A 120,815-nucleotide genomic window follows, 5' to 3' on the forward strand; every position below is an offset into this window, starting at 1 on the left:
TGTCTTACTTTCATATATGTTATTCAGATAACTATCACAAAGTTGTATTAAATCAGTCAGACAGTTTGTAATGACCAAACACCCCTTAAACACAAGAATTACTCAGCCTCGAGTATGAGCGCGATAGCACAATGCGCATGCGCGTCAGAGTAAAATATCTAATATTTGAAAAGTACTTACTGTTTTCAATTTCATATTTTTGCATATCTATTCAAATACGATGAAATTTATAATTAAAATTATAATTAATGATTTTTAAAATAATATAATATATTGCATATAAATAGGGGAAAATGAATTTTTTTGTAGCAATAGCCTTTCAAAAAGAATGATTTTTATTTTATTTAAAAAAATATATCTATTATAATAATTTCAATAAAAAAATAATTAATTATGATTAATCAATTGAATAATTATTTTATTGTCTCTTTATCATCTTCATCATCAGTTAGATTGTCGTTGCTGGCAGAATTTTCCGTAAAAATAAAATCATAAACAATTAAAAAATAGTATAGTAATAGTAAACCTATAACATATAAATATAAGTGAAAGGCGACTAAGGGATAGGCTTACAAACTTGGGATTCTTTTTTAGGCGATGGGCGAGCAACCTATCACTATTTGAATCTCAATTCTATCATTAAGCCAAATAGCTGAACGTGGCCATTTAGTCTTTTCAAGACTGTTGGCTCTGTCTACCCCGCAAGGGATATAGACGTGACCATATGTATGTAGTCTACTTTAATTTCGACACCACCGCAACGGCTTCGATGGTCCAGTGGTTAGCGCGTGAGATTGTGAAGTTGGCGGTCCGAGTTCGAGTCCCAACAATAACAAGATATATATATTAATTTTTATTAAAAATATATTTTTTTTGTGTTGTTTGAGTATTTATTAAAAAAACTGAAAATCAAAATACTACATATAATCATACGGTAAAAATATTTTGTCTGTACATTTAATATTTTGACTGAAACAAATAGAGAATTTTTTTTACATTTTTGTCTGTCTGTCTGTATCAGACTGTATGATTAAGATTCAACTCGAACTTTACGCGGATGACGTCGCGGGCAACAGCTAGTATGCAATATATTATATTATTTTAAAAATCATTAATTATTATTTTAATTATAAATTTCATCGTATTTGAATAGATATGCAAAAATATGAAATTTAAAACAGTACATAAGTACTTTTCAAATATTAGATATTTTACTCTGACGCGCATGCGCATTGTGCTATCGCGCTCATACTCGAGGCTGAGTAATTCTTGTGTTTAAGGGGTGTTTGGTCATTACAAACTGTCTGACTGATTTATTACAACTTTGTAATAGTTATCTGAATAACATATATAAAAGTCAGACATTTAAAAATAAATTAAGTTAATTTTTTTTTGATAGAGCTTTAAAGCGTCTGACAAAAGTTCTGGCGCATGGAAAGCGTCTGACTTCTCTGATATGACTTCAGAGTAATAGTCTATAAAATATATATAAAAATCAGTCATAAAAATTTAAGTTAAGTAACTGTGATTTTTAGTTACCTTTCTCGCCTGGTACCTGCGCAGGTGTCACCGAGCAAGTCTCACAAACATGCAGGTATTAAAAGTACATGAAAGACTACTGAGAATCGAAAGAGCCATTCTTTAGAAAATAAGTTGTGTCTTACGGCTCTGGGATCTTGGACTATTTTCTCATAAAAACATAAAACTATGGCGCCAAACCAAAAAGGTTAGCAGCGTGGCTGTCGCTAATATAGGTATTTGCTTTATCCACATTGTTCTTTGTTTTTCATTCAACTTACATGTACTTTGGAGACATCGACATTATCTTCTTCATATCGTGTGTGATAAAAATGTTACATTAAAAAAATATATAATTTCATAATTATTTATTCGATTGAAAATAAGAAAACATATTTCATTAAAACGTTAAACATGTATTACAATACTGGAAGTTAAGCTAATGAAATCAGTACTAATTTAATATAATCAAACAATCAGTCTTTTACATCACAGGTCATTTTCTATAACATATCAACAGATAACATTTTGTCCAATAATGTATAAAATCGTATCAAAATTTTACAGTTATGTATAAAAATCAACTAAAACTATTTACTAAAAATGCAATCATTGGCTATAAATACGTGCAAGAACTCTTTGATCTATTCTTCAATATATTTTGCTAGAAAATTATTAACTAAAATTCATAATTCAGTGGTGAGAAACTTCACAATTCTGTATAAATTTCCTAAAAATTAATCAATGCGTGTTGACATCTTTTTGTTTTTACTCACATGACTGCCAGGCGCATTCCAATTTCTTCATATTACTGTCTATTATCTAAAATTTATAACGAGAAACGTAGAGAAATCTCGTGCCACTGTGGCCTTCCCGAGTTCTTCAGATTCCCGAGTTGTTTGCACACAAGTATTTCTAGAAAATCATCTTAAACATGTCAAAACTTCAAAGAAAAGGCGAGAAACTACACAATCTTCTAAAACAATTCAACATTAAAAATTTATAATTAATTAGCGAGAAACTCCGAGAAATCACCTAAAACTCTCTCAAAATTCGACATTGGGCGTTACATTTCGAAAATCTCTTTGGTCTTCCCCTAGGCTCGGCCAAGCCCTCCACATCTAAATTCTTCAGATTCTCATGTTGATCGCATCCTTTCCTCACGAAAGGCAAATCATCCTTCTTGATAACTCCCGCCTGTAAATAGCCGAGGACGTGTGGAACATGCTCTTCAACTATCTTCTTCCGTTCTTCGTATACTTCTTTAGACCTGGAAAGAGATACAAATCATGTTTGGAAGTAACATTAAATGTTTATATTTTTATATATGTATAGTATAGACAAACCCAATCTTGACTTGAATCAAACGAGTTTGAAAAAATTTTGATTTTTGATGAGGGCTTACTGGTTAGGTTCCCCTGAAAGGGTTGCGGAGGTCGGAAGGGAGTTGCTTCGTGTGAAAACCTGACTCACCCAATCCAGGATTCAGGGCTTCTCTCCAGAGTGGTGGTATGCAACCGGAACTAAAGCCAGGAGGATGAAGAAGATACCTTCAAATAATTCTGGAATTAACACGTGACCGATTAAAATTTGTAAAATAAGAAACTTGACTGAAATATCAAGGTCATTTAGAGTTAAAGTTTGCCATCATGATTATTTGGGGAGTGTAGAAGACCACTAAGAACGGACAACAAGCCATTTTGCGGGTACAAAATCATCATGAATCAGTTTCTACATACATATAGTCACGTCTATATCCTTGGTGGGGTAGACAGAGCCAACCGTTTTAAAAAGACTGATAGGCCGCGTTCAGTTAGTTAAGTTAAGGATAGAATTGAGATTCAAATAGTGACAGTTTGCTAGTACATCGCCTAGAAAAATAATCCCAAGTTTATAAGCCAATCCCTATAATAAAGGTCACATTTTTAAATATAATGAATAAAAATTTATGTATATATGTATATATGACCTTTCTTTCTCAAAGTCCCACACGTGTTGCGCCCGTCTCTCCTCCAACTCCCTCTCGTTCTTCCTCCTCCTGGCGTTTTCCTCGATCTGTTTCAGAAGCTCGCTGGAATACTGTTTGCTTTTCTCTCTCTTCTTGCGTTCCTTCTCCCGTTCCTTCTCCTCGTCGGCGGCCATTTTCACTTCAGACTGTGGTGAGAAATTAAAACAAATAATACTTATACAGTCAGTATTATATTATTTATTGTATTTCTCCACTAACTTTGATTATTCTTCTGACTGGAATCTCCTATTATTATTTTTATATTCATATAATCATGTCTTTATGCCTTGTAGGGTAGACAGAGCCAGCAGTCTTCAAAGACCGATAGGCAACAATCAGCTGTTTGGCTTAATGATAGCATTAATATTCAGTGCCGTGTGGTTCCCGGCACCAATACAAAAAAGAATAGGACCACTCCATCTTTCCCATGGAAGTCGTAAAAGGCGAACTTGGGATTCTTTTTTAGGCGATGGGCTAGCAACCTGTCACTATTTGAATCACAATTCCATCATTAAGCCAAATAGCTGAACGTGGCCATTCAGTCTTTCAAGACTGTTGGCTCTGTCTACCCCGCAAGGGATATAGACGTGACCCCATATGTATGTACATATGTATGTTAAGATACAAATAGTGACAGGTTTTTTAAGAACAGTCATTTTTCTCCATTAGTCCTCCGCCAATCTATTCCCATTTTCCATCTAATAACAAATACCTTGGCATCTACAAACAATTTTAAGTTAATCAATTACCAGCTTCCTAAACTCTGCTTCTCTCTTCCTCTGCTCTTCTGCGACTCTCTTCTTGTTCTCCATCTGCGCGGTGAGGGAGGTCTTGGTGTCCACTCGCACTCTCTCCAGCTTCAGCGCGGCGGCGATGTCGTCCTGATGATTCTTCTCCAAAAACTCTTGCTCTTGCAGAAGTTTGATTATGTTCTCGCGGTCTTGACGCTCCGCCTGAAATAGTTATACCATTATTGTTATAGAATAGATTTATTTTTACAAAATTGTATACAAGGTATCACTTTAAGTCATATTGAATAATATCACTTAAATCTAATTATATATTAGATTTATCTTTTAAAAATTGTATACAAATTATCACTTATTGAAGTCACATCACTTAAATCTAATTATAACTACTACCGCTTCCAAAGCGCATGTGTAGAAGAAGCGACGGAACAAACTACACTTCACTTAATGGTCTAGTTGTTGTACATTTTACGTGCACAGAGTTTAAATTAATCTATACTAATATTATAAAGCTGAAGAGTTTGTTTGTTTGTTTGAACGCGCTAATCTCAGGAACTACATTTTCGAATTGAAAAGTTCTTTTTGTGTTGAATAGAACATTTATCGAGGAAGGCTTTAGGCTATATAACATCACGCTGCGACTATTAGGAGCGAAGAAATAATTGAAAATGTAAAAAAAACGGGGGAAATTATTCATCCTTGAGGGTTTCAATGATGCTCAATAAACGTATTCCACGCGGACGAAGACGCGGGCACAACTAGTTAATTAATAAAACATTGAACTGATATGTACCCGTAGACATATTTGTGCCGTGTGGTTCCACCAATACAAAAAAGAATAAGACCACTCCATCTCTTTCCCATGGATGTCACAAAAGGCGACTAAGGGACAGGCTTACAAACATGAGATTCTTCTTTAGGCGATAGGCTAGCAACCTGTCACTATTTGAATCTCAATTCTATCATTAAACCAAACAACTGAACGTGGCCTATCAGCTTTTTGAAGTCAGTTGGCTCTGTCTACCCCGCAAGGGGTATAGACGTGACCGTGTGTATGTATGTACGGTACGTAGTCATATTTACCTCATCAGCCAATATTTTATCCGCGATCCTGGCGTTCAACTCCTCTTTCTGACGCATCTTCTCAGCGCGTGCTGCTACTCTGTAATAACATTCATAAATTCATATAATCACGTCTTTATCCCTTGCGGGGCAGACAGAGCCAACAGTCTTGAAAAGACTGAATGGCCACGTTCAGCTATTTGGCTTAATGATAAAATTGAGATTTAAATAGTGACAGGTTGCTAGCCCGTCGTCGCCTAAAAGAAGAATCACAAGTTTGTGAGCCTAACAATTAGTCGCCTTTTACGACGTCCATGGGAAAGAGATGGAGTGGTCCTATTCTTTTTTGTAATAGTGCCGGGAACCACACGGCACACACCTATAGGATATTATTTATAAATAGTCAACTATACTCTTCACAAGTAATAAAACCCTCACATAGATGAAGATCTGTCCGAAGCTGCCTTCTTCTGCTCCTCGATCTGCTTCTCTTCGATGATCACCATCCGCTTCTGCTTCTCCCGCCACGCGGCACGTGCGGCGGCAGAAGCGAACATTTCAGCGCGAAGCTTCTCCGTTTGTTCGCGTTTGTTTTGCAACTCTCTGGAAGTTAAAATAAATATATATATAGGTATATACAATCAGAATTTTTGTCTTGTTATTACATACATACATATAGTTACGTCTATATTCCTTGCGGGGTAGACAGAGCCAACTGTCCTGAAGACACTGACAGGTCACGTTCAGCTTTTTGGCTTTATGTTAGAATTGAAATTCAAATAGAGATAGGTTGCTAGCCCATCGCCTAAAATAAGAATCCCAAGTTTATAAGCCTATCCTTTAGTCACCCCTTACGACATTCACACATGGACGACGTCCATGGGAAATGAGATGGAGTGGCCCTATTCTTTTTTATAATGGTGCCGGGAACCACACGGCACTTTTCTTGTTACTGATTATCACAAATCACATACATACATTATAATCACGTCTATATCCCTTGCAGGGTCCAAGAGTCTTGAAAAGACTGATGCACTATCAGCTGTTCGGCACGGAATGCACGGAATGGGGCATTTCAAACATCAATCATAATTTGGTTTCACAACATTGGATGATATAGCATAAAGTACTTAAAACTAGTTTACTGACGTTGTTGATAGAGGAAAATCATTCTATGCTCTGGCATAAACTTTGATCCTCATAAGCTGTATTACTCATGATATCATCCAGCATCATTTTCTCAACGGCATTGCTTCACCAGCTGTCTATAGACCAGTTGTTAGTGCCTGAAGTCTTTTCAAGGCCATCTACACAATTCATTAATTCTAGCCTCACTCTCGAATTGGTAGGTAGATACAGTCTTTCCACGATCCCTTCTTCTTCGTCGTTACCTTTTCCCACTTTCTACGCGGGGTCGGCACAGTATGTTAGTTTTTTCCAATTACTTCTGTCAATTGCCATCTCACTGGTCACTCCCTTTCTCCTCATACTATCCTTTACGCCGTCCATCCATCTCTTTTTCGGTCTTCCCCTATTTCATGAACCTTTCACTTCCATATTTAAGGCTCTTTTAGTAACATGCCCTTCCTCTCTTCTCATGATGTGTCCGTACCAAACCAGTTTATAACCATTCATCTTGTCACTCCACACATCCATCGTAACATTCGCATCTCACTTGCATGCAGTTTCCTTTCATCCGTCGCTTTCGTTGCCCAACACTCTGCTCCATACAGCATAACCGGCCCTGCATACTTATATTTCATTTCATCTACATTAATAAGTCTTCATGCAAGCTTGTCAGTTGCATGTATCTAGACCTCATCCTGTACTAGGATTGCTCTGATCTGATCAGGAAAGTTACTAACCTTTGATCCTCATCAGCTATAGTCCTCATGATGTCATCCAGCATCGTCTTCTCAATGAGGGAGTCCTCATACTGGCACTGCTTCGCCAGCTGTCTATTGACCAGTTGTTGCTTCAAGTCTTTGCAGTACTGAGCAGTGCGAGCTATCTTCTGGGCTTCTTCTGCCTCTCTGGCACCTGTGTCGTTGGTGGCTTGGAGGAGAACGCTGTTGGCGTAGCGTTCTTCTGCCTGGAAGAAGTATAGAAAAACACCATAATGAAGAATGAGCTGAAGGTTCATTCTACAGTTATGCTTAAGGTTGTTTCATGGTTGGATATATGTAAATAAGCCATGACAATTATAAAGTGCGTTGTATGCACTTAAGAATAGGACTACTAAATATCTTTTCTATATATGTTGTAAAAGGCGACTAAGAGCAAAGCTGATAATTTCAATTCAATCATTTAACCCTACTGAATGTGGCGTTTCAGTCTTTTCATGACTGTAGGCTTTGTCTATGCTGTAGAGGACACATAATTACATAATTATGAATCAATAACATAAGATTAATGATGTATTGTTAGGTTTTTACTAGGTTTCATGATCAGAAAATAACTTTTCTAGGGTAATGTAGCGGAATGGTTCCACTCCGCTACATTCCCCCTAGAGAAGGCTTCTGGTGTTCGCCAGAAGATGAATAGTGGACTTACCTTGTTTCTCATGTGAGCCATCCTTGAAAGCATTATGATAGAAAAAGAAAAATATATGTTCTTTAATGTTTATTATATTTGACACAAAATTAATGTAGCTACCATATGCATTAGTGTAATGTGATATGATAAGATGATAAGGGAAAATTTATAATTATGACAATCCGTGATCTTCGAAATTACCCACAATAATGAAAGATACATTTTAAATTGAATTTGAATTGAAACTTCATAGATTAATGACTATCTATACTAGTTTTACAATACTAGTTTAACACAGTGTTGGTTTAGCTATAGCCACGAGACGCAGCAAGTAGGCTTCAGGGGATAGCGAACTACTAAACTTGATGAGCACTGAAGTAGACCAAAGGGCATGGTCTGTGGCTAAAAAAGGTGCGGTGAAGAGGGGTGCATTATTTCTATTTTATTCTTACCTTTTCCTGTTGCCTCCTATACTCATTATGGAGAATCTGCTGCTTCAAATCCCTACAAACGTATCCTGCTCGCAGCTTCCTGTTCAGTTCACGCAGCCCCGGATCTGTTTCCCAGAGGTAATGCCTCCGGAGCAACTTGCAAGCCTCCTCACGTTCCACCTTGGCTATTTCGATTCCCAGTTGAGTCTCCTTTTTGGCGCGAGCATTGACAATCGCTGCGTGGTCTGTTCTCTGTAAAAAAAAATAATCATGTTTAGTAGGTACAGAATTGAAAGTTTTTTTCATATCAATAAGACAGATAGAAGCTGAAATTGAAGAAAATTAACAAAGCTTCAAAAGACTTGGGTTCTTTTTTTACGAAAGATTTGAGTGTGTTTGACCACAATCTTTATCGAGGAAGAGAGACGCAGGGAGGGAATTCCAAATACCTTAGAAAAATTAAACTTTTGAGCTACTTTGAACTATGTACTGAATTATCTGTAAAGAGATACTTAAACCTACCTCCTGGAAATCTTTCTCCATCTCAGCTTCCCGCTTGATTAGAGCGAGACAACGGCCCATCCTACCGTCCTCCATCCGGCTGTTCAGCCACTGCATGTCCATAGTTCGCTGTATAAACTCCAATTCCTGGCGGCGGGCGGTAGCAACCGCATTCCGTTGCAATTCCGTTTTTGGCTCCTAAAATTAATTTAGTTTAGTTTACGTTGATCGTTAGTGTACCATAATCATGGTAGGAAACTCCGCACAGATGAGAAGAACAGCTGTAAACTGCATTTCATAATAAAATTACTAAGTAAATAAAACCAACTAACCATGTTCTGCTTCTGTAGGCTGATAGATAGGCAAATAAGGCTCTCTAAAATATTAATATAATAGAATAATAGAATAATAGATGTTATTCAACTTTCATGTACACAAACAAATCAGAAAGAAAGCAAGACAACAAATTACAAAAACAAACGAAACTACGATTTCAAAACTAGTTTGTCACTTTGACTTGACCGACTTGACAGTGACAGTACACTTGATAAGACTTGACATCACCTAGGGTTGCACTTACAAAGCGGTCAATCTAAACAAAAACAGTTAAATTTTTTGGAAAGGTAACTACTAGTGGCGTTATCTATGTACCAATTGCATGAAAAAGTACAAGAGAAATATGCTTTACCTTTTGTAATACCTCGCCATCTATTATAATAAATTTGAAACAACTCACAAAAAGCTGCCATCTATCGAAAAAATAGATAACTACGGTCTTTCATGTCACCTGTGAGCGCTAGTGTGTGATCAAGTTCTTCACTCGCCGAAGTTCGGCACGGCAGTAACACGCATTTGGATTTTGACGTGTGACAGCTTCTCAGAACAGCTGCGGCCAAATTCGGTTGCAGATTGGTGGTGTATAGAAATAAAGACAGTGGGTTATGAAAAAGTGATAGAAATGGCAGAAAGTAAAGGTGCGTTAATCGCGAAATCAGTGCAAAAACATGCCGGACGAGCAAAGGAAAAGGTATTTATCACTTATTTTCTTTACGCGGTTTTGATGATGGTTTTCAAGACTTTGGCTGCTAGTACATTGGCGTGAAAGTTGGTATTTGAAGGGATCGGCTCGGATCGGGTTTCGCGGCACGGCCTTTAGCCGGTTTCTGTGAGAATTAAGTTTCACCTGTTGCTCGACATGAGGAATTTGTGACATCGGTGCTGTTCCACAAATTATGTTTACATCACGTTATTATACCAATTTAATATTCATAATACCTGCCAGTCTGAGCATGCGGGTATGTTATCATTTTCCAGGGTATTGCTGATGCCTATTTTTAGTCTGTGCCAGATGAGTTAATTTTGGATTGAAGTGTCAACCTGATTTTTTAATTCACCCAATTATAAATTCTAATTCCAATATTATTTTAACTAAATTGTTGACTGAAATACCAGATATAATACGAGACATTTCAAGGGAAGTGATGTGATTTAAAAATAACACAGTCACTAGCGACTGAGACACTGCTTGTGCTAGTTTTGCAGAAATAATGTGGTTATTTCAACTGGTCTATTTTTATTGACACTTTGTGTGAAGCCACTTCTTTACTGCATAATAATGGAAGCTTGTAAAAAATATCTTTAGCTGTTGTCTATCTGGTTTTCTCATACAAAATATAATAGTGTTTTTTTCAAACACCAGTTTACACTTTTCTTAAGTAAGCCCAATGTATTTACAAACAATTGATTAATGAATTTTTGTAATAACTTAATAATATATAGGAATATGTTTACAAACTTGGGATTTTTTTTAGGCGATGGGTTTGCAACCTGTCACTATAAAAAGCCAAATAGCTGAACATGGCCATTCAGTCTTTTCAAGATTATTGGCTCTGTCTTCCCCCCAAGGGATATAGACGTAACCATATGTATGTATGTACTTAATAATGCCTACTTAAAACAATTAAAGAATATTCAGTATAATGTTAAACTCGGTTCAATAATTTGTTTCTAAAGTTATCACTACCATGTAGTGCTCTTCATTTGAAAAAAGATAAGGTGTGTTTTTATTGTGTGCTGGTGTTAAAAACCCATTGATGGTATTTATTTGAATCAAATTGGTTTTATTGATGCCTTCAGTTACTAAGTACTAGAAAAAGTTTGACTACAGTTTCAAGAACTAATAAGGACCTAGTTCATTTAGCAATGTTTTATATCAGTTATCAAACAGCAAACATAATTTCTTGCAGTAATTTTATAAAAATAGAAAGCTACACTTTCTGAACCTAATTATAAAGTAGGCATAATATCATGTTTTGAGCCCCCTCATTGCCACATAAATTGAGATCTGATCTTTTCAAAATACCCAATCACCTAGTTATAAATACTTTGTATTTAATTTGATGTAGTCTCTGCCTTCCCCTCCGGGAAAGGGGAGTGATTTTATTTATGTATGTATTTAAAAGTTAATTGTTTTATCAAAACAAACATGAAGAACCCATTGCATCAAAGAGACATGTAACAGTCTATTTGGTGCACTGGGCTATTGACCCAATCTGGCATCTTTCCCAGCTTGGGAGAATGCTATATTTACCAGTAACAGCCGAGAAAATGGTACAAGCAGATGTAGAAAGATAACTTGATTTTTCTTAGAATAAAATAAGCATGTAACTAAACTAGTTTTGTTTAGAGAATGTCATTGGTGGAAGGTGACTAAGTAAAAATAATGTGATGCATGGGTTCAGATCCTACAGCGACCATGTCCCAATGACTCTGTTCTAAGTTACGTATTATGCCCTATTAAAAACATCGTAAGGTAACCTGTAGTTTCAAGGAAACCTGACCTAGGTCGTCATTCTTAATACATAAAATCACGACTCTTTCCCAGAGGGGTAGGCAGTGATTACATCTTTACACTTGTCACGATCCCTACATAGGTACTTCTTTCGAATCATACACTTTCAACCTCGGTGCGCGAATTCCAGAAAATCAGTGACCACTGAAATAAATCTAGGTAGGGTTGTGAGCCCTTGTCTCACTACAGAACTAAGGATGCAACCGTAAACACGCTCACATGATCCAAAAGAAGTTTCCAAACACCCACCCTGCCTCTGTAGCATCGCACGCGCAACGCAGTTTTTATCGCGCGAAAAATTATCGCTGTCTCGCTTTTTTTGCGTCGGTCCTCAAAGCGAAACAGCAGAGGGTGCAACTAGCGACTCACAAAGATGAGATAATGATGAATTGTTTTTCTACGAAGTGACAAAGCGGATTTAAAAAATTGATTTTATTAGTGTTATTCTCCAGTTCTTGCCACCAATGCTTGTTATCAGTTAAGTAGGTATGAAAACAGGTAGAAGTAAGCAGTAAAATGTCGTGAACTGTAAATAATGATAGTGTATATAATAGAACAGAAAATAATATGCAGATGTACCGTAACGTAGTTAAATATGCACATTTGTTTGCATTGCCGCTTGTACAGTCAGCAAGAAAAGTGTACACGTTACGGTTGGGATAATATCAATACAATATTACGTAACTTATCACACGTAAACTTATGTTTTCGGATTAACTACTTTCTCAGCAGATTACACTTTTAAGGCACTTTAGAATTTCCCTTATGCTGAGACAAACATTTCTCAAGCTCAATTATTTTATTTTTTTATTTTATCTTTATTAGGGAAACAAACAGTTACATGGTTGCCTATTAATCAAGCTCATAATCCACTATGGTTCCACCTTTTAACAAGGTTACCATCTAAATATTGGTAGAAGATTAATATAAGTCAGTCATTGATATTAATCAGCTACTGAGAATTCTCCAATTTAAGTTTCTCCAAGTTTTGGGTCCGATAAGAACCGAACTCCGAAACACACACAAATTAACGAGTCTAAAACAAAATGTCCTTCAAACCATGTTAAAGTACATACGCCTGGGAATCTTAACTAGGATTGTGTCGTCGACTGTACATATTCTGACCGCGAATCGTCCATCACGCTCGCGTTACCAGCTCGTTTGTTTTTATTAGCAGTTATTAGACCTTTGGACACCTTGGCTCGGATGGAACCAGGTCAACGGGGAAGGCTTGTGATCCGTACAGAGTTAAAATCAGTCAATGTAAAAAGACACTGACAATAAATAAATGGCACTATAGAAAAGACCTTTTCGCTAAAGGTCTGTTCCAGTTAAATGACATGAAATAAAGTCAAGAGTAAAGGACAATTTAGCTGCATGATCAGAGTTGCATTACAGTACAGTGACAGTAAAAAAAGATTTTTCATAGCCTCATTTGTAATGATGTATTCCCGATTGCACTCCAAGCAAGAAGCTCTCGTTTCTCGATTATTTCGACCGTAATGTCCTCACCTATCTTGAAGATGGACCACCAATATGTCTACCTGTAGCGTTTATATTTTTTTTTACGGAATTGGTATTTTGACTCGGATTTTTTCCATTCAGGTGTATAAAACTTTGACGATTTAACCCAAAAAGTTTGAAAAGTTTGAATTGGAATCGAAGCAGTAGAACATGATCTATATCGAGATGTAGCATACTTTTTTAAAATAAACCTAATTTTATTTCAAATCCCCAAAAGGAATTGAAATTCTAATCACGTGTCCACAAATATACGCCAAAAAAAATCGCTGAATGGCGTCGCCAAAAAATATCATCAGAAACACAATACCCATGAAATTGGCGGTCACGTGACCTAACAGTACCCAATAAACGAAGAAAGTGTTGACCACACGGCATTCTTAATAAAATCCAGTCGATAACCACTCATTGACCTGCAGTGACCTCTTAACCGGTTTACTTACCTTGTCCTAGTGCTAGCTTCAAGATTTCAATTATTTGATTGTCATGGCCGTGAGATTAGAAACTAACACTAGGGTGCACAGGTTAAATCCCGACTTGAAAAGACAAGAGATGAAATATACGAGCCAAAGGACTTAAAATTGGCGATACTAAAACAAGATTAGGTTAACGAGAGAAAAGTCAGTAAGCAAACCCCGAATCACGGAGATATATTAGTAATAGAGATACCAATGTAGAAAGTCTTGGCATAGATCAGAATAATATTTTTCTTTATAAGGAAAATGTCCTAAATGAATTAGACCAACCTATACAAATCAACCAATTAACATAACCAATCTGTATGGAAAAATATTTCTTATTATGTGCGCTTCCTTTTTTATGGGATTTACCTTTATATTTTGGTTGGAAGAAATTCCATTTGGGATAAGACCGCCATTGTACATGTTCTTCTTAATCCAATAATTATATTTCTTTTTATATGAAATTAGGAGTTTACAAACAAACAAACAAACAAGGACGAAACATGAAAGTGGCTGTTTTTCCAATACTTAAAAGCTTGGTAAAATATCAAGAAGTCTTTAACATTCAACTCGTATTTTTTTTGTTAAATTCAACTTTCACCTCCATACGGACGTCGAAAATATTAACGCGTAGATGTTAAGTCTTTTATGTTTTGAATGTATATGTATTAAACTAAACTTTAGCTAACAGCCTTTATTTTGATCTCTTCAATAGTAGATACCAGTATATTTTAAATTTTATCGATAAAGAGTTTCTAAACCTGTCCACTTTCATACATACATACATACATAAACTCACGCCACTTTCCCGGAGGGGTAGGCAGAGACTACCTCTTTCCACTTGCCACGATCCCTGCATACTTCCTTTGCTTCATCCACATTCATAACTCTCTTCATGCAAGCTCGGCGGTTTCGGGCACTTTCAGTTCTGTTAAATTGCAGTAGGACATCAAGACGATCTTTTAGAGACGCTTTTATTTCTTAAAATAAAACAAAATTGTTTCTACAAGACCCGATATTTATCAACGTGTCCGATGTCAGCAAACACAGCGTCACAAATGGACCTATTTCAAAATCTTGCGAAAGAAATTTAGGTAAAATAAATAAACTAACCTTCCAGTAACAGAACTTTGATTCGATGTTCCTTTTAACTGAGAAGAAACATTGGTTCAGGAAGTTCCTAATCACGATATCTTGGAATTTAAACGACTATCATCAGTGCGCAACGCAAATCTCTTCCTATTCCAATAACTCCACCATTATCACATAGTATCTTTGCTTTCCCATCATTTCTTGCTGTGTTATCATAAAGTCTAGAGTCCAGGATAAAATCATCCGAGTACACGACAATAGTAACTACAGACAGTTGTAACTGTGCAGTCGTCATGGGAACGCCTATGAATGACACAGCGACGCCCATGCTTCATGGTGGTATTGTCTGCAAACCACATGCATGTTAAATCAAGTTTCACAATATTTAAATGCCCAAGGCTTCCGAATTTTCTCAGCAGTTTTTTTTGTCAAAGCAACCACTTTTAAACAGACAGGTCATCTTCAAAGGAAACATTTTAAGTTGATCTTAAACTTATCGAAGGCAATTATGTCCTTAAGACCAAACAAGATCGATACTGACCATAATTATACGTTTAATAAGTTCTGCTATATTAAGCATTAATTGGCTATTTCTAAATATAGCAGGATGTTAATTACTCATGAAAGTACATTCAATCACACCGATTTTAACCGCAAACAACTTCCGATGTTGGGAAAGGTCCCAAACAGGTCGAAAGTGGCCATTCAGTATCATCGCACTATTTGTAATGCAAATCTACACCTACAACCGGCAGTGTATGGTCATTTTTAGCTTTGTCAAGATGAGAAACTTTCTACGTCCCCGATGCTCCGACGAGACGCGACTGACAATGGTCAAACAAATACTTCACATATGTTAATTGCGAACTGTTTAGATTGTATTTTGTATTGCGCTGACGTTTCTAATCTGTGTCCTTTTGTTTGCTCGACTTCAGCGACCTAGTGCCGTCCGTCTTGTCGTTTTTGTAGCGAAGCAGCAACATTTATTTCTTCTCAACTATAAATCAAGGTCAAACAATACGTCTACGTAACATTACGAACGTTGCACGTTATGTATGTTTCCTAAAGAACAGGTGTTCAAGACAATAATGATTGTCTGTTTGTCTGGCCTACTTTATTTCCATCAACCGTGAATCATTCGATATCTTCATACTCATCTCCATAAATCTTTTCTGTACAAACGTTTCGTTCCCGGGAACTAAACTAATGAAGCGGTTTCCAATGAATAATATAGTTATAAATGTAACAGATTCAAATGAATTCCTTACTCACTTTTATCTAAAAGATTAAAATCTCTATAGAATAGTCTAGCTCTCTCTTCACAAAGTTTCACTTGACGCAGATATCGTTGATAATAAAAAAAAATTAAATCTATTTACGCACAATAAAGGCTTTCGACCGATGACATCATTTGTTGGAATCGCAGATTTTTATATCTGACATAAAAGTTTTACTCTTGTGGGTGTTGTCCTTGCCTGAGTGCACCCACATCTAAGCTTCTCTTTTATCCCACGCTACACCTACTGCGATTATGGAATAGGCACTTTCATTTAATCAGATTGCTTAACACAGTCAAATGGAGACAAATCATGTGAACCAACCATACGCATACAATTAAAAATTTCGACTTTGAGATCAGCTCGAGAAAGTGGAGTGTCTGGATTTATTATGTGTTTTTCTTTTTTTTTACTGCCGCCGGTGCGTTTAAACTATGCGTCTCACCATCAATCAGTGTTATCTTAAATTTGGCAAGGTTATCTCATGGAGTACTTAAATGTATTGTTGTATGTACGTTCTTCATGTTGGCCTTCATTCTTTTCTTTAACATTTTTTTTCACGTTATGTACTTTGATAAACTACGTAGCTAAAAAATACACATTTATCATTATTGTTTTTGTTCATTTCATTACCTGCTTCCTTTACACTTGCCAAAATGGTTTAGCTATTATAAAGCAGGTCATTGTGTGGTCTGTGTCATGTTATAATGTAGAACTGTCACGCGTTGCCCTAGATTCTTATTGCCAATCCCTACGACTTAACTGAGGTTAACCTAGTAAACAGTGTAGCGGGAGCGATGATTCAGCTCGACCGCCACCAAGGGGAAGATCTTCCGCCTTCTTTAGTGGCGGTTGAGCCGAATCATCGCTCCCGCTACAACAGTAAAATATATCATAAACATTCAAACTCAAATGATTTTTAATTATGTTTAGTTCCTTGGGTCAATTTGAATTAAATCAACTCATGATTGTCTCTTTTATGTGACAATGCAATATTTCAGTATAAGTACCAACTCAGAAATGCGTAATAATGATTGCGTATGCCGAAACATATCAAAACAGTGCCAAATCATTCATAACTAATTTCTTGCTGTCATTGAAAATTTGAAAGTGACGGTATCATATTGGTTCACAATATTAAAGCAAAGGCCATTAAAGTTACATGAACTAATTGAAATTCAATACCGCGATCGCTATTTGCTTTTTTATTAGCGCCATCATCACATGATAGCTTCAAAAGTGAAAAAAGCGACGTTCACACGACTGCTCGGTCTCGTGCTAAATTCCAAACGTCTGCCGTTGGTTCAAGACCACGCACTTTCATACTTGTACTTTCTCATTTGGTCACATTGCATCTCGAAGCGTTTCCTTGCTTACGGACGCAGTATCTTGTGGTTCTGGCCGAATGCTTTTAACGATTTCATTGATCACGTCACTACGACGTGTTACCTTTCATTCCAGTTGCAAAGGGTCTTTGACTTGTTTATGTTCGGTCTAATTGAGGTTATTTTAGGAAATAAACAACACATTCATGGACACAAGTGAACCATTGAGATCACTTTATTTACATTTTGACACAAAAAGGGCTTCAATAGCGCCATTCATTGAAGGGCACATCAATTAACTTTACCGAATAACATAAAATTTTTTGTCAACAGTAGATATAAACTCAAGATCATTTTTTTTTGTGTGTTAAACATATTTTTTTTCTTTTTACAGGTATGTCAAGGCCAGGATTTTCCGTGAATAGTGAATATTAGCGTAAATTAAGCTGGTAAGTTTACTCAATTGACGTAAGTTCATCTGTGTATTTTTCCTTGTCTTTTTATCTGATAAGATATACCGTGACACTTCAATGATGAGGTGCTTGTAGGTGCAAGGTTGTACATCCAATACTTCTTAAAGTTTTGATATTTCTTTTTAATTTTAATAATAGTACACCGGCAGACAATGCTCTCTATTGTTTTTTGCTAAAATTAGTTTGATTTTGTATTCTACAAGTGAAGGTTTGAGTTTTGTGATGAAAACCCGAGAAAAAAAGCATTTTAACTTGGAATGTTACAATTACTACGCCTTATAAAAGTTAATTTGCAAATGACTATAATGAGATTTCATATTGTTCAATGCAATGACTTAATAACATCCTTATTTATCAAATTATTATTTACCTCGTTTATACTTTTTCTTTTGTCTTTTATTAAATTTTTGGTTATTTTCTCTTTTCAAATACATTCTCCAAATACTTGCGTTATCATTGCAATATTCGTTCATGAGTGATTATTATCAGTTGCATATTGAAAAGTACAAAGAGTCCATGACTGTACTGTCGCTTTTATTCCTGTCAGATTGTGGTCTGTATTCAGTCAAAATGCACAATAAACAATGTAATTCGATATCACTGATAAACTTTATCAGCTTATTGTCAATATGACCTAGTCACATGCTCAGTATTTTTACTATTTTTGCATATAGCTTTGTTCTTTTTTTACTGTTTCATCGTATGATTCAAAATGTAACAGAAAAGGATACCTTTATTATGGACAATTGTTTTTGCTTAATCTGAAACTGGCGAAAACTTATAGTCGAACATCATTAAACTTAATCACACTGGTTGTAATCTCTTATGGAATTTTAGGAACACTTACCTTAACATATCTCCATCCTATTTACCGTTCATGGCTATCGCATATACTTAAATAACTTTGTTTCGTTCCTATCTTATCGACCATAACTCATTTCGTAACTATTTACGTTTTATTATATGCATCCCTGTTACTAACTGAGACAAAGAATTGCACGTCAATTTTGAATACACATTCATGTCTAACACTATAATATGTGCTATTTTATTGTAATGAAAATTACAAGAAATATATTTCATGACTCGTAAAGATTAAAGCAAGTTAAATCCTATCCTTAAAATCTTCATAGAATATGTATAGGCAATAATACACTTGAAATTTTTTTTTTCTTATCTCTTAAGATTTATATTCGATCAACATAACGTCGATATATCTATCAGTGATTGCTCCTAAAGCTCAGAATTCGGGATTCGCTAGAACACCCTTATTATCATTAGGCCCCAACAAATCACTGGTATTTAAGTTGCACTTGTGTTTCATTTGATCATACCACACGTACCGCCGGATCTCCTTCCGTCTTAATTTTTCACTTCTCACTCTTTCCTTCCATTTCAATCGATTCTGCCTTAATTATGTTGTTATTGTTACATTAATCTGTTGTGTGTTTAACGTCCGCTTCTTTGTTTCGATCGAGCCTACCACAGGATATAATTATACGTTTCCAACATCACAACGGTAATTCGCGTTTCCTAAAATTTGATTGAAATTTTGATTACATGCATTACTTTGCGGATATGACATGAGAACAGAATTTCGCAATTTAAAAATCATACATAGGTTTATTGTTAATTTTATTTGCTAACTAGGCTTGCTTGGTTTCACTTTGTTGAAATGAACAGTATGTTTAAATTTAGTTAAAAAATCTTGTAAAAAAAAATATTATTTAAGCTTTAAATCCTAATTTAAATATAAGTTTGCTAATATTAGAGGTGTTTATTATAATTCCGAGTTTACTGCAAACAAAACATGTTACTGTTTTTGGATAGGGTCCAAAAGACGGGTCGATTAGTCAGGGACCAGGTGAACGGCCTGGCCCACGCAATGTGCAAAAACCACCATTTAACAAATATGGCCTGGCCTTTGGTTATTATGCCCATTATTTTAAAACCGCTCAAGATCAAGGCAAGCTGTGGGCAGAAACCGTAGTCATGTTCACGCATTAAATCTTAAGAATTGATAACTTTCTAGTAATTTTCTGTGGTCTAACAGAATTAACTTTAACAGGAACATAATAGAGTGCAACCTTGGAACAGACAAACTATATAATCTCAATAAACAAGATCTCAAGGAGAATACTTTTCGTTGCGAAATGTTGCGTACAAAATGCTCGTCAATTCCTAATAGAGATATCACGATGGAGTCGCTAAAATGGACATTGCCATTTAGATAGTGCCCGCTAACGCCTTACGAAACATGCCACTGAAGCACGCCTGTTTTTCATACTTTGTGACTACGGAGTTGTTGCTAGTCTGGTCCAGTTTTCACATTGTGAAATGGGCTTGACCATAGCACTCCTTGTTTTTAAATGAATAAGATATGTGCTGCAAAGTGTAACGATCAAGAAGAACATATAATCAAATTGATAAATTGAAATGCATTTTCAGATTTCTCATTATTTATTTAGGTACTCTTTTCATATCATCCAAAAACCTAATTGTTCATTAATAGCGAGTCAGAAAATAACGCTCCAGTGCATTCGGACATGTAGAGCGGATGGATGACGAAATGTTGGAAAACGCAGGAAAGACATTTCGTGGTACGCATTCGTTTTTGTGCGTCGAAGTAAAATCTAGGTCTGCGGTAGATCGTGGATTGGAGTGAATTGAATTGTCGCCCTTTCAAAATATCACATTAAAGGGCATTTGAAATGGTTCAATTATTAATGTTCGTGAATGAAATGTTTATGGTCTTCGGACTGTCGCATGTATGATATTGTACCTTCCCTGTCACAAGTGGCATTAATTTCTACAGCGTCATACCGTGGAAAATTGTAAATGGCCACTTGGGGTGTAGTATAAGCATTATTCGCAAGAGATGAATGTTTGCGGAAATTTGAGATTAGATATCGGAAATAGTAAATCAAGAAATATGCAATTAGAACTGCGGCTGTCATAATATTCGTTTTTAGCACAAGTTTTCATTGAAAATATAATAAAACGTCAGAACTTCCGAACGCAACAGTATATCTTTCAATTTTATCATCGCCATTTCCGTCCAATGTATTAATGAATCTGCTTTTAGAATTACTGAAAAGTTATTGATTTTTATTTAAAATAAAAGACCTTGAAATACAAATATTTAGAAATATAAAAGAAAATGTCAGTTCTAATAAAAATAAAAACATGCATGCGATCCACCTATAAATAGTAATGAACTGAAGTTCAAGTGGCATATCCATTCCACGAACCACACGCAACGTTCTGCTAATGGGTTTATCTAAATTTATACACCAACCCATTCGCAAGGTCCTATTAACCTTGCAGGCTAGGAGTCTGATTTATCACAATAGGCCTATAATATCGGTCATCAGTCATCCGGAAGCATGCCAGTGACGTATTGAGTTCATCGTCAACCGAAAATTACGTAAGGACCGGCGCAGACGCAACTTATATCGGTCTCGGCTTCCCCTCCACCAGCTATCTCCCATTTATGTTTCAGAAGAAAATAGACTGTATGCTGTTGGAGCTAGATTGAAAGTAGTGTCGCAGCGTGGAACGTCATAGGACCTTTTTGACGTGATGGGAAACATGGACGGTAGCCAGGCCGGGATGTGACTATTCCCGTCTGTTAGACTGGGTACCGCGACCCAATGAATCGCGAACTTCTTTTTGGCACGTGTCATTCATTTCAGGCGCCGCATTACTGTCTACGATTTGACTTTAAACTTTTGCTCTCTCAGGACGAGATTCCTGCATAAAATCGACCATTAATATAAACATCTAAAAATAAATTCCACCATAAACTTCCAGTACCAAAAATCTTGTGATGTTTATTTACATTATGTACCAGTATATAATAAATGTTGTCCAATATATGGTCATTTACTGTCATTTATGATATCTTGGTAGCTGTAATTGCCATCGTGATTGGCAATGCGTCATTAGGAGAAAAATTTTGGAATCGATGTCTCCATAATCACGATTTACTATTTAAATCCTTTTGGGTTCATACATTTATAATGCTTTGTTTTTCTAATTCAACAATTGTCAATATAAATTTCTAAGTATAGTTATCATTTTATATTGTACTACATCTCAATAGTATTTGATCAGCAATGCTTCTCATATTTAAGTCCTGCATTAAGTGACCATATCGAGCCCTTTCTTTCTTATGTCTCGAAAGCCATTAAAGGGCCTTGGTCCCCATCTCACCCAAGATAAACAAGTTTATTGATATCATGGGTTCCAACAAAAAGTACATTGGAACCAGTCTATGCTCCAAGTCAATACGGCCCCCTGTTCTAACCAAACAAGTTTCGTTGCATACCATTTATGTGCGTACGTATTTAATGCGTTTTCCAATGCATTCTACTTGATTGGACCCGTGGAATCTGGTTCTAGATGCATTCGTGTCTCTTGATTTATTTGCCCAATTATTTTTTTGTGATCAATAGTTTTTATATTTTATGGGTAATATAGTACTTTGATCTTATCTTTGAATCAGATTAAGTACCATTATTATTTAACTTCCTTTTAACCATTTTCTCTTTAATCGAAGCAACATGTTATATTTTCGTAACTTTTTTACTTTAAAATATGCCTAGCATTACCAGCTCATTCCGTAGGTTTAATAGCTTTTCCACGCCTACTTCGTGTTAAATCTTTAATATTGCAATATAATCTCGCCTCGTCTTCATACGTTCTACTTTCATCATTCGGCTATAATCGTCTACATAAAGCTTCAAACGTGCATTGATCTAAATCTTGGAATATTATGATAGGTTCAGAAATCAGGTTGTATGATATTTAAAATACTTTTAAAGTTTTAGGATTTCGTTCCAGAGGGAATTTCCAGAAAAAGCAGCTTATGTAACTACTGAAGGTCTCATTTATCTCTGTTCTGTTCCAAATTTCGTCAAAAACAGTCTTATTGTTTTCCAGTTACCGCTTTTCGTGAGTTTGTTGCTTTTCAAGTTGATTTCCGACTAAAAAAGAAGGATACAATAAACATAGCTGATTTCATCTCCTATAATTATGCGTTACCGTAAACTCTAACCGGTGCGTGAAGTGTCAAATTGGCGATGCAAATTACATCATTTTCATAGTTAATTATGTCACTTACTCTTACTAGTGTACTGTTGAGTGAAGCTTCGCCGTTCCAATGAACGAAATCGAAAACAAGGTCGCCACACTGCTGAGTATTTAGGCTATCACTGATAATCTAGTTATCTCTTGCACTTAATCTCAACCCATTGTGTGCTTAGTAATCAAAATTTGGGATTTCGAGTCAAAGCGAAAATCTCAAAAAAAAATCAACGTCATTTGGTACACACACCAACCGAAAAGATTGAATTGCAGTTTGAATTTAGACATCATCCTACGGTATTACTTTGATCCTCCAGCATCTTATTTGTTAGTATTTTTTTAAATACTCCATTTCGTTTTTTACACATACCATTTCTTTTTCAATGACAATCTTATAGATATAACTCGCGCACAATTTAAAAAAGAAAACTAGGTCAAGTCCCAAGAACTGTTTGCTCGTTTATTTCTAGACATAGAAATGAGAATCTTAAGAAAACATTCATCATTGAATTAGACAGAGCGATTGATTTGATTTCAAAGGCATAGCGTACTTCAATACGATTTTTTGCTTAGAAAGCAATTGTTAAAAAACTCTCAGAACAAATAATTAAATCAGGCACACTGCTCTTCTTGAAATGTCTAATTTTGAAAGTTTATCAAAAGTTTAAATATTTAGTAATCAGAATCTTATCAAGCAATTATCATATAAAAAGATGGCTTATTATAATCTATCACATTTTTTGGGACTGTCCGATAACTCTTTGTTCTAGAATTCTTTAAAACTTGAATGTATGTATGTTTTTGCCACCATCAACTTTATTCTATCTTAAAAAAGAGACTGACAATGAGTTAACTTCTTTTCTAAATTCATATTTAAGTACTCCCATATTTACAGTACATAATTTTACTGAAGTCGATTTGTCCTCTTCCCCGTTTAGAAACCAAATTCCTGCAACGTTAAACCGGCTGACGTACTCATATTTCACACGCCCTTTCCTGAGCTGTTGTTAATCTTTTATCATAAATATACTTACATGTTTTACGAATATAATTTACGACCTATCGTTATAATGATCGCTAGTTTTATACTGCACATGTTTAACTACCTTATCAGTAATTGGGTGATATAATTTGGCGCAGTATTTATAAACATGTTAGCATTTTAATTTTATTCTGTCTGCAGCTAGTTTGCAGAATTTTGCATTGTTTCCATGCTAGCAATGAAAAAACAGTGTGTTTGAGCTTCTTCCAATACATACATACATACATAAAATCACGCCTCTTTCCCGGAGGGGTAGGCAGAGACTACCTCTTTCCACTTGCCACGATCTCTGCATACTTCTTTCGCTTCGTCCACATTCATAACTCTCTTCATACAAGCTCGGCGGTTTCGGGTACTTTTGACCTGACCCTTTACCAGGACGTCCTTAATTTGATCAAGATACGTTCGTCTAGGTCTTCCCACTCCGACCTTTCCCTCCACACTCTCCTTCTTCCAATACCTTGCAGATTAAGTCAATTAAGGGAAACGCTAATAAACTTATGATAAATACTATTAGGTGATGGGCTAGCAACCTGTCACTATCTGAATATTAATTCCATCATTTATCCATACGTGATTTTTAGTCTTAAAAATACTTTTGTCTTCGTCTACATCGTAAAGGATAAAGACGTTATTATTGTCCCATTCCAGACACGTTCAGGGGTAGTTTAAACAGCTCTCTCTTTAAGCAATTTCGCAGCCAAATTACAATGATTATCCCTACAGGTCTCTGGTTTTCGCAACAATGCCGGTGGAATGCGGCAAGTGAACGTAGACGCTGGAGGCATCCCGTTGCCTTTGCCGTGCCAAATGTCACGGTGGCAGAGCCGTGAGCTCCCGCCCACGGCGATGACGAAACGCCGGGCAGTTTAAAAAGAAATTGTCTCATTTCGACTGTTCAGAATAGTTTTCCGCTCAAGGAAGTCATTATACCTAAATACAAAAATTTACAACTTATCCCCGAAGGGTTAAGCTAAGACTAAATCTTTCTATATGCTACGATCCTTGCTTCTTTCGTTTCATCAACATTCATCACTCTCTTCATGTAAGCTCTTAACCTGACCTTTCGTCAGGACGTCCTCGATTTGATATCAGTACGTTCGTCTACGCTTTCCCTTTCCAAAGTTGTCATTCACATATTAAGGAAGTATTATTGTTGTATATTTTCATCTGTAGGGATTAAGAATAAAGTGTCACTATTGATTGCAAAAACTCTACCGAAAGTATTAACTCCGACTAAATAAGCCTTACGCTGGCAATTATCAGCCGTTTACTAATTATGTAAATTAAAAATGAGGCACGTAATCAAGCAGCTCATCGAAAACCAATTATTTGCCCAGGTGATAAACGTTATCATTGAATTTTCGATATTAATGACCTCGAAGTAATGTTATGTTTGTAAGTGTATTTATATTTTGAAATTGTTATTTTTTATATCGAGCATTCGTGTGTTGTTCATCTTAAGTCTTTCAAATTTTAATTCAGATTGTAAGATTATCAGATGTTAGAAGGTGTACCTTCAACAAATAAACTTATAAATTTATCTTTATCTCGAAAGCTAGATATTTCTAAGAGTTAGTCGGTTTGTTATTATTATCCCTTTCGTGCTGACGTTAAAACAATCTAGCTATCTCTTTCTGTTTTGTTTTCCACTCCGTAGATTCACCTGCATCACCGACACACATTTCGTTTCGATCATTGCTTTCTATTTTCACTGATGGCCACTACTTCTTTGTTTTTCTTTTCTTATCATGTTTGTAATAATGAAATACGTAATAATGCCATTATCACAAATTCCAAAAGCAGTTGATGAATGACCATTGAATGATATAATTGATAAAATGATAGTACTATTTATATAAAGATATGTAAGTGTTTTAAACGCTGTTATTAATTGAAATGTTTGCAGACGATGATATTAAAGATTAGTCATTACTCAATAGATTTTCCTATCTTAAATTGTTTACAATAACATGAAAAGGTTGATATCACAACAATGATAATACAGTGGTTTTGATAATGCCAACTCAAGATAATGAACGAGTATGTCATGTTTTCGCGGTTGATCCACATATAAAGTAAGATGAAGTGTGAGCAAGAAATTTGCATTAAACGGAACGGGTGGCTCCCATGATGAGTAAATTGATGCCCCAACCAAAGTCAAGTTTATTACCGCTATTGTCTGTGATTGATGTTTTCTTAAAGAGATTTTTCACATACTTTATACATCTATTGTTCACCTCTTGTGACTACATTGCGTTTATATCCCTCGTATGTTCATTATTTTTCTCATTAATGAAGTAATAACGAGTAGGTAATAAGATTTTTATATGATTTTGAAAAGCTCTACTGTCTCTTTCGTGTTTTATTACTCGGTTGATGACTTTGCTTGAGACCTTTATTAACAGTTACAGATTCAGGTATTTTACCGTTCAGAAATATCACGTCTTTGAAAGTACTGGATTTTGCACCTATTCAATATGTTATCTTATGAACTTTTATTTTACCTTATAAAACCGGTTTTGAAACATACATCACGTGTTTGTTTAAGGAAATGAGAGATATTTTCCTTTACATATCCTCATCGTAATTTCTTTTGTTTAAGATATAATCAACATGATAAAGTCGAAATAAATTCTTCCAAATTGTATTCGCAAAAATTGGCTCCAGTGGATGAAGTGTTCATGATTCTTTGCTTAATCGTGATCACTCAAATTTAGTTTGCGATTAAAAAAAAATAATACAATTGAAATTAGATTAGAATTATAAAGTTATTAGGAAAACAAAATATAAAGTTATGTTAGTAGTTACACTAGTATTGGAACGTGAAGGTAACCAAGTTACAGTTGAGCCATCATTCAGGTCATCTTGTAGGGCAGGTGAATGTCTGCGCGTTTGGCAATCTCTTCTAACGTTACCTACTGTTGTATCGGATAATTCAACGATCCTACAAATGTGTGATCAAATACTAGTAATATTCTGTCTATAAAAATATATTCTATACTAATAAATCTTTAGACTATGTATTATCAAGTCTTTGTTGCAAGATATCTGATCGAAATGTACTTTTATCCATCGGAAATTTTATCTTGTTTACCAAGTCACAACACGTGTTCACCTCAGAGTTAATAAATAACCAAAGCTTGGCTGTTGTCATAAAAATAGAAACCCACCAAAACCGTAAAGTCCACATCGAGGTAATTTTATGTCCTTACGACCCCACACAGATTTGTTGAAGATTAATAAATTCGTAGTGAAAATATAATTACTTTACCAATAGCAGGCTATACATAGTGTTCCTAAGTAGGCCGTGAGCACAGACTCGTCTCTTCAGAATCAACATAATCTTTGACATTGTTATGAGTACTATGTATTGCGTAAATTGCGGTCTTTCTTGTTAACAAATAGGGTCGATCCTATAATAATTGTTATTAGTAAAATCATCCGTATGTGTTTAAACTTTAATTAATGGAGAGAAGCTTTACGAAATGAAAAAATTGTACAAAATGCATTAACAAACCAAATTAGCCAAATTATCAGAGTTATAGTTACACATATCATCAAAAACTATATTAATCGATTGTCTCTATCCAAATCTAGAGCAGATCGGAGTAAATTTGAAGGCCGGTGTAACCCTAGTTGCAAGTGACCACTTAACGCTTGAAAAGACCATTCAGCATAAAGTGCTCTCGAAATAGAACCTAGGAGAGGAATATTCTCAACTGTCGACTTTGATCTCCTGACAGCCGAGATCAAATCTAACAATATTCGAAAACACTCCATTAGTTATTTCTCTTTATTTTTATACTTTTAGGGCTTTGCTTGAAGAAAGTAATTTCACAGTGCAAGAATGCGCAAATCACGTTATGTTGTTATCTTAAAACATTATCTTAATGGGTATTCTTGTTTGATATTGCATATTTGTGAAAGTTGTGTTAGGTAATGCTATATAATAAAAATTTGAATTCATAAATGCTAATAATATACAACTATGTAGTTATAATAATCATAATTATTTTAAACTTTATATGCAACACGATTATCATATCGCGATCCATTGAAGCCATCTGGAGTACCCTTAGGTTCCTTTTTTGCACATTGCCTGGATAATTAAAACGAGTAGTATGAAAAGTTGTAGAGATCCAGTATGAATCAAATCTTGCAAATGCAGATGCAAACATTTATAAGCAAACAAAATTTCTCTTTTCTATCACGTAGTTTGTTTACAACGTCTCGTCTGAAAATATCTCTTCAAATATAGCCGTCCGTATTAAACAAGTTTGTGTATAGCAATGCGTTTCTCCTCAGCAGTATCGTGTTGCATAGGCGTTGCATTTGTATGGATTCACTACGGTGCCAATATACTCTCCCAAGGATTGTTGTTTACTTGCATTAAAACTATTTGTTATGTAACAATATGCAGTCATTATGACTGTAAGGCTCCAATTTTACCCCACTTAATAGTTTCTTTCCTTAATGTTGGTCTTTCCTGCCTATATTTTCAAAGATCTTTTAAGTATTTCTGGCCGCAGTATTTATATTTTATTGTGTATAAATAGAAATTCTTGCTTACATTTGAGCAGGTTAATATTTTATTTGTTTATACGTCCTTCAAATCTGTAAACTGGATCCGTATGATTTAGTAGCGCGCCCTTCCGTTTATCTTAACTTGTAGTTGTAATATCTACAGCCATAATGTTTGCCCTAGACAGATTACATACGGTAGTTCCAATAATCGCCACTTATTTTGAAACCTCTTTGACTTACAAGTTTTGAGATAATCTAGGTCTGTATTCGTTAATTAAATTTCTGCTAGTCTTATCTCAATCTCGAAATAATCTGCATGCAGTTTCAGTCGTTGCAAATACTTGACCTGGAAAACCACATTTAATTCTATCCGTTTGTTTATGTTTCCTTTCATAGATCGCCAATAACTCATGGTTGCAATAAAACCCACAACGGCGTTAATGTCCCGGCTAACACGAACTTATTTGTTTTCTGGCCTTGTGTAGCTAGAACTATTGACAGATAGTAAATACGGGGAAGGATGAATGTGACACGCTAAGGCTGCTAACGTATGCTTTATTGAGTGATGTAGAAAGTTTTCTGTTGGTAGTATTTACGACGGTTGGTGTATGCTTTTTTCTTTTTATGTCCGAAACACTTAAGTAGAAGACTAATTTCTTTCTCTTCTTTTAGATTTGCGCTTTGGAATAGGTATTGTATTATTTCACCGTTAGCGTTCTGACAACAATTTTCTGCCATTTCCAATTGGTTGTAGTTATAGCTAGATATAAATGCAAGCACTTAAATATTAACTATGTTTTAAACGACGGTTGTTGAACTCCTTATGGTCAAGTAGCTGTTTATTTTATGAAGACTTTACAAAACGCCAGTGAAAGTCCCGCGGCGAATCGAATGTTATGTGACACTAAAGCTTTTCTCTATTGTATGACAATATGTTTGCCACGTATCGTCGGCCAGCTATCTCTCACCTTTCTATTAGTTTACCAATTTTTATTTATTACATTCTATGTAATATAACATACGGAAGACATACATGCATCACACCCACATCATTCTATTTGACACGATTCCTGCATACTTCATTTGCTTCATCTCCACCGTTTCCGCACCTAAAACGTTCAGCCCCTGTAACATGGCACGCGTGACGACGTTGTTATTGTTGTCCCGTTGTCACGTCATAATAAAAAGCGATAAATAAGGTTTGTTTTTTATATTATCATTATGCTGACTTTAGTCCAGATTGCATTCTCACCGCTCTGGAGAGCTGAGTCTGCTTGACCGCGGTTTTTGAGTGAGCATAGGAAAATGTTGTGTTTATCATGTGTATATTAATCACATACATACATATAATTACGTTTATATTCCGTGCGGGTTAGACAGAGCCAATAATCTTGAAAAGATTGATGGGCCACGTTCAGCTGTTTGGCTTAATGATAGAATTGATATATTAATTACTTTCGCACCTTTTACACACAAATTTATTTTCATAGAGGCAAAGGTTCAGGTCAAGAGTACCTACCCGAAACCGCCGAGCTTGCATAAAGAGAGTTATGAATGTGGATGAAGCGAAGGAAGTATGCAGAGATCGTGGCAAGTGGAAAGATGTAGTCTCTGCCTAGCGAACCGGGTAAAAGGCGTTATTTTATGTATGTATGTATATAATTATGTATGTTTATTTTCATTATTTTTTTTATATTGACCAGTTTGGACGTGCAAATTTATTTGTACTATTGTTTTATTTGAATCTCTAAATAATATATTCGTCCAATCCTTTTACTTTTTAACCTTGGAACACTTGACTATGCGGGCAGCGTACTCCTTTAGTTACCTACTAGGTAAATTCAATTTACTCATTTGAAGTATCACAGAAAACTGTATCATACATAAAGCTCATGTCTACAAGTATTAAATGAACATTAAATATATGATAATATATAACAACAAATTACACAGATTGAGTTAGCCTCGAAATAAGTTCGAAACTTGTGTCGAAACGAGATACTAATTCAACGATACTATATTTTATAATAAATACTTATATAGATAAACATCCAAGACCCTGGCCCGGGAACCCGGGACCTCCGGTGACACAGACAAGCGCACTACCGCTGCGGCACAGAGGCCGTCGTATGATGAAAATAATGTTATAATGTATCGTATGATTAAAACGTTAATGAACCAATAAACCATGTTGTTTGAAACATAACTGAGAATCTTAATTTCTTTATTCATATTATTTTATTATATATTATTAATTTTTTTATTCATTTTATATTATTAAACATAATTATGAGTAAACTACATTTGGCCTTTCATCTTTATACATATTAATGAAACAAACAGTTATATAAACTAACTATAGACTCTTCCACTAAATACACGCTGTGTGCCATTTCAGATGTAAACATCAGATGTCGATTAGTAAGAACAAACGTGCCTGGAGCCCGGTTAGGTCTCATAACATAGATATTTCTAGATCTCAGGATACAAGTGCAACCACAACAATGCAGTTGCAACAACTCTGCCGATATTAAATATCATGTACGGGACAAATTACACGGATTGAGTTAGCCTCGAAGTAAGTTCGAGACTTGTGTTACGAGATACCAACTCAACGATACTATATTTTATAATAAATACTTATGTAGATAAATATCCAAGACCCAGGCCAATCAGAAAAAGTTATTTTCTCATCATGCCCTGACCGCGATTTGAACCCGGGAACTCTGATGTCGCAGACAAGCGTAATACCGCTGCGCCACAGAGGTTATGTTTAGGTATGGTTTAGTATGAATAGGATTTATCTTCAAGTGTGTAAGTAAAGCATGTCACATACATACATATGTACATATGGTCACGTCTATATCCCTTGCAGGGTAGACAGAGCCAACAGACTTGAAAAGACTGAATGGCCACGTTCAGCTATTTGGCTTAACGATAGAATTGATATTCAACTAGTGACAGGTTGCTAGCCCATCACCTAAAAAAGAATCCCAAGTTTGTAAGCCTATCCCTTAGTCGCCTTTTACCACATCCATGGAAAAGAGATGGAGTGGTCCTATTCTTTTTGTATCGGTGCCGGGAACCACACGGCACTGTATTGGTGCCGGGAACCACACGGCACAATTCTATTCTTTGAATCTCAATTCTATCACTAAGCCAATTAGATGAGCGTGGCCTATTAGTCTTTTCAAGACTGTTGTCAAGTGATATAGACGTGACCATATATATGTACTACTCTGTCAAGAAAGTAGCAGGAAAAGATCAATAATACACAAACTGTTTGTTATTCATCCAAATTTATTTTATCACCTTCAAAATATGCTCCTTTAGAAACGATACACTTACGCCAACGAATAATCCAATCATCAAAACATTTTTTAAACGCTGTTTCCGGAATTGAGGTCAGTTCTCGCCGCGAATTCTCTTTTGTCTTCTACCGATTGAAAACGGGTGCCACGAAGTGGTAATTTGAGTTTAGGAAAAAGAAAAAAGTCGGCTGGAGCCATATCTGGTGAATATGGTGGTTGCTCGATGGTATTTGTTGAGTGTTTGGTTAAAAATTCGTTCACAATGATGGCCTTGTGCGAAGGTGCATTATCATGGTGCAAAATCCAAGAATTTTCTTTCCACAAATCTGGCCTTTTTCGTCGGATTTGCTCTCTTAAACGCCGCATAACACTCAAATAATATTCCTTATTTACCGTTTGACCTTCCGGCAAGAATTCCGAGTGCACAACACCGCGATAGTCAAAGAAAACAGTCAACATGACTTTGACTTTTGAACGACTTTGGCGTGGTTTTTTCGGTTTCGGTTCAGTTGGAAGGCGCCACTCCGTAGCTTGTTGACTAGTTTGCATGTCAAACTCGTAAACCCACGTCTCGTCACCAGTAACAATGCGTTTCATGAATGTTGGGTCGGAATTGACTCGTTCTAGCATGTCCTCAGCGACTCTCATGCGATTGAATTTTTGAAAAAAATTCAGGTCTTTTGGGACTAGCCGAGCGGCAACCTGTTTCATACCCAAATTATTAGTTAAAATGGTACGGATCGACTCGTGAGATACAGAAAGTTCGGTGGCTATCTCTCAAAGTTGAATGAGGATTTTCAGTCACTATTTCCTTCACTTTTGCGATGTTAACTTCAGTTGCAGACGTTGATGGCCTACCAGAGCGAGGCAAATCTTCCATCACATCTCGACCGCTTTTGAACGCTTTGTACCACTCATAAGCACGAGTTTTTGATAAAGTCGATTCACCGTAAGCCTTCTGTAACATTTTCAGTGACTCCGAACACGATATTCCATTGGCAATGCAAAATTTAAGACAAACTCTTTGTTCGAAGTTTTTATCCATTATGAAATTAGCAATACACACTAGATATGATATAACTAAAAATAGCACTGTATTTAATGTAAACAACAGATGCAACTCAAACTCCGCGCCAAAATGGAAAACAGTTGTGCCAATCTAACAACAACAAAAAAAACAAAAATTTGAATTTGGAACCATAAATAAATAATCCATTCCCGATACTTTTCTGACTGAATGTATATGTATTCTTTTAGTATTTAGTAGTCCGAAAAGTGATACAAGTGGACAATTGTGAAAACATGCAATCAGTCTGCCAACATGTGAGGTTGAACATAGGAAGTGTTTGAAAAGAAAAACTTAAAAGGCTATTCGTGTTCGCTGCCGATGTCAGTTCTAAACAACAATTCTGCCTTGCAATATCTCTCTCTTTCTTTAAACATAACATATAGTCACGTCTGTGTCCCCTGCCGGATAGATAGAGACAACAGTCATGATACTGCCACGTTCAGTTATGATAGAATTGAGATTTGCATAGTGACAAGTTGCTAGCCCATCACCTAAAAGTGGAATCCCAATTATGTAATCCTATCCCTTATTCGTACATACATACATATGATCACGTCTATATCCCTAGCGGGGTAGACAGAGCCACCAATTTTGTAAAGACTGATAGGCCACGCTCAGCTGTTTGGCTTAGTGATAGAATTGAGATTCAAATAGTGACAGGTTGCTAGCCCATCGCCTAAAAGAGGAATCCCAAGTTTATAAGCCTATCCCTTAGTCGCCTTTTACAACATCCGTGGGAAAGAGATGGAGTGGTCCTATTCTTTTGTCTTTTGGTGCCGGGAACCACACATTTTTATTTGATGTTAACGTAATTTTTTTTTACATTTACGTTATTCTTATAATCTGGCAACCCTGTTGCAAGCTGATGCGGATGCTTTAACAATTGTTGGACTACAATGCTGTCATCAATCAATCTGAATGAGACCTCGCCGGCTGCGCATGCGAACATTGCGCGGTAGACAAGATCGGTTGCATTGTGTATGTTTTGGTCAATACATACATACATATGTCGCGTCTTTATCTCTCTCAGATTAGACACTAACATTAAGCTGATTATTATCTTTATTTGCTTAATGCAATACACATAATTATCGATAAATTAGGAACTTCTGCATGGTTTGCCGTATATTATTAGGCAATCGAGAAGCTTGAGCTTGAGAATTAAGAAAAATCCCTACTTTAAAGTCCTTTACAAGTGGAAAGATGTAGTTTCTGTCTGCCTCTCCGGGAAAGAGTCGTGATTTATGTACGAGTATGTATGTAAAATCCTTTCCCGAGACTCATGTTCATAATCTTCGCTACCTGCGACCAGGAAGCCTTGCACAAGATGAATTTGTTTAATCTCTTTAGGGTTAGTTCTAAAATTTTTCTTCTTGGATTTAAGCCGTGTGGTTCCCGGCACCAAGAAAAAAAAAAGAATAGGACCACTCCATCTCTTTTCCACGAATGTCGTAAAAGGCGACTAAGGGATAGGCTTATATTTGGTATTCCTCTTTTAGGCGATGGGCTAGCAACCTGTCACTATTTGTATCTCAATTATATCATTAAGCCACACAACTGAACGTGGCCTTTCAGTCTTTATATAGGGATATAGACGTAGGTATCTCTCATCTTTTACCTTAAAGTCACATAGCATATAAGAAGACTTAAACGATCAACAACAGTCTGAGATTGAATACACAAATTATAAATGCGGCAAGTTTAAAAAAGACGGCAAGGATTCTGATTTTGGCAGTGTTCCGAGTCGACCAGATTCCATGCGGGTTACGTTTGCGAGCTGACATCTGATGAATTATCGTGCTGGTTATACATTTATATTGAATTTGATTGTCGCTCTGCTGTCTAATATAAGAATTTGTAGATTTTTTTTGACAGTATGGAAAAATGTACGTGGCCTTTTTTGTCTTTCTTTTCCTCCAAAACTTCGCTACCAGCAACCAACATGGAAGCCAAGATGACAAGATGACTTTCCCTAATCTCTCTGGTTAGTTCTAAAATTTTTCTTGTTGGAATTTAGCCGTGTGATTCCCGGCACCAATAGAAAAAAGAATAGGACCACTCTTTCCCATGGATGTTTTAAAAGGCGACTTATTGGTATACTTGAGATTCCTCTTTTAGGCGATGGGCTAGCAACCTGTCGCTATTTGAATCTCAGTTCTATCACCAAGCCAACCGGCTGAACGTGGCCTTTCAGTCTTTTGATGACTGTTGGCTCTGTCTACCCCGCAAGGGTATATACCCGCATAGATGTGATTATATATGATAAGTCGTGTCTTGCCAACGTTTGAGAATAAACCCCCAGGATGGTCGTTTGTGTTTTTACCTTCTTGCTCGGTTATACAATGTAGTACAGTGTAGATAATTAACACATCTACTGCCTTTACAAGGTCATTCATAGCTCTCTACACGTGCATAGCGCTACCTAACATGTGTGTAATTTACTTTATATTCACTTCGTTCTTAGAAGTTGTGTTTGACAGAGTTAGTAGTAAGTTTATTGTGGCGAGATCCATGGTTCTAAAGATAATTCTCCTGAATTCTTATCATATCAGCGAATTTGTTGCGATCCTTATCTTAAAATATACATAGCTCAAGTCCATGTAGTTAGATAAGATTTAGGCTCGATGAATCGTATCTTAAGAAAGCTAGAACTGTGATCTATTTCTGTTAAGCATTAACGTATTTGAGATCCAACAAAACATTTCAAGAAAATTGAAACATATTGTCACGTCTATATCCCTTGCGGCGTAGACAGAGCCTTGAAAAGCCTGAATGGTCACGTTCAGCTATTTAGCTTAATGATAGAATTGAGATTCAATTGATGAATGATTTCAAATGACAGGTTGCTATGACCCATCGCCTGAAAAAGAATCCCAAGTTCGTGAGTCTTGGTCTTAGTCGCCTTTTACTTTTTTGTATTGTGCAGTCAGTTTGTACGTCACTTTCGTGTTATGGGAAAACTAATAGACTCATCATTGGATTAGCAATTGCATGTGTAAACACAGACCATTGTTCGACCTTGCCGGCGGGGAAGTCATAAATTACGTGCAATATATGTATTGCATACTGCAACAACAGAGCCCGTGTGGATTTTTTGTCGATATTGGAGCTGATGTGACTGTTTTCGGAATCTGTCCATTTATTTATCGTTGTTTCTATACTGCATTTGAGATTTTTGTTTTTCTAGCAGATCTTTCTAATGCAAAGTTGTCAGAATCTTATCAATATTAGAGCTGTCAATTCAATTCACAGCATTTTTTAGGATTTAATATCTGAGTAGACTCTTTAATAGCATTGCCTGTTGTGGAGTTATCTTTCGCAATGTTGTGGCAGAGTTTCAAGATAAAAAGTATGTATATTATATTTACTCGAGTCAAAAACAACTTGATCGTGAAAAGAATATATAATAACGTGTTTATTGACGATGATAAAAATGATCTCGTGATTTAGAATCGAAGAACTCGTGATTTAGAAAACTAGCGCCACCTATGTTTTAGTTAAGTTATATTCACTAGACTTTTGATCTCAGATATCATCTCTCTCTTTCAGAAATTACTTTTTTATGTGTGTTATTATAACTTTAAATCTATTTTCGATTTAAAGTTAGAATCGCATCTGCCTGGAGCTGTCAGCGTTATCTATCAACCATTAATTTTCATAATGAGCCTTTTGTAATGGCTCCTTTGAGTTTCATCTAAATTCAAGAGTATATTAAATTTATTTCGTAATTATTCATTCTTTTTGCTTGCAGTTACATCACGTCACACTATTCAATACGGTTTCAAGCATATTTCTTTAACAAAACTCGCCAAATATGAAATCAAATTCGTTTTACTTAAGCTTTACAGCTAGCTGGTATCCTGCATAGATCTTAGAGTAGACTTTACTTAGCATTCGTTTTTATTGCATGATTGTCCTCAGGTTATTTACTGACGACACCAATTATATAGTTGCTTAGACCGTGGCGACGACAGATGAGTGGTAGTTAGATACATCGTTATTGTTGACAAGAAATTTGAAGTCAAGATCCTATTATGACTTACTTCTAGAATTTGTTTTTGGAAAAAATTAGACCTTACTGCGTCTCCTTTTTTATCGAAACCTAGTGAAAAAAAAATGTATGAATATATTCGTTCAGGGCTTTAACTGTCAGAGCTTAACAAATATACTTGCATTTATAATATTACTCTTAATTGGATATCACTTACGCAGAAGACAAAAACAACTTTTGACCCCGGATTATTTATCTGTTTGCTATTTCCTAAAGGCTGTCTGGCACAGAATGCTATCAGCATTAAGTCCACCTATTGTACCATTATGGCTCAAAAAGTGATAAGAAAAAAAATCAAATAAAATAAAACTAAAATCATAGCCACCCACAGAAATTTACTACGTAGGTACGTAAAGCAATTATTCTAAACACTGTTTTTATTGCCAGTTTAATTGATTAGTTAAACGCATACTGACCCAAAACACACATTTCCATAAACACCGTGCGCTTGATTAAAGAAAAAAGTGGTCAACAAGAACGTGAGAACGCTAATTATTCCGTTCAGAGTAGTGAGAAAGCAGCTCTGACCCTGCTCTAAGGAAGCAATTATTCGATTTCGTTCATTGCTGATTTCACACTTTATTGTAGTAGATGCTATCGTTCAATGTTTTTGTAGTGTTATATGTGGTTGCCGTGTGGTTCCCGGCACCAATACAAAAAAAGAATAGGACCACTCCATCTCTTTCCCATGGATGTCGTAAAAGGCGACTAAGGGATAGGCTTACAAACTTGGGATTCTTTTTTTAGGCGATGGGCTAGCTACCTGTCACTATTTGAATCTCAATTCTATCATTAAGCCAAGTAGCTGAACGTCGTTATTCAGTCTTGTCAAGACTGTTGGCTCTGTCTACCCCGAAAGGGATATAGACGTGAACATATGTATGTATGTTATATGTATCTTCAATTGTTAAAAGATTAAGGATTATTGGTATGAAAGACAAGGATTAAATTTGCCTTGAGTCGCTTTTCATATTTAAGAGCATGTCGATTCGTGCCACCGTGGTCTACCCTGCGCCGTTCTTCACAGCCCCGGGACCATCCTCTGGCGGCTCCTTCTCGGATCTCGTGTCTATAACCACGACCTCTTAACAATTGTTAAACTACTCCTTATAAAGATTGCCGTTATTCAATGCATTTTTAAATTATCTCTCGTCATCCTTACCTGCGTCGTTGTAACCTAAATGTCACGAGCAAGCTTTTATCTCTGGAGATAAGCTGAGCGTTCTCTATATATTTCTTTTCATTTTCTTTCTAGAATCACTAAATAGTATAATAGAAAATGATCCTATCAGAAAGTTTTCTAGGCTTTCTTCTTATTAACCATCAAACAGATTTTATATCATTTTTCACTGTTATTAAAACAATTTATCCCCAAACGATTATAATTGCTACTTACAAAACATTTTTCAATCTAACGAATTGATTGTTATTCAACGTTAGTTATAATTACAAATTTGTGTTATATTTTAATATTATCTGTTATATTAAAGCTTACTTTTGTTGTCTTGTTTTCTTTAACTTTAATTTCATCAAGACAATGGGAAGGCTCATGATCATTATCATCAATCATGACAGCCCTTTCACTGTCTACTGTTGAACAGACGCTTCAATCATTCACAGTTATAAAGACATTACGTATTGTTTCACTAGCCGCAGCCTGCGACTGAGTTTGCCGTGAAAATCTGTGTGACAGTTCACTGACAATACAAAAAAATCCCTTAAAGGAAATGGTGGAGAAAAATTTGTATCCAGTTTTAGTTGTACCGATAGAAAAAAGAATAGGACATCTTTTTCCCATGGATGTCGTAAAAGGCGACTAAGGGATGAACTAGCAACCTGCCAGTATTTTAATCTCAATTCTATTGATTCTCAATTATATAAGCTGAGAGTGGCTTATATACCGCGCAAAGGATATAGACGTGATTATATATGTATGAAGTTTTTAAGTTGGATCGAGCCAAACTAACACATCTGACCAAAACGCATTCAAATAGGAGCAATAGTTTTCACTTGATGCGAGTACAAACAGGCAGACAGAATTTCTTAAAATGATACTGTTTGAAAAATTGTGATTATATTAATTTTTGGTTCTTGTTCTTATATCCATATCATCAGATTTTTTGGTTATTTCTTTCAAGAACAGACATCGTTCAGGTACTATTCTCTTATATGTATTATATATACATACCTATATAAAATCACACCTCTTTCCCGGAGGGGTAGGCAGAGACTACCTCTTTCCACTTGCCACGATCTCTGCATATTTCCTTTGCTTTGTGGATGAAGCAAAGGAAATATTCATAACTCTCTTCATGCAAGCTCGGCGGTTTCGGGTACTTTTGACCTGACCCTTTACCAGGACGTCCTTAATTTGATCAAGATACGTTCGTCTTGGTCTTCCCACTCCGACCGACGATAATTAATAATGCATATCCATATATATACATATATATGGATATGCATTATGCTTGCATTTGTTTGTCTGGCTTTATGGAGGTTACAGTTTATCTAACAGAGGCTGACCTCTTACCGCGGTCAATAATTAGTATCAGATCATAGTTAATAATCATGCGTGGACTATCTTGTTTTTACGTCAGTCAGCCAACTACCTCTAATAGAGATAACTTGGTTCTTTATTTCTTGAGAAAATGCGTTTGATCGCTTTCATAGTACTGCACCTAATAAAACTTTAAACTACGATAGGCTTTTATTTTTTAAAGAAAATCATGATAAAAATTTGATGAAAACTGGTTTCTATCATTTAACATAAACATTTGAGACAATTAGATTTAATCAAACAATATAAAATGGATGATTATTAAATTTCGTATTTCATTGGCTTTGTGACTTAAATGGAAATTCCCATGAAAATGAGAAAATCAATTTTTCTTTATACTTACATACATATATTTGATCGATTAAAACAAAATGTAGAAGCAGAATTGCATCGTATTCGTTGATAATATTTAACCTTTATGTAAGTACTAGCAACTACACGCAAGCAAGTGTTATGAAAGGTGAATAAAGTCTTTAGGGCAAGGTTGATAAGTACTTACCTATGAGGACATTGAAGAGACGAAGGCTGTTCTCAACAGTTTTTTTTTGCATGTTTTTTGCAGACGTGAGCAATAATAACTGTTCGTCACCAATTCTTTATCTTGAACTATTGACTTTTTAATTTTTAAAGAGATTTTTCTCGAATAATTTGAATTTTTAATATTTTGTAGAAACAAATGAAATACGTTCTAGCGTTACTTAAAGTGATTTGATAATTCCATGAAACTGACTCGAGCAAAGCTAATTTAATGTTTTTACTATACGTTTTATCAGTTTAAATCAAGACAAAACCTTTACATTTAAATTGGTACAATAAAAGGCTGGTTATGAACGAGCCTTGCGGATTTCTTTTAGGAAACAAATTATTTAAGCACTGTACTATGACATTGATGTAGATACTAAATCATAGTAAATGTTACTAATACTTAAAAAAACATAAAGACAAAATTTTAATAAAAAAAGACAGTTTTTATTGAAGTATTTACAGATTTCGTTGCAATATCTTCTCAATAACGGGTAGACCATGCATGTTATAAATATTAATACTGACACGGATAATTTTATGATCGGTTAAAAATTCGTGAATAAATAAACAGCATTTCATATGAGAAATTTGTTTTAATTATTCATTAAGTGAATTTGATTGCAATTTCTTAAATATTTTATTAAATATTGCAAAGCTAGTAACTACGTTATACTCGTATTTTTTCATATGATGCCTAAAGTGAATCTCGAAGACATTCTTGTATTAAATTAATTTATTTTAAAATTAAAAAGTAGCGAAAAGATGAGATGTTTTTGATTATATCCGCTTTCTAGAAATTCAAAGAGCCAAAATGGTCTGTAGTTAGTTCATCGACTTACTTCAGAAACAGAAAGACACATACTTTTCAACCAAAACAGGACATTTAACTCCAAACATATTATTAAAATAGTAATTGCTTTGCGGATATAATTAAATTCACTTTGATTCGGCATTGTTGAGCATTTCCCGGCTGTCAGCAATCATTGTTTTATCTCGGAAAAAAAATAATCACTTAATTGACAAATTGGAGTCAATTAAAAAACCATTTATTGGTATAAAGCTTGTGCTTCAGTTGAAAACTTTATTAAGTGAACATTCGTTTAAATGTTAAGTGCATTGATAAGTTTTAATAAAAGAATCTATTAAAAATTTGAACAGAAATTTTAGTAAATAAAAATTAATAGCAAAATGTAACCACAAATTTTACAAGAAGTAATTTTAATTTTGATGAAAAAGTGCGCATCTCGACGGAGAAATAAAAAGAAATCCCAATTTCAATTAATAAAAATATAAGGTGTTTTCATAGAAGCAGCAGCAGCATTTCAAATTGACGTCCAACATATTGTAAGGATGTTCATAAACACTTCAAAGGCCTTACTTAAGCTTGTTAACATCATAGTAAATGTTTTTCAACTGCACGATGTCAGAAGTATAGTTAATCGCGATGGAAATGTACGACGCGTGCCTGCAAACAATAGAGTGATTCGGGGCCTCGGTCAATCGAAAACGAAAGGAAACGCCGACGACGGATATGACGACTTTGGACGTAATCACTGTAATGATGTACAGTTGATTGTCACTTCCGAGAATAGAGGCGTCTTGGAAAATTAACAACATATTTTGAATATTATACATACATATAGTCACGTTTATAACCCTTGCGGGGTAGATGCAGCCAACAGTCTTGAAAAGACTAATAGGCCACGTTCAGCTGTTTGGCTTAATGATTTAATTGAGATTCTAATAGTGACAGGTTGCTAGCCCATCGCCTTGAAAAAGAATCCCAAGTTTATTAGCCTATCCCCTAGTCGCCTTTTATGAAATCCATTTGACAGAGATGAGTGATCCTAGATCCTGCTGTTTTTATATTTAAGTGGCCAAAATTAATTATCGTTGGGAGGATGAGAAGAAGAAGACTTAATATTACGACACGAAACACAGCGAAATGTTTATTTGATATAAAAATGCAATGTTGTGTCGGAAAAATTAGCAAGCTCATGTTTATCGCCAACAACATTCGTATGTTATCTAACAATGCAAAATTTGATTTACAATACTGCGTAATACAATGTATCGAGATAATATTGTTCCATTCTGCTCTGCTACTCGAACAAGTACTCTGAAATTCTTCGTAAAATGTCCAAGCTTAATCATGTTATAGCATATGATATGGATTGGAACAATGGGCATCTATCGGACGATGACACAAAGCCTCATTAACATGGACACAACGTTCGATTAGCCGCCATGATATGAACCTTTGATTTAGTCGCCTTTTCAACTGGCAGTAGTCATACGCCCCAAATCGGGATTCTGATCATGGGTGACACCTACGTAATTATTCAAATTTGTCTCCGTTTTCGTATGCATCGTTTCGATATAAATTTGTTGTGTATTTTGGTTTGAATATTTGGATTTTCTCTTTTGAGTCAAATCTCTCAAAGTTTATGAAAGTTTTTAAAAGAAATGAATGTCTACCGCATCGGATCAGAATTCTTCTTTATATTTAAGATCTGGCTTTGGCGGTGGAGTTAAGCGGAACGTTCTTCGTTCGTTTATTCATTCTGTTAATGGTTTTTATTTCCAGGTAAATATGAAACTCTATTTTTACTCTTAATTTGAACAGAATTTATGAAACCTAATATTAATCTTAAAGATCCTAGTGGTGCATAAATTTTTGCCAATGGATTTGATTTAGAATAACATGAATCATAACTAAGATTTCTATTACATCACAAACGTTAAGTTAATGCAGAACCGGTTGGAACAAGCGCAGGAGGTACATCTTTCGTAAGACAATCTGTCATTTGACGACCTTGTGCAGACAATGCATTGTTTGCAAAGCGACCTATACGCATTGGCCTGTATGGCACCTGCGACTGCGCAGGTCTAGCAATCTAAATGTTATTTCTACATTTCCTTTGCATGAATGACTGTATGTGTGGTTGCTTCTAGATTGTCCTTTTGATGCAGTCACGTGTCCCATTTTCAATCATTATAAATAAATAAAGTTAGCCTCGAAGTAAGTTCGAGACTCGTGTTACGAGATACTAACTCAACGATATACATCCAAGACCCAGGCCAATCAGAAAAAGTTCTTTTCTCATCATGCCCTGGCCGGGATTCGAGCCCGGGACCTCCGGTGTCATAGACAAGCGTACTACCGCTGCGCTACAGAGGCCGTTAAAATCATTAAATTTTATACATATACATATGGTCACGTCACGTCTATATCCCTTGCGGGGTAGACAGAGCCAACAGTCTTGAAAAGACTGAATGGCCACGTTCAACTATTTGGCTTAATGATAAAATTGAGATTCAATTATGTTTTTCTTTGTAAATATCGTATTTTAAAATTGTTTTATGAAAAGTTTAAGACCTTGGTATGGTATGAAAGATCACATATCAGGACTACAGAAATCTAACCAAGTAAATAAATAAAAAATGTCTCCTGAATATCTTTACTGTTGCCGACTATACAATATTCGTTAGAACAAGAAATTTATGACTTTTCGTCATTTCAACTTACCTTAAATGTATGTGATTGTGAAATTTGAATATTGAAATTTTCCATTTTCGCACACCCGATATTACCTTGACGTGTGACATAATCTTTTAAAATGTTTACAACAGTGGGTGTAAATGTTTCAACTATTTCCTTTCGCAACAATATGTCAATAGGGTACATAGTAATTTCGCCAACCGGCTTGCTATGATTTACATGATGCAGAGGCGTGACATCTAATTAATTATTCTCACTGCTAATGAGATAATGCAAATTAAATATATTGTGACACCCTTCATTACATTTGGAACATAGTCTAATTGCATCCACAGCTGTTTCTTTCAAAATACCATGTTTTTTACTCAAAAAAAATGGTCTTAGTTTTTTACAATGAGAAATTCAGGCTTCTTCTTATTCAACTGCCAGTTTGACACCAAAATTTCATACTATTTGAATTCGTTGTCTCTCCTCTTTAGTCGCCCTTTTTTACAGGTGTATTTGAAGTAGTAATTTTCAGATGTCGGATTAAATTATCACAATGCAGTCTTTGCTCTAATAAAACGCAGTCTTTCAGTTTCAGTATACACAATTAATACAAACAAACGAATAACTGAACGCTAAAGCGTAAAACAGGTTGATTTCTAAAACACTATCAACAAACAACAGTATCATAAACTGTATCATATGTTGTACGCAACATGCCCATTGTATTCGACACGCCTAACAGAGTAACAGTACATTTTGTAATGTCCAGTTTTTATTGTTTACAGCAATCTGCAATGTTGTGCAAACCAAATTTAGCACTATCAATATTTGTTATGGACACCAGTAACTATATGATAATTACTTCGAACGCTCCAGTGGTTTCATGTGTAATTGATAATTGGTAATAGTTTTTGATTAGGTGTTACTTGGCACCTAATGAATTTACAATTTGATCGGACACATTTCATTTTGAAAGGTGTTAAGCCAGTAATAATTAGCTTGCATAAAGGGAGTTATGAATGTGGATGAAGTATGCAGAGATCGTGGCAAGTGGAAGATGTGGTCTCTGCTTACCCCACCGGGAACGAGGCATGATGTTTATGTATTTTTGTAAAATGTAAGTCTTTCAAAACGTAATTCCCAAAAACTTCGTTTTCCTCTGTTGCACTTATCAGATAAGGTTCGTTCATTAGACAGCGAATACTTATAATTGCTATTTTTGTTTCAGTTCCTCCAAAACCTGGGGAAGGTGGACCGCACCCTCGACGACATATTCGAGGAGCACCTTCAGAACTTCAACCGGCAACACCAGCAGGCTATGCGGCTACAGAAAGAGTTCAACAACTACATCAGGTGTATAAGAGGTAAGACTTGTGTCTTTTTTGTTTAGACTTTTCTTTAGCTCACTAATGGTTTGAGGAGTTTACGCATTTAATACGAGGATCTCAAAAAATGGTATGGGCGAAAAGGGCTGAAGGAAATTGAGGAAATGATTAAGACAAACCCATTCAGAGATTGACAGTGGAATTGGGCAAATGTTATTAAAATTGCCTAATCATTGCATTTCAAGTGAGTGAATGAGTAACTTTTAAGTGACATTAAGCTCGAACTTTTATGATAAAAGTTATAATAAAAAATATACCAAGCATCATTACAGTTTGTGAGGAGCGTCCCACGTAGAAAGTCTCGATTAATCGAGTTGATCAAAATCGATTTTATGCAGTAATATACATATATATACCAGCTATCCATACTTCTAAACAATCTCCATTCAATTTCCAGCGGTCCAGACAGCGTCCAAATCTCTAATGGAGGCGATCACCGAAGTGTACGAGAGTGGGTGGTCGGGCCACGACCTTCTATACGTCCAAGCTCAGAACATGGAGATGCTCTGGCAGGACTTCTCCCACAAGCTGGGCGACCAGGTGTTGATCCCTCTCAACACGTACACCAACCAGTTTCCGGAGGTCAGGGTAAGTCGGATGAGTGTTTTTTAAAAAAAAATTTATGCTCGTCAGTGTGTCTTTAGAAAAAACGCGAAGCTCAAGACCGAGCGGGATGGCGACGCACTGTGGATGCCCTCTGCCCCAGCTAGGGGACATAGGACCTTAAGTCAAGTGTGTCTTTAGACAGCCTAAGAGTGGAACAATGAGTGTCGGTGGTGGAATCTATAAGTTGCCCGGTTAAAATGCGTGTGGCGCCAAAAGGCACAGGTTCGAATCCCGCCCCAGCCAACCAATGACTATTTTCGAAATTATGTGCATTAGTTTGAATACTTAACTATGCTCTTACGGTGAGGGAAAACATCGTGAGCTAACTTGCACAATCAGGCAACTGGATGTGTAACCATGATCGATCCAATACGGGTTAGGTTCCGCTGCAAAACGGAGGTCAGACGGGAGTCGCTTCGTGTAAAAACCTGACTCACCCAATCTAGGATCCATGGTCAAAGGCACACCCCGGGCTCCTCTTTAGAGTGGTAAAGATACAACCGGGACTAAAGCCAGAAAAAGAAGAGAGTGGAAGAACTCGACTTTTCATACCTGAAGAAGTTTAGTTCATTAGCTTAATGTATAATCATGAATTGTGCCTATAACCTTCTCGGTTATTCAGTTAAAAATTATCTATACTAATATTATAAAGCTCAAGAGTTTGTTTTGTTTGTTTGTTTGTTTGTTTAAACGCGCTAATCTCAGAAACTACTGAACCGATTTGAATAATTCTTTCACTGTTAGATAGTCTATTTATCGAGGAAGGCTATAGGCTACATTTTATCCCGGATTTCCTACGGGAAACGTCAACAATGCAGGTGAAAGTTGAATGAGTCGGCCATCTGCGAGCTTTCCACGCGAACGCTGCGCAAACCAACAAAGATATAGTAAAACAATGTACTAAAGATGTGAAGTACTCACTTTTTGCCACAAAAAAGTCCGCGAGAGCATATATCTATCTCTTAAGGTTTACTTACAATAACCACTTTTATGTTCATTTTTTAAGATTATTTTTTCATTATAAACATATTTTATTTTGAAACCAATTTTCTTTAATTCAGTATTAATCCTTATCCAAATAAATATATTTATTACTTTCGGCTTTTCATGTAGACTAAAATTGCCATTTACAGTATATAAATCAGACGAATAGGTTTTGAGATATAGTCGTTATAAGCAATTTGCAGCGAAACATTTAATACGGCGAACCAGCGTTCTTTCTAATACGCGTGACCGCCAAATTGATAAAGCCGAGGAGGATGTTTGCAAAAATAAATATGATGCCCAAAATAACTATTCCACGCGGACGAAGTCGCGGGCACAGCTAGTGTTAAATAAATTATTGACTGAATGATACCTTGATTTGATCATGGTAACAAAATATTCGTTAATGAAGTGTGTAGTAATGTTTAAGTAAAATGGTTTTCAATTTTAACTCGACTGAATTTAATTCATTTTTTTATTGATTTCCAGAAAAAAATAGAGAAACGTGGTCGCAAATTAGTGGACTATGACAGCCAACGACACAGCTTCCAGAACTTGCAGGCGAACGCTGCTAAAAGACGGGACGATGTGAAGGTAACATTGCTATAACTTATTTTGAACTTTCGCGTTGTATTACGCTATTTGTAAATCACGTCTATATCAGTTGCGGAGTAGAACCGTCTTTAAAAGACTGATATGCCACAGAGCAGGGGCAGAAGGCAGAGTAACTCTTCCATAACTAACTAAAACTTCCCACTCACATCCGAAACACATGTAAAATTACAACTCTTTTTTAGTGGAGAGTCAACAATCCTACCATTTATAAAGAAAACAGGTATTAAACATATTATTAATAAATGGTATTATACGTGCCGTGTGGCTCCCGGCACCAATACAAAAAAGAATAGGACCACTCCATCTCTTTCCCAAGTATGTCGTAAAATCCGACTAAGGGATAGACTTACATACTTGGGACTCTTTTTTCAGGTGATGGGCTAGCAACCAATCACTATTAGAATCTCAATTCTGTCATTAAGCCAAACAGCTGAGCTGGCCTATCAGTGTTTTCAAGACTGTTGGCTCTGTCTACCCTGTAGGAAGTATAGTTATAAAAGTTATTCCTACAGAAGAAAGAAGGAGAAAAGAGGAGCAAAATAATCAGTGTAAAATGTCTATATTATTCAACGTATATAATAAAAAATATTTTTCTGACATATCTCACTAACAAAACCATGGCAACCGTTGCTATGGCGTCTAGCAAAAAGGTTGTCTACAACCCCGCAAGGGATATAGACGTGACCATATGTATGTATGTATGTTGACTGTTGTCTCTTGTCTATCCCGCAATGGATATAGACGTGACCATATGTATGTTGACTGTTGTCTCTTGTCTACCCCGCAATGGATATAGACGTGACCATATGTATGTTGACTGTTGTCTCTTGTCTACCCCGCAATGGATATACCTAGACGTGACCGTATGTATGTATGCATGTTGACTGTTGTCTCTTGTCTACCCCGCAATGGATATAGACGTGACCATATGTATGTTATTATGACTAGATAACGAAAGGGCGCGAGCAGCTGGAGGAGGCCAAGCGCACGTACGAGCTGCTGAACTCGGAGCTGCACGACGAGCTGCCCGCGCTGCACGACTCGCGCGTGCTGTTCTACGTGCACAACCTGCAGACGCTGTTCAGCGCCGAGCAGCTGTTCCACGCCGAGAGCTCCAAGGTACAGACATACATACACACACACAGACATACATACATGTACTTGCTTTATAGCTTTATACGTTGCATACAGATACTTGCTTTATAGCTGTTGTTAAACGCGTTTTTGCAATATACATATGTTTTTAGTTATTAATGGTTTAAAAAAAATGTTAAGGGTGGACAACTTAACAATAAGGGGTATGAAAAATAAATGTTGGCCGATTCTCAGACCTACACAATATGCGCACAAAATTTCATGAGAATCGGTCAAGTTGTTTCGGAGGCGTACGGGAACGAACGTGTATTTCGAAACAATTTCAATGTATGCAAGAATAAAGGGATAGCCATTTACTATTTAACGTCTTTTAAAATTAAAACGCCTAATTACATTTTAACGGCCTCTGTGGCGCAGCGGTAGTATAGTACGCACTGTTTGTGACACCGGAAGCCCCGGGTTCGAATCCCGGTCAGGGCATGAGGAGAAAATAACTGTTTCTAATTGGCCTGGGTCTTGAATGTTTATCTATATAAGTATTTATCATAAAATATAGTATCGTTGAGTTAGTATCTCGTAACACAAGTCTCCAACTCACTTCGAAGCTAACTCAATCTGTGTAATTTGTCCCGTACATGTATATTTATATTTATTTTATTTTTAAACTTCGTATAATGTATATTCCAGGTGTTCGCAGAGCTGGAAGCCATCACGGACAAACTAGCGACGGACAGCCAGCGCGGCTCCTACAAGAAGCCGGCCGCCAACAACATATCGGCGGCCATGAACAACAACCAGACTCCGCACAATGGCAACACCAACACTAACACTGTTCAGAGTGAGTATCACAGTAGATTGGATTAGGAAAAAACGTTATATTAGCTGGAAAAAATATTATGTTAGCTAAAAAAAATAAAATATATTAGCTGGAAAAAATATTATATTAGCTGGAAAATAAATTGTATTAGCTGGAAAGAATATTATATTAGCTGGAAAAAAATATTATATTAGCTGGAAAACAACATTATATTAGCTGGAAAAAAATATTATATTAGCTGGAAAAAATATAATATTAAATGGAAAAAACATTGTGTTAGCTGAAAAAAATATATATTAGCTTTATAAAAACATTATATTAGCTGGAAAAAAACATATTAGCTGGAAAAAGAGACACCTGAGGGGTCTGTCTCTGTCTATGTCTATAGATACGTATATATAGACGCGATTATATGTTTCGTTATGATGCCGCTGAAAAGACTTATTGCGATATTAACGGGTTCTGTTTACCAATAAATATATCAATAGGTACACTTCAAAGTCTGAATTTCTCGCTTAGTATGACCGTTTAGGCTTTTCATTAGCTGTCACTTAGAAAAAGTAATGACAGTGCCTCGTTTAATGTTTATAGGCGGGTTAGAATCGAGCTACTTGGAACAGTCGAGAAAAGCCTAGTATAACTAGTACTACTATATAACGAATATATTGCTATCCTGCTCTCACTCATATATTTATCTCTCTCGCACTATAGATTCAGTAGGTAGGTACGTCGTAGTAACATTATTGTGTGTATATTACAACTTTTTATATTAGAAGAATTCTAACAGACTTTTTTTTTTCAAATTTGTCGCAGTTATAATAAGGTTTAGTTCACACCACACCGATACGTGAATTAGTCGGTAACTTTATTTACCTACTTAACATTAACATACATATTTTATCGGGCAAATAATTACTAAACAATAATAGTTTTTTTATCGGGAGTTCCAACTCTCTTAACTTTTTGGGTTAGTTATCAATAGTATGACGTGGATTCAAAATAAGGCTGCGGTATCAAAGTGCATTAACTTTAACCATGGAACGAAATAAAGATTTGTACCACTCTTGGAATAAATCATACACGGAAAAATACAAATCTAGTTTAATTTATTGAAATTGTAAGTTTTGTTTTATAATTGTGTGTGAGGCTTTGAAGCTAGTGAGTGTTGTTAAGATCGTGATGCATTGAGTGTTTTATGACTGAACTAACGGATTTAATCTGTGGTAACTGGCCCTTGGAAAGCTAAAGTTCTTATTTTAAAAATTTATGAACGAAGTGTTCCAATGCTTTTAAAAATAAATTACAAATGCGACAAAGTAAATGTCTAAATTTATTGCTGGCCACTGAAACATAAATATTTTATATATTTTTTTTATTTTATAATAGTATGTGCCAGTTGACACAGATTAAAGATGATTGCATAGTTATTGTTTTAGATATCTAATTCTAAATTTAACTGTTTTCTAGACTTCTTAATATTCCCTGTTGCCGTAATATGATCTGGATGTGATAAAAATCGTGAGATGAATTACCATATCCAAGTCATACACTCCTTTTCTAACCACCAAATACTCGAAAGCAATTAAATAAACCCGTAAATTTACGAGAATATTTTAATACTTTAGAGGCAAGATTTTCAAATGAACAGAGCAAATACAGCCAAAAACTAATTTTTCAATTGTTTAAAATAACTCAGTATTCAGTAGTTACACTTAATTCTTCAACTTCTACACCAAAGTGCACTACGCCTTTCGAAATTCCACTGACTTTTTGATTGTTGATCCAATTTTTTTTAAGATGGAATAGAATAAAACTTTATTTAGATAGATCTTAATTGGTGGTCTATTGTGTCGTCATTTCTTGCGATTAGATCCAACCAGTGACAAGACACTTAGCTGATTCGTCAAATAAGTAATTTGTTTTGTAGTTAGATACTTACCTTCATTTATAAACACTATTTTGTTAATATTTGCTCTCTGTCTTCCTTCGAAATTCCACCATTTTTTTTTTAATCAAACCGCTTTCGAGTACTAGTGTGTAAGCGTGGCATGCGTGTGTTGTACTAGCCCCCGCCTCGCCCGCTCTCAACGGCAACTCGACGCCGGCGCCGCGTGACGTCAGCGCTGACGTCGTCAGTGACGTCGTCAGCGACGTCGTCAGCGACGTCAGCGGAGACGGCTCCCCGCCGCGAGCGCAGGAGGACACGCCGGTGATCCCGGCCGCGCTGCCGGCGCCGTCTGCGCCTGCGCGGCACAGCGACAGCGACAAGGAAACCAACGGAGACGCCAACGATAAGAAGGTGGAGGAACTCTACGATATACCTGTAGGTGAGTTATGCCCGCCTGGTACTTTCGACTCGAACGCGAGATGGTTTTGACCGACTTTTCAATGGAGATTCTCGATTTGATTCCATGTTTTTGTAATACGTACGACTAGAAGTCACGGAGGTAAGTAACGTGTTTTATTATATTTGAGGTTTAATTAGTGATTACCACCTTAAACCACCTTAAACCCGATAACTAACGGAGACGATAAGAAGGTGGAGGAACTGAACGATATACGACCTCTAGGTGAGTTATGGCCGCCAGGTACTTTTGTTCGGACGCGAACTGTTAATTTTCAATTTCAATGTATGCTTTTATGTGATCCATGAGAATTTTTATTACTGTAACAACAACGATAAGAAGATGTTATGTACAATAGACTTATAGGTGAGTTATAGACTCCTGGTACCTTAGGCCTATCACTACTCAGAAGAACCATAACTTTGGTACCGAATTATTTTCAGCCCATTAATTTCATGATGAAAATGCCTCTTATCATTCAAAACCAGTTCTAAGGTAATGTATACTACTACCAATAATATTTATTTTGTAAATTGTACTAATTTCTGTTTTATATAGAGCATGCGTTTGGTTTTTGGCTTTCTTCAGACGCATTTCCATTCTCCTTTGTACATATACCCTTACAATATTGGCACGCTTTTTGCGAAACAAATTTATGTAATTATTAAATAAATGTCCAATAAAAAAAGGTATTTCAATAATGTTTTTGACATAATTTCTATTAGATGTCATCAGTTGAAGTTGATATTTCATACATTCACTGACGAATGATACAGTTTTGTCAACGACATACAATGATGTGACAAATTATTAGAAATACGAATTTAAAAAAAAATCGACAGAAGCGTTTCAATATGTTGTACTACATGCATTAAACCGTCATCTAATATATAACATTGGGCGGCAAAATATTGTAAAAAAAATTGATAACAAAATAAAGTAACAAAAATAAAAGTTAGTAAATATAAATATTTAAAATAGATTAATAATAATTTGCAACGAAAAAAAATCTAAAAAATTGTCTCAGGATCGCCGGTGCCGCGTGAGAAGTCGAACGGCGAGGAAAAGAGACAAATAGATGTAGAACAGGGCAGTGGGAAAGAGAAAGATAGCCCGAGCGAACAAAAGGATGAGGTTTACGATATACCAGTCGGTAAGCAGCCATTCACATTGGCGGTGCAATGTTTTATGTATTGGTACTTATGTATTTATATTATGCGATGTTTGGTATTTATTTATGATATATAGCCATTTAAAACTATATTTTTTGTTATTTAAATTTCAATTAAATTAAATCAATTAATCAACATTGTATTCTCTCGTCCACATTTCTATTTTAATTTTGCATAATTGTGAAGTTGACGTTATTGAAGAAAATGCTGCAGTGCAGTTTCTTTCCGCTTCTTCTGCACTGACGCTTTGGGAGCGGCAGTAAACTAATTTTTAAGTAATTTATTTTAATGTCCATAATAAAGAATAAAAAAAGGAAATGAAAGTAAAATTAAAGTTAACTGAAGAATTTATTTCATTATTTGAATTATTTATTCGCAGAATCTTATGTATTAGCAGAGTATTTTTTTTTTAATCAGGAGTGAATCCTAAGCTGAAGATATACGTTATATTTTAGTTGAGAACTTATGTGGATCTCATTAATTTTATTGGTAAAAATGTAAACCACTAAGTATTAACTACTATTGATGGGAAAATATATGCTTCATTATAATTATGTACCATATAATAATTTAAAATTAACAAAGTATTGTTGTTGCAGTATTTGATATAATTTCCACTGTTATTTATATGCTTATATTGGTATCGAGGTTTTCTTGGTCACTGCCCTTTGTATCACACTTTTACTCACAGACTTTATAATAAAACTAATGTACGAAAAGAAGTCTTCTGCCACATTCTGAAATAAAAAAGTGCACAAAAGCTGCGTCGTAATTTAAAAACTTTCTTAAATTACCATTACCATAAATAATATTTGTGATACTTTTTTGATAAAACTGAGTTAATATAAAACATAATTTGGTCTAAAAAATATATTGTCACCTCTATTTAACCACAACTTTTTGTATTTTTTGGGTATATAATATAAGTATTTTATTTATGCATTTATCATGACATCCTTCAGCTTTCCAATGCAATATTTGTTATATGTGCTTAAGCTTAATAACATTTGTGTTGCGATTAATTCGTTATTTTATGAATTTACATTTCACTGTACAGATAAAATCCGATATTGATCTGTCAATCCGCCATCTTAGATTTTTGCCTAATCACAGTCACAGTTAACGAAACAAAAATGGCGGTCTGACACTTCGTTCAAAGCATAACTCTGTGCGGATTAATATACATATATGGTTCTTCCCAAATTATATTAATTCGACTTGAAAAATTACAACATAGACAATGTTATAAGTAGGTTGATCTTTAGTGAGTAAGATTATTTTAGCGACGTATTCTCCACCTAGGGGGACAAACATCACGCTGCAACTTTTAGGAGCGAAGAAATAATGGAAAATTAAAAAAAAAACAGTGAAAGATATTCATCTTTGAGGGCTTCACCTTTTCCATGTCGCGGGCACAGCTAGTTATGAATATAATTAGAATAGAATAGAAAAGAATTATTTTCAAAATTGGATACTAGGTATCACTTATTGACGTCACATCACTTAAATCTAATTATAACTACTACCGCTTCCAAAGCGCACGTGTAAAAGAAGCGGCGGAACAAACTACACTGCAGCATTTTGATGGGACGTGAAATTGTGCGTTGCAGGGGCGACCCTGTCGGGGCTGCCGGCGGGCACGCTGTACCGCGTGCGCGCCACGTACCGCTACACGCGCGAGGACGAGGACGAGCTGTCGTTCGACGTCGGCGACCTCATCCGGGTGGTCGAGTACGATGACCCCGACGAACAGGTACTCTCGTAGACATGTCAATACAATTACTGTTTTGTTATCTATACCTACTAATATTATAAAGCTAAAGAGTTTGTTGATTTGAACGCGCTAATCTCAGGAGCTACTGGTTCGAATGGAAAATATAGTTATAGTATAAACCATTTATCGAGGAAGGCTTTACGCTATATAACGTCATTCAATGATGCCCAAAATAACTGTTCCACGCGGACTGTTGACGCGGTTGCGGGCACAGCTAGTTTGTTATGTTACTTTTTGTGCAATAAGTAGTTTACAAACAAAAAGGTACTAATATAATTACAAACAAATATAATTTACAATAATGAAACTTTTTGGAGTTTTATCTACGCCGCGTACGTTTTGATCGTACGATTTTTTCATGATGGTAATAATTAGATCACTTTTAGTTGTTCAATGTTATAGGCAAGTGCTCAATAGACGTCTAAAGTTGTCCATGACGCTTAAAGAGTTAATATAAGTATTAACTTATTAATAAATGTAGGAGTAAAACTATCTATTTAGCAAAAGCTCTTCTTCAACGTAGTTTGTTTTTGTGTCATACAGATGAAGTTATGTATATCTTTTGTAATTATGTTATTTAAATTTTCTTAACACAAATTAAATTTATATTCACAGGAGGAAGGCTGGCTAATGGGCATCAAAGAATCGACCAATGAGAAGGGAATGTTCCCCGCCAACTTCACGCGGCCAATATGAGCCCGAAACTTTCGCTTACCAAAGGACAATGAGCCTTATGCCGCTCGGAATAACATCGCTTGTCCCACTCAAACGCAGTGACAGTGAGTGACGGAAACCTTTTGAAGTGTTCTGCGCATTCTATCGTTAATTCGTTCGCTCCGAATGAAAAATTTGTCGTTCGCTCTGAATGAAAATTTAGTCGTTCACTTTGAATGAAAACTTTGTCGTTCACTCTCATTTTGATTTGTCAAAATATGTTTCATAGTTGACACACCTGTTATATTTATTTTATCGGTCGTTATTTTCCCGCGAAATAACGCTTGATTTCAATACGAATGCACATAACACTTCGTTTTAGAGTTTAGTTGTTGAATGTTAATAGATATCTATTATTTATTATTATTTTTGTGTTGTATTGCAACGAATTAAAAATAACGCATTGCCCGTTTACTTTATTTAACGACATTGATGCGTGTTTAATATAATTTTTGTATATAAAATGTATGTAGATGATTTTTAGTCATTATCAGTTAGGTGCAGGGTTGAAATGTATAATCTGATTATATATTGAAATGTTTTGGTGAATCATGCCAATTTATTGTTCCCTCTTGTTAAAAGAGAGATGGATTTTAAATAAGCGTTAGTAATAAAATAATATATCTTTTATAATGCTAAAAAGCTTATATTTATCAATAATAAAATCGCAATCGAATGCGCACTGTATGTGGATTATCCAGGTCAAATTTAGGACAATAATTATAAATCATTTTAATATCGGTGTTCTTGATATTTGCTCAGTGGTTTATCTAAATAATGTAAATGGGAAGTGACCTTATGTGAAATATAAATTTTTTTGACGAACAATTCTATTCTTTCTATTATTTTCAGTATTAAAATGAAAACATTTTGATTTAAGAGGTGACTTTTGGAACAGTATCTAAATTCACAATTGGTGCTTGGAAAACATCTTTCAATAGTTAAATAAGCACTTAAAATCATTAGGTGATAGCTCAAAATAATACGACTCTTATACTCTGATTTCTCCAAAGTAATCAATGCTTTCCGGGAATTATTTCAAATGTCACTCGCTACTATTGAAATCTTTAAAAATCTAAAATTGACAATTATTCTTCTAGCTGAAAGTTTCATGTTGTTTATACGAATATTAAAACAACAGTTCCATCAACGCTATGCATTTCATTTTCTACCTAAAGTGTGGTTGCATTTTCAAACTTCTTCGTCTATAGTTATAGTTCATTTCATTCGTTCACTCGATCCCAAAAACGTACCAACCCCATCGTTCATGTTTCGTGTAAGTTTTCATGTATATAAATTATAGTTTTGTTGACCTTTTTATTTAAACTTATTATTGTTAATAATAACATTAGAGTATAGATCCATTCGAATATAATATATTTATAAACATTTTATTTAAGAAATATTGTTTTGTTAATTTTAACTCGACTAGTAAAACACGTACTAACTGTATTTAAGAGATGCTTTTGATTTACGGTCAAGGAAATGGGGATTCCCCTACTTTTATCATAACCATATAAACAAAATATACTATAAATTGAAACTCCACTATACATTTTATTAATGATTGTCATTCTTTCCTTTTCTACAAATTGTATGGTTGATATTAACGCCTGTGTCAAAAACGGTGCTTAGAAAATGTACATAGTTTGTAATTTATATGAAAAATAATTACATTTTACCCAATTTTAGATAAGTTGCGAATGTATGTGTTCCAGTATACATTGTGACCTATATTTCCAAAAACCTTTTTGTGCCACGTTTTATTATCATTCTTTTAAATATAAATTACCAATAAAATCTGGGTCAAACGTATGTTTCAATATGAATCTTATAACAATGACATAAAGTTGTTTTTTTTTTCTTGCAGCTAACAAAGGCTATGAGAAAAATCAAGATTGATTTTAAAACGTGGTGTGTATTTTTTATAAATTAGATTTACAGCCATAACTATTATTAATCATTATATGCCAATCATTATTTCGGAATTAAGTTTTAAAATCAACATTTTATCATCATTATTGACTGATGTTTTGTAGAAAACGTTGACAGTAAGGCGTAGGGTAGGAGTACAATCCGACATGTGTGTCGTGGCTCAGATTATCAGCAGTGCCATGCGAAAGGTCCATAATATAATATTAATTATAAGTTTGTTAGGACTTGTACAGTTTTTACAACTGCAAATAAAATGTTTCTCACAATTTTGGCTTTTATTTCTTCACCAAATTCTTTGTGTGGTCCGGGCGTGTTATACTCCGCTGTTCAATTGATTAATTTTGTTTTATCTTAAAGCTTCATGTAATGAACTGAAACAAAGACATACCTAGAGCTGGTAGGCGTTGTTTTATCAATAGCCTTACAAAATCTTAAATACCTATAGCTTTCGACTACAGCTCTATCTGCGTGAAAAATACCCTATGCCATTCCTCGTGCACCGCAAAAATCGGTTTAGTGGTTTAACTGTGAAAAGGTAACAAACATTCAAAATTATTTTTTTATATTATATTTATAATATTATGGATGGATATAAGTAAACATGAAATTACGTACCTACAGCAACACGTCACCAAAATCCAGAAATGTTTAAAAAAATAAAATGTAATCAGATCAAAAGGCGTGGGTTTCTCTCCCGAGATGTGAGGATGAATAAAAGTCAATCAAGGGAGAGGCTTTTCGAAAGGCTAGCAACCTGTCCGTAGTGGTTATTATTATCTTTGAACTTGTCACCTGTGTGTATTTGCCTCTCAATTCCATAAGTTACAAAACCTGAACATAGCATTACAGTCTTTTAAAAATTATTGGTTATGTCTGCCCCATAAGGGATAAAGACCTTTTATGTAAGGAAATTATTTGTTTCGAGTACTTTTTCAATTTTTCGGACGTGTTTCAGTTCAGCAGACGTTTCAATTTACGCACCCGTTTATTAACTAAACGCAGAACTGTCAAAACTGACAATTATTTTGTAGAATGGAACGTCGAAAGATTGATTGCTCTATCGAAAGTGCGTGCTATTTGTTTTGAAAAATAAACATTCGGGCTATTTAAATGCATTAAAAATGTTTTAGAAAAGGGCTTGCTAAAGTGAAGTGATGTTGTATAAGTTTTATGGATTTTCATAACTGTTGAAGGAGGCAAGTAGAAATGTGTTTTATTTCATTGTTTTTGTTGACAATGTTTTGTTGTTTTTGCTAAATTGATTTTTACTATAACAGGTGACTGTCGAGTCGTATTAGTACCTGGTGAAACAAGTAAGTAATATTCACTTACTACTTATTTTAATTTCGTGCATTTTTCGTACAAGATTATCAGAGTGTTTGATTCTTAACTTCTTTAATTTTATTTTGCTTTTCATTCACATTTTATTTTTCAACTTTAAAGTCGGATCTTATGTTCCTATTTATTTATTTATTTCGTTTTTGCTTTTGGCAGGAAAAACCTACAGACCACAGCATGAAGCAAATCAATTTATTTTCTATTGTAAGTTCTTTTGTTATTATTTTTTTCGTATTGATAACACCATTTATGCTATTGAGTTTTTATATGAAACGTTTCCTAAAATCAGCAGTGACATACTGGTCCTTGCAAAAATAATATGCCAGAATCAACATGCAGAGGAATAATACCTAAATATTTGCGTTAAGAGTTATGAATGTGGATGAAGCGAAGGATAGCTCTAGTCTCTGCCTACCCCTCCGGGAAAGAGGTGATTTTATGTATGTATGTATTTGCATGTCACTCTCACCTCCTTCCTATACATATAATCTGTGCCCACAGGTGAATCCAACTAGGTTGGGATAGGCTTTTATTGGCTAGGTGTCATACCAATATTCATGTTAAATTAAGCTCATTTTTCTTCACAAAATCATTTCCCCAACAGACCTTGGGCTCCGAATAACATGCAAAGTTGAGACAGTTTTATAAAATAATTTAAGCAGACACAAAATTTGTTTCTTTACTTTATGAAGTTAAAGTCTTTTTAGACTGTGTGCTCTGTTTACCGATGCAGTTTATGTATACCGGAATAAGTGCGTTGTCACGAGAGTTATTTAACTGGTTCTATATAATAATGTGCTTTTAGATTTACGCAAGTAACAGCAAATATGAAATGTTTATCTTTACATCATTGTGTAAAGAAATATTAGCATTCACATAACATTGCACCAAGATCTCTTGAAGTAAACAAATCATATTCATTCACACTTACAAATTATAAAATCTATACCTCAAATTATAAAAATGTGAATGTGAATTGTGTTTTTGCAGTTAAGCTGTTGGACAGAATTTGATGAAGTTTTGAATGGTTATAGCGAAATAATATTTCATTACCACTTGAACAATGACTACTTTTTATTTCAATCCAGGAATTGCAGTTCTGAACAAAAGCTAGTAAAAATGTATTTAATGCTTAATATAATTTATTTTTCATGAAAAGGTTATATGCTATAAATAAATTGAATTGCAGTGCAGTTTGTTAGTACCGCTTCTTCTGCACTGAAGCTTTGGAAGCGGCAGTAAACTTAGTTTTAATTAATTTTTTTGACATCAACCAATGTTGTGAAACCAAAAGATATGACAATTATTAAGTGATATGAAGTGTCCCGTAATAATGAATAAAATATTTGAATTTTGAAATTTTGACTTGAAAAATTTCAGCGAGTCATTTTCTTTATTGTTTTAATCTCGTCTTATGGTCTTTTTTGTATATAATAGCTAAATAGCCAGCAGACTAGAGTAAATTCACTTACATTGGGAATAAAACGCGAAACAAATAAAATAGAAAAAAAAAATATTTTGCACCTCAATTCTGAGATTAATTTGTCAGTTTCAAACTGCGCTAACTAACGAGTACCATACCAGTACCAACCATTTCTGTAGTCTGTATATAATTTCGAATTCTATCACTAAACCCTATTTTGTATATGCTAAGGCTCTCAGTAACCCCATACAATATTCAGGAACAAAGCTTCAAATCCGTTTTCCCGGCGGCAACAATGTGAGGCTCCTAGTAATACTGTAGGGAAACCACGGTATTTATCCGGGGGATATGTTTGAGGATATATGGATTCGACTGAACTGATTTTAAACTTTCGCGTTGCAAATTATATTTATTAATATAACAGTAGTAAGTAATATGATTCGAAACGTCAGAGATAAAATAAAAATATGTTACATGCGCGTTTTGTACCTGTATTATTTATAAAAAGATTTTGAAAAATTTATGAAAAATGAAGAGAATGAAATTTTCGTCCAAATATACCAACCTACGTTGTTCTACCCTGTTCAAGTAACTCTCCTCTGTGTTATTCAATGGTTGACTAGAAGAGATCCCTATATTGAGATTAAAAAAAATACTAACGATTTTGATTGAAATTAGTCTGACCTTCACATCATGGACCAAAGCTATAATATTTTTTATGGTTTATAACGTTTGGACCACTGGCTTAAAGTTAAATACTTTTTATCCTACATTAGCGACACTTACATACTTACTTTTACATACATACATACATATGGTCACGTCTATATCCCTTGCGGAGTAGACAGAGTCAACAGTTGAAAAGACTGAATAGCCACGTTCAGCTATTTGGCTTAATGATAGAATTGTGATCCAAATAGCCCATCGCCTCAAAATAATACCAAGTTTGTATGCCTAACCCTTAGTCGCCTTTTACGACATCCATGCGAAAGAGATGGAGTGGTCCTATTCTTTTTTGTATTTGTGCCGGGAACCAAACGGCACTAATGCTTTTACATGAAAGTAAAACCCATCGCATCAAGTATTTTATATGTATGTAACCCTGAAACTCTGAAACATGTAATGTATTTAAGAAGACATCACGACACCACCAAGATACATAGGTATCACGTTCGTAAACAGGCGAAGCGCTGCAAATGGAAAAGTTACGACCCCTTACCTTGGGGCTAGAAATATATAGACAAATTGCGTTCTGATGAACTCTGCTACTTATTTTATTCATGGTTGTCGTTTAAGGCGACTTGGAGAATAGGAGCACATTCGTCTATAAGACGAATTTAAGTAACATACATACATACATACATAAAATCACGCCTCTTTCCCGGAGGGGTAGGCAGAGACTACCTCTTTCCACTTGCCACGATCTCTGCATACTTCTTTCGCTTCGTCCACATTCATAACTCTCTTCATACAAGCTCGGCGGTTTCGGGTACTTTTGACCTGACCCTTTACCAGGACGTCCTTAATTTGATCAAGATACGTTCGTCTAGGTCTTCCCACTCCGACCTTTCCCTCCACACTCTCCTTGTATATCTGCTTAGTCAACCTGCTTTCATTCATCCTCTCCACATGACCGAACCATCTTAACATACCCTTTTCTATTCCTGTAACTACATCTTCTTTCACATCACAACATTCCCTTATCACGCTGTTCCTTATCCTGTCACTCAATTTCACACCCATCATACTCCTTAACGCTCTCATTTCCACTGCATTTATTCTGCTTTCATGCTTCTTTTGCCATACCCAACTTTCACTCCCATACATTAATGTCGGGACCAACACGCCCCTGTGCACAGCCAGTCGAGCCTTTTTGGATAGTTTCTGACTGCTCATAAAGGCATGCAAAGCTCCATTCACCATGTTCCCCGCGTTCACTCTCCTTTCAATATCACTATCATACTTGCCATCTGATGTAAACTTTGATCCTAGATATACAAACTCTTTCACTTGCTCCACTTTTTCTCCTCCAATCAAAATATTACATGCTGTCATTTCTTTCTCCATTTCAAAAACCAGTGTTTTAGTTTTACTTACGTTCACTTTCATTCCTTTCTCTTTTAAAGCTTCATGCATACAGTTTACCATCTCCTGTAACTCCTCCGCTGATGACGCCAGTATAACCTGATCGTCGGCATAGAGCAGACATTTGACGAGTAACTCATTCATCCTTAATCCACTTTTAGACTCTTTCAAATCTGTCAAACAGCTATCCATAAATAGGTTGAACAGCCACGGTGACGCAACACATCCCTGCCTAACGCCTTTCTCAATCTTAAACCACTCAGTGTGCGCTCCGTTTATCCTGACACAAGCACTCGAATCCTCATATAAGGATTTCAGTGCTCGTATTAAGAGACTGCTCACCCCATGCATAGAAAGTGCTGACCACAATTCATTCCTCTCAACTCTGTCATAGGCCTTTTCCAGATCTACGAATGTGCAATAGACTTTTTGACTCTTGGCCAAAAACTTTTCGGCTATGCACCGCAAGGAAAAGACCTGATCAGTACATCCCATTCCCTTTCGAAATCCCGCTTGAGCATCCCATATTTTGTCATCAGTTTCATTCCTGACTCTATTAATCAATACCTTAGCATACAATTTGCCGACGACGCTAAGCAGGCTTATACCACGATAATTTTTGCAGTCCAGCTGTGACCCTTTTCCTTTGTAAAGTGGCACGATAACAGCCTTACACCAATCTTTTGGTACTCGGCCGCTTCTCCAACACAAATTGAAAAGGCAGTACAACTGACTAGCTACTACGCCTTTTCCTGCTTTAAGCATCTCAACCGACACTCTATCACACCCAGCAGCCTTTCCCGCTTTCATACTCTTAAGTGCTTCCACAATTTCGAACATTTCAATTTCGCCTTCCATCTCATTCTCTTTTTCTTCGCTATAGCAGAAATCTTTCTTATTTCCTTCCTTTTTTTCAAATAAACTTTCAAAATAGTCCTTCCATATCTTTAGTACACATTCTTCTCCTTTCACAACGCTACCATCCTGGCATCTGATCCTAGTCAGCTCTCTGGTTATAGTATTTCCTCGGGCTGACCTTACGGATTTCCAGAATACTTTCAGATTTGACTGAAAGTCTTCTGATAGCCTTTTATCAAAATCCTCTTTATACTCTTCTTTCTTTCTAATCACAGCTTTCTTAACCAAATCTTTCATTTTCTTATATTCCTTACGTGCTTCATTCACATCTTCATCTATAACCTCTTGCATTCTTAAGTTAGCTTTTGCTGCTAACAAATCCAGCCATGCTTTCTTCTTTAATCGCACAAGTTCTTGCACATCTTTACTCATCCACGCATTTTTGTGATTTTTTCCTTTCCTTCTTCTACTTACACCACACACTTCAACAGCTACTTTCACAATTCTTTCTTTAAATTCCTTCCATCCATCTTCAATATCGCTCATTTCATCTAAATCTTCAAATTCATCCTTCAGTCTATTAATATACTTCTTACCTACATCCATATCTTGCAAATTTTCTACTTTTACTCTTTCCAAAGCGCTGGTTTGCTCCCTTACCCTGTGCCGCCAGCGATTGAAGATACCCCTTATCCGGGATATCACCAGTAAATGGTCCGAGTCAATGCCAGCACCGCGATATGCACGGGTATCCAGCACTTTGTTCTTCAATCTTTCATCTACAATCACAAAGTCTATCATACTTTTTAAAATACCTTCCACTCTTGTGTAGGTGTGGATCTCTTTATGTTGAAACATTGAGTTCGACACAAAAAGATCCCACTCTAGACAAATTTCTAATACACTTCTTCCATTATCATTCACCTTTTCGTCACCAAACGCACCAAGCACCTTTTCATATCCATCACGCTTTACACCCACCCATCCATTAAAATCACCTAACATAATAATCTTCTCATTTGGCTTGGTAACTTTCAATACTTCTCTTACACTATTCCAGAACTCCTCGTTTTCGCTTTTTGCTGATGTTGTACCCCTCGAACCCACATCCCAAGGTGCATAAACACCTAGAACGAAGATCCGAGTGATTCCAACTTTCAGCCTAATCCATAGAAGACGAGGGCTGACACACTCATACTCATTCACGCACTCAGCCATTCGTGCAGAAAGAATTAGACCGACCCCTTGACAGCCTCGGCTGGTACTGGAAATTCCAGACCAATACGCCGTGTAAGGGCCGTGCTGCGTCGCGTCGCATCCTTTCCGCTTCGTTTCATTCACGCACAACACATCCAAACGTCTTTCATCCATCATCTGGCATACTTCCTCAATCTTATCCTTCATTCCTCCTCTTACATTCATCGTCGCAAAGCGGCTTTCAGCAGACCGCATACCGCTCCCGCCGGGAACGAGACGTGATGGGGTGCGGACACCATCGCCGCCATTTATATGCTTTTTAAGGTTCATAATGCGATTCCCACGAGACGCTAGGGAAAAATTTTGTCCGCCCCAGCAGAGCCCCGCATGCCAGGGTAAGGCTAGCCATTACCTGGGGGTCGCCCAACCCCATGGCGGAAGTGGCACGCTCGAGACTAGGCTCGCCCCTAGCCATGCCAGCCAATTTAAGTAAGCCCAGGCTTATAAGCTTTAGTTCGCCTTTTACGAAATCCATGGGAGTGAGACAGGATGGTCCTATTCTTTTTTCTATTGGTACCGGGAATCATACGGTACATACATAAATATCTAAACCTAATTCAAATTAGAAATTTCTAGGCCCAGCGGTGCCTGTGCATAGACTGGTAAGTCACTCAATTAGGTATATATATATCCAGAGTGGTGAGGATGGAACCGGGACTATATCCAGGAAGAAGATAGATAAACACTTAATTGCACCATAAGAATAAAACATACAAAACCCCACAAAACAGACAGAGATGGTACAAAGGCGGACTTATGGCTACTGCAATATCTTCCAGTCAACCTTTGGGTGGAAGGAAACCAAATTGAAGATTGGCGTTGGCATAGAGTTCATTCCTCAGGTAAGAATTCACAATGAAGAATAGTAAATTGAAAATATGATGAAAATTTCATTTTTCATGAGCCGTCCCGTCCTCTTGAGACAGGGCAATGGAGTTAACAAGTTTTCCCGCGCTATTTAACCAAATTGAAACAAATAACCTTGTTATAACAGTAGCATGAGACGCCAACTAAAACTTATAACGTTAAGAGCGTTTTTTGCGGTCGTACTCGGAAATGCGAAAATCACTTAAAATAATAATAAAAATTTCATTTCATTTTTTTTACCTATAAACGTAACCCTCTTTTAGGTGCAGTTGGGTTAAAATAATAAATAACTGCACAATGTTTTGGCGGATTTCAAGATCCGTAGGTTTCAATTTATCTCTAAAACTTCACCTTGTATTTATTTAGTCTAGGATGCGGTCATTTAAATGATTATTATATCTTATCTGTGCTCAATGGTCATTCATATCGTCTTTATTTTTTGATGGGTCGAGCAAGGGGCAGATTAGCGGCAACCCTGTGTTCTTTCTTTAAAATTTCCCTCGCGATTTCCCCAAGGCATCTATTTGTTTAGTACTCGTCTTGGCTCTACGCGGAGAGGACGTGTCGCTTCAGCTTTTTACCTTTAAATGGTTTCGATTAACTTTATTTAATCGTTAAAAAATAAAAGAACACTGATTATTAACTAAAGTTTTGAAAAGATTTGGTTTAATATTTTAAATAACACAGTGTAATAACCGTGTAATACGCACTTTGTTTGTGTTATTTTTCTTAGAGACTTGACAAAAGCTTCAGGTAAGTAGTTTAATGTAATTATTTTTATCCATTAAAAAAACTGAACGTCACATTGAACTCTCATTTTGTTTTTAAAATAACCAATTGTTTCAGTTGTTTTATTTGGAATACTATAACTTCTATTTTCAGTAATTCAATCCGTCAGTACCTATAACAATTTGGAAAAAAAATTGAAACTATTCGACTATCGAACTACCGTTAGAAATAGATGGAATAAACGTATTATTCATATTATTCCCAGTATTTATTTTTGAAAAATTTATAATTTAAAGTTGTCATCAAAATAATTTGAACAAATAAAAAAAAATCCATTAATTTATATATGAAAATATTCCAAATAAACATACCAATTCAGCTTTCTACAACTATGGAAAAGTTTCGGCGATGCGTTCTTTACCCTTCACTTTAAAAATGTACTTCGCTTTATATGGACTTCAAATTATGGACATTGGACCAGTTTGTCTTAATCGTTGATTAAATTCCGATCAAGATTAAAAAGAGTATATATTTTTCCGTAGACAGTATTATCATGATAAAATAGACTTTGAAATCGTATTTCGTTCTTCGTACATACATACATAAAATCACGCCTCTTTCCCGGAGGGGTAGGCAGAGACTACCTCTTTTGCCAGGATCTCTGCATATTTCCTTCGCTTCATCCACATTCATAACTCTCTTCATGCAAGCTCGGCGGTTTCGGGTACTTTTGACCTGACCCTTTACCAGGACGTCCTTAATTTCGTTCTTCGTGTTTGAAAATATTTGTTTTTTTTTTTTTTAATTAATATTAGATTAGGCATTTGTCTTCCATCTCACCTGATGGTAAGTGACAATTAACACGAAGATGTTACTCGAACCAAAAAAGAAGCTATCGGAGGATATTTGTGGTAAAGTTGTAATGCATTTTCATTGCACAAAACTACTAGCCAGCTTTTTTTAAAATTTCGCAACATTTGTTTACAAAAATGAAAAAAAAAACAAACAAATTAAATGTTTATTCCGGCACATGTAGAGGCCAAAATCAATTAAAAGCGCCTTTTGAATAGGTAACAATAAAGGCGCGTTAAATAACTTCTCGTCTTCAAAGACCCGAGGGAGCTTTCATAAACCCAGACCCCGAAGCTTTGATCTGGAAGTCAATGTCCCAGTAAACGAGTCTGAAGGGAATGACCCCAAATCGATATGTTTGCAGCATACCTAGGCTGTATTTTACGATCCTCTTGACCTCTGCGGCTTAGTGGTTATTCTGGCTACCACGGGACTTACTGTTAATATGTCCTGTATTCATTCACTGGCTCTGCCCGCGACTTCGTCCGCGTGGAATAGTTATTCCGTTAATAGGCGCCATTGAAGCTCTCAAGGATGAATAATTTCCCCCGTTTTTTTTTTCTCATTTTCCATTATTTCTTTGCCCCTAATAGTTGCAGCGTGATGTAAAGGTATATAGCCTAAAGCCTTCCTCGATAAATGGTCTATTCAATACAAATTTCAATTCGAACCAGTAGTTCCTGAGATAGCGCGTTCAAACAAACAAACAAACTCTTCAGCTTTATAATATTAGTATAGATTTATTTATTTTTCTTAGAGATTTCTTTGAGTTACTAAGGTTATATTTAAACAAAACGATTGAAAAGATATTTCCGCTTACGTGACGGTGTATTAAATGTAATTACTATATGTACGAGTAATATGAATTTAATTGAGATGTAATCCGAGTTATTACACACCTAGCGTAATGTCAGGATATCACACATTAGAAACGTTTCAATTTTATTGAAATTGAAGTGCCTAATATGAAGAGAAATCGCCAAGGTTATCAGAAACATTTCAAACATTATCCGTTTATGCGATTAAAATAATATGTAAATGAGAATGATTGGTAAAAAAAAATATGTGGGAATAAAAAAAATACTATCGAATCAAAATCTGTATTAATCCAAACAGCTGAACGTGGTCTGTTGGTCTTTCAAGGCTGCTGGCTCTGTCTACCTCGTAAGGCATATAGATGTGATTATATGTATTATGTATGTATAAAGAAATACGAATAATTAGGCATTTTCGATTACTCTTGCAGGCACAGTTACAAAATAGGAAAATCTTTTAAAAAAAAAAAAATAATCTCATTCAGAGAAAGTTAACTTTACAACATTTGGGTTAAACCGAAAAAGATCAAAGAGTTTTAGCTAGGTGGTTAACGGCATAAATAGAATAGCTTTATTGTCAAAATTGGATACAGGGTATCATTTATTGACGTCACATCACTTAAATCTAATTATTACTACTACCGCTTCCAAGCGCATGTGTAGAAGAAGCTGCGGAACAAACTACACTACATAATTAACTAGCGACCCGCCCCGGTTTCGCACGGGTGCAAAATTCGGAAAAAAATATACATAAAAACCTTCCTCTTGAATCACTCTACGTGTTACAAAAACCGCATCAAAATCCGTTGCTTAATTTTAAAGATTTAAGCATACAGACAAACAGACTAAAATAGCGACTTTGTTTTATACTATGTAGAGATATTCATATTCATAAAATTGGGTCACTTCATTTAATAACTCCTCATCTTTTTGAAACTCTTGTCTATCATTTGAATACTAACCGATGCTCTTACGATGAGGGAAAACATCGTGAAGAAAACTGCATATCAGGAAACTGCATGTTTAACCATGAAAGATCCAATACGGATTAGGTTCCCCTGCAAATGTTGCGGAAATCGCTTCGGGAAAAACCTGACCCACCCAATCCAGGGTCCACGGTCAAAGGCGTACCCCAAGCGCCTCTCCAGAGTGGTGAGGATGCAACCGGGACTAAAGCCAGGAGGAAGAATAAGATTGAACATGAAATCACGGAAGACGATATAAACATACATACATACATACTTATGATCACGTCTTTATCCCTTACGGGGTAAACAGAGCCAACAGTCTTGAAAAGACTGATAGGCCACGTTCAGCTGTTTGGCTTAATGATAGAATTGATATTCAAATAGTGACGGGTTGCTAGCCCATCGCCTTAAAAGAAGAATCCCAAGTTTATAAGCCTATCCCTTAGTCGCCTTTTACGACATCCATGGGAAAGAAATGGAGTAGTCCTATTCTTTTTTGTATTGGTGCCGGGAACCACGCGGTACTAAGACGATATAAACTAAGATCATATCACAAATATACTTGACGACATAAGTGATAAAACAGAAATCATTATGGGACATTACGTGCTTATGGCTGCTCTAGACTACTAACACAATTTAGTGGTGAGTAGTAAAATGTCTGAACGATCATAAAACGTGGCATCATTACGTTTTATATAACATTTTTTTTATTTAAACGTATGAATGTATGATTTAAAAGATGATATTGAGATTCAAATAGTGACGGGTTGCTAGCTCATCGCCTACAAGAAGAATCCTGCTGCTGATTCTGTCCATCCCGTAAGGGATAGAGACGTTATTATATGTGTGAAATGAAATATTTCATACATACACACCTAAAAATATCGTGGCAATTGAAAAGATGTAATGTCTGTCTACACGTCTGGTAATTTTATTTGTATTTTTATATACCTTGAAGCCTAAATGATTGTATTTATCAGTAAAAAGCCAATCTTCTATTTTCTTTCCTTCCACCTAAAGGTCGACTGGAAGATATCTCTGTCTCTTTTGTGCTGTTTTTTATATTTTACTCTTATGGTGCAATAAAGAGTTTATCAATCTTTAATCATGTGATCTTTATTTATTTCAACAGAATTCATAATTTAATTTTATTAATTGAACTATAAAATTCTATAGGGACAGCTAGTAAATTCTGTGATTGATCGTAAGTGACTAGTCTGTGCATAGACTGATCCAAAACATTCCGAATTAAAATTTATGTTGCGCCTTGTCTCTCAGATTATAATCTCATAAATATTTATTACCTCTTAAGAACAAACAGCTGTATTGTACGAGTATATTAAAATTTATTGAATCCACAATCTTTATATAATTCCAAATCATTATAAATTATAATTTTATTGCTCAAAGTTGCCAGTGAAAGTTTTAACAGTCTATGTATTTTTAATCCTTTATCTATCTAAATTATTCATATTAATTAAAGTATGCCGTATTCATGAGTTTAGAACGAATATTTGTAAATTGACGTCCAAATATAGTAATACATTCTTTTATAGTCTGCCCAGATAAATAGTTCATAATAAATTCATTACCTTGCTGTCAGTTGAAAAAGAGGCCATAGCGTGGAAATGTCTGGACAAGTTTTAATTTCAGTCTCGATTTCTATTGATTCCTGGTCAACGGCCTTATCAAGCTGCTAAAGTTCCCATAGAATAAGTTATTAATTCTTGATTGATTGGTCATTAAAGGCAAAAAAATTATATTGCGGGCTAAATCTCAGTTTATCATAGTTAACAACAAATTCAAGAATACTAGAAGACATAGACACGTCTATTTTCCTTGCGGGGTAGAAAAAGCCAGGAGTCTCGAAAATGAAGAATCTAAAGATTAAAGGGTTTCTTAACTAGCATTAAATTATCCCTTGAAAGAGAACACTATTTTTATTCTAGCTGCTACGCGGTATCTTTTGGTATAAAAATGTAAAGCATTAGCGGGTCTTAATATAGAAACATTCCATCCAACGTTAGTGTTTGTTACCATGATTCATTACAAGTTAGATTCTCTTGCAAAGAATATTATGGAATTGACCTAGGACACCACAAATCGCTTGGTGTAGCCGGTAAGGCCCCATGGGTGCTAGGTACGTACGTGATCATCGCAGTTAATTGAAGAATTACTCAGATTTTAACATTCACTAAGTGCGCAGGCGCATCGTGCACATTAGGTACCAATGCATGTAAATTACAGTGTAAATTTTAATCTCTTTTTATGTCCCACTTATACGTAAACTCAACTTGAGGACGGAAGGCATCTTGGAACTCGTTAGAGAAAATGGTAGTAGGGTGTAAAAGATTTTTGACTCACGGACCTACCGATAATTCCCCATCGGTGTAATATTCCCAATAACAGTTTGAACCTCGCCAGAGGTTGCAAGTTATCTAATAAGGGTTGAATCTTTAAGTCTTCTAGTTAAAATCTGTAATCGAGTCTATATATATATATCTGTCTCTTATTGTGCTGTTTTGTATGTTTATTCTGATGGTGCAATATATGTATCTAGTCGAAATCGACAATCAATAATTTAAGGAAATAGAAATATTTTGACATTTCAAGAATGTTGGCTAAAAAAGCTGAAGAGTTTGTTTGTTTGAACGCGCTAATCTCAGTAACTACTGGTTCGAATTGAATTATTTTTTGCGTTGAATAGGCTATTTATCGAAGAAGGCTTTAGGCTATATAACATCACGCTGCAACTATAAGGAGCAAAGAAATAATAGAAAATGTGAAAAAAACGGGGAAATTTATTCATCCTTGATGGCTTTAATTATGCCCAAAATAACTATTCCACGCGGACGAAGTTGCGGGCACAGCTAGTGTGATTATATGTACATACGTATGTTTGTAGAAATATTTCCAACTTTAACAGACTGCCTACGATCAAGCGACCACTCGCTCGGTAATAAATATATACGGGACAAATTACACAGATTGAGTTAGCCTCATAGTAAGTTTGACACTTGTGTTACGAGATACTAACTCAACGATACTGTATATTATAATTAATACTTATATAGATAAACATCCAAGACCCAGGCCAATCAGAGAAAGTTCGTTTCTCATCATGCCCTGGCCGGGATTCGAACCAGGGACCTCCGGTGTCACAGACAAGCGTACTACCGCTGCGCCACAGAGACCACAGATCTTCGAAACGTCCGAGAAAAAAATAAAGGTACTTGCATTACGTGCGCGTTTAATACCTGAAAGTTTAAAATCAGTTAGAAATCCAATTATTATTCAGATATCTGCGGTTTCGCCCATCGCTCATATGTTATTAGCCGTTTCGTCATTTGCCTACTTTATGTTTGCATGTTCTCTCTTGGGATCTTGCCATTGCGTGTGTTCGCATGATTGCTTAACCTCGGTCAGCTCGTGCCATGAGTACTTAACGGCTGTTTACCCAGGAGAGATGGATGTAGTCACAGTTCTGTCAACATAAATAGAGTCATCACGTTTTTTTTTCTTGCAGAAAAAGTATATGCAAATATCGATTATTTAAATGACTTCGTCCCGGTTGCATCCTCACCAATCTGGAGAGGAGACCTGGGTATGCCTTTGACCATGGATCCAAAATTGGGTGAGTCAAGCTTTTACACGAAGCGACTCCCGTCTGGCCTCTGCAACCTTTGCAGGGGAACTTAACCCGTATTGGATCGATCATGGTTATACATCCAGTTTCCTGAGAGTGCAGGTTTCCTCGCAATGTTTCCCCTCATGTTACGATGATATTTAAACTTATGTTCCTACATAACTTTGAAAAAAGTCATTGGTACATGGCCTGGGTGGGATTCGAACCTGTACCTTTTTGCACCTCACGCTTACACATTAAAACCACACCTTACCGATTCGATTATTGGAAAGACGACTTTTCGGAAACATCGATGAGGTATTATATATAAAAGCAACCACGCGTAGGTAAATCTCTTATCAAAGAACGACCACACTAGCAATTCCATTTCAACCACCCGAATGGAAACGAAAATTGTGAATGACATATTGCCTATTCGCCGTTGGAATTGCCATGTTATCTTCGGCAAACCGCACTGGAATTGAGCTGTCAATCATATATTTATAGCTTTGTTATGTTTTATGTTCTGTATTTTCATAAACTCACAGGTAAAAATAGTTTTCGCGTTTGAAGTATCGCGGTGAAGATACGGTATTTTATTGGGGCAATTAACAGGAAATTCTCAATCAGGAAAATAAAGAAGTTGGACATCTAACTGCATTTCATAATATAACAATTTTTGTAGTATGAATCGATTGTTATCAAGCACACTAGTTCTTTTCAGTAATAAGTACTAAAAAAACATTTATTTTCCGTCACCGTAGGAATTGTGTGACGTCCTCTCATAGTGCTCTTCTACAATACCTAAGGAGAAAAATGAGTTACGTATACATTGAAGATATCTTGATGATATACCGACATTAGGCATGTAACTTTAACATCAACGACGATTTATGTAAGTGGATAAATTATAATTTTATGGAAATTGCATCTATAATAGAATAATACTTATGAAGTATGATTTCGTTCAATTTTCTTACTGAATACAATGCCTAGAAAAACTTATAAATTCATAAAATATGATGACTTGTTAAGTATTTCAATAGTGTTAAGTTAATGGTTATAATTAAAAATTCTCTGATCTCTCCTAGATCATAGCATCTTCTGCATATGAATCTCCAATTTTCCATTATTAACAAAACGTTTAAGAGTCCAAGGAATTTTAATACCTATTCTCAAACAATACAAAAAGATTATTCAAACTAATTGCTCGATCCAAATCTTCAAGACACACAAATCGCTGGCCTACTTTACATAAGAATAAAATTCAGACTGTGTAATCACCTCAGCGATTTATTGATATTCCGGGCATAAACGTAGTTAGTAATCGCCGAAATAAAGGCCAGTCGCCTTGACCTAAACCCTCTTATCTACCCTCTCTTTCCTTCTTTGAGGATACCTGAACAGATGAAAAGAGAAAGATGATTTCCTTGTCAACGCTCTTGAATAGCTCAGTAGGGTATTAATGGCCACACTACTTAGTATGTCCTCTCTTAATGAGGTAATATTTTCAGCCCCGCTGCTTTGCCATTGGGCCCGACACTTTTATTATCCAGAATGTCTGCCTATTTAATGGTCGTTTTATGAATATGTCCACAAGATTTCATCATTTTATTCAACTTGTTTGTGTTAAATACAGAAGCGGTGATATATAAAAATCTACCATTTTGTTTTGTCTTTCGATTTGAATACTTATGGGGTCTTACGTACGGGCAAATTTGCGACTGTCATTGGCGGTCAAAAATCTTCTTCTACATCTATGCTTGAAACTAGAGTTTACAGTAACGAGTTTCATTCCTCATTAAATTAAAAACTAAACAATATTATCTATGAAAAAAGTATTAAAGTCATCAGATCAAAATGAACTTTCAACAAATTAAATAATTAAAATCAACTTTATTAATTATCCACTCATTATCAATTTTTTCGTCGCCTTGGTATTCACACCATGCCTAGAATATTATACGAAATGACAGCCAAATAGTGAACACTTTTACTAAAACCGTAAATTGATTGAATACCACGCCTTAATGGTAGGAACGAGGTATAATAAAACTGCATTCTTGGTTAGTTCTTTGATTACCCCATTAACTGCAGTGGTCCAGATGAATGTCGGGTTCAAATCGCTAATGCTTCCTCTTCTTAGGTCAGGTCAGGTAAAGACTACATCTTTCTTCTTGCTACGATACATACATCTTTAGCGTTATCCTCACGTACTCTCTTTACGCAAACTGTTTTGTTAAGGTACTCTTGACCTAACCTTTCGTCAGGACAAGCTTGCATTAAGAGAGTTATGAATTTGGATGAAGCGAAAGAAGTTTGCAGGGATCGTGGCAAGTGGATAGATGTAGTGTCTGCGGCCTTTTCCTCCGGGAAAGAGGCGTTATTTAAATGTATATGTCAATCAACACAGAGAGTTCGTCAAAAAATCAACAGTATGATTAATTTGTCTATTTTCTCCAGGATGGAGGTGGGCGTTCGGATATTGGGCGTGGTGCTCCGTATCCTGAACCTGCTCCTGGCGCCGCTGTTCTGGCTGAAGACGAGAGAACGCCGGCCGCTGCCGCGTGCTCCGCCGCCGCTTCTGATGAGGAGCGCCACCAGTTTAGCGGCCGCTGTCAGGACTGGAGAGGTACTTTGGATTGTTTTGCCTTTTTGATTTCGTCTGTCAAGAGAGGAAGGTAATTTCTTTTGTATACGCGACTGCTATCTTTATCTAATAATTGTATCGACGCGTGCGCAGCGCTACCCGTTTAGCAATTGTCAGGACTGGGAGTTTAATTTAGATTTTCCAATTTTAGCATTTTCTCGATTATATCTCATATTCTTGCGATATTTAAATTACCCAAAGTGCTAAATTGCGAATAACTCTTGAAATATAACGCTAAGATTAAGCTTACTAGGTAGAAGCTAGGTACACTCGGTCTTTGATAGCTTGTCCCCGCTTCCATTTCTAAATATTATAGATTCTAATATCGTGAGGCCCGTTTAGAAACTGTATTTCATTAAGCTGACGCCTGTTAAATACAAAAGAGTGAATTACTTGCTACATCCTAACTCCAGAAATTCCAAGCGGATCAAATAAATCACGCATCGGTTACGAAATAGTGCCGTGTGGTTCCCGGTACTGTTAAAAAAAAGAATAGGACCACCCCATTTCTTTCCCATGGATGTCGTAATAGGCTTATTAACTTGGGATTCTTCTTTTAGGTGATGGGCTAGCAATCTGTCACTATTTGAATCCCAATTCTATCATTAAGCCAAAAAGCTGAACGTGGCCTATCAGTCTCTTCAAAACTGTTGGCTCTATCTACCCCGTAAGGGATATAGACGTGACTATATGTATGTATGTTACGAAATAAGAAATATCCCGTGGTCCTAACAAACCACACTATCGTTAGAAGTGAATGCAAATTAGAGAATGCATAAACGAAATACAATGTGTCTTGTTTAAGCTCGCATGCATATAGGCGTGCCTTAGAATTCCTAGTGCACCTTCATAAATAATCGCCGATAAAGCCAATACTCACTTTATGGCATGTTGCAAATGGTACTTGCGTTTACGGCTAAGGCGTTAAATGCAAACTGCTTTTCCGAACGACCATTTTCATTGCAATAGCCATAGAGTTGAGTAGAGCGCGCTCAACGAATAATAATACTCGTAATTCAGCGGTTATACGTAATATTTGTGATTCCTCTTTTAAGTGATGGGCTAGCATACATACATACATACATAAAATCACGCTTCTTTTCCGAAGGGGTAGGCAGAGACCACATATTTCCACTTGCCACGATCTCTGCATACTTCCTTCGCTTCATCCACATTCATAACTTTTTTCATGCAAGCTCGGCGGTTTCGGGTACTCTTGACCTGACCCTTAATTTGATCAAGATACGTTGATTTGATATATAATGGGCTAGCAAGCTGACACTATTTCAATCTTACTTCTATATATCACCAATAATTTAATATATAATATCACCAATAATTTGAAGTCAGAATATTATGTACGTATCTTGATCAAATTAAGGACGTCCTGGTAAAGGGTCAAGCTCAAAAGTACCCGAAACCGCCGAACTTGCATGAAGAGAGTTATGAATGTGGATGAAGCGAAGTATGCAGAGATCGTGGCAAGTGGAAAGAGATAGTCTCTGCCTACCCCTACGGGAAAGAGGCGTGATTTTATGTATGTATGTATGTATAAACAAAGCTATAAATTCTCTCTCCCTTTCTTATCTTTGTATGTACTAATTGTACCCTCATTAATAACGCTATGATATTCGGGCTCCGATTGACCGCTCTATACTTTGATTACTCTAATGCCATCTCGTAAGTATGTGTAAACCTATGGTTTCCATTTATGCAAGAACTTCGGATGGGCTTGCATACACGCGACAATTTTCCTTAATTAGATGGACATACATACGTACATATATCCCTTGAGGGGTAGACAGAGCCAATAGTCTTGTCAAGACTGTTGGCCACGCTCAGCTGTTCCACTTAATGATAGAGTTGGACCATGGAACGTTGTGGTAATTAGCGCTTCGAGTTCTGAATTGGGGTGACCCACTCGGGCGATGGCGTGGAAATTGTTACGGAAGGCATCGGCAATTTACCATGATGGCCTTTCGTGGAAATGATTCGTAATTTTTCACCCCCTCGTGACACTTATAGTTGTGTTGAAAAATCACATCGCGTTATGTGAAACGGCTTGTTTTTCATCCCTTTTGATACTTAACTTTCTTTCTTTGGGTCGGCCAAGCTAGGTCACCTCTGATACATAACTATCAATTTATCATGCAACTCCTAGATGGTACCATACTTTGTAACTACTGATGTTATTTGTGGAAATGATGAGTATTTGCGCACGGTACGTACGGTGCCGTGTGGTTCCCGGCACTAATATAAAAAAGAATAGGATCACTCCATCTCTTTCCCATGGACGTCGTAAAAGGCGACTAAAGGATAGGTTCAGGAACTAGGGAAAAGTCACTGTTTGAATCTCAATTCTATTATTAAGCCAAACAACTGAACGTGGCTTATCAGTTTTTGTAAGCCTATCTCTTAGTCGCCTTTTACGACATCTATGGGAAAGAGATGGAGTGGTCTTATTCTTTTTTGTACCTACTGGTGCCGGGAACTACACGGCACACATAATTTTAAAGTAATCAAAAATTGATTTATTTTTTTAACACAAATTGATTCAAATTTTGATGAAATTTGGCACGGAGATACTAATTAAATTCCGGAAAATTCCTACGAGCTAAGTATTAGAGAAGAAATCCTTGCAAAAATTAAGTTCGCAACAAATGCATTAAGGATTCAGTTTTTTACCCCTTTGACATTTATGTTTCTCCGATTTCTTGTCTTATTTGGTAACTAGTAGCATGCTTTGAACATTAACCTCTTCCTTATAGCTAGGAATTTATCTAGGTTGGTGGCTAGCCTTGTGGTTTATTCCAGACTTTCGACACACGTAATCTTGCGACATCGATATTGCAATGTTGCTTTTAGGTTTGCGAAATAGTCATAGGTTAGGCTACAGGTTTTGGTCGGATACTGGATTCTTCCTAGGGTTTTGATGTCAAAGGTGCTATGTCCTAGCGACCTTATTGGTAATACTTAGTAAGTACTAGTCTTAATTGAGTAACATTACCTATCGTAGGATAATAAATTTTGTTAAGAGTTTCTCAGAATATATAATCAGAGGGGTTTCATTTGTCCAATGTAAATAGAAAAAGTCAAGATCAAAGTCATGATCAGACAGACTATTAAAGGCACGGATTATAGGGTTTTGAGAGTGCCGTGTGGTTCCCGGCACCAACATTAAAAAAAGTATAGGACCGCTCCGTCTCGTTTCCATGGATGTCGTAAAAGGCGACTTAGCAACCTCTCAAAAAGTCTCAATTCTATCATAAAGCCAAACAGCTGAACGCGGCCTTTCAGTTTTATCAAGAATATTAGCTCTTTGTTCCCCGCAAGGGATATAGACTTGATTATATATATATGTTTGTATTAAAGTATCAGTTTTTAATTACTTATCTCTAAATTTCTAAAACAAAAAGATATCAATACCTATAACCTAAATTAATTACCTCTTCAACAGATTACGAGCGAAGAGCTGGTCACAACGTACATCAATCACGTTAAAGACGTGAACCCGTTCCTCAACGCAGTGGTAGAAGAACGCTACAGAGCTGCTTTAGAAGATTCCAAAGCGGTCGACAGGAGTATAGCAGACGCGAAGAAGAATGGCACTTTGCAAGAACTGTTCGAAGGGAAACCTCTTTTGGGTGTTCCGTTCACTGTGAAAGAGAGTTGTTCTCTAAGTGGTCAGTGTTTTAATATTCTTCTTTTTCTTCCCGTGCCGTGTGGTTTCCGGCACTCTTTCCCATGGATGTCGTAAAAGGCGACTAAGGGATAGGCTTAATAAACTTGGGATTCTTCTTTTAGGCGACAGACTAGCAACCTGTCACTATTTGAATATCAATTCTATCATTAAGCCATAATTAATTAAAGCTTAAAGCCAGCTTATCCCTTAGTCGCCTTTTACGACGTCCATGGGAAAGAGATAGAGTGGTCCTATTCTTTTTTGTATTGGTGCCGGGAACCACATGGGTATTTATAAGTTCCGTCAAATAATTTCCAGTTTTAAGGTTACAAAGATCAGGTCAAAAGTACCCGAAATCTTTCTTAAAAAAGCTTTCTAAAAAGAGTTATGAATGGAGATAGAGCGAAATAAGTATACAGGGATCGTGGCAAGTGAAAATATGTAATGTCTGCCTACCCCTCCGGGAAATAGTCGTATATATATAAACACTTTCTTCTATCAGCGTAAAAAAAAACAGTACAATTTTTACGTCGTAGATAATACCCATTCATTAAGCTACTTTGTTTTATAAAAAGAATCGCTAATCATCATTTACAAGTCGTAAGAGATGATTTGGAATTCTTATAGGAACAGTAATGAGCGCCATAATTAATTAAAGTCCATTTTTTAAGTACAATGTCACAGTATAAAAAGATTCAAGTCAGGAAAAACTGAATACACTCGTCGCGCGGACTTAACGACGGTAATAATTTATTCTGTAGAATTCTATTCTGGAAGAAAGATTTTTTTACACTACGTTAACTTTTTCAGGCTTAATTACATCGGTATTGTTACTGATTATGTGACTAAATGATACTTGGAGAGACGTTATGATTTAAATGTTAGATTACCAACTTACTGCTTGGGTCGTGGGTTTGATTCACGTTTTTTATTCATTTAAGCGTCGGGGTTTATCGTACGAATTCCGCTGCATCCATGACTCTTTTCTGAGGTACGCACATTAGTTTCAATACTAACCGATGCTTTTTCTGAAAGGAAACGCAGAGGTGTCGAACCTGCAGAGGTGTTTTTCAAGAAGCGTTAGCACCCAAACTAATGTTCGCCTTTAATCAAGCTATACTATTAATTCTAAGTATAGCACTAAGCTTATTTGACGGCCTCTGTGGCGCAGCGGTAGTGCGCTTGTACGTGACACCGGAGGTCCCGTGTTCGAATCCCGGTCATGATGAGAAACAAACTTTCTCAGATCGGCCTGAGTATTGGATGTTTATGTATTTAATTATTTATTATAAAATATAGTATCGTTGAGTTAGTATCTCGTAACACAAGTCTCGAACTTACTTTCGAGGAATATATTCATATTTCAAGTGTAATAAACAATTTCTTGTGAGATTTACCGTAACGTTTGTAATTAACGTCCATTAAGCATATGACAATACATTGCATGCTGTTTTACTCTTTAAAACGTTTATAGTTCTGGCTTCAATGAGCTAATCTCTCATATAATGCAGCATTATTTCAACTGTTGTAATAAACTATATATGTAAGTGCAATACAATGAATGAACTTAGTTTTTGAGTGATTTACCTATTAATTTTCCATGTGGCACTTAAGAATTGGCAAATATTTTCACAATATTAATTGGTACCGTGTGGCACAAATAAAAAAAAATTGAATAGGACCACTCCATCTCGTTCGTGAATGGCGTCAAAGGGATTGGCTTATAAACTTGTGATTCTCCTTTTAGGCGACGGGCTAGCAACCTGTCACTATTTGAATCTCAATAGATCATTAAGCCAAACAGCTGAACGTGGCCTATCAGACTGTTGGCTCTATCTACCCCGCAAAGGATTTATATATATATATACTAGAGGCCGCCCGCGACTTCGTCCGCATGGAAACCCTATCAATCCCGCGTGAACTCTGGGATAAAAAGTAGCCTATGTGTTATTCTGGGTCTTCAGCTACCTACATACCAAATTTCATGGTAATCGGTTCAGTAGTTTTTGCGTGAAAGAGTAACAAACATCCATACATCCATACAAACTTTCGCCTTTATAATAGTAGTAGGATATATACACGTGATTATATGTATGTATTGAAGCTATTATTGTTTTTTTTTGTTCACAGGCCTGTCGAACGCAGTGGGCTGTTTAGAAAACGCTGGTAGACGCGCCACTAAAGACGGCGAAGCGGTCAGACTAGTCAGGGAGGCTGGTGCCATTCCGTTGCTGGTTTCGAACACGCCTGAATTATGTCTAGGCTGGGAGACCACTAACCTGCTGCGGGGAGCAACCAATAATCCGTACGATTTGAACAGGACTCCCGGAGGATCTTCCGGTGGCGAAGTGAGTGTCTATACTAATATTATGAAGCTGAAGAGTTTGTTTGTTTGTTTGTTTGTTTGAACGCGCTTATCTCAGGAACTACTGGTTCGAATTGAAAAATTATTTTTGTGTTGAATAGACTATTAATCGAGGAAGGCTTTAGGCTATATAACATCACGCTGCAATTTTTAGGAGCGAAGAAATAATGGAAAATATGAAAAAAACGGGGAAAATTATTCATAATTGAGGGCTTCAATGATGCCCGAAATAACTATTCCACGCGGGCGAATTCGTGGGTACAGCTAGTTATATTATAAGGCAGTAGAAAAGATCGTCTGTATTCGACATTCGCAACCTTTGTAGAATAGAATAGAATAGATTTATTTTCAAAATTGGATACATCTCTCATCAGATCATCAGTCTATACCCCGCAAGGGATATAGACGTGACCATATGTATACATACATACGTCACGGTCACGTCCATATCCCTTGCGGGGTAGACAGAGCCAACAGTCTTGAAAAGATATGTATGTATGTATGTAACATATCTTTAGTACCTACTAAGTGGCCATCCATAAACACGCTCATTGTATATTTGTAGACAACTTCACGATGCTGTTGTTGACACTCGCTATTACTCGGGGAGAGATTTTGTGTGCCCAACACAACAAATATACATATGTTTATGTGATACGCAATGTGTTAGCTGTTATATCATTACATACTGGTTGCTTATTCAAGAGAAGACAGTGAATTATTATATTATTCAAGAGTTATTTATTAAGAGACTTATTTGAGAGAGTGACACAAATAAAATGTGCACTTCACGACTATCGTCGGTTTATATATTTTTGTAATAGACTTATTTTCCAGGGTTTGTTTTCGAAAAATTTCACATTTTTCATGTGTGTCAGAATCGCGAGTGTACCTCACGAATTTAAATATCTGTTTTGGATTAAAAACCCGCCATACTGACGTCAGGACCGCGGGTGTACCTATTTTATTAAAAATCTTTACATAGAAGGAATTACACAGATTTTTAGGATAGGTACTCATCAAGTAAGTTTAATAAACTCGAGATTATACTTTTAGGCGATGGGCTAGCAACCTGTCACTATTTGAATCTCAATTCTATCATTAAGCCAAACAGCTGAACCTGGCCTATCGGTTCTCGAGACTGTTGGCTCTGTCTACCCCGCAAGGTAAAAAGATGTGACTATATATATGTATGTATGTAATCACTACATAGTATAAAACAAAGTCGCTATTTTAGTCTGTTTGTCTGTATGCTTAAATCTTTAAAATTACGCAACGGATTTTGACGCGGTTTTTTGTAACAGGTAGAGTGATTCAAGAGGAAGGTTTTTATGTATAATTTTTTCCGAATATTGCACCCGTGCGAAGCCGGGGCGGGTCGCTAGTTTTACAATAAATTGATGTTCTCAGGGGGCGCTCTTGGCGTGTGGCGCGTCTGCTTTCAGCGTGTCTTCGGACATCGCAGGATCTATTAGAATACCGGCCGCCTTTTGTGGAGTATTCGGACACAAACCCACTCCAGGTGAGATAGAAAGATTGGTAAATCTATGAGAAAAGAAAGATAGTTCTTAGTTTAATTTTTTGTTCCTAAAAATTAAAAAAAAAAAATGTTATGTTAATTAATATATGGGATATTGTTTTACATGACATTATTTTTTATATTTCGTCATGTAGAATAATGTCATGTAAGTACTTACATGCGTGTAGACACGTTTTTATTATCCCGTCAGGAGTAGATAGGGTTGACAGTTTTAAAAAGTCTTGTATAAAGTATGGAAACTTCTATAATTGGTATTTTTTTAATATTTGTAAAACACTAATGTAAAATACCTACAGATAATTAATTTTTCTAGCTTTTAAGCCCCCGTTAAATGTGTGGTAAAAGCAGATAGTAAGAGATATTACTAAAAATTCTGTCGAGACTGCTAGCTCGGAATAGTATAAAATGAAAATTAACTTTTTATCATCCACAAATAAATTTCTAATTTATTTTCTGTCTTTCAGGCATAATCTCCATTGAAGGCCATATACCAACGCTAAGCGACGAGAATTTCCCCAACTTTTTGACCGTAGGGCCAATGACCAGATTCGCTGAAGATCTACCTCTCATGATGGATATCATGGCTGGTGACAACAAACACAAGATGAAACTTCATGAACCAGTTAGAATGCAAGATATAAGGGTAAGTATTTACTTATTTCTAATTTTATTCATTCATTCATTCATATAGTCACGTCTATCTCTTGCGTGGTAGACAGAGCCAACAGTCTTGAAGAGACTGATAGGCCACGTTCAACTGTTATAATGTTGTATATAGTATATCTATACTAATATTATAAAGCTGAAGAGTTTGTTTGTTTGAACGCGCTAATCTCAGGAACTACTGGTTCGAATTGAAAAATTATGTTTGTGTTAAATAGACCATTTATCGAGGAAGGCTTTAGGCTATATAACATCACGTTGCAACTATATGAAGCGAAGTAATAATTGAAAATGTGACAAAAACGGGGTAAATTATTCATCCTTTGATGGTTTCAATTATGCCCAAAATAACTATTCCACGCGGACGAAGTCGCGGGAACAGCTAGTTTCATATAATTACGTCTTTTATCACACGGCTGAATTATATTTAGAGTGTAAATGCTATGAGATACATTTTGTTTCAGGTACACTACATGACAGAAGCCACAAAATCCTTGGCTTTGATAAATGTGGACAAAAACATACAGGAGAGAATAGTTAACGCGGCCAAGTATCTGAAGAATGAATGCGGCGCTAAAATATGCGAGGTATACATGCACGTTTTTTCCGTTACGGTGTAGACAAAGTAGATGGCCTCACACTACCCAAAAGGCACATAATACCTACACACTGTACTATAATACTATTTATGTAGGTATATATGTAAGTATATAATATTTAATTTTTGCAGGAAAAGTTCAATGAACTCGAGGATTCTGTAGAAATATCAGTTTCTGTGTTCTTCACTATGAAAGATATTCCCAACATGCTGCAAGACCCGACCAATCCGAAAGTAAGTGATTAATACATAGACACATACATATAATCACGTCTATATCCCTTGCGGGGCATACAGAGCCAACAATGCAAAGACTGATAATCCACGCTCAGCTGTTTGGTTCAATAATAGAATCGAGATTCAAATAGGTTGCTAGCCCATCGCCTAAAAGAAGAATCCCAAGTTTATAAAAGCATTACTGTTTTTAGGTGGACAAAAGTCTATACGTGGAGCTTATAAAGTACCTGTTTGGCGGCGGCACGCGTTCACTGCAAGGTCTCGGGTTCAGTCTCATCAACAGGAACAACCTGTTCATACCAGAGTCCAGGAATGAATACTACAGAAGTAAAGCGCAGCAGTTGCGCGACAAGATGACGGTAAGTTACAGTCGTCCATTTCTTTAGGAGTAATATAATCACTTTGATGTTATGTCGCCAAGTGATTTGTTTCTTTTATAAACTATATACTTACTATTTTCTTGTTACTGTGTAAATAAAGATATTACAAACTTTTCAAAACAGCGAGACCTTCCTCCGAATGAAAACTTAAATAAAACACGACCTTATTAAAAGGACGTTAAGATTAATAGTTTTTTAAAATATATTTTGCTATCTCGCTCGTAATAACGGACAGTTCAGTTCGCGGGTTCAAATGCCCCGCTCTGATTGGCTCAACCGCTCAAATATTTTCGCGCCATTTAAATATTTGCCTTCTGCGCAGGTTTTTTTTTTTTAGTATAACTTATGAAAGTGGTGATATTGTATTGAAAGAAAATTGATTGAATAATCTTGTACCTAATGTTTTTCATTTTTATCAAAATATACATTTTGTAAAATTATGTGTGGTTAATATAATAGCAAATGGTCTGAAAGACAAAGACCGGACAAAGTGGAAAGATTAATGTAGGAAAGTGGACCCCAGTCCCCAATAGCTTTGAGTTTATTCGTTATAAAAATACAAATCTTTCCTCTTTATTATTAGTACTGGAGGCCGCCCGCGACTTCGTCCGCATGGAAACCCTATCAATCCGCGGAAACTCCGGGATAAAAAGTAGCCTATATGTTATTCTGGGTCTTCAGTTAAATTTAATCGTAATCGGTTCAGTAGTTTTTACGTGAAAGAGTAATAAACATTAATACTGACATACAAACTTTCGCATTCATAAATATTAGTAGAATTGATGTGAATGGCCGAGTATGGAGACCAAGTACAATATTTTTGGCAGATTTTTAATTTTAAACCTTTGCTTTACAGAAAGTTCTAGGCACGGACGGCGTGTTCCTCTACCCAGTGTTCAACGGTCCTGCGCACGCGCACAATAGAGTATACCTGCTGGCGTCGGGCGTCATGTACAGCATGCTGCACAACGTGCTGGGCGTGCCCGCCACTGCCGTGCCGGCGGGCGAGCTGCGGGGGCTGCCTCTAGCTATACAGGTGATATAGTTGTAGGGAATGATGTACAGCATGCTGCCTATGCAGCTAAATATACTTCTAGTGTTGCTCTGATGGTCCGCTATCGATAGTTGAGTAAAAACTATAGTATTGATAGGTCTATCGATATATAGATTGAAAGACTACAAGCATAGCATATAAGTCATATAATATACAAGTCAATATCATATGACAGCCCAGACACTCTTTGACATTTCATAAAATAAAAATATCTCATTTTTTTGCCCGAACATGTCAGTTGCATGTATTTTTATGGTATATATCACACACACGTCATATATTCTATCCCGCCACGATGCCACGCCCTTTTCTGGAGGGGTAGGCAGACCATCGACCTCTTCAAAAACTCTTCATGCAAACTAAAAATATACACTTAATTTTTTTAAGGTCAGGTCAAAAGTACCCGAAACCGCCGAGCTTGCATGAAGAGAGTTATGAATGTGGATGAAGCGAAGGAAGTATGCAGAGATCGTGGCAAGTGGAAAGAGGTAGTCTCTGCCTACCCCTCCGGGAAAGAGGCGTGATTTTATGTATGTAATTTTTTTAATCTTTTCTTACAGGTAATAGCAGCTCCAAATCAAGACAGGCTATGCTTGGCCGTCGCCAAACAGTTGGAAAAGGCTTTCGGCGGCTGGCGACCGCCTCAGTAGTCACTTACCTAAGATTACAGTTCACATTGGCGAGTTATTTTGTAAGAGGAAAAATTTAAGACTGGGAATTTTACTTGGTTGTAAAATGGTTGTTAAATAAATATTTCTGTACAAAAGACGATTTTCTTTAAAATATTTGTATAAGAAACGTAAAAAGCAGGAATAATGTTTTATTAAAATATAATTTGTTATTGTTGTTTATTTTTAAACCCTTCTTGCATGAGATGACGTAAAATGCGCAAAAATTTTCTGCGCCTCATTTCCCGCTAAAAATAAAAATCACATAAATCTCAGATAAATAAATTACTAATTAGTTTTGAGATAGTTTGATTGATCGACTTTGCCAATGTGAACGTTATAGTTATATCAAACCACTGTTATGGCGTGGTCAATTGTACAATATATCTGTTTTATATACGTTAATGTTAAACAGGGTGGGTTATCAAAATCTTCTTACTTTACATACCTACATATTTTTTACTACATAATACATATTTTTACTTTTTTTTGCACATAGTACAATTGGCATGTGGTGGATTTAATGATTAAAATATTATCTTATATTAAAATAAAGTAGTAAAAGTAGGTGAGCTCATTCTTCAATTTGTTAGCAATGAAATCTTTAATTCTTTACTAAATTGAAGTTAAGTGTTTTGTTTAAAATATTGCTCTTAATCAACCAAATACTAGCCCATCCTGTTTTTATACTAAGCCAGACCAATATGATTGGTTTATGTTTATCAGAAAATAAATTTAAGCATTAACTTAATTTATATGGACTTAGTTATTGCATAAGTTCATGTAAACTAAGATTAGGTTAGTAATTTGAGAATGTGTAGCCATTAGGTTTCATAAAAAAATTGACAATATTTTTTTATGAAGTTTCTTGTACTTATATCGGCAATTACTCTTAATTTTTTTCTGACTATATACTTTTATTGTTAGGGATTAAATAAAAAAAAACATTAAAGAAATGGATTTTTTGACATTATTTTTTTAGGAAACCAATAGCTATACCATTCTAGAGTAATATCAAATTATTAAGGTATGTTTTTGAGACCTTACAAAAGTAATATAAGTGCCCAATTATATGTAATTTTGATGTGATGACATAAAATGTGAATATTTTCTATGTATTTATTTATATGTACTTTCACCTCTCCGTGTGACGGTTTGTATGGCATTTTTATGAATCGTGGCAAATAATTTTTTTTATTATGTCCTTCTTTCAAAATCTACATTCATGTATAGACGAAATTGCTATAAGTATTAGAGAACTCATTTAAAAAAGTATTTCTTATATTTCCATTGATCGTTCCCATGGATGTCGTAAAAGACGACTCAGGGATAGGCTTATAAACTTGGGATTCTTCTTTTACGTGATGGGCTAGCAACCTGTCACTATTTGAATCTCAATTCTATCATAAAGCCAAACAGCTGAAAGTGTCCTAGTAGTCTTTTTAAGACTGTTGGCTCAGTCTACCCCGCAAGGGATATAGACGTGATTATATGTATGTATGTTCTTTTATTTCTAAATCAAAGGATGAAAATTTTCTACACTTAAGTAAAGATGGTCCGACATTTATTAATCTACTAACAATGCGATTAATGAAACTATTTTCAAATCGCAAGATTGCGTCTCATTTTCAAATTGTTTGATTACGCCGCATTCAAGTTCGCCTTTTTGTGGAATGCAAATTTGGAAGAAATGTTTATGGTTATACCTTGTTATTTTTTTTTAAATTAGTACAATTACACACCGATTAAAATAATTCGAATCATCACAATTTGTTAGGTTTGTTGTTACCTACTGAATAAATAATATCTCAAATGGTATTTATAAACTAAGTAATTTTAACCATGGAGTTTAAATAAATTATGTAAGTACTTTATTTAATAAAAGTACATTTATGATGTATGTATCATATTATACATGCATATATTATTGTAAACATTTTCCCTTATTTTTTTACGTTTTTGTATTTTCCACAATTAACTTAAGATTAAACCAAAATGTAATTGTGTCGTGTATAAAAAATAAGTTTTTTAATACCTACCTACCTTCTTTGTGTAGAAATTATGTGTATCTATACATGCCCTTTAGAATGTTATTTGTTTTAACGAGCAATAAAAATCTTCGTATTATTTTTTGTTTTTTTTTTTAACCGCAATATAAACGAATTTTATCATCAACTTGCCCATTCCTTAGGACCCAGGATTCTATCCAACTAAGTAAGTTCTTAATAACTGAAACTTATTTCCATTGCATCCAGTGGCAGAGGTTCCTTCATGAGACAAGCCCGCCATTGCAAGCGATTCATTTCTTTTAAAACTATGTAGGTACTACTTCTTGAAATAATAATATCTGTGCAATATAAATAAAAGCGAAAGGTCAGTCATCCCTGACAGATTGATAGAATAGGTAGGTACCTACATACTAAGTATATACAAAGAATATAATCCATAAGTACTTGCATATTGTGGTTCTTCTTATATACCCAATCATCTTTGAACAAAAATAATACCTACCTGTCTGCATGGTTATTTTCCTTCAAGAAATCCTGAAGTAGAAGTAGTTAAAATGTTACATTTTTAAGTAGATACTATATTAACACCCAATTATTATAAGTACATACCTAGTAATAGCATTTCACTCACTCCTAGTCTCTTTTACAAATCAGGTACGTATTAATTCAGTGGTATACTATACCTACTTTCGGGATGGCGAGCCCATCCGAGCGAGACTATCTTGGTAAATATCGTTTTTATTAGTAAGAAAAATTTATAAAAAAGATGTACCTACTACAAAGTTGGGCTTCGGGTTGTATTGTATTGTAACACGGGGTAGTGTTGTTTCGTTCGTTTATCGTTTGGTTTACCGCCAAAAACATTTACTATGTGTTGCCAGTTTTAATAACAAAAGCGTTTTGTTACATCCTTGGTTTTGTTTTTTCATTCAAGCTTTTCCAACAATCCAAACCCCCTTCTCACATTTTTTTTGTTTTCTATTTTGGATAGCCAAAAATAATGAAAGACCCAGGTCCAGCTTCGTGAATGTACCCCCTGATCTGGAAATATTTTTTTTTATACTTATGGTTGTACACTCTAATAAATATCGGTTATTGGCTCGAATTTCATTAAACAGAGGTGAAATGGAAAAAAACTACCGGCAAAATACTGCAAGGTTGTCGATGACGACAAATGATGTTGCTTTTTATTGCTTCTAAAAACATTATTTCGAAAATGATCTAATTCTATTGGTGTATCTTAAATTTCATAATTGACAATGAAAAGATGACCCCGTTTTGACCTTCGCCATTTTCGCGTTGGTTGCGTTGATTTTTGCGATAGTTTGAAACTACCTGTGAACTTTTTATGCATTTATAAATAATATACAGGTAATATGAAGCTACATTGCCTGCGTGTTTAATACCTGTATTATTTATAAATAGTATAATAAACGCGAAAGTGTAAAATCGGTTGTTATCGATTTCATGTATCACAAAACATTGTAATTTCCAACTTAACACATTGATATTGTTAAATTGGTATCCAGTAGACACTGTTATATTGGTAGACACACATGAATTCTATACTAGCTGACTAATAATGCCTTGTTTAGACACATAAGCGCGTGTGTATTACTCTTTAAAAAAAAAAACACAAAACGAGTCTATCTATGTTCAAATAAATCTTTTTTTTTCATCTTCAATGGCAACACTGAATAACGACGATCTTGCGAATGCGTGCGACATGACGCGCCGGTGAACTTTATTAAAAAAATTGACGTAATTTTTCTGTGCATATCTTCAAAATAAGGTGATAAACGTTGTTTAATAAGTTTATATTTGACTTTTGACTCGTGCGTGAACCTCTTTTTAACGATAGTGGTTGTTGCAGATTTCACAATGGCCGATCAAGTTGATTCAATGTCAGATGCAGAGTTGCGAACCAAACTCGCCGAGCATGGGTTCCCTATTATGCCGATTACTGCTTCCACGAGAAAGCTTTTAGTAAAGAAGTTGAAATTGGTTCTGGATAACAAGAGTAAGCCGAGAAACAGTGTTGACAGCAAGGTTGAGAATAGACGTTCGCTCGCGCGGTATTCTAGCGGCGAGGAGTCCGATTTGGACACAACTAGCAATGCTAAGGAAAAACGAGGTCGTAGAGCGACCACTGGTACGGCTATGTTACCGCCTGTTAGTAATGCAGGTAGTAGATCGCGACGCACGCCTACTAAAAAGGTGTCGCCAGCGAAACGTGATTCAGATAAGGGGTCCGAATCAGAAGAAGAAAAGGCGCCGGTACGCACTCACGAGGAAGTGGAAACTGTTACCACCCGCCGGGTGACGAAAACATATGCCGCTAATGATCAGGATGACTATGAAACAGGCTCGGATAGTGATGTTGATTCAGATAAGAAGAACTCGTTCCGCAGCCACTCTAGATCAAGTGACTACATATCTAGCACTCTTCCTACAAATGACGCATCTACTAGTCCCCCAAAATCGTCAATTTTCTCCCGTCCATCCATATCAACATCCGGTTATACCTCAACATTGACATCTTCTGATCAGTTGAATTCAATTCGATCTCGTCTTGGTTTGACTTCTTCTTTAGGAGATAGACCATCAATGAGCAACTATAATTCTTCCTTTACGACAAGTACTTACCAGCCTTCCACGTCCACAATTGATGAAGTGGAATCTCCTTATTTAAGTAATTTCACAAGACGTCTGTCAGCTTTGAAGGCCGATCCCCCAAAACCGACTTTCCTGGACAGAGACACAAACAATGGAAGTACACTGTTGCCGCGCCGGTCTTACATAACGGGAGTAGCAAGATCTGATGTGGTAGACTACAAGACCGCCAATGACAAAAAGTTTTTGAAGAACAATCTCGTGTCTTTAGCCCTGGTTGGTCTGGTGGCACTTTTTTTTTTTTGCTTATTTTTTATGTATATAGTTAAAATGAACAATATCACATCTGTGGTGGATGATCAAAACAGTGTCATACCCATTTGCCAGCTTCATATCCCTGGAAACAGGCCAGGTATCAACTGTGTGCCTAAAGAACAAGTGAGTTACGCAAAAAACTTACTAAAAGTGATCCACCCAGAGTTGACTGCTCGGGCAGCGGCCTACAAATGTGGCAAGCCTGGAGCTTTGCCTTACTTGACAGAAAGAGAGATTTTGGACATTGCCAATTCAAAAGCTGAAGCAGTTGACATCAGCCAGTGTCGCATGGACCTCAATAACCTTCAGGTTTTATTACTACATAACCCACGATGGGGCCTTAGCGTGGTCAAACTGAAGAATCTTTACACAAAAGATGCTGATTATTTCCCCATTTCTACAACAGATGTTATTGTGGAGCAGCGCAATAGGGGCAGTGTTGCTATTACTCTGACTGACCCATCAACGCCACTTTCTTGTTTGCTTGTCAACACATTGTACTCTGCCGGTTCCACTTTAATTCTGATGGCAATAATATCTTTACTGATGTTTGCTTTCCACAGAGGTTACAAATATTATGTGGCATATCAGAAGAGGAAAAGCGAAGATATCTATTCAATGGTAGAACAAATAATTGATGTAATTTCTCAAGAGACAGAAGACAGTGGAGAGCCCTACATTTCTGTGGACCATGTGAGGGATACCTTGATATCTCCTCAAAATAGGGAAAAAATGGCTTCGGTGTGGGATGCAGCAGTCAAGTTTATACAGAGGAATGAAAGCAGAGTCCGAATGGAGATCCAGTCAGTTGATGGAGAAGACTGCCGAGTGTGGAGGTGGGTTTCAGCGCGGACCAGCCCCAAGAGAAGTGATGCATGGCAAGGACAAGCTTTTGAGACCCAAGAGGGATCCGTCAACAACTTGACAGTCTCTCCCACCCCTTGTTTGAAAATCCGCTACATGTTCGACAAAAACGACACGAATCCCAACCTGAGAAATGTCATTCAGGACGCCATTTTGGAGAAATGCGGCGAAAGATGCAACATTTTGCACATTGATATTGAGAGGTCATCTTGTTGTGTTTATGTGAAGTGTATGAGCCCCACCGACGCTGGCATTGTGTACCGCAGCTTGCACGGGTGGTGGTACGAAGGTAGGCTGATTACAGTCAAGTACTTACGTCTGGAGCGTTACATGCAAAGATTCCCCAACTCTCCTTCGGTAGGACCTTTCCTCAAGCCTTCGAAAGCGCGGCGCTCCTGGGACGAAAACTTCGGCGCACCATTTTAGACGGCCGCTTTTTTATTGCACAGACCATAGAAAGTGGTAGTTGCTTGCACATTATTTATTGCAAATTAGTAAGAGAGCAAGTAATAATTCTGTTTTGAATTAAATGATTTCAGAACAAACATAATTGTAAGTATATTCTGTGTTCAGATTTATCCAGTGGAGTCATTATTGACATTTTCATAATTGTTAGCATAATCTTTTTTAAAATAGATTGTATGTTCATCTTAAGAACAAAATTTATACAGGTACATTTTAACCGATTACTCAAATTGTTAATTTTGAATGTTCATGAGCATATCAGCTCTTCGACTTGCCTTTAATGTAACTTTTTATGTAGATGTTAAGTTTCAGTTCTAAGGCCTAGCCTGTGTTGCGTTTATGGATTCTCGTCAATTAGACTTTGTTCAAAGGATACTTTGCCCAAATTCATTGTCATGATCTGATTTTAAAGAGGTGCTGTTTGAAAATAATATCCTTGGATCTGAGCACTTTGAATTTTGAAGGATTATAATAATACGGCTCAGTTGTAAATATTTGACATCACAATTTTCAATGTAATTTTTCTTTTATATAAATTTAGACGTAAACTTTGTATTTGTTACTGAATTTACTAATGTTTTTGTAACAAATTGTTGAAAAAGTAGTTAAGTTAGATAAGTTTCATAGGATATTTTCGGTTCATACAATATAATCTTATTGTTTGATGGCACAATGTTATGATCCAAATGTGTGTTTTATTTTCGTAAGGTTGACATTTATTTTTATTTCTACTAACTTCTGTTCTTAATAACTAGCTACGTTTCTATGGGTTGATTTTAATTTTTATAATAAATTGATATAAGTAAATATGCGTGTTATTATGTATATTGATATAAGTAAGTATGCAGAGATCGTGGCAAGTGGAAAGACGTAAGTCTCTGCCTACCCCTCCGGAAAAAAGGCGTGATTTTATGTCTTTTATGTATGTGTGTGTTAGTACCATCCCCGCACCTCGCCTACCGCCCTCTGCGGTATGCTAATACCTAACCCGAGCGATTTCGTACGTACATACATATTATGATCAAGTCTATATCCCTTGCAGGGTAGACAGAGCCATTAGTCTTGAAAAGACCGACCACCCAGCTGTATGGCCTAATGATGAAGAATGAATTTGGATTCAAAATATTGAAACTTTAGTTTAAATAATCAACAAAGTGATTTTGTCGAAATAAGTTATAAATATAAAGAGTTAGGTTAGGTATTTGGGTTCTTTCATTTCCTATTACAAATTTATTTAGTTACGAGGTGTACAAATAAATACTTTAATTTATTGTCAATCATCAGAAACTTTAATAAAAATACTTACACGTACGAAGCCAGGACGGATTGCTAGCAACTTTACAATAATAAAACTAAGACAATAATTTTTAACAAACTTTATTACATAATTTTTCTCTTTAAAAGTATAAAACATTATTAAAAGTTCAACACTACCAACAACATAATTACTTACTTAAAATATAAATTTAAAAAAAAATATAATTTGGGAAAAAGTAGAAAAAATATAATAAAAACTGAAATAGACAACGTATTCCATGAAATAAATATGTTTTGGTTTATCAGTCATTATGATCACAATTCCTATTCCTTTTGTGGTATGTTTGGAGTAAATTATGTGGTAATATAGTGAACCCTGAACCGAAGAGCATGCATGAAGAGAGATTAAACGAAAGAAGTATGCAGACATCGTGGCAAATGGAAAGATGAAGTCGCTCCGGAGGCATGATCATTACCTATGTAATATAAGTTTAAATTTAAGACGTGACAAATTGTAATTGATAACCTCCTTAATTTGGAGACATCATTAAAAAAAATTGGGTCTTTTCATAAACAATTGAAGTGAAAACTGTAGGTACATTCCTATAATTTTAATCTTTAAAACTCTTGTACATTAATACTTCCGCAGCGTAACACGCGCTAAGCCATTTTTATCGCGCGAACAACTATGGATTTCCCTTTTCACGACATAATAAAAAGCGAAGCAGCATTAGTTTTTTGCGCGGGAAAAATGGCGTCGCGACTGTCATATTACTAGTAATGGCGGCATTGTACGTATGAGTGAGTTGAAAACTCGCCATTCCGTGACATAATCTATGACGCATCCACGACAAAATGGCGGCCGACTGTCACACTAATGATTCTGTGTGTAAATCTACTCTTAGTGAAATCATCGTTTTCTTGAACGATGGAGTCTTAACATTAAAAAGTCAAGTGATACTATCGGTGCTTCATTTTGCCGCGTAATAAAACTCCTGCTTTTTTTTTTATACGTTTATTTTTAAAAACTAGTAGTTCACAAGTTCAGTTAGGGCTTCGTAGCACCGCCACTTGTCGGGGAGGTAGAAGGGCTCGAACACGTGCGGGAAGGGCGCGTCCCAGCCCGCCGCGCGCCGCACGGGCGCCTCCAGGTGGAGGAAGCATTCCTCCTGGAACGGCGATACAGAAATATCACGTCTGTACCGCTTGCGGGGCAGACAGAGCCAGCAGCCTTGAAAGACTTACGGGCCACGTTCAGCTGTTAGATGCTCAATGATAGAATTGAAATAGTGAAAAAGGAATCGTCTAGAAAAAATAAGATTATAAGCCTATCCCTTGGCCGCCATTTACGACATCCATGGGAAAGAGATGGAGTAGTCATATATTCATATAGTCAGTACATTATACATACACACACACACACACACACACACACACAAATATATATTTATATATATATATATATATATATATCATGCGGGGTAGATAGAGCCGGCAGTCTTGGAACAGACTTGTTATGTCATGCCAGCGCGTCAGGTCTCCCCAATGCCCTATATATTAATAAAATATTCCTTTAATATATGAAATTAATTATTTATCAAGTAGTCTATTAACCTGTATGGTGGCCGCTATCTCAGCTCCGAAACCGGCCGTGAGAGGCGCCTCGTGAGCCACCAGGCAACGACCGGTCTTCTTCACGGACTGAAACAAAAACAATTAATGTCAAAAACTTTGGGAAAGCCGCCTGCGCTGGTACGGCCACGTAATGAGAAGGGATGATGACAATATGACCAAGAAAGTTCTGAGTATGGAGGTAGGCAGAAGACCCCGCGGAAGACCTCCAATGACCTGGATGCAGACAATAAAGAATGACCTGAAGAGTACATGCATTAACAAACAGACAACCCACAACCGTGTGGTGTGGCGCAGAAATACTAGGAGGGCTGACGCCAAATAAATTGGGACAATAGCCAGGAGAAAGAAGAAGTAGTCAATAACTTTGGGCTTACCATTTGGGTTTCTTAACATAGAGATTTAATTGTATTTGAAACTATACAATAAAATAAAATAAATATAAATATATATATACGGGACTAATTACTCTGATTGAGTTAGCCTCGAAGTAAGTTCGAGACTTGTGTTACGAGATACTAACTCAACGATACTATATGTTATAATATATACTTATATAGATAAACATCCAAGACCCAGACCAATCAGAAAAAGTTCTTTTCTCATCATGCCCTGGCCGGGATTCGAACTCGGGACCACCGGTGTCACAGACAAGCGTACTACCGCTGCGCCACAGAGGCCGTCAAAATTAATCACAAATAACTAGAAACTACTTAACTATTAACTACCTATAAAAATGATAATTACAAACTAAAAATTACAATGCGATGGGCTAGCAACCTAGTCACTATTTGAATCTCAATTCCATCATTAAGGCCAAACAGCTGAACGTGGCCTATCAGTCTTTTCAAAACTGTCGGCTCTGTCTACCCCGCAAGGGATATAGACGTGACCATATATGTATGCAGGAGATATAAAGCAGAAAGCGCTTACATTGCACACAGTTTCCTCATCCCACGGCAAAATGGACTGCAAATCGATGACGTCACATTTGACCCCCAATTTCTCGTCGGCCATTCGAGCCACTTCCAACAGCACGTGAACTTGCGTCCCCCAACCTACGAGTGTGGCGGCGTCGCCTGCACACACAAACACACAACTTTGAAACAAAACATTCGAGAAATGATACTATACTGGATTTGGTTATGATGATGATTATTATGTAACGAATTGTTTGGGAAATTGAATCATACATACATAATAATCAGTGCAATATTTGTAAATTGACGTTCTATGAAAATGCTGCAGTGTAGTTTGTTCCGCCGCTTCTTCTACACATGCGCTTTGGAAGCGGTAGTAGTTATAATTAGATTTAAGTTATGTGACGTCAATAAGTGATACCTTGTATCCAATTTTGAAAATAAATCTATTCTATTCTATTCGTGTATATCCCTTGCGGGGATGTAATTTATTGAAATGTAAAATGACGTGAAAAAGTGCCTGCGAATACCTACCTATTTTCCGAATCAAACATTGATTGTTGTGGCGCAATCTATACGGCACAAGTCACAAAAAAAAATAGAATCACGAAACGCTATCAGTCATAAACAGCGAAAACACCTAAATCGCGCAAGCAAAGATTTCGCGGATTGGAGCTATAAATACAACCTCCGACACAACATCGTGTGTCGCGCGGTTCCCCAGGCATAACACCTAGCCTGGCGGAAGATCTTCCCTTTGGTGGCGGTCGAGCCGAATCATCGCTCCCGCTACAATTGTTATTAAGGTAAGTTAAGTACAATTAATACGCGATCGAATCTACAGAAAGTTAAGTCATAACATTTACTGACCTGTCCTCAAAACCTGGGCCTTCCCAAGAGGCAGCGTGTAATCTCCCGTGGGAACATCTTCCGCGGCCGAGCGGTACAAGATCTTGGGTTCCAGGAAGATGCACGGGTCCTTCTCCCTGATGCAGGACAGCAGCAGACCTTTGGCGGCTATGGGACCCCTTGGGACCACCACCTTGGGGGAAAGAGGTTGCTAATTATGATAGATGTGGACATGATACCTATACTTTTCATCCCGTACAAAACTACAGATCATACAACATTCAAACATACAACAAACATAGCCCATCGCCTAAAAAAAGAATCCCAAGTTTATAAGCCAATCCCTTATTCGCCATAATCACGTCTATATCCCTTGCGGGGTAGACAGAGCCAAAAGTCTTGAAAAGACTGATAGGCCACGTTCAGGTTTTTGGTTTGATATTAGAATTGAGATTCGAATAGTGAAGGGTTGCTATTGCCCTTCGCCTAAAAAAAAATCTCAAGTTTGTAAGCCTATCCCTTAGTCGCCTTTTACCAATTCAACAACTTCCATAAATTAAATTAATTATGATAAATACTTGGCAATATCCCGCAGTTATCATACAAAACACCAGCTTTGGTTGATAAAAAAAAAATTAAAAGAAAAAAAAAAAAACAAAATATAAATATATGTGTAAATTTTAGTACTAAAAAAAAAACAAAACTTACCCCAAGTCTAAAATTTAGTACTTATTAAAAAAAAAACTCACCCCAAGTCAAAAAGTTAGTAGGTATACTAATTAAAAAAAAAAATCACCCCAAGTCCAAAAGTTAGTTCTAAATAAAAAAAAAAGCAAAACTCACCCTGAGCCCAGCAGCGTGCGCGAACATTCCCTCGGGGCTCTGCGAGTGGTACAGCCCGCCGTGCCCCACCGCGCCGCTCGGCGCGCGCACCGTGAGCGCGCCGCACGCGAACTGACCGCCCGAGCGGTAGCGAGCCTTGGCCGCTTCGTTCACCAGCTGGTTATTGAGCAATTCCAAATTCCAATAATTTAATTAGTGCCATGTGCCTGGTTATTGAACAATTCCAAATTCCAAGTTCAAATAATTTAATTAGTGCCATGTGCCTGGTTATTGAACAATTCCAAATTCCAAATTCAAATAATTTAATTAGTGCCATGTGCTTCCCGGCACCAATACAAAAAAGAATAGGACCAGTCCATCTTTTTCCCATGGCCATAGGCTTATTCGCCTTTTACGACATCCGTGGGAAATAAATGGAATAGTCCTATTCTTCTTTTCAATTGGGACCACACGGCACACAAAAATATATAATCCACATCACCTGATCAAAAGCTGGAAATATGTAATCGGCGAATTGTATCTCGGCAATGGCGGTCGCTCCGGCCGTGGCCAGACCTATGCCGAACCCAGCGATGCCCTGCTCGCACAGCGGAGTGTTGAACACCCTGTCTTTGCCATATTTCTCCTGTAATTGTTCAATAGGATTTAAGCTTAATTTAACCTAAGGGATCTACGGAATAAAAGTACAACTAAATATTCAGAACACGATGTTGTACGAATGCACGCCTCTTACCAGTCATTTCATTACCTACCTAGGAACTTCTAAAAATTAATTGGAAACATCTAAAACAACATTTTGAATCCAAATTCATTCATTCTTCATCCTTAGGGCATACAGCTGGGTGGCCATTCAGTCTTTTCAAGACTAATGGCTCTGTCTACCCCGCAAGGGATATAGACTTGATTATATTGTGTATCGTACGAAATCGCTCGGGTTAGGTATTGGCATACCGCAGAGGGCGGTAGGCTAGGTGCGGGGACGGTAATAACACGCACATACATACATACATAAAATCACACCTTTTTCCCGGAAGGGTAGGCGGAGACTAAATCTTACAACTTGCCACGATCTGTGCATATTTCCCTCGCTTCATCCGCATTCATAACTCTCTTCATGCAAGCTCGGCGGTTTCGGGTACTCTTGACCTGACCCTTTGCCAGGACGTCCTTACTTTGATCAAAATACATTCTAGGCCTAGAGCCTTCCCGCTCCAAATCAAAAAAGTTTAAGTAATACTAAAATGATACTCGTACATATAATCACGACTTTATTCTTTGCGTGGCAAACGAAACAACAGTCTCGAAAATGCGGATAGGCCATGTTTGGCTTAATGATAGAATTAAGATTCAAATAGTGACAGGTTGCTAGCCCTTAAAGAAGAATCTTAAGTGTATAATCCTTTCCCTTAGTCGCCTTTTACGACATCCATGGCAAAGAGACGGAGTGGTCCTTTTTTATATTGGTGCCGGGAACCACACTGAGTTGCAATATAAATGTCAAAAAACGTAATTATTCCCAAATATAAAAATACCTCTACCCTTAAATGGTCAAAAAAGAGGTTTTGCTAAAGATTTTGTTATGATATCTTTGGAAAAACCTCTTTTATGATAAAATTGTTATTGTGATACATTACCTGCAAGCCCAATGCGCATCTGAAGACTCCTCCGAAGCCGACATCTTCTCCAAAGACCACCGCTGTGGGGTCGGTCTTGAGAGTGATGTCCATTGCATTATTGATAGCTTGCATCATGTTCATTTTTGATGTCTCTCCTGGAATTATACATATAAAAAAGTATAACATTTTTGAATGATTCTATAATGACAATACTTACTAAAAATACATACATATATGCAGTCACATCTTATGGGGTAGACAGAGCCAATAGTCTTGAATAGACTGATCAGCTGTTTGGCTTATTGATAGAGTTGAGATTTCGTCGTTCTTTCGTCGTTCGCTAAGCGTGCAGAGCAGACGTGTAGCAAGATTATTTAAAATCATTTAATCAAGTCGTTAATTGTTTTGAACTTTATTGCATTAAGTTAAGACAGTGTTAACATTGACGGACATCAGTTACTTGTGGCTACTTTTTATTGAGCGTGCTCCCCGCACTCCGCTGTGTGAAGTTGGAAGTTACTCACCAACATGAACATACTTCGGTCGCCTACTAGAAGTGGCATGAACGTTGAGCGCAGTGGATCGCAACCAAACTTATCTACTGCAGGTATGTCTAGTCCAACTGTGTCCGAAGCATCAACTATCACATTTCGGAATAAGCGGAAACATTTGGTGGAGGATGATGACGTCCGATCGCAGCTTACAAGTATGCAAACACAAATGACAGCAATTATGGAATTATTGCAAACATCTATCAGTGCGCAAAACGAAAGTAATGCAAAAATCAAAGAAGACATTGCAACAATCAAAGACCAGATGATCGATATCACGAAAGGCTTAAACTTAAATGAACAAAGGTTAGCAAAGTTGGACAAGGAACAGACAGGGATTAAGGATGAAATAAAAAGCGTTGTAAATTCCATTCAAAGCACAGATACAAAACTTGCCTCGTTGGAGTCTGATGTACATTCATTGAAAATATCAAATAGCTCACTACACAAAGTCCCGCAATGTGAAAAACTTCTAGCTGAATTTCATGATCAAAATTCTAGGAAAAAGAACATAATTATAGCTGGTATCCCAGAGCCAAAATCTAGTGATAGCAAAGAACGTCGAGATATCGATAAGGCAGAAGTAAACAGCGTCATTGAAAATATTATAGAGGACCGCTGTGATTCTATTAGAGTTATGCGTGTTGGTAGGTACAACCCAGACAAAACCCGTCCAATTAAGGTTAGCTTTGAAAATGAAGAAACGGCCAGACGGATACTCCGTTATAGAAGCAAAATTAATAACACCCAATACAAAATTTTCCCTGACCATACACCTTACCAGCAATCCAGATTTAAAGATTTGAAACATGAACTTGCTCTTCGAACCACAAATGGAGAAAATAATCTAACCATCAAATATATAAAGGGCATGCCTCGAATTACTCAAATCTCTTCAAAAAACTTCGACAAGGACAGAACTCCCAATCAGAGATAACATATCATACTCTTACTACCTACGACAAACTCAATTACAATAATAAATCGCTTAAATTCTTCTATGTAAATGCCCAAAGTATCGTTAAATCAGGCAAATTGGATGAGCTTTGTTGTGTGATAAACTCTCTTGGAACTACAATACATGTTATAGTGTTGACAGAAACTTGGATCAAATCAGAAGAACAAGCCAAGCGTACGCAAATACCTTGTTATACGCATTACTATCAATACAGAAAGACAACTGGTGGTGGAGTCTCAATTTTCGCCATCAATCACCTTAAACATCACCTCATTGAAAAAACATCTCAAGACGACAATCACTACCTTTGGATACAACTTGAAAAATTTTCTATAGATATTGGTGCTGTGTACAAACCGGGTCGGACTAATGTTAGAACATTTCTGGATACCTTCTCACCACAGTTGAGCCGAAGAAAACGAGCAGTGGTATTTGGTGATTTCAACCTAAATCTACTAGTGCCAGATGATTCTGTAGAAAGCTACAAGGAAACACTGCAAGAGAATGGTTTCGAGATAATTAATAAAGTCTCCATTGATTACTGTACACGGGTGTCAAAAAAGAAAAAATCCATAATAGATCATATATTTACGAATTTAAACGAAAATTCTTTACACATGGCAATCCTAGAGTCTGCAATTGCAGACCACAAGCAGATGTTTCTCGAAATCAATAAATATCAACCACCAACTAAGAATAAAGTCCAATTTGAAACAGTGGACTATGGAAAACTACACGATTTAGCAAAAAAAACCATGAAAAATAGGAATAACCACGATTTTGGTGAATTTATTACAACACTAAGTAACATCGTTGAGCAAAGTACGTTAAAAAAATATAAAATCTTAAATCCACCAAAGCAAGATTGGATTGATGCCAAAATAATAGATAAAATTAACAAAAAAAATGCCCTCTACAAACAACATAAAGACAATCCACTTGATGAAGCCTTGAAGAAAAATTTATTGAAGGAAAGGAAATTAGTGATTGAAGGAATACAAGTACGAAAGAAAGACTACTATCACAAAAAATTCTCTGCTTGTAAAAATAAACCTAAAAAGATGTGGCAACTGATCAATAATTTAACTCATAATAAAGTAAAAAATACCGCCTTCCCAACAAAGTTGATGAGAGGAAGCCAAACAATAACAGACAGAAAAGAAATTTGTCAACAATTCAACGAGTTCTTCGCAACGATTGGATCAAACCTAGCAAAATCAATTCCTGGCAAGTATCATGACAACGGGACGCTCACTGTAACATCGGGAAACCATTGTTCTAGCCTATCATCTTTAGAGCCGGCAACGATTGAGGAAGTTTTGAGCATTATAAAAAAGTTAGATTCAAATACCAGTTCGGGGTTAGACAAAATAACTACTAAATCGGTTAAATGTGTCAAGTACCTAATTGTCCGTGAATTAACTGACTGCATCAACCGCTGTCTTGAAAATGGTATTTTTCCCGATAACTTAAAAACAGCAAAAGTGACACCTATTTTTAAGGCTGGAAGCCAATCAGACCCTAACAATTATCGTCCTATATCGGTTCTTCCAGTGTTATCGAAAATACTGGAAAAGGTAATTCATAAACGCCTAGATTCTTACCTCAGCTCAATAAACTTCCTTTACCCCAAACAGTATGGTTTCAGACCAAACTCAAATACTCTTTCTGCAACCGTTGATCTAGTCACAAAAATAAAAAATAACATAGACGATAAAAAGCTTTGCCTTGGAGTGTTCATAGATTTAAAAAAAGCCTTTGACACAGTTAGCCATAAGGTTCTTCTGAGGAAGCTAAAAGATATAGGCATTACTAATAAGGCCTTCCAAATATTCGAATCATATCTAAATAATCGTTCACAAATAGTGTCAATAGCTGATTGTCGTAGTACAACTGCTCATATAGCTTATGGCGTTCCTCAGGGATCGGTATTGGGCCCTTTGCTATTTCTCATCTACATAAATAATATAAGCAAACTCGAACTGACGGGCGAATTGGCCCTTTACGCAGATGACACGAGTTTATTTTATTTTGGCCATAATATTGAATCTATCATTCAAGATGCCCAAAATGATCTTGATCTTTTAAATATTTGGTTCCAATGCAATCTGTTAACTCTGAACATTTCTAAAACCCATTATGTAATTTTTTCGGCCAAAAACAAAAAGATACAAAATTTTACACCATTAAAAATTAATAATATACCAATTAATAAATCAGATAGCGAAAAATTTTTAGGATTAACTTTGGATAATCGACTCTCATGGAAATATCATATTAAAAATATTAAATCAAAATTATCATCCTTAACAGGTGCCCTTCGCGGGATAGTTAAATGTTTGCCACTTAATGTACGATACAACATATACAATTCTATGGTGAAGCCACACATTGATTATTTGATTGAACTCTGGGGATCCGCGGCCAAAACTAACCTCCAAGGCATTCAAAGATCTCAAAATAGACTGGTTAAAACACTATTTCATTACGATTACCTAACGCCGACAATAAAAATATACAAAGAAACCAAAATAATGGACATAAACAAAACATATAAATATTACTCATGTATCCTAATTAAGAAAATCTTAACGAAAGAGATATTGAGTAGTATTACTTTTAAAACTAATTACGAACATCACTATCTAAGACGACTAAGAAATTCCAATAAGTTAATTTTGCGTCCTCCACGAACAAAATATGGTAAAAAGAATGTAACATATGAGAGTGTCCAGCTATATAACAAATTACCGAATAGTATAAAAAATGCCAAAAGTACAAAAGCATTTAAAAGACTTCTTAAAACTTACATACTTAATACTAACTGAGTTCGCCACAATAATTGGTTACTTCATTTTTCAGATACCTTATTACCATAATATTTTATATACTGTAAAACAAAACGTGTATATATATATATATATTTAAATACACATATACTTATTATTATATACCAAATTTGAAAAAAAAAAAATTACTCATCGTAACAACTTTATAACACAGCACGCAAGTCACATCTAGTCGTGCTTATCTTTGTATTATTGCGATCATAAAACATCGCTGCTTAGTACCAGTGTTTGGTGAGCCGTCCGGTTGAAATGATTACCTTACTACCCTACATGTTTTTTTATTAATTATAAACTAAACTTGTTTGTCAATTTACCTTTAAATGTACTTATACTGCATCTTGCACGCAACGACATACCTACATTTGTATATTCTAAGCCTAGATTCTAAGTTCTCATGTAAGTGAATATTTTTCTTATGAGAATAAAGATTTCTTTAACCCGGAGATTCAAACTAACTAAAAATATAAATAGCTCTGTCCATCTGTAATGTTTTCATGCCTAAACCACTAAACCGACTTTGATGAAATTTGGTACAGAGATAGAGTTAACCGTGAGGATAAACATAGGCGAAAAAGGGAGAGAAGGGGTAAACAGTGTCAGTGAACTTTTACAGTTACCAGCAACAGTAAGTTACCTAATAGTTACTCAACTTGACTCGCCTGGTAGAATTATTATTTCTTCAAGGAATTTTAGAAATTTTTAATGCCTATATTACTGCTCTCAAAAGGTCTCTGTAGTAGCAGTGTATCTATATACATTTATGCTTTCAAAAAAAAAAAACAAAAGCATAGTTTTACAGAACATGATAGGTTGATTTTTTTTTTATTAAGCATTTCAGGCATCTAGGGCCCATAGAAAAACTAATGATTAACTTGGAATACCTATTTACTCTTTTTAAAGGCAAACCTGTCACCTAACCATGGAAATGGGAACAATTCAGCTAACCTTAATGAGATTAGATTAAGTCTGTAATGGTAGATGTAAGAAAGTAAATAAACAAATAAATAAATAAACCTCCGCCATTGAGTCTTGTGACTGTTGACTCTGTCTACCCCGTAAGGGATAAAGACATGATATGTACAGTACAGGTATGTCAGTGCTGAATTTTATTTCAATCGGTCTAAAGGTGTTTAAGAGTTATTTGTTGCCAGAAAACATTCAAGTTTTTCCTAAATCAAATTAAATGCACTAACTTTTAACCCTACCCTACTTAGTTGCAATGACCCCAAAACTGACCTGTTCTAAATAATAGCCCAAAACTTACCTTCTACTGGTTTTTCATTGTCAGGGAAATAGATGAAATGCGAGGAAAGTCTTTTTGTACAGCCGTTTATATGTTTCACTAATTTTGTAAAGAGATTTGTATTTTTTACGACCAAATTCGCCATCGTGAGGGACGTGTCGTCGCGTGATAGCGGCGAGCGAATGACTTAAATAATACATGTTATCTGCAATTGAAATTAGCTAGAGTTTAACAAACGCTGTGATAAGGCTGGGTGACGTAAAAAATGTTTTCTTTAACTTAGATTCGATTGTTATCAGCTTCATTTACATTTCAAATACAAAATAAACCAAAATGTAAACAAAACGAACGAATCGTTCTGTTCTGTGGTGATATTTGACATTGGGTGTCAAGACAATGACTGACAAAGACGTTGACATTTGACAGTAAAAGTATTTTTAATTATATTGATTAATGCGTTAATGCCTTAGTGCCAAAAATTCTTGCACATGTCTATGGATAAAAGAAACAAATAACACTTTGATTGATTATTTTTAATGCATAGTAGGTACTGAAATAATCTGCTAAACTAGGTATCATTATGTAACATTTGTACAATACTAACTTATCCTAACCTTCATATTGTAAATAAGTATTTAGGTATACCAATCCCAATTGTGTCGCATAACTTCAAACTTGGATAAATCCATCTTCAAAGATTTTTAAGATTTTGGTATCGTTAAAAAGAAAAAAACACAAGCTTTGAATCTATTTTGTCAGTTGTGTATAAATCCGGATAGTTTGTGAGAAATTAAGAGTCAAAGTCATATCATTTTATGAAAACCAGATACATCCACTGTCCATTTTTTTTCAAATGATGGTATATCCATGACGACCAATCAACGCATTGCTTTTATCCAATATGTCCGACAGTTGACGTAAAGTTTACGACTTTTAACAACTTGCGCTCCCGTGTTTTATTATTTATTTTGGGTAATTACTTCGTTTCCATGGATAATTCTATTAAAATTTTGTCACCCAGTAATGCCCGTAAACGGCCTAATATAAAAACTCGCCGTAAGAAAGAGGAAAGAGCGAAAATTCGGTAAATTTGTAATACGTATGCAAGCGTTATTTGAAATCTTCAGACAGCGCTAGTGATGTGGCTAGCCATTATCGACTCAATTATCTACAGTTACTATTGTGTTATTCTACTATTACAAAATAATTTGGATGTGACGAAATATGTAACAAGTTTTGTTTTACATACGACCACTCCGATCTTTTAGTAGGTATACAGGACTACAGGATTAAGTTTTGTTTAAAATAATTTATTTAGTTACTCACTCTTATAATAAAAAAACTTCGTTTTTAATTTATTTTGTCACACCTTTTTTTAATAGAAAAATGGTTTGTCCTAGTTATGTTATTTTTCTTTCTATTCAGTTAGCTAACACGTTTGACCCTTGATAATTTACCGTGATATCGTCATGAGCACATCCCTAGCTCGGGTCGTATTTTTTTAAATCTAGTTAAATCCAGACAGGTTAAATCAAAATAATATAAATCCATCATAAGTTTTTTCAAAGATGGATAAAATGCATTCCATTATATCGAATATTGGTAGATCCAATCTTAAAATTAAATTTTTGCTTAGACGAATTGATCAATTATTATAATTGATGAAAGGGACGGTTTTATCAACTATTGTTGCCATTTTAAAATAAAAACTGCCTTAGAAATCAAAGTGTGTATATTATTATCACTGTTTTCTGAATATCTTCTAAATGTGTAGAGTGGATTTATCCGACTTTGAAGTTAAGCGACACAATTATTAATTAGAATCACAATTTGTGCAAATAATTACGTGACAATTTTCCTGCATGTACGTACACCCTAAAAATGTATTGAATGTTGTGTCGGTTTCACATAGTAAGGTATTTGAAAATGTAATACAAAAACAATGGAGTAATTAAATAACATTCTGTTTCTTTGTTCGAAATCCGCAAGGTTGTCACTTGCCGAAATCTGAAGTATACGCTTAGTAATTAACATAAATTTTCTTTAATACATTATGTACTCGTTTAAATCGCAAAACTTACGATCACAAATTTTTGACCATAACAGTTTATCGGATGGGAGTTTAAGGTATTTATGTAGATATCTCGACTTCTTTCCATTTGGGTTTTAAGTAGTTATCAAAGGTTGATTTAAAAACCCTTCATTATTTATTATTTTGCCGGTTAAGTAATGTAACGCAGCAGCCGACACGCGTTTGTCTGTTTGCTTCAATCAATTCCTGAGGCACTTAACTGCCAAGTTTCTTGACTTGATTTAAGTGGATTAAAATAGTATTGTGTACCGTGCGGTTCCCGGCACCAATACCTACAAAGAAGAATAGGACCACTCCGTCTCTTTCCCATGGATGTCGTAAAAGGCGACTAAGGGATAGGCTTACAAACTTGGGAATCTTTTTTTTTCCGTCAAGGATAATCTAAATAATTTTCCCGTTTTTTTTTTCAAATAGAACCAGTAGTTCTTGAGATTAGCGCGTTCAAACAAACAAACTCTTCAGCTTTATAATATTAGTAAAGATAACTATTGCCCGCGACTTTGTCGAAATTGTAATAAGTTTTAGGTTATCTTGCTATTTCAACTAGTGTCTAGTTCATTGATATATTATTATATCAATGGTCCAGTTATATTACGGTAAAGTTTTATGAAAATTCATTCAGCTTAAGTAAGTTTTACGTGAAATAGTACGCTAACTATCTTTTGCCTGCGACTGCATCCGCGCGGTTTCGTCATTCACAAGAGCAGGCTATGTTTTTTCTCAGGTTCAGCTCTATCTCTGTACCAAATTTCATAAAAATCGGTTCAGTGATTTAGGCGTGAGCGTAATAGACAAGAGTTACTTTCACATTTATAATATAAGTAGTTTGAAGGATAGGATTTTGATAAAAGTAGGACTCACTATATGAGTATATTTATCTCTTAGCAAAATTAAAATTGGTTACATGGTTTTAGCGTTAATTACTTAAGTATCTATTCAATAAATTTTAATATTTACTTAAGTTCTTATCTACTTATTAATATATTGCGTCAACTTGCGTCATACCTATATTATTATGTGCAATAAATCTTCCTGAACTTATCTACCTACCTTAACTTTACTGTTGCATTTTTGTGAGGACATGGTCACACACATCTTCTTGCATAAATCGCAAATTAATCTCAAAAAAATAACCATGACTTTCAACTAATCTCGACACATTTTTAGTTATTATGGTAATTTTGAGAGGAGCTCAGCTTATACAGGTTTGAAAGCAAAAGAAAAACAATATTCGAATGAGGATTTTATCGCAAAATTTAGTACTTTTACTTTTAATTTCGATAGTGCAATTGCCGCTGTGGACCTCCGGCTTGGACATACATATGACACAACCATATAACATACATATGGTTACGTCTATATCCCTTGCGGGGTAGTCAGAGCCAACGGTCTTGAAAAGACTGAATCGCCACGTTCATCTTTTTAGCTTAATGATAGAATTCAGATTTAAATAGTGACAGGTTGTTAACCTATCGCCTAAAAAAGAATCCCAAGTTTGTAAGCCTATCCCTTAGTCGCTTTTTACGACATCCATGGGAAAGAGATGAAGTGGTACTATTCTTTTTTGTATTGGTGCCGGAAACTACACTTATGCTTAACGATGAATCTCAATTCTATCATTAAGCCAAATAGCTGAACATGGCCATTCAGTATTTTCAAGACTGTTGGCTCTGTCTACCCCGCAAGGGATATAGACGTGACCATATGTATGTACCATAAAGATACAAATATATTGCTTATTCAATGGTAAGATAGGATAACATTTGATCGGTGACGTCACAGCGACCAAGACTATAATGTCACAAGTTCACGACTCTCTGGACCTGAATGGTTCGATGTGCTAGCAACCTGACACTATTTAGATCTCAATTCTATCATTAAGCCAAATAGCTGAACGTGGCCATTTAGTCTTTTCAAGACTGTTGGCTCTCTCTACTCCACAAGGGATATATACGTGACCATATGTATGTATGTATGTATGTATGTTGAAATTGAGCTTAGATTTTTTTTAATAATAGAATTGTATTTTTTTTTGTTGTACGTGTAGGCTGTAAATTTTCAAGGATATAGACGTGACCATATGTATGTATGTATGTATTTGTATCTTTATGGTAAAAGGCGACTTAGGGATAGGCTTATAAGTATACTTGGGATACTCCTTTTTGGCGATGGCTAGCAACCAGTCACTACTTTATTGAAACTTTTCAGTCTTTTGAAGACTGTTGGCTCAGTCTACCTCGCAAGGGATATAGACGTGATCATTATGTATCTATTATATTTTTGTAAATTTACCACGTATATTAAAAAAAAAATTGTGTAAAACATATTATTATTTATTTATTATTATTTTGTTTAATTCGAAGTGTAAAAGATATCAACGAGCGGGCTATGAAACTGTACATATGTTTGCAACGAAACTAATATCAGGTCGTTACATATGAAATTGGCGTTTTCTTGTACTGGCCACTTTAATCACATATTTCCCCCCTTTGGTTAGGAATTCCAAATTCAAATTAATTTTATACTAGAAGCCGCCTGCGACTTCGTTCGCGTGGAATCAATCCCGCGGGAACTCCGGGATAAAAAGTAGCTCATATGTTATTCTGGGTCTTTAGCTACCTAGGTACATGCCAAATTACATCGTAATCGGTTCAGTAGTTTTTGCGTGAAAGAGTAACAAACATCTATACTGCCATACTCACAAACTTTTGCATTTATAATTTTAGTAGGATTCGAACTTGGATTCGCTCAGGTTTTAAATTAATTAATTATCCTTGCATTAGTTAGTTCGGATGTCGGTCTTTGCTTCTCCAGAGGCCTGTGACCATGACAAATGAAAATATATACGGGACAAGTTACATATGTTTATGAGTTAGCTAGAACGAGAAATGTTACGAGATACTAACTCAATGATACTATATTTTAAAATAAAAACTTACATAGGTAAACATCCAAGATCCAGGCCAATAAGAAAAAGTTCATTTCTCATCATGCCCTCGCCGTGATTCGAACCTGGGACCTAATGTGACAAAGTCAAGCGCACTACCGCGCCACAGAAGCCGTCAAGAAGTATTTTACATGCGCCTTTTTCTCCCTATATACATACATTTATTAGCATATCCATATTCACGTACTGATGAAGATACTTTATGATATGCAATAAAGAATTTGAATAAGAATTGAATAAATGAATTTTTGTTACCTATATGGCTATATAGCTATACTATAAAATAAGCCTATACTTGTTAAGTAAATAAAAGTAATAAACTCGTTATACTAATGTACATACTTGGTACTTCTGTGTTCCAAAACTTGAAATGTCAGAATGGTTTTGTAATTTCCTGACTGCCTTTACGCTTACTTCAAATCAAGGTCATTGAAAATCATTGGCCGCCGGAGATGAGATTCAAGTGTTTGTCCTTTCTCTTATGACAAGCTGAAATTGAAAGACTTGTAAAGCTGTGAACACACCGCCGCAAAGTTAATTACGATAAAATACATTCATACATAAAATCACGCCTCTTTCCCGGAGGGGTGGGCAGAGACTACCTCTTTCTACTTGCCACGATCTTTGCATACTTCCTTCGCTTCATCCACATTCATAACTCTCTTCATGCAAGCTCGGCGGTTTCGGGTACTTTTGACCTGACCCTTTACCAGGACGACGATAAAATAAATTTAACAAATGTATTTCCTATTGCAGGCCATGCGGTAGCAACCTTTCACTAATTGTATCTCAATTCTATCCATTAATCCGAACAGCTGAACGTGGCCTATCAGTCTTTCAAGACTGTTGGCTCTGTCTACCCCGCAAGGGATATAGACGTGATAACATGTATGTAGAATAAATATACTACAGGAATAGGCTTTCTACAATTTATCTGGGTCTTGTTAAAATCCTACTTGTATATAACTGAAGGTCGTCGAACGGAAATAGTGATAACTAGATGCGCCCGCGACTTCGTCCGCGTGGAATTGTTTAATTTGGGCGTCATTGAAGCCCTCAAGGATGAATAATTTCCCCGTTTTTTAGCACATTTTCCATTATTACTTCGCTCCTAATAGTTGCAGCGTAATGTAATTGCCTAAAGCCTTCCTCGATAAATGGACTATTCAACACAAAAATAATTCTTCAATTGAACCAGTAGTTCCTGAGATTAGCGCGTTCAAATAAACAAACAAACTCTTCAGCTTTATAATATTAGTAATAGATATAATATTTTTTTTTTACTTCATAGGTACTTTTATAAATAATGTATATGTTTTGGACTGACGAAGTCGCGGGTACAGCTAGTATGTTTGTAAAATTGTGTAAGTTTTAAGATACAGGAAATCAATATCAGATAAGGAGGGGTCTAACAAACACGGGAAAAAATGACAAGGGGTCTACGACCCAAAACAGTTTGAGGAACTCTGATTAAGCGCATGATACATACATACTTGCAATACCGATCCATCTCAATTTAATTAATTATAATTAATATGTCTACAAGTACACATCGCAATGTTACTGAAACATTTCGTAAGTTTCTTAATCAGAATCCACTGGTTTTGTAATGAACGCGTGTCGGTTCTTTTGCAAAATTTCTAAATATCTTATTAATTATGTAGCATGATTGAAATTCTTAAAGGTTTAAATTATTTTTATTATAATTAATAATTTAAGTAAGTGCCGTGAGGTTCCCGGCACCAATACAAAAAAGAATAGGACCACTCCATCTCTTTCCCATGGATGTCTTAAAAGGCGACTAAGGGATAGGATAAGTTTGTAAAACTTGGGATTATTTTTTAGGCGACGGGTCAACCTGTCACTATTTGAATCTCAATCACCACCAAAAACCAATAACCACACGTAATTTGATGATAATAATGATTACTTAAATTATTTTGTTTTATACTTCTTGCATGGGTATTGCACCTTCATGCTTTTATAGACAATGTTCTTTGTCATATTTGGATTTGGATTGTATTGCAAAAATGGTGTTTATCTTAGTTACCATGTATATCATCTAATATAAATGGTTTTAGCCCTTTACCTCTCGATATATATGTATTTTTCTCGCCCTAACAATACTCTACTTAGTTACTTTTCACGACTTCACTATTTGACATGAAAATTTAATGTTTAGATATATAAAAGCCGTGTGGTTCCCGGCACCAATACAAAAAAGAATAGGACCACTCCATCTCTTTCTCATGGATGTCGTAAAAGGCGACTAAGGGATAGGCTTATAAACTTGGGATTCTTTTTTAGGCGATGTGCTAGCAACCTGTCACTATTTGAATCTCAATTCTATCATTAAGCCAAATAGCTGAACGTGGCCATTCAGTATATTCGAGACTGTTGGCTCTGTCTACCCCGCAAGGGATATAGACGTGACCATATGTATGTATGTGCTACAGCTGCACTGTAAACTAGTTGTGCGAACGGGTTTGGCTGGACTGGATCAGTCGAGGTTCGATTTTCAAGGGCGTGTCTGTGTCATTCTTCGTCATTATGTCATATTATAAGTCCAAAGGCTTCTCTCAAAAACTGTATTTGAACCTTGTACTGTTGAATGTTAGGTTAGATTGATTGGCCAATCAAATTTTATTTGTAATGGAATGTAGGACATTTAAAAAAAAATTCTTACCATGAAACTGTGTACTCTAAACCAAATAAATATATAAATTCGTCGGTCGCTGTGGCGCAGCGGTAGTACGCTTGTCTGTGACACCGGAGGTTCAAATCACGGCCAGGGCATGATGAGAAACGAACTTTTTTATTGGTCTTGGATGTTTATCTATGTAAGTATTTAATATATAATATAAAATTGTCGAGTTAGTATCTTGTAACACATGTTCAGAACTTACTTCGAGGCTATCTCAATCTGTGTAATATGTCCCGTAAAAAAAACATATTAATTTTTAAAAGAAGAGTGTATGTGGGAATCTTTATAAATTACATGTTACGTGCTAGACATTTAAAGATAAATTTGCAGTTTCAATTTTGTTACGTGATGGCATAAAATAGTTTCAATTGCTGTTTCTCAGATATCTTACAATCTACTTTAGAGGCTAGCTTAGACAGGTAAATTGTGATCTGAACCTATAATGGTATGTTAGGAATTTCCTAGATAGGTGATAGGGTCACACAGGTCAGCCGCGTAACGTGCTAGAAAGTTCTACAAATGTTAACGTAACATTCAGATCTACAATATGTTCTGACTAAAATATATTTAATGTTAGTAAAATGATTTACATCCTTATTTATTTCTTATAGTTGCAGCGTGATGTTATTTAGCCTAAAGCTTTCCTCGATAAATGGTCTATTCAACGCAAAAAGAATTTTTCAATTCAAACTAGAAGTTCCTGAGATTAGCGCGTTCAAACAAACAAACTCTTCGGCTTTATAATATTAGTATAGATTAGTCTATACTAATATTATGCCGTGTGGTTCCCGGCACCATTACAAAAGAATAGGACCACTCCATCTCTTTCCCACGGATGTCGTAAGAGCCGACTAAGGGATAGACTTGGGATTCCTCTTTAATGTAAATCCCTGCCAATCTAAGGTCTGCCGCGCCGATGGATGCATGGCTAGGGGCGAGCCTAGTCTCGAGCGTGCCACTTCCGCCATGGGGTTGGGCGACCCCCAGGTAATGGCTAGCCTTACCCTGGCATGCGGGGCTCTGCTGGGGCGGACAAAATTTTTCCCTAGCGTCTCGTGGGAATCGCATGGATGCAAATTTTTTGAAAGAGCACCTAGATGGCGGCGATGGTGTCCGCACCCCATCACGTCTCGTTCCCGGCGGGAGCGGTATGCGGTCTGCTGAAAGCCGCTTTGCGACGATGAATGTAAGAGGAGGAATGAAGGATAAGATTGAGGAAGTATGCCAGATGATGGATGAAAGACGTTTGGATGTGTTGTGCGTGAATGAAACGAAGCGGAAAGGATGCGACGCGACGCAGCACGGCCCTTACACGGCGTATTGGTCTGGAATTTCCAGTACTAGCCGAGGCTGTCAAGGGGTCGGTCTAATTCTTTCTGCACGAATGGCTGAGTGCGTGAATGAGTATGAGTGTGTCAGCCCTCGTCTTCTATGGATTAGGCTGAAAGTTGGAATCACTCGGATCTTCGTTCTAGGTGTTTATGCACCTTGGGATGTGGGTTCGAGGGGTACAACATCAGCAAAAAGCGAAAACGAGGAGTTCTGGAATAGTGTAAGAGAAGTATTGAAAGTTACCAAGCCAAATGAGAAGATTATTATGTTAGGTGATTTTAATGGATGGGTGGGTGTAAAGCGTGATGGATATGAAAAGGTGCTTGGTGCGTTTGGTGACGAAAAGGTGAATGATAATGGAAGAAGTGTATTAGAAATTTGTCTAGAGTGGGATCTTTTTGTGTCGAACTCAATGTTTCAACATAAAGAGATCCACACCTACACAAGAGTGGAAGGTATTTTAAAAAGTATGATAGACTTTGTGATTGTAGATGAAAGATTGAAGAACAAAGTGCTGGATACCCGTGCATATCGCGGTGCTGGCATTGACTCGGACCATTTACTGGTGATATCCCGGATAAGGGGTATCTTCAATCGCTGGCGGCACAGGGTAAGGGAGCAAACCAGCGCTTTGGAAAGAGTAAAAGTAGAAAATTTGCAAGATATGGATGTAGGTAAGAAGTATATTAATAGACTGAAGGATGAATTTGAAGATTTAGAGGAAATGAGCGATATTGAAGATGGATGGAAGGAATTTAAAGAAAGAATTGTGAAAGTAGCTGTTGAAGTGTGTGGTGTAAGTAGAAGAAGGAAAGGAAAAAATCACAAAAATGCGTGGATGAGTAAAGATGTGCAAGAACTTGTGCGATTAAAGAAGAAAGCATGGCTGGATTTGTTAGCAGCAAAAGCTAACTTAAGAATGCAAGAGGTTATAGATGAAGATGTGAATGAAGCACGTAAGGAATATAAGAAAATGAAAGATTTGGTTAAGAAAGCTGTGATTAGAAAGAAAGAAGAGTATAAAGAGGATTTTGATAAAAGGCTATCAGAAGACTTTCAGTCAAATCTGAAAGTATTCTGGAAATCCGTAAGGTCAGCCCGAGGAAATACTATAACCAGAGAGCTGACTAGGATCAGATGCCAGGATGGTAGCGTTGTGAAAGGAGAAGAATGTGTACTAAAGATATGGAAGGACTATTTTGAAAGTTTATTTGAAAAAAAGGAAGGAAATAAGAAAGATTTCTGCTATAGCGAAGAAAAAGAGAATGAGATGGAAGGCGAAATTGAAATGTTCGAAATTGTGGAAGCACTTAAGAGTATGAAAGCGGGAAAGGCTGCTGGGTGTGATAGAGTGTCGGTCGAGATGCTTAAAGCAGGAAAAGGCGTAGTAGCTAGTCAGTTGTACTGCCTTTTCAATTTGTGTTGGAGAAGCGGCCGAGTACCAAAAGATTGGTGTAAGGCTGTTATCGTGCCACTTTACAAAGGAAAAGGGTCACAGCTGGACTGCAAAAATTATCGTGGTATAAGCCTGCTTAGCGTCGTCGGCAAATTGTATGCTAAGGTATTGATTAATAGAGTCAGGAATGAAACTGATGACAAAATATGGGATGCTCAAGCGGGATTTCGAAAGGGAATGGGATGTACTGATCAGGTCTTTTCCTTGCGGTGCATAGCCGAAAAGTTTTTGGCCAAGAGTCAAAAAGTCTATTGCACATTCGTAGATCTGGAAAAGGCCTATGACAGAGTTGAGAGGAATGAATTGTGGTCAGCACTTTCTATGCATGGGGTGAGCAGTCTCTTAATACGAGCACTGAAATCCTTATATGAGGATTCGAGTGCTTGTGTCAGGATAAACGGAGCGCACACTGAGTGGTTTAAGATTGAGAAAGGCGTTAGGCAAGGATGTGTTGCGTCACCGTGGCTGTTCAACCTATTTATGGATAGCTGTTTGACAGATTTGAAAGAGTCTAAAAGTGGATTAAGGATGAATGAGTTACTCGTCAAATGTCTGCTCTATGCCGACGATCAGGTTATACTGGCGTCATCAGCGGAGGAGTTACAGGAGATGGTAAACTGTATGCATGAAGCTTTAAAAGAGAAAGGAATGAAAGTGAACGTAAGTAAAACTAAAACACTGGTTTTTGAAATGGAGAAAGAAATGACAGCATGTAATATTTTGATTGGAGGAGAAAAAGTGGAGCAAGTGAAAGAGTTTGTATATCTAGGATCAAAGTTTACATCAGATGGCAAGTATGATAGTGATATTGAAAGGAGAGTGAACGCGGGGAACATGGTGAATGGAGCTTTGCATGCCTTTATGAGCAGTCAGAAACTATCCAAAAAGGCTCGACTGGCTGTGCACAGGGGCGTGTTGGTCCCGACATTAATGTATGGGAGTGAAAGTTGGGTATGGCAAAAGAAGCATGAAAGCAGAATAAATGCAGTGGAAATGAGAGCGTTAAGGAGTATGATGGGTGTGAAATTGAGTGACAGGATAAGGAACAGCGTGATAAGGGAATGTTGTGATGTGAAAGAAGATGTAGTTACAGGAATAGAAAAGGGTATGTTAAGATGGTTCGGTCATGTGGAGAGGATGAATGAAAGCAGGTTGACTAAGCAGATATACAAGGAGAGTGTGGAGGGAAAGGTCGGAGTGGGAAGACCTAGACGAACGTATCTTGATCAAATTAAGGACGTCCTGGTAAAGGGTCAGGTCAAAAGTACCCGAAACCGCCGAGCTTGTATGAAGAGAGTTATGAATGTGGACGAAGCGAAAGAAGTATGCAGAGATCGTGGCAAGTGGAAAGAGGTAGTCTCTGCCTACCCCTCCGGGAAAGAGGCGTGATTTTATGTATGTATGTATGTATAGATTAGTAAATGATTAACATTATTATCTTTTAAGTTTTTATACATTTATATTGTACTAGCTGTGCCCGCGACTTCGTCCGCGTGGTATAGTTATTTAAGGCATCATTAAAGCCCTCAAGGATAAACAATTTTCCCCGTTTTTTTTTTCACATTTTCCACTATTTCTTCGCTCCTAAAAGTTGCAGCGTGATGTTATTTAGCCTAAAGCTGTCCTCGATAAATGGTCTATTCAACGCAAAAATAATTTTTTTATTTCGAACTAGTAGTTCCTGAGATTAGCGCGTTCAAACAAACAAACTCTTCGGCTTTATAATATTAGTATAGATTAGTAAATGATTAACATTATTATCTTTTAAGTTTTTATACATTTATATTGTACTAGCTGTGCCCGCGACTTCGTCCGCGTGGTATAGTTATTTAAGGCATCATTAAAGCCCTCAAGGATGAACAATTTTCCCCGTTTTTTTTTTCACATTTTCCACTATTTCTTCGCTCCTAAAAGTTGTAGCGTGATGTTACTCGTATATAGTCTAAAGCCTTCCTCTATAAATGGTCTACTCAACGCAAAAAGAAATTTTCAATCGAACCAGTAGTTCCTGAGATTAGCACGTTCAAACAAACAAACAAACAAACAAACAAACCCTTCAGCTTTATAATATGAGTATAGATATGGTTGTACGATTACTTCCTTTATTGAATCAAAGTGCCGCGTGGTGCCACTTTAGAATAACACCACTCCATATCTTCCCCATGGAAGTCGTAAAAAACGATTGAGGGATAGGCTTATAAACTTGGGATTCTTATTTAAGGCGATAGCTAATAAGGCTAGCGACCTGTCACTATTTGAATCTCAATTCTATCATAAAGCTGAACGTGGCCTATCAGGATCATTCAGGACTGTTGGACTGTCTACCCCGCAAGACGTCACTATGAATATATGTATATGTGGTTCTAATATCGGTTTTTGTAGATGGCGTAAAATTCGTCGCTTTCTTTTTATAATGGCGCTCATTTCATTCAATATTAATTAAAAATGATATTGATAATCCTTTTAAAGTTTCTATCGCGGTAAAAATAGCGTAATTACGAGTAGATCGCAGTAGGGAGTATAATTCCAGGAACACTCCGCCCTCGCGTCTTCCTTGATATAGAATTCGCTAGTTTCATGTTTCAATGAATACATTTTTACGGCGCTGTTTTTTTCATAACATTCATAGAATGAATGGATTTATATTTTAATTTGAGGAAGCGGCAGTGAGCTTAGTTTTAAGTAATTTATTTGATGTCAAACAATTTTGTTAAACCAAAAGATTTGACAATTATTAAGCGATATGAAGTATCCTATAATAATGAATAAAAATTTTGAATTTGAATTTGACGATTTTGACACAAATTCCTACTTCCAACTTTGATTATACACGTGGTAGTCTGGTTTCTGTGCCGTGTGGTTCCCGGCACAAATATAAAAAATGAATACGATCACTTTATCTATTTCCCATGGTTGTCGTACAAAGCGACTAAGAGATAGGCGTATGTACGTGGGGTTCCTCATTTAGGCGATGGGCAAGCAATCTGTCACTATTTGACTCTCATATCAATCATTCAATCATTAAGCCGGCTTTATGATAGAATTGAGATTCAAATAGTGACAGGTTGCTAGCCCATCGCCTAAAAAAAGGAATCGCAAGTTTATGAGCCTATCCCTTAGTCGCCTTAACAACATCCAGAAAGAAACGGAGTGGCCCTATGCTTTTTTGTATTGGTGCCGGGAACCACACGGCAAGTTTAAGTTGTATAGATAGGTACACATGTTTATTTATCACGAAGTTGACGTCAAACAAGTGATATTATGAGTTTAGGCTAACGCTTCGTCTCGCCCCAAAGACGCCTATTTGCATATAGCTTTACCGTGTTCCGACGTGTTCCGACACGAGTAAAACAAGGTTTTGCAATATATGTATGTACGACAACAGGGTATAATAACAGCAAAAACTTAGATTTTTATCACAGCACGACATTGCTTCGAAACGTGCGAAATGTGGTGATTACTTTGAATTTATATAAATCAAAACATAAATACATACATAGGGTCACGTCTATATCCCTTGCGGGGTAGACAAAGCCAACAGTCTTGAAAAGACTGAAAGGCCACGCTCAGCTGTTTGGCTTAGTGAAAGAATTGAGATTCAAATAGTGACAGGTTGCTAGCCCATCGGCTAAAAGAAGAATCCGAAGTTTGTAAGCCCATCCCTTAGTCGCCTTTTACGACATCCATGGGAAAGAGATGGAGTGGTCCTATTCTTCTTTGTATTGGTGCCGGGAACCACACGGCACTTTGCTGCTGATTGATTACTGATAAATAATCACACACTTGACCCAATCCGGGGGTCATGGTCAAGGGCTTACCCCGGGCTCCTCTCCAGTGTGTTACCTATATTAAAATAGATTTGGTCTACAAAATTGTTGATGAATAGAATAGATTTATTTTCAAAATTGGATACAAGGTATCACTTAATGACGTCACATAACTTAAATCTAATTATAACTACTACCGCTTCCAAAGCGCATGTGTAGAAGAAGCGGCGGAACAAACTACACTGCAGCATTTTCATCGGACGTCAATTTACAAATATAGATCTCTTAAATCTAAATCGTGGACGAATGCACATTGTCTACATTAAAAAACATGAACGAATTGCTACTATTAAACAAAAAAAAACGAATTGAAAAAACCAATAGAAAAAAGAATAGGATCAATCTATCTCTTTCCCATGGATGTCGTAAAATGCGACTAAAGAATAGGCTTATTATGTACTTATATACTTGGCATTAATTATTTAGGCGATTGGCTAGCAACCTGTCACTATTTGAATCTCAATTCTATCATTAAGCCAATCAGCTGAACGTGGTCGTTTAAGTCTTTTGATGACTGTTAGCTCTATCTACCCCGCAAGCGATATAGAAGTAATTATATGTTATGTTATGAAATGTGAATAAAAAAAAAACCAAAACTTAAACATTGCAAAATGGATTCCAAATCTCGATTTTAGTTTACAAATTTCACGTTACAACCAAAACGGATTTCGGAAAAATTAATTAGGTATTAGAATCAAGAGAATCCTACTTCCTACTACTATTATAAAGGCGAAAGTTTGTATGGATGTATGGATGTTTGTTACTCTTTCACGCAAAAACTACTGAACCGATTACCATGAAATTTGGTATGTAGGTAGCTGAAGACCCAGAATAACACATAGGCTACTTTTTATCCCAGAGTTCCCGCGGGATTGATAGGGTTTCCATGCGGACGAAGTCGCGGGCGGCCTCTAGTATTTCATAAATGAGCATTTCCTTCATCGCAGACGTAAATCTCCTTCGTAAATAATCCTAAATGTGATGTGTTTCACTTAGCGTAATGTTTCGTGCGATCGCAAGGTTACCGTGGTGCCTAAGGCTTGGTTCAGACAGACACAGAATTGCACCTGGCAAATAAGTAGACCTAGGTCCTAAAATTGGTGGTCCTAAAATCGTTTAGTTCCGTGTGGTTCCCGGCACCAATACAAAAAAGAATGGGACCACTCAATTTTTTCCCCCTTGGATGTCGTAAAAGGCGACTAAGGGATAGGTTTACAAACTTGGGATTCTTTTTTAGGCGATGGGCTGCCAACCTGTCACTGTTTGAATCTCAATTCTATCATTGGGAGAAATAGCTGAACGTGGTCATTCAGTCTTTTCAAGAGGTTGGCGCGGTATGAACTCGTCTGGACCCAGCCTATATCGTCTAACTGCGCATTTTGCGTTAACATTCTGCGCGCCAAGTTTTCTATCAAGCGTATCAAAATAACATGCATTTTCTTTTTAATTTAACGTTGTGAAAAATGTGTTAATTAAAGTCACAGAAACATAAGCAAATTAGTGGCTAAGTAAGATAAAAATCGTGTACAATGATAACGCTGGAGGTGTGAGCAAAAAATCTTTTCATACATACATACACCGGCACCAATAGAAAAAAAAGAATAGGACCACTCCATCTCCTTCCCATGGATGTCGTAAAAGGCGACTAAGGGGTGGGCTTCTTGGGATTCTTCCTTTAGGCGATGAGGTAGCAATCTGCCACTATTTGAATCTCAATTCTATCTTAAAGCCAAATAGCTGAACGTGGCCTGTCAGTCTTTCGATGCTGCTGGCTCTGTCTACCCCGTCTGCTGTCTACTAATAATAATAAAAAAACACATTTTTAGTAACCAAACAACCACTACATTTACTTTTTACTACTACTAACATTTACGTACCACAGAACATTTATCAAAACACAATCCCTACAT

General features: G+C 36.2%; 5 protein-coding genes across 8 annotated transcripts; 3 read left to right on the forward strand and 2 right to left on the reverse strand.

The window, feature by feature from the left end:
• Positions 1–1,952: 1,952 nt before the first annotated feature.
• Positions 1,953–9,259, reverse strand: LOC106130267 (meiosis-specific nuclear structural protein 1). The gene is made up of 9 exons (XM_013329076.2): positions 9,137–9,259; positions 8,826–9,002; positions 8,325–8,555; positions 7,203–7,429; positions 5,776–5,940; positions 5,359–5,437; positions 4,276–4,479; positions 3,488–3,672; positions 1,953–2,788 (listed from the first exon to the last, which is right to left on the reverse strand). Exons 1-9 carry the CDS (start codon positions 9,137–9,139, stop codon positions 2,554–2,556), a joined length of 1,506 nt encoding a protein of 501 aa, XP_013184530.2. The 5' UTR covers positions 9,140–9,259; the 3' UTR covers positions 1,953–2,553.
• A 357-nt stretch (positions 9,260–9,616) lies between these two features.
• On the forward strand, positions 9,617–57,172 carry LOC106130274 (myc box-dependent-interacting protein 1). Of its 2 annotated transcripts, XM_060945771.1 has the most exons (10): positions 9,617–9,831; positions 44,693–44,828; positions 45,247–45,437; positions 46,929–47,033; positions 48,003–48,173; positions 48,837–48,987; positions 51,033–51,293; positions 52,339–52,464; positions 54,094–54,236; positions 54,873–57,172. In XM_060945771.1, exons 1-10 carry the CDS (start codon positions 9,763–9,765, stop codon positions 54,951–54,953), a joined length of 1,434 nt encoding a protein of 477 aa, XP_060801754.1. In that variant the 5' UTR covers positions 9,617–9,762; the 3' UTR covers positions 54,954–57,172. The 2 variants fall into 2 exon arrangements, with proteins under 2 accessions (XP_060801754.1, XP_060801755.1); XM_060945772.1 differs by lacking the exon at positions 52,339–52,464.
• A 1,008-nt stretch (positions 57,173–58,180) lies between these two features.
• On the forward strand, positions 58,181–87,666 carry LOC106130261 (fatty-acid amide hydrolase 2-A). Of its 3 annotated transcripts, XM_013329069.2 has the most exons (12): positions 58,181–58,219; positions 58,401–58,448; positions 74,190–74,358; positions 77,834–78,059; positions 80,189–80,406; positions 81,834–81,945; positions 82,428–82,606; positions 83,091–83,213; positions 83,357–83,458; positions 83,653–83,820; positions 84,698–84,877; positions 85,456–87,666. In XM_013329069.2, exons 3-12 carry the CDS (start codon positions 74,191–74,193, stop codon positions 85,543–85,545), a joined length of 1,566 nt encoding a protein of 521 aa, XP_013184523.1. In that variant the 5' UTR covers positions 58,181–58,219; positions 58,401–58,448; position 74,190; the 3' UTR covers positions 85,546–87,666. The 3 variants fall into 3 exon arrangements, with proteins under 3 accessions (XP_013184523.1, XP_013184524.1, XP_013184522.1); XM_013329070.2 differs by lacking the exon at positions 58,401–58,448 and having other exon boundaries at positions 58,184–58,219; XM_013329068.2 differs by lacking the exons at positions 58,181–58,219; positions 58,401–58,448 and adding an exon at positions 65,290–65,487.
• A 1,589-nt stretch (positions 87,667–89,255) lies between these two features.
• Positions 89,256–92,636, forward strand: LOC106130280 (inner nuclear membrane protein Man1). The gene is made up of 2 exons (XM_013329093.2): positions 89,256–89,364; positions 89,446–92,636. The coding sequence occupies exon 2, from the start codon at positions 89,454–89,456 to the stop codon at positions 91,788–91,790; it is 2,337 nt and encodes a 778-aa protein (XP_013184547.1). The 5' UTR covers positions 89,256–89,364; positions 89,446–89,453; the 3' UTR covers positions 91,791–92,636.
• A 554-nt stretch (positions 92,637–93,190) lies between these two features.
• LOC106130275 (2-oxoisovalerate dehydrogenase subunit beta, mitochondrial) lies at positions 93,191–104,791 on the reverse strand. The gene is made up of 8 exons (XM_013329084.2): positions 104,569–104,791; positions 98,965–99,101; positions 97,812–97,955; positions 97,331–97,486; positions 96,509–96,680; positions 95,652–95,797; positions 94,701–94,787; positions 93,191–94,255 (listed from the first exon to the last, which is right to left on the reverse strand). Exons 1-8 carry the CDS (start codon positions 104,690–104,692, stop codon positions 94,115–94,117), a joined length of 1,107 nt encoding a protein of 368 aa, XP_013184538.1. The 5' UTR covers positions 104,693–104,791; the 3' UTR covers positions 93,191–94,114.
• Between the last annotated feature and the right edge of the window lie 16,024 nt (positions 104,792–120,815).

The sequence above is a fragment of the Amyelois transitella genome, chromosome 9, assembly GCF_032362555.1.
Source record: "Amyelois transitella isolate CPQ chromosome 9, ilAmyTran1.1, whole genome shotgun sequence".
NCBI classification, from domain to species: Eukaryota; Metazoa; Arthropoda; class Insecta; order Lepidoptera; family Pyralidae; genus Amyelois; species Amyelois transitella.

Bases quoted from the DNA above. Each gene is read 5' to 3' on its own strand.
- LOC106130275 (XM_013329084.2), bottom strand. From the start codon at position 104,692: ATGGCGAATTTGGTCGTAAAAAATACAAATCTCTTTACAAAATTAGTG. The intron at 96,681-97,330 runs GTGAGTTTTGCT...CTTTCCCCCAAG, and splicing joins CGCACGCTGCTGGGCTCAGG to GTGGTGGTCCCAAGGGGTCC. The intron at 94,788-95,651 runs GTAAGCGCTTTC...TTTTTGTTTCAG, and splicing joins ATGAGGAAACTGTGTGCAAT to TCCGTGAAGAAGACCGGTCG.
- LOC106130280 (XM_013329093.2), top strand. From the start codon at position 89,454: ATGGCCGATCAAGTTGATTCAATGTCAGATGCAGAGTTGCGAACCAAA.
- LOC106130261 (XM_013329069.2), top strand. From the start codon at position 74,191: ATGGAGGTGGGCGTTCGGATATTGGGCGTGGTGCTCCGTATCCTGAAC. The intron at 74,359-77,833 runs GTACTTTGGATT...CCTCTTCAACAG, and splicing joins CCGCTGTCAGGACTGGAGAG to ATTACGAGCGAAGAGCTGGT. The intron at 83,459-83,652 runs GTAAGTGATTAA...TACTGTTTTTAG, and splicing joins AAGACCCGACCAATCCGAAA to GTGGACAAAAGTCTATACGT.
- LOC106130267 (XM_013329076.2), bottom strand. The intron at 8,556-8,825 runs GTAGGTTTAAGT...TTTTTTTTACAG, and splicing joins TGGAGAAAGATTTCCAGGAG to AGAACAGACCACGCAGCGAT. The intron at 3,673-4,275 runs GTAATTGATTAA...TTCTCACCACAG, and splicing joins AAGCAGAGTTTAGGAAGCTG to TCTGAAGTGAAAATGGCCGC.
- LOC106130274 (XM_060945771.1), top strand. From the start codon at position 9,763: ATGGCAGAAAGTAAAGGTGCGTTAATCGCGAAATCAGTGCAAAAACAT. The intron at 9,832-44,692 runs GTATTTATCACT...TTTTTGTTTCAG, and splicing joins CCGGACGAGCAAAGGAAAAG to TTCCTCCAAAACCTGGGGAA. The intron at 45,438-46,928 runs GTAAGTCGGATG...ATTGATTTCCAG, and splicing joins ACCAGTTTCCGGAGGTCAGG to AAAAAAATAGAGAAACGTGG.